Here is a 113,120-nt window from a genome sequence, read left to right as displayed (position 1 = left end):
ACTAAAAATAATACGTAACTTTCATCTTATTTTATTATTATGTCCCACTTATTTGCCTATTTTTTTCTTTAAGGCAGCCAGCTAGTGAAAGTGATAAAGGTTGATTTTTATAACTTATAATCAAACTTCTGGTACATAAGAAGTGCATCATTAAGATAATAAAAAAAATTGTTTAATAAATTTTAAAACATTGTAGGAAAACTAATACGTAGCTCTTTACTTATTTTTTTATTATACCAAACTTATTTGTTTATTTCTCTTCAAGGCAGCTACCTAGTGAAAGTAATAAGGGTTGATTTTTGTAACTTATAATTAAACTTGTGGTACATAAGAAGTATATCCCTTTGGATAATAATTAAAAATTGATCATTATATTTTAATAATTTAGCCGAAAAAAAAAGTAGCTCTTGACTTATTTAATTTATTTTGTGCCACTTATTTGCCTATTTTTTTCTTCAAGGCAGCCACTTGGTGCAAGTAATAAGGGTTGATTGTTGTATCTTATAATCAAATTTGTGGTACATAAGAAGTGTATCTTTGGATAATAAATAAAAATTGATCATTATATTTTAATAATTTAAAAAAAAAAATGTAGCGTGGTACATAATAAGTACATCCTTTGGATAATAAGGGTTTATTTTTGTAACTTATAATCAAACTTGTACATAAGAAGTGCATGCCTTTGGATAATAAAAAAAGTTGATTAGTAAATTTTAAAACTTTGTACAAAAACTAATACGTAGCTCTCCACTTATCTTTTTATTATGTCCCACTTATTTGCCTATTTTTTTCTTCAAAGCAGCCACCTAGTGAAAGTAATAAGAGTTTATTTTTTTAACTTATAATCAAACTTGTAGTACATAATAAGTATATCCCTATGGATAATAAATCAAAATTAATCATTATATTTTAACACTTTGTAAAAAAACTAATACGTAGCTCTCCACTTATTTTTTTTATTATGTCTCAATTATTTGCCTATTTTTTTCTTCAAGACAGCCACCTGGTGAAAGTAATCAGGGTTGATTTTTGTAACTTATAATCAAACTTGTGGTACATAATAAGTACATCTTTTGGATAATAAATAAAAATTGATCATTATATTTTAACACTTTGTACAAAAACTAATACGTAGCTCTCCACTCTTATTTTTTTTATTATGTCCCACTTATTTGTCTATTTTTTCCTCAAGGCAGCTACCTAATTAAAGTAAAAAGCATAGATTTTTGTAACTTATAATCAAACTTCTTGTTCATACGAAGTGTTTTTTAAGATAATAAAAAAAGTTGTTTAATAAATTTTAAAACATTGTAGGAAAACTAATACGTAGCTCTCCACTTATTTTTTTTATTATGCCCAGCTTATTTGCTTATTTTTTTCTTCAAGGCAGCCACCTATTTAAAGTAATAAGGGTTGATTTTTGTAACTTATAATTAAACTTGTGGTACATAAGAAGTATATCCCTTTGGATAATAAATAAAAATTGATCAGTATATTTTAATAATTTTGACGAAAAAAAACTTAGCTCTTCACTTATTTATTTCATTATGTGTCACTTATTTGCCTATATTTTTCTTTAAGGCAGCCACCTAGTGCAAGTAATAAGGGTTGATTGTTGTATCTTATAATAAAATTTGTGGTACATAAAAAGTGTATCTTTGGATAATAAATAAAAATTGATAATTATATTGTAATAATTTTTACGAAAAAAAAAACATAGCTCTTCACTTATTTATTTTATTATGTCCCACTTATTTGCCTATGTTTTTCTTCAAGCAGCCACCTAATGCAAGTAGTTAGTGTTGATTTTTGTCACTTATAATCAAACTTGTGGTACATAATAAGTAAATTCTTTAGATATCAAATAAAAATTGATCATTATATTTTAACACTTTGTACAAAAACTAATACGTTGCTCTTCACTTATTTTTTAATTATGTCCCACTTATTTGCCTATTTTTTTTTTCTTAAAGACAGCCACCTAGTGCAAGTAATAAGGGTTGATTGTTGTATCTTATAATCAAATTTATGGTACATAATAAGCGCATCCCTTTCGATAATAAAAAAAATTGATTAGTAAATTTTAAAACATTTTATGAGAAGTAATACGTAGCTCTCCACTTATTATTTTATTATGCTCCACTTATTTGCCTATTTTTTTCTTGAAGGCACCTAGTGAAAGTAATGAGGGTTGATTTTTGTAACTTATAATCAAACTTGTGATACATAATAAGTATATCGCTTTGGATAATAAATAAAAATTAATCATTATATTTTAACACTTTGTACAAAAACTAATAGATAGCTCTCCACTTATTTTTTATTATGTCTCACCTATTTGCCTATTTTTTTCTTCAAGGTAGCCACCTGGTGAAAGTAATAAGAGTTGATTTTTGTAACTTATAATCAAACTTGTGGTACATAATAAGTACATCCTTTAGATAATAAAAAAAAATTGATCATTATATTTTAACACTTTGTACAAAAACTAATACGTAGTTCTCCACTTATTGGCCTATTTTTTTCTTCAAGGCAGCCACCTAGTGAAAGTAATAAGCGTATGTTTTTGTAACTTATAATCAAAGTTCTGGTTTATAAGATGTGTATCCTTAAGATAATAAAAAAAGTTGTTTCATAAATTTTAAAACATTGTAGGAAAACTAATATGTAGCTCTTCACTTAATTTTTTTATTATGCCCAACTTATTTGCTTATTTTTTTCTTCAGGACAACCACCTATTTAAAGTAATAAGGGTTGATTTTTGTAACTTATAATTAAACTTCTGGTACATAAGAAGTATATCCCTTTGGATAATAAATAAAAATTCATAAGTATATATTAATAATTTTAAGCAAAAAAAAAGTAGCTCTTCACTTATTAATTTTATTATGTGCCACCTATTTGCCTATTTTTTTCTTTAAGGCAGCCAGCTAGTGCAAGTAATAAGGATTGATTTCTATCTTATAATCAAATTTGTGGTACATATGTAGTGTAACTTTGGATAATAAATAAAAATTGATCATTATATTTTAATAATTTTTACGAAAAAAAACGTAGCTCTTCACTTATTTATTTTATTATGTCACACTTATTTGCCTATGTTTTTCTTCAAGGCAGCCACCTGGTGCAAGTAATAGGGTTGATTTTTGTCACTTATAATCAAACTTGTGGTACATAATAAGTACATCCCTTTGGATAATAAATAAAAATTAATCATTATATTTTAACACTTTGTACAAAAACTAATACGTAGCTCTCCACTTATTTTTTTATTATGTCCCACTTATTTGCGTATTTTTTTTCTTCAGGGCAGCCACCTAGTGAAAGTAATAAAGGTTGCTTTTTGTAACTTACATAATAAGTACATCCTTTAGATAATAAATAAAAATTGATCATTATATTTTAACACTTTCTACAAAAACTAATACGTAGCTCTCCACTTATTTTTTTTATTATGTCCCACTTATTTGCCTATTTTTTTCTTCAAGGCAGCAACCTAGTGAAAGTAATAAGGGTTGATTGTTGTATTTTATAATCAAATTTGTGGTACATAATATGTGCATCCCTTTCGATAATAAAAAAAATTGATTAGTAAATTTTAAAACTTTGTATGAGAAGTAATACGTAGCTCTTCACTTATTATTTTATTATGCTCCACATATTTGCCTATTGTTTTCCTCAAGGCAGCCACCTAGTGAAAGTAATAAGGGTTGATGTTTGTAACTTATAATCAAACTTGTGGTACATAATAAGTATATCCCTTTGGATAATAAATAAAAATTAATCATTATATTTTAACACTTTGTACAAAAACTAATACGTAGCTCTCCACTTATTTTTTTATTATGTCCCACTTATTTGCCTATTTTTGTCTTCAAGGCAGCCACCTAGTGCAAGTAATAAGGGTTGATTGTTGTATCTTATAATCAAATTTGTGGTACATAATAAGTGCATCCCTTTCGATAATAAAAAAAATTGATTAGTAAATTTTAAAACCTTGTATGAGAAGTAATACGTAGCTCTTCACTTATTTTTTTATTATACCCAACTTATTTGCTTATTTTTTTCTTGAAGGGAGCCACCTAGTTAAAGTAATAAGGGTTGATTTTTGTAACTTATAATTAAACTTGTGGTACATAAGAAGTATATCCCTTTGGATAATAATTAAAAATTGATCATTATATTTTAATAATTTTAACGAAAAAAAAAATAGCTCTTAGACTTATTTATTTTATTATGTGCCACTTATTTGCCTATTTTTTTCTTCAAGGCAGCCACTTGGTGCAAGTAATAAGGGTTGATTGTTGTATCTTATAATCAAATTTGTGGTACATAAGAAGTGTATCTTTGGATAATAAATAAAAATTGATCATTATATTTTAATAATTTTTTCGAAAAAAAAAACGTAGCTCTTCACTTATTTATTTTATTATGTCCCACTTATTTGCCTATGTTTTTCTTCAAGGCAAGCCACCTAGTGCAAGTAATTATGGTTGATTTTTGTATCTTTTAATCAAATTTGGTGGTACATAATAAGTGCATCCCTTTCGATAATAAAAAAATTGATTAGTAAATTTTAAAACTTTGTACGATAAGTAATACGTAGTTCTCCACTTATTATTTTATTATGCTCCACTTATTTGCCTATTTTTTTCTTCAAGGCAGCCACATAGTGAAAGTAATAAGCGTTGATTTTTGTAACTTATAATGAAACTTGTGGTACATAATAAGTACATCCCTTTGGATAATAAATAAAAATTAATCATTATATTTTAACACTTTGTACAAAAACTAATACGTAGCTCTCCACTTATTTTTTTATTAGGTCCCACTTATTTGTCTATTTTTTTCTTCAAGGCAGCCACCTAGTGAAAGTAATAAGGGTTGATTTTTGTAACTTATAATCAAACTTATCGTACATAAGAAGTGCATGCTTAAGATAATAAAAAAAATATTTTAATAAATTTTAAAACATTGTAGGAAAACTAATACGTAGCTCTCTACTTATTTTTATATTATGCCTAACTTATTTGCTTATTTTTTTCTTCAAGGTAGCCACCTAGTACAAGTAATAAGGGTTGATTGTTGTATTTATAATCAAATTTGTAGTACATAAGAAGTGTATCTTTGGATAATAAATAAAAATTGATCATTATATTTTAATAATTTTTACGAAAAAACAACGTAGCTCTTCACTTATTTCTTTTATTATGTCCCACTTATTTTTCTCTGTTTTTCTTCAAGGCAGCCACTTAGGGCAAGTAATTAGGGCTGATTTTTGTATCTTTTAATCTAATTTGTGGTACATAATAAGTACATACCTTTCGATAATAAGAAAATTGATTAGTAAATTTTAAAACTTTGTACGAAAAGTAATACGTAACTCTCCACTTATTATTTTATTTTTCTCCACTTATTTGCCTATTTTTTTATTCAAGACAGCCACCTAGTGGCGGAACAACCTTATGATCGAGGGGAGCCATGGCTTCCCCAAAAATCTTCAATTTTATCTTTTACATGCATTTAATTATATTATATATTATATTTATATATATTTTAATTATATTATACAAAATTTTAAAAGTCTTTAATTATATATTATATTATATATATATATATATATATATATATTATGTTTTAAAAAATATTTATCATTTTTGTTTTAATATATTATTTATTATGTATTTTTATTGTTTAAAAAATAAAATAAAAATCCATTTGATGGATGCTTGTTAATAAAAAGGAATAGGATTTTGTCTTTGTACATAAGGTTCTTTCTAAGTAAGTTATCAATAAAGTATGAAAGTAAAAAAGAAAAAAGATAAAAAAATAATCGGGGGAAGAGATTGAAGAATAGATAGATTAATGAATGTATTATCGCAATATATCTCATAAATCAAGATTAATATTTGATTATGATTTTGTATCTTAAATTTATGATTCTCTTATTCTTATTACGATGTTTTCTCCAACTTAAGTTTTCTTCAAATTAGTATTAGTATGAACCGTAATCAAGATTTTAGGAATTCTTTCATGATATTGGCATGAACCCTAATTATAGTTTTCCTCATATTTGTATAATTATAAATTATGAATTTAGGAATTTTCTATTTTCAGTTTAAGTTTGTAAAATTTTATGAATGTATCTAAGTTGCATTACAAATTTTGTTACTCATAATAAATTAGTTGAATAGTCTTAAATTAGAATAGAAAGGAAAAATATTAAAAATTGAAGTCCGATTGATGTGAAAAAATAATTTAAGTAAAGAAATTGAGAAGTTTATTTATTTAATTAAAAAAATTATATATAAAAAATATTAATTTGGCACCCCTAAAATTTTTATCCAAGTTCCGCCACTGCAGTCACCTAGTGAAAGTAATAAGGGTTGATTTTTGTAACTTATAATCAAACTTGTGGTACATAAGAAGTGCATGCTTAAGATAGTACAATTGTTTAATAAATTTAAAAACATTGTAGGAAAACTAATACGTAGCTCTCCACTTATTTTTATATTATGCCTAAGTTATTTTCTTATTTTTTTTCTTCAAGACAGCCACGTAGTGAAAGTAATAAGCGTAGATTTTTGTAACTTATAATCAAACTTGTAATACATAGGAAGTGCATCCCTTTGGATGATAAAAAATAATTGTTTAATAATGTTTAAAACTTTGTACGAAACGTAGCTCTCCACTTATTTGTTTATTATGTCCCACTTATTTGCCTATTTATTTCTTCAAGACAGTCACCTAGTACAAGTAATAAGGGTTAATCATTGTATCTTATAATCAAATTTGTGGTACATAAGAAGTATATATTTGGATAATAAATAAAAATTGATCATTATATTTTAATAATTTTTACGAAAAAAAAACGTAGCTCTTCACTTATTTATTTTATTATGTCCCACTTATTTGCCTATGTTTTTCTTGAAGGCAGCGACCTAGGGCAAGTAATTAGGGTTGATTTTTGTATCTTATAATCAAATTTGTGGTACATAATAAGTGCATCCCTTTCGATAATAAAAAAAATTGATTAGTAAATTTTAAAACTTTGTACGAAAAGTAACATGTAGCTCTCCACTTATTATTTTATTTTTCTCCACTTATTTGTCTATTTTTTTCTTCAAGGCAGCCACCTAGTGAAAGTAATAAGGGTTGATTTTCGTAACTTATAATCAAACTTGTGGTACATAATAAGTACATCCCTTTAGATAATAAATAAAAATTGATCATTATATTTTAACACTTCGTACAAAAACTAATACGTAGCTCTTCACTTATTTTTTTATTATGTCCCACTTATTTGCATATTTTTTGTTTCAAGGCAGCCACCTAGTGAAAGTAATAAGGATTGATTTTTGTAACTTATAATCAAACTTGTGGTACATAATAAGTACATCCTCAGGATAATAAATAAAAATTGATCATTATATTTTAACACTTTGTACAAAAACTAATACGTAGCTGTCCACTTATTTTTTCATTATGTCCCACTTATTTGCCTATTTTTTTCTTCAAGGCAGCCACCTAGTGAAAGTAATAAGGGTTGATTTTGGTAACTTATAATCAAACTTGTGGTACATAATAAGTACATCCCTTTGGATAATAAATAAAAATTGATCATTATATTTTAACACTTTGTACAAAAACTAATGCGTAGCTCTCCACTTATTTGTCTATTTTTTTCTTCAAGTCAGCCATCTAGTGAAAGTAATAAGGGATGGTTTTTGTAACTTATAATCAAACTTGTAGTACATAAGAAGTGCCTGCTTAAGATAATAAAAAAAATTGTTTAATAAATTTTAAAACATTATAGGAAAACTAATAGGTAGCTCTCCACTTATTTTTATATTATGCCTAACTTATTTTCTTATTTTATTCTTCAAGATAGGCACCTAGTGAAAGTAATAAGGGTTGATTTTTGTAATTTATAATTAAACTTGTGGTACATAAAAAGTAGATCCCTTTGGATAATAAATAAAAATTGATAAGTATATTTTAATAATTTTTACCAAAAAAAAAACGTAGCTCTTCACTTATTTATTTTATTAGGTGCCACCTATTTGCCTATTTTTTTCTTCAAGGCAGCCACCTAGTGCAAGTAATTAGGGTTGATTTTTTGTATCTTATAATCAAATTTATGGTACATAATAAGTGCATCCCTTTCGATAATAAAAGAAATTGATTAGTAAATTTTAACACTTTGTACAAAAACTAATACGTAGCTCTCCACTTATTTTTTTATTATGTCCTACTTATTTGCCTATTTTTTTCTTCAAGGCAGCAACCTAGTGAAAGTAATAAGCGTAGATTTTTGTAACTTATAATCAAACTTCTGGTACATAAGAAGTGTATCCTTAAGATAATAAAAAAGTTCTTTAATAAATTTTAAAACATTCTAGGAAAACTAATACGTAGCTCTCCACTTATTTTTTTTATTATGCCCAACTTATTTGCTTATTTTTTTCTTGAAGGCAGCCAGCTAGTGAAAGTAATAAGGGTTCATTTTTGTAATTTATAATTAAACTTGTGGTAAATAAGAAGTATATCCCTTTGGATAATAAATAAAAAATAATTAGTATATTTTAATAATTTTAACGAATAAAAACGTAGCTCTTCACTTATTTTTTTATTATGTCCCACTTATTTGCCTATTTTTTTCTTCAAGGCAGCCAGCCACCTAGTGAAAGTATTAAGGGTTGATTTTTGAAACTTATAATCAAACTTGTGATACATAATAAGTACATCCTTTGGATAATAAATAAAAATGATTAGTAAATTTTAAAACTTTGTAAGAAAACTAATACGTAGCTCTCCATTTATTTTTTTATTATGTCCCACTTATTTGCCTATTTTTTTCTTCAAGGCAACCACCTAGTGAAAGTAATAAGAGTTGATTTTCGTAACTTATAATCAAACTTGTGGTACATAATAAGTACATCCTTTGGATAATAAATAAAAATTGATCATTATTTTTTAACACTTTGTACAAAAACTAATACGTAGCTCTTCACTTATTTTTTTATTATGTCCCACTTATTTGCATATTTTTTTTTCAAGGCAGCCACCTAGTGAAAGTAATAAGGGTTGATTTTTGTAACTTATAATCAAACTTGTGGTACATAATAAGTACATCCTGAGGATAATAAATAAAAATTGATCATTATATTTTAACACTTTGTACAAAAACAAATACGTAGCTCTCCACTTACTTTTTTATTATGTCCCACTTATTTGCCTATTTTTTTCTTCAAGGCAGCCGCCTAGTGAAAGTAATAAAGGTTGCTTTTTGTAACTTATAATCAAACTTGTGGTACATAATAAGTACATCCTTTAGATAATAAATAAATATTGATCATTATATTTTAACACTTTGTACTAAAACTAATACGTAGCTCTCTACTTATTTTTTATTATGTCCCACTTATTTGCCTATTTTTTTCTTCAAGGCAGCCACCTAGGGCAAGTAATAAGGGTTGATTGTTGTATCTTATAATCAAATTTGTGGTACATAATAAGTGCATCCGTTTCCATAATTAAAAAAATTAATTAGTAAATTTTAAAACTTTGTATGAGAAGTAGTACATAGCTCTTCACTTATTTTTTTTATTATGCCCAATTTATTTGCTTTTTTTTTTCTTCGAGGCAGCCAGCTAGTGAAAGTAATAAGGGTTAATTTTAGTAACTTATAATTAAACTTGTGGTACATAATAAGTACATCCTTTAGATAATAAATAAATATTGATCATTATATTTTAACACTTTGTATTAAAACTAATACGTAGCTCTCTACATATTTTTTTATTATGTCCAAATTATTTGCCTATTTTTTTTCTTCAAGGCAACCACCTAGTGCAAGTAATAAGGGTTGATTGTTGTATTTTATAATCAAATTTGTGGTACATAATAAGTCCATCCCTTTAGATAATGAAAAAAATTGATTAGTAAATTTTAAAACTTTGTATGAGAAGTAATACGTAGCTCTTCACTTATTATTTTATTACGCTCCACATATTTGCCTATTTTTTTCTTGAAGGGAGCCACATAGTGAAAGTAATAAGGGTTGATTTTCGTAACTTATAATCAAACTTGTGGTACATAATAAGTACATCCTTTTGGATAATAAATAAAAATTGATCATTATATTTTAACACTTTGTACAAAAACTAATTCGTAGCTCTCCACTTATTTTTTTATTATGTCCCACTTATTTGTCTATTTTTTTCTTCAAGTCAGCCACCTAGTGAAAGTAATAAGGGATGGCTTTTGTAACTTATAATCAAACTTGTAGTACATAAGAAGTGCCTGCTTAAGATAATAAAAAAAATTGTTTAATAAATTTTAAAACATTGTAGGAAAACTAATACGTAGCTCTCCACTTATTTTTTTTATTATGTCCCACTTATTTGCCTATTTTTTTCCTGAAGGCAACCATCTAGTGAAAGTAATAAGCGTAGATTTTTGTAACTTATAATCAAACTTGTTGTTCATAAGAAGTATATCTTTAAGATAATAAGAAAAGTTGTTTCATAAATTTTAAAACATTGTAGGAAAACTAATACCTAGTTCTCCACTTATCTTTTTTATTATGCCCAACTTATTTGTTTATTTTTTTCTTCAAGGCAGCCACCTATTTAAAGTAATAAGGGTTGATTTTTGTAACTTATAATTAAACTTGTGGTAAATAAGAAGTATATCCCATTGGATAATAAATAAAAATTGATCAATATATTTTAATAATTTTAACGAAAAAAAACGTAGCTCTTCATTTATTTATTTTATTATGTGCACCTTATTTGCCTATTTTTTTTCTTTAAGGCTACCTAGTGCAAGTAATTAGTGTTGATTTTTGTCACTTATAATCAAACTTGTGGTACATAATAAGTAAATCCTTTAGATATCAAATAAAACTATATTTTAACACTTTGTACAAAAACTAATACGTAGCTCTCCACTTATTTTTTTATTATGTTCCACTCATTTGCCTATTTTTTTCTTCAAGGGAGCCACCTAGTGCAAGTAATAAGGGTTGATTGTTGTATCTTATAATCAAATTTGTGCTACATAATAAGTGCATCCCTTTCCATAATAAAAAAAATTGATTAGTAAATTCTAAAACTTTTTATGAGAAGTAATACGTAGCTCTCCACTTATTATTTTATTATACTCCACTTATTTGCTTATTTTTTTCTTCAAGGCAAGCCACCTAGTGAAAGTAATAAGAGTTGATTTTTGTAACTTATAATCAAACTTGTGGTACATAATAAGTACATTCCTTTGGATAATAAATAAAAATTAGTCATTATATTTTAACACTTTGTACAAAAAGTAATACGTAGCTCTCCACTTATTTTTTTATTATGTCCCACTTATTTGCCTATTTTTTTCTTTGAGGCAGCCACCTAGTGAAAGTAATAAGGGTTGCTGCTTTTTGTAACTTATAATCAAACTTGTGGTACATAATAAGTAAATCCTTTAGATATCAAATAAAAATTGATCATTATATTTTAACACTTTGTACAAAAACTAATACGTAGTTCTCCACTTATTTTTTTATTATGTCCTACTTATTTGCCTATTTTTTTCTTCAAGGCAGCCACCTGGTGCAAGTAATAAGGGTTGATTGTTGTATCTTATAACCAAATTTGTGGTACATAATAAGTGCATCCCTTTCGATAATAAAATAAATTGATTAGTAAATTTTAAAACTTTTGATGAGAAGTAATACGTAGCTCTCCACTTATTATTTTATTATGCTCCACTTATTTGCCTATTTTTTTCCTCAAGGCAGCCACCTAGTGAAAGTAATAAGGGTTGTTGCTTTTGGTAACTTATAATCAAACTTGTGGTACATAATAAGTATATCCCTTTGGATAATAAATAAAAATAAATCGTTATATTTTAACACTTTGTACAAAAACTAATACGTAGCTCTCCACTTATTTTTTTTTATTATGTCCCACTTATTTGTCTATTTTTTTCTTCAAGGCAGCCACCTGGTGAAAGTAATAAGGGTTGATTTTTGTAACTTATAATCAAACTTGTGGTACATAATAAGTACATCCTTTGGATAATAAATAAAAATTGATCATTATATTTTAAGACTTTGGACAAAAACTAATACATAGATCTCCATTTATTTGCCTACTTTTTTCCTCAAGGCAGCCACATAGTGAAAGTAATAAGCGTAGATTTTTGTAACTTATAATCAAACTTCTGGTTCATAAGAAGTGTATCCTTAAGATAATAAAAAAATTTGTTTCATAAATTTTGAAACATTGTAGGAAAACTAATACGTAGCTCTCCACTTATTTTTTTATTATGCCCAACTTATTTGCTTATTTTTTTCTTCAAGGCAGCCACCTAGTGAAAGTAATAAGGGTTGCTGCTTTTTGTAACTTATAATCAAACTTATGGTACATAATAAGTAAATCCTTTAGATATCAAATAAAAATTGATCATTATATTTTAACACTTTGTACAAAAACTAATACGTAGCTCTCCACTTATTTTTTTATTATGTTCCACTTATTTGCCTATTTTTTTCTTCAAGGGAGCCACCTAGTGCAAGTAATAAGGGTTGATTGTTGTATCTTATAATCAAATTTGTGCTACATAATAAGTGTATCCCTTTCCATAATAAAAAAAATTGATTAGTAAATTTTAAAACTTTTTATGAGAAGTAATATGTAGCTCTCCACTTATTATTTTATTATGCTCCACTTATTTGCCTATTTTTTTCTTCAAGGCAAGCAACCTAGTGAAGGTAATAAGAGTTGATTTTTGTAACTTATAATCAAACTTGTGGTACATAATAAGTACATCCCTTTGGATAATAAATAAGAATTAACCATTATATTTTAACACTTTGTACAAAAACTAATACGTAGCTCTCCACTTATTTTTTTATTATGTCCCACTTATTTGCCTATTTTTTTCTTCAAGGCAGCCACCTAGTGAAAGTAATAAGGGTTGCTGCTCTTTGTAACTTATAATCAAACTTGTAGTACATAATAAGTAAATCCTTTAGATATCAAATAAAAAATGATCATTATATTTTAACACTTTGTACAAAAACTAATACGTAGTTCTCCACTTATTTTTTTATTATGTCCCACTTATTTGCCTATTTTTTTCTTCAAGACAGCCACCTAGTGCAAGTAATAAGGGTTGATTGTTGTATCTTATAACCAAATTTGTGGTACATAATAAGTGCATACCTTTCGATAATAAAATAAATTGATTAGTAAATTTTAAAACTTTTGATGAAAAGTAATACGTAGCTCTCCACTTATTATTTTATTTTGCTCCACTTATTTGCCTATTTTTTCTTCAAGGCAGCCACCTAGTGAAAGTAATAAGGGTTGTTGCTTTTTGTAACTTATAATCAAACTTGTGGTACATAATAAGTATATCGCTTTGGATAATAAATAAAAATAAATCGTTATATTTTAACACTTTGTACAAAAACTAATACGTAGCTCTCCACTTATTTTTTTTTATTATGTGCCACTTATTTGCCTATTTTTTTCTTCAAGGCAGCCACCTGGTGAAAGTAATAAGGGTTGATTTTTGTAACTTATAATCAAACTTGTGGTACATAATAAGTACATCCTTTGGATAATAAATAAAAATTGATCATTATATTTTAATACTTTGGACAAAAACTAATACATAGATCTCCATTTATTTGCCTATTTTTTTCCTCAAGGCAGCCACCTAGTGAAAGTAATAAGCGTAGATTTTTGTAACTTATAATCAAACTTCTGGTTCATAGGAAGTGTATCCTTAAGATAATAAAAAAAGTTGTTTCATAAATTTTAAAACATGGTAGGAAAACTAATACGTAGCTCTCCACTTATTTTTTTTTATTATGCCCAACTTATTTGCTTATTTTTTTCTTCAGGGCAGCCACCTATTTAAAGTAATAAGGGTTGATTTTTGTAACTTATAATCAAACTTGTGGTACATAATAAGTATATCCCTTTGGATAATAAATAAAAATTAATCATTATATTTTAACACTTTGTACAAAAACTAATACGTAGCTCTCCAGTTATTTTTTTATTATGTCCCACTTATTTGCCTATTTTTTTGTTCAAGGCAGCCACCTAGTGCAAGTAATAAGGGTTGATTGTTGTATCTTATAATCAAATTTGTGGTACATAATAAGTGCAACCTTTCGATAATAAAATAAATTGATTAGTAAATTTTAAAACTTTTGATGAGAAGTAATACGTAGCTCTCCACTTATTATTTTATTATGCTCCACTTATTTGCCTATTTTGTTCTTCAAGGCAGCCATCAAGTGAAAGTAATAAGGGTTGCTTTTTGTAACTTATAATGAAACTTGTGGTACATAATAAGTACATCCCTTTGGATAATAAATAAAAATTAATCATTATATTTTAACACTTTGTACAAAAACTAATAGGTAGCTCTCCACATATTTTTTTATTATGTCCCACTTATTTGCCTATTTTTTTCTTGAAGCCAGCCACCTAGTGAAAGTAACAAGGGTTGCTTTTTGTAACTTATAATCAAACTTGTGGTACATAATAAGTAAATCCTTTAGATATCAAATAAAAATTGATCATTATATTTCAACACTTTGTACAAAAACTAATACGTAGCTCTCCACTTATTTTTTTATTATGTCCCACTTATTTGCCTATTTTTTTCTTCAAGGCAGCCACCTAGTGCAAGTAATAAGGGTTGATTGTTGTATCTTATAATCAAATTTGTGGTACATAATAAGTGCTTCCCTTTCGATAATAAAAAAAATTGATTAGTAAATTTTAAAACTTTTTTATGAGAAGTAATACGTAGCTCTCCACTTATTATTTTATTATGCTCCCCTTATTTGCCTATTTTTTTCTTCAAGGCAGCCAGCTAGTGAAAGTAATAAGGGTTGTTGCTTTTTTTAACTTATAATTAAACTTGTGGTACATAATAAGTACATCCCTTTGGATAATAAATAAAAATTGATTAGTAAATTATAAAACTTTGTACGAGAAGTAATACGTAGCTCTCCACTTATTATTTTATTATGTCTCACTTATTTGCCTATTTTTGTCTTCAAGGCAGCCAACTAGTGCAAGTAATAAGGTTGATTGTTGTATCTTATAATCAAATTTGTGGTACATAATAAGTGCATCCCTTTCGATAATAAAAAAAATTGATTAGTAAATTTTAAAACTTTGTAGGAGAAGTAATACGTAGCTCTTCACTTATTTTTTTATTATGCCCAACTTATTTGCTTATTTTTTTCTTCAAGTCAGTCAGCTAGTGAAAGTAATAAGGGTTAATTTTAGTAACTTATAATTAAACTTGTGGTACATAAGAAGTATATCCCTTTGCATAAAAAATAAAAATTGATCATTATAATTTAATAATTTTAACGAAAAAAAAACGTAGCTCTTCACTCATTTATTTTATTGTGTGCCATTTATTTGCCTATTTTTTTCTTCAAGGCAGCCACCTAGTGCAAGTAATAAGGGTTGATTGTTGTATTTTATAATCAAATTTGTGGTACATAATAAGTCCATCCCTTTAGATAATGAAAAAAATTGATTAGTAAATTTTAAAACTTTGTATGAGAAGTAATACGTAGCTCTTCACTTATTATTTTATTACGCTCCACATATTTGCCTATTTTGTTCTTCAAGGCAGCCACATAGTGAAATTAATAAGGGTTGATTTTTGTTACTTATAATCAAACTTGTGGTACATAATAAGTATATCCCATTGGATAATAAATAAAAATTAATCACTATATTTTAACACTTTGTACAAAAACTAATACGTAGCTCTCCACTTATTTTTTTATTATGTCCCACTTATTTGCCTATTTTTGTCTTCAAGGCAGCTACCTAGTGCAAGTAATAAGGGTGGATTGTTGTATCTTATAATCAAATTTGTGGTACATAATAAGTGCATCCCTTTCGATAATAAAAAAATTAATTAGTAAATTTTAAAACGTTGTATAAGAAGTAGTACATAGCTCTTCACTTATTTTTTTTTATTATGCCCAACTTATTTGCTTTTTTTTTTCTTCAAGGCAGTCAGCTAGTGAAAGTAATAAGGGTTAATTTTAGTAACTTATAATTAAACTTGTGGTACATAAGAAGTATATCCCTTTGGATAATAAATAAAAATTGATCATTATAATTTAATAATTTTAACTAAAAAAAACGTAGCTCTTCACTCATTTATTTTATTATGTGCCATTTATTTGCCTATTTTTTTCTTCAAGGCAGCCACCTAGTGCAAGTAATAAGGGTTGAATTGTTGTATCTTATAATCAAATTTGTGGTACATAAGTAGTGTATCTTTGGATAATAAATAAAAATTGATCATTATATTTTAATAATTTTTACGAAAAAAAAAGTAGCTCTTCACCTATTTATTTTATTGTGTCACAATTATTTGCCTATGTTTTTCTTCAAGGCAGCCACCTAGTGCAAGTAATTAGGGTTGATTTTTGTCACTTATAATCAAACTTGTGGTACATAATAAGTACATCCCTTTGGATAATAAATAAAAATTAATTATTATATTTTAACACTTTGTACAAAAACTAATAGGTAGCTCTACTTTTTTTTTTATTATGTCCCACTTATTTGCCTATTTTTTTTCTTCAAGGCAGCCGCCTAGTGAAAGTAATAAAGGTTGATTTTTATAACTTATAATCAAACTTGTGGTACATAATAAGTACATCCTTTAGATAATAAATAAATATTGATCATTATATTTTAACACTTTGTACTAAAACTAATACGTAGCTCTCCACTTATTTTTTTATTATGTGCCACTTATTTGCCTATTTTTTTCTTCAAGGCAGCCACCTAGTGCAAGTAATAAGAGTTGATTGTTGTATCTTATAATCAAATTTGTGGTACATAATAAGTGCATCCCTTTCGATAATAAAAAAAATGATTAGTAAATTATAAAACTTTGTACGAGAAGTAATACGTACCTCTCCACTTATTATTTTATTATGCTCCACTTATTTGCCTATTTTTTTCTTAAGGCAGCCACATAGTGAAAGTAATAACAGTTGATTTTTGTAACTTATAATCAAACCTGTGGTACATAATAAGTACATCCTTTAGATAATAAATAAAATTTGATCATTATATTTTAACACTTTGTACAAAAACTAATACATAGCTCTTCACTTATTTTTTTTATTATGCCCAACTTATTTGCTTATTTTTTTCTTCAAGGCAGCCACCTAGTGCAAGTAATAAGGGTTGATTGTTGTATCTTATAATCAAATTTGTGGTACATAATAAATGCATCCCTTTCGATAATAAAAAAAATTGATTAGTAAATTTTAAAACTTTTTATGAGAAGTAATACTTAGCTCTCCACTTATTATTTTATTATGCTCCACTTATTTGCCTATTTTTTTCTTCAAGGCAGCCCCTAGTGAAAGTAATAAAGGTTGATTTTTGTAACTTATAATCAAACTACTGGTACATAATAAGTATATCCTTTTGGATAATAAATAAAAATTAATCATTATATTTTAACACTTTGTACAAATACTAATATGTAGCTCTCCACTTATTTTTTTATTATGTCCCACCTATTTGCCTATTTTTTTCTTCAAGGCAGCCACCTGGTGAAAGTAATAAGGGTTGATTTTTGTAACTTATAATCAAACTAGTGGTACATAATACATATATCCCTTTGGATAATAAATAAAAATTAATCATTATATTTTAACACTTTGTACAAAAACTAATACGTAGCTCTCCACTTATTTTTTATTATGTCCCACCTATTTGCCTATTTTTTTCTTCAAGGCAGCCACCTGGTCAAAGTAATAAGGGTTCATTTTTGTAACTTATAATCAAACTTGTGGTACATAATAAGTACATCCTTTGGATAATAAATTAAAATTGATCATTATATTTTAAGACTTTGTACAAAAACTAATACGTAGCTCTCCACTTATTTGCCTATTTTTGTTCCTCAAGGCAGCCACCTAGTGAAAGTAATAAGCGTAGATTTTTGTAACTTATAATCAAACTTCTGGTTCATTAGAAGTGGATCCTTAAGATAATAAAAAAAGTTGTTTCATAAATTTTAAAACCTTGTAGGAAAACTAATATGTAGCTCTCCACTTATTTTTTTTATTATGCCCAACTTATTTGCTTCTTTTTTTCTTCAGGCAGCCACCTATTTAAAGTAATAAGGGTTGATTTTTGTAACTTATAATCAAACTTGTGGTACATAATAAGTATATCCCTTTGGATAATAAATAAAAATTAATCATTATATTTTAACACTTTGTACAAAAACTAATATGTAGCTCTCCAGTAATTTTTTTATTATGTCCCACTTATTTGCCTATTTTTTTTCTTCAAGGCAGCCACCAAGTGAGAGTATTAAGGGTTGATTTTTGTAACTTATAATAGAACTTGTGGTACATAATAAGTACATCCCTTTGGATAATAAATAAAAATTAATCATTATATTATATTTTAACACTTTGTACAAAAACTAATACGTAGTTCTCCACTTATTTTTTTATTATGTCCCACTTATTTGCCTATTTTTTTCTTCAAGGCAGCCACCTAGTGAAAGTAATAAGGGTTGTTGTTCTTTGTAACTTATAATCAAACTTGTCGTACATAATAAGTAAATCCTTTAGATATCAAATAAAAATTGATCATTACATTTTAACACTTTGTAAAAAAAACTAATACGTAGCTCTCCACTTATTTTTTTTATTATGTCGCACTTATTTGCCTATTTTTTTCTTCAAGGCAGCCACCTAGTGCAAGTAATAAGGGTTGATTGTTGTATCTTATAATCAAATTTGTGGTACATAATAAGTGCATTCCTTTCGATAATAAAAAAAATTAATTAGTAAATTTTAAAACTTTTTATGAGGAGTAATACGTAGCTCTCCACTTATTATTTTATTATGCTCCACTTATTTGCCTATTTTTTTCTTCAAGACAGCCACCTAGTGAAAGTAATAAGGGTTGATTTTTGTAACTTATAATCAAACTTGTGGTACATAATAAGTACATTCCTTTGGATAATAAATAAAAATTAATCATTATATTTTAACACTTTGTACAAAAACTAATACGTAGCTCTCCACTTATTCTTTTATTATGTCCCACTTATTTGCCGATGTTTTTCTTCAAGGCAGCCAACTAGTGAAAGTAATAAGGGTTGCTTCTCTTTGTAACTTATAATCAAACTTGTCTACTAATAAGTAAATCCTTTAGATATCAAATAAAAATTGATCATTATATTTTAACACTTTGTACAAAAACTAATACGTAGCTCTCCACTTATTTTTTTATTATGTCGCACTTATTTGCCTATTTTTTTTCTTCAAGGCAACCACCTAGTGCAAGTAATAAGGGTTGATTGTTGTATCTTATAATCAAATTTGTGGTACATAATAAGTGCATCCCTTTCCATAATAAAAAAAATTGATTAGTAAATTTTAAAACTTTTGATGATAAGTAATACCTAGCTATCCACTTATTATTTTATTATCCTCCACTTATTTGTCTATTTTTTTCTTCAAGGCAGCCACCTAGTGCAAGTAATTAGGCTTGATTTTTGTCACTTATAATCAAACTTGTGGTACATAATAAGTAGATCCCTTTGAATAATAAATAAAAATTGATCATTATATTTTAAGACTTTGTACAAAAACTAATACGTAGCTCTCCACTTATTTTTTTTATTATGTCCCACTTATTTGGCTATTTTTTTATTCAAGGCAGCCACCTAGTGCAAGTAGTATGGGTTGATTGTTTTATCTTATAATCAAATTTGTGGTACATAATAAGTACATTCCTTTGGATAATAAATAAAAATTAATCATTATATTTTAACACTTTGTACAAAAACTAATACGTAGCTCTCCACTTATTTTTTTATTATGTCCCACTTATTGGCCTATTTTTTTCTTCAAGGCAGCCAACTAGTGAAAGTAATAAGGGTTGATTGTTGTATCTTATAATCAAATTTAGGGTACATAATAAGTGCATCCCTTTAGATATCAAATAAAAATTGATCATTATATTTTAACACTTTGTACAAAAACTAATACGTAGCTCTCCACTTATTTTTTTTATTATGTCTCACTTATTTGCCTATTTTTTTCTTCAAGGCAGCCACCTAGTGCAAGTAATAAGGGTTGATTGTTGTATCTTATAATCAAATTTGTGGTAGATAATAAGTGCATCCCTTTCGATAATAAAAAAAATTGATTAGTAAATTTTAAAACTTTTTATGAGAAGTAATACGTAGCTCTCCACTTATTTTTTTATTATGTCCCACCTATTTGCCTATTTTTTTCTTCAAGGCAGCCCCTAGTGAAAGTAATAAGGGTTGATTTTTGTAACTTATAATCAATCTAGTGGTACATAATACATATATCCCTTTGGATAATAAATAAAAATTAATCATTATATTTTAACACTTTGTACAAAAACTAATACGTAGCTCTCCACTTATTTTTTTATTATGTCCCACCTATTTGCCTATTTTTTTCTTCAAGGCAGCCACCTGGTGAAAGTAATAAGGATTGATTTTTGTAACTTATAATCAAACTTGTGGTACATAATAAGTACATCCTTTGGATAATAAATTAAAATTGATCATTATATTTTAAGACTTTGTACAAAAACTAATACGTAGCTCTCCACTTATTTGCCTATTTTTTTCCTCAAGGTAGCCACCTAGTGAAAGTAATAAGCGTAGATTTTTGTAACTTATAATCAAACTTCTGGTTCATTAGAAGTGTATGCTTAAGATAATAAAAAAAGTTGTTTCATAAATTTTAAAACCTTGTAGGAAAACTAATACGTAGCTCTCCACTTATTTTTTTTATTATGCCCAACTTATTTGCTTCTTTTTTTCTTCAGGGTAGCCACCTATTTAAAGTAATAAGGGTTGATTTTTGTAACTTATAATCAAACTTGTGGTACATAATAAGCCCTTTGGATAATAAATAAAAATTAATCATTATATTTTAACACTTTGTACAAAAACTAATACGTAGCTCTCCAATTATTTTTTTTATTATGTCCCACTTATTTGCCTATTTTTTTCTTCAAGGCAGCCACCAAGTGAGAGTATTAAGGGTTGATTTTTGTAACTTATAATAGAACTTGTGGTACATAATAAGTACATCCCTTTGGATAATAAATAAAAATTAATCATTATATTTTAACACTTTGTACAAAAACTAATACGTAGCTCTCCACTTATTTGCCTATTTTTTTCCTCAAAGTGAAAGTAATAAGCGTAGATTTGTGTAACTTATAATCAAACTTCTGGTTCATTAGAAGTGTATGCTTAAGATAATAAAAAAAGTTGTTTCATAAATTTTAAAACATTGTAGGAAAACTAATACGTAGCTTTCCACTTATTTTTTTTATTATGCCCAACTTATTTGCTTATTTTTTTCTTCAAGGCAGCTACCTATTTAAAGTAATAAGGTTGATTTTTGTAACTTATAATCAAACTTGTGGTACATAATAAGTATATCCCTTTGGATAATAAATAAAAATTAATCATTATATTTTAACACTTTGTACAAAAACTAATACGTAGCTCTACACTTATTTTTTATTATGCCCAACTTATTTGCCTATTTTTTTCTTCAAGGCAGTCCCCTAGTGAAAGTAATAAGTGTTGATGTTTGTAACTTATAATTAAACTTTCTTTTAATATAAAGGAAGAGCATCCTTTGGATAATAAAAAATAATTACTTAATAAAGTGTAAAAGCTTGTAGGAAAACTAATACGTAGCTCTACACTCATTTATTTATTATGGCAAACTTGTTTGCATATTTTTTTCTTAAAGGCAGCCCCTAGTGAAAGTAATAAAGGTTGAATTTTGTAACTTATAATCAAACTTGTGGTACATAAGAAGTGCATCTTTAAGATAATAAAAAAAATTGTTTAATAAATTTTAAAACTTTGTAGGAAAACTAATACGTTGCTCTACACTTACTTTTTTATTATGACCAATTTATTTGCCTATTTTTTGCTTCAAGGCAGCCACCGAGTGAAAATAATAAGGGTTTATTTTTGTAACTTAAGTCAAACTTGTAATACATAGGAAGAGCATGCTTTTGGCTAATAAAAAAATTGTTTAATAAAGTTTAAAACTTTGTATGAAAACTAATACATAGCTCTCCACTTATTTATTTGTTATGTCCCAGTTATTTGTCTATTTTTGTCTTCAATGCAGCCACCTAGTGATAGTAATAAGGCTTGATTTTTGTAACTTATAATCAAACTTGTTGTACATAAGAAGTACATCCTTTGAATAATAAATAAAAATTGATCATTATATTTAAATACTTTGTAGGAAAACTAATACGTAGCTCTCCACTTATTTTTTTTATTATGTCTCACTTATTTGTCTATTTTTTTCTTCAAGGAAGCCACCTAGTGAAAGTAATAAGGGTTGATTGTTGTAACTTATAATCAAACTTGTGTGTGTGGTACATAAGAAGTGAATCGCTAAGATAATAAAAAAAATTGATGAATAAATTTTAAAACTTTGTACGAAACAAATACGCAGCTCTACACTAATTTTTTTATTATGCCCAATTTATTTGCCTTTTTGTTTCTTCAAGGCAACAACCTAGTGAAAGTAATAAGGGTTGGTTTTTGTAACTTATAATCAAACTTGTAATACATAAGAACTACATCACTTTGGATAATAAAAAATAATTGTTTAATAAAGTTTAAAACTTTGTACGAAAACAAATACGTAGCTCTCCATTTATTTGTTTGTTAAGCTCCATTTATTTGCCTATTTTTTTCTTCAAGGCAGCCACCTAGTGAAAGTAATAAGGGTTATTTTTTTAACTTATAATCAAACTTGTGATACATAATAAGTACATCCCTTTGGATAATAAATAAAAATTGATCATTATATTTTAACACTTTGTACAAAAACTAATATGTAGCTCTACACTTATTTTTTTATTATATTCCACTTATTTGTCTATTTTTTTCTTCAAGCCAACCATCCTAGTTAAATTAACAAGGGTTGACTTTTATAAATTATAATCAAACTTGTGGTACATAAGAAGTGCATCCATTTGGATAATAAAAAATAATTGTTTAATAAAGTTTAAAATTTGTACGAAAACTAGCTCTCCACTTATTTGTTTATTATGCCCCATTTATTTGTCTATTTTTTTTTTTCAAGGCAGCCACTAGTGAAAGTAATAAGGGTTGATTGTTGTAATTTATATTCAAACTTGTGGTACATACATCATTTGGATAATAAATAAAAATTGATCAGTATATTTTTATAATTTTTACGAAAACAAATACGTAGTTCTTCACTTATTTATTTTATTATGTCCCACTTATTTGCCTATTTTTTTCTTCAAGGCAGCCACGTAATAAGGGTTGATTTTTGTATATTATAATCAAACTTGTGGTACATAAAAAGTGCATTCCTTTCGATAAAAAAATGATAAGTAGGTTTTCAAACATTTTAGGAAAAGTAAGACGTAGTTCTCCACTTATTTGTTTATTATGTCTCAATTATTTGCGTATTTTTTTCTTCAAGGCAGTCACCTAGTGAAAGTAATAAGGGTTAATTTTTGTAACTTATAATCAAACTTGTAGTACATAAGAAGTGCATCCATAGGACAATAAAAAAAATTATTTAATAAATTTTAAAACTTTGTACGAAAACTAATACGTAGCTCTACACTTATTTGTTTATTATGCCCGACTTATTTACCCACTTTTTTACTTCAAGGAGTTACCTAGTGAAAATAATAAGGATTGATTTTTATAACTTATAATCAAACTTGTGATAAATAAAAAGTGCATCCCTAGGACAATAAAAAAAATTAATAAATTTTAAAACTTTCTACGTAAACTAATACGTAACTCCATACTTATTTGTTTATTATGTCCCATTTATTTGCCTTTTTTTTTTCAAGGCAGCCACCTAGTGAAAGTAATAAAGGTTGATTTTTATAACTTATAATCAAACTTATGATACATATGAAGTGCATGCATTTGGATAATAAAAAACAATTGTTTAATATAGTTTAAAACTTTGTACGAAAACTAATACGTAACTCTTCATTTATTTGTATATTATGTGTCACTTATTTGCCTATTTTTTTCTTTTCAACACAGTCATCTAGTGTAAGTGATAATGGTTGATTTTTGTAACTTATAATCAAACTTGTGGTACATAAGAAATGCATCCTTTTGGATAATAAAAAATAATAAGTGGATTTTCAAACTTTGTACAAAAACTAATATATAGCCCTCCACTTATTTGTTTATTTTTTCCCACTTATTTACCTATATTTTTCTTCAAGACAAGACAGTCACTTAGTGAAAGTAATAAGAGTTAATTTTTGTATCATATAATCAAATTTAAGTATGTTACAACTGCAACAATAAAAAATGGGATTAATGTATAAGGACATAAAAAGAATCATTCTTCTATAATTTTGTTCCCAAGGTATACATGTATGTTTACTGTCTAAAAAGTAAAACCAGATTCTTTTCCTTTGTTTGTGGTTGAATGTTACAAACAAAAAATTATGCTTACAAACTCTAATATACCCTATCAAAGAATTGGTGTTAACTAAAGCTAAAAAAATGTTCTAATGATATCTATCTATAGAAGTATAAAAATAACTATAACAATTGAGTTTTCTTATTTCCTTGTTTTCCCTTTGTTTTTCCCCTCCCAACTTGACTCTTATTTTTTGTGAACTTTGTAGCCAACCTAGGAGGAAATTTATCCTTTGATCTCAACATTTCACCGTGTTTTTCGGCCAATTTTGAAAGCATGTTTCAAAGTTCAATTGGATTTTTATCAATTTCTCTTTCCTTCTGCATTTCATCTCTTTCAGTTATCACTGATTGAATCCTTTCTTGTTCCACAGAAGATCATATTCAACCTTAACTGACTACAAAACTACTATCTTGAGGAACACTATTATATCAAACCCTTTCTCCATCTTCAGACAGCATCTCTAGGACAAACCTGTGCAAGTCCACCACACAAACACAGTAAATACTAGACAAGTACAGTAAATCGAAACCTTAAAGATTCTATAAAAGTCATTTACGTGAATGTGTCTGTCATCACTGAAGCTATGATTTCTGCTGGTAGTTATCAGTTTCAACTCTCCCCTGTGGGTTGTCATCTCATCTAATATCTCTGCATCGCAGAAGTCCTCTTCGCTTCCTACAGTATCAGTATCTTGCTCCATATCCTGATAAAAAGATTTTTCAGGTCCTATAAGCTGAAAACCTTGGAATATACAAACAAATTACTAGAATTCAAAGATCACCCGTACCATTTTCAAAGCAGGTGGAGCTCCAACAATTTCCTCGTACCCAGAAGCATCTAGTTCTTCGAGATGGTTAGGCTTGAATATCTTTGGAAGCACGCGTTCTCTTATGAATATGAGAAGGAAGAATGGTACAGGGAACAGTACTCCAACATAAGGAATCCAAGTCACCCCGTAACATATTAAAAAATATCCTAACTGTAAGAGTGTAAATGTAGCTATGGTCTTGAATGGTACATCTTCCACAAAAGAGGCATGAGAACCTTCAAAAATTCTGCCCATGACAAAATACAACATTAGCTTCTTACAGTAATGAAAATGCTTGGTGAAAATGTAAATGTGAATGTAATTGTTGGAGATGTCACATCAACTAGAGATAAAGCAATTTATATTATAAGTCAGGGTTGAGTTAGGTCTAAAGTTCAATTCTTAACCGTAATGGTGCAACCTGGTGATATATTATTGGTGAAAATGTAAATGTGAATGTCACTTTTGGGAATGCTACATCAACTAAAGATAAAGCGACTTTATGTAGGAGTTGAGTTAGACTTAAAGTCCATTTCTTAATCATAATGGTGCAACCTGGTGTTATATTATTGGTTTTTCTTATTGGGAAACAAGTATTATCATCAGAAAGGAAAGAAAATTTTGATAGCCATGATCATTAATCTCCCAAATTCAAAACATTATGCAGAGAAAATAGTTTACAGAAGGTGATATACTTACTTGTAACGGCGGCTTGGGGTGATGAAGAGGAGCAATATCCTTTCCCAGAACTGATTTCCTGGGAGACTATCAATTGCCATGTAAGCAAAATATCCCCATAGAACAGAGGTTGGTATCTCTCTGATTACAGGCATGGCTAGGATTGAGAGACCGACCAGGAGAGACTGCAAAAGGTTGGTCACTCTTTGCTCATGAACCTCGACTGGTAGATATTCATCTTTGTGTTTCTCCTCCAAACTTGCTTCTGGATCATCATTGTTCCTAGATTTCGTTACAGCTTGCTTTGAAGTCTCCGACTCTTTAACCTGCACCAATTTCAAAACATTCTTATCACTCTTTCGACATGCCATTTCAAATAGATGTGATACTTTGATTTTTATACTAGTCCTGTATATGGAGAGTAGAATCTTGACTTATTTTTCGTTTCTTTTTAAATTTTTTTAAAAAGACAGAAAAAATTTAAAATAAAAATTATAATAGAGAAAGTAATTTAAAATAATTAATTAAAAATGTTGAGATTAATTTTAATTTGATTTGGTAGAAGCAACAAAATATAAAATAATTTGAGTGTAAATAAATTTTAAAAAAAGTTAAGTATAATTCCAATTTTGATTTTGTAATATAATTGAAAATAAATGTTTACATAAATTTTTTTTTTAAACATATCAAGATACATGTATTGTTTACATAAGTTTTTTTTTTCAAACATTATTACATAAATTTATTACTACATTTTAATAAATATTTAAAATAAATTGTATATTAAATAACTATTCCATGAGAGTTATGTATAATTTATTATTTCTACAATTTTAAATTTTAGATCATTAATGATTAAGAACCAGGAATTCTGAGGCAATAGATGATGCTTACCTTCTTCCTCAGAACTGCTAAACTCTTTGTATGCATGGGGGACTGTGGAAGGACTCCATTTGAAGGAGGAAGGCCAAGGAACCCACAAATCAGAGTCTGAGAAAATGAAGGTGTGAGCAACTTCATCAACATGGAATAGCACAAGGCCAAGTTCTAAGAAGGGTATCAGAGACAAATTAACAAACCATTATTCCAAGCAGGAAAACATCATAGTGGTAGGCTGTTGGTTTTTGAAGGTTAAATTTTTTCTGTTGTGCCATCTGCGAAGCTACACTGTGATCAAAAAAGTATAAGCCTGCTATCATCAGAGCTGGAACAGTTGACCCAAATACATAAGATGGGGGTACCTTCCACATATCCTGCATTTTGCAGTAACTGTTAGATGGATGTTTGGACACCTAAATTCAAATCATCACTGATTTCTGTTCACAATGATGAACACTAACGTCTAACCTAACAGCAGCACGCATATATGGCATGGACAGAATCAACAGAAACATAAAAACAATGTATTTTGCATAGCAACCTAAGCCAACAACGGATCTAATAATTCTGTTTCAAAAGAATGCACTTTGGTTGGGAAAAGTTGTACACAACGTATAAGGGTACCTACCTTCACAACTGTCCAGTGATAGAGTGATTTAGGTTCCCAGGGTAGAGGAGAAACAAGCCTTCTAGGAACGCCATCTGGAACTTTTTTTGGTACAGCATAAGATAGTGCAGTCCATAACACTACCATCAATGGAATCCCATAATCTGCTATAAGTCCTCGTAGCCACCCTGCGTTGGATGCCAGAATAAGAAACAAATAATGACACGGTAAATCAAGCTCTATCTTGCAAGATATCATGCATCATTTACCTGTTCCATATCTCCACGATCTTGCTCTTCTGCTTACTAGGGCAGTGAAAAGTAATCCAAAACCGAAAATGATTGCAAGTAATCCATTTGTATACAGCCACTGGAATTGAAATTCCTCTGCAGAAGGATCTTCGTCCTTGACTGTGTTGAACTCCTCTATCAATCCCTGTGGTTCAATTCAAGTTTAAATAACTGTCATGTTGAGTTCTGCGGTACCAAATTTACAATCTATTTTGCTAGGAGAGAAAGCAATACCTTTATAGCCTCTTGAAAGAAAAGAACAGTTATGAGCATGCCAAATAACTCCCCAGCAATTCTTGTAAACCTTGAGATGATTGAGCAAGCATTAAAAACTGCAAGCACCACCAGGAAGATTCCCGTCCAAACACAAACCCTGCAGCACAGGTCAGCATTGAAGTTAGACAAATCAGTAATGCAGATGATTCAGGAAATGTGAAAATGCAGAAACAGAATCATAATGTAAAATGCCGTACCAACTAAGCACAGCCATAAAGAGCTCTCTACCCAGTCCAGGGGTTTTTTGGCAAATACTGAACAAGTAAGTGTACATTATGACAGTGGGTTCAGCAACTCCTAAAATCAACAAAGGTTGGCCACCAAATATTGAGTGGATAATTCCACAAATAGCAGTAGATGCCATTGTTTCCACTATGCCCATAGTTCCATCTGTCAAAAAACACCATATGGAAGCTCACTAATAGAAACATCAACCATGATTTGGTATCCACCAAATGACAATAGCTATTTGCTCAAATATTTGAGTGTTGATAGAAAGAGATTGTTTTACCAGTATCCCTGTGAAGTTGCTGTCCAAAAACAATAACAGGGAGGGCAGAGGCAAAGAATATGTAGAAAGTTGGAGCCCATGTGCTGCCAAAGAAGCATGAATCAAAATTTTGTTGATAAATACATGACATTATAGAAAAGGAAAAGAAAATCCCAAGTCTGCAATGTGTTCCCCAAAGGAGAGAAGAGTTACCTTGGACCAGAACAGATATCACAAATCCAATCTTGTTTATAGCATTGATATCTTCCCTTGAAATCTTCAATTATTCCCTTAAATGGTGCTTCCATGTTTTTTCACTGCTGATGGAGAAAACTATGCACAGCACAGATTAGATATACCAATTGACAACTTTTAGAAAACTGATTGCACTTGAAGATACTACCAAGTGTGATGTAATGGGATGAACTTTTTGGCTGGTGAAGTCAATTAGCATGCACTTAAATAAGAAGAAAGGAGGGAATGAGACATAGATAATGGAATCAAAGACACAGCAAAACAATAAAGAAAGGACGAAATTGACACTTAAAGAAATCGCAGCCAATAGTTGGATACATGTGATGAAAATGCATCTTTTCAGTTGCCGCGTGTGTACACCACAAAAACCACATTTTAAAATATAGGAAATCTTTGGAACCCATTCCTTGTTTTTTATGGTAATCTAGGAAATCAAGGACCAGTCAAAGATTACACACAACATATGAACATCTCATGATCGATGATGATCAGCTAGTACTTGGCGGTGGGATAAGCAGAATGTCAATTATTTATTACAAACAACTTTACAGACATTTTGGGTCGGTGGTTGCAAAATTATTCAGAACTAAAATTGAATAAGAAGAATGTGTTTGGGAAACTATAAAATCTAGATTATTTCAATAATGGATAATAAATTATATGATTGATTATTGTTATAGCAGATTATAATCATAGTCAATTTTAAACTTATTTTTCAGAAAAGAACTTTTTTACTAAATTTCAGCAAATGTACAAACATTTCAGCTTATTTTATATACAAAACCAATTGAAACTAAAAAGGTAAACTTTCCAAAACACACTCACAGTGACATGACTTATGTGTAAAATATTTCTATTTTAAAAAAAGGCCCATCATAAAATTTTAATTGAAGGCAAAAGGTATCTAAAATTGTTTCAAGCGAAGATAAACAATACAGCATGAAATCAAACAGGATTCTTGATCATAAAATTAAACAGGTAAATATTTACATAAAATCAGGCTTAGGTAAAATGTAACGTGGATTTAAAGAAAAAGATGAAGATTATGAAAGAGGAGTAATGTAAAAGGGGTGCTCACAGTTCAGAAGACACAGAAATGCAGCAATGTAGGCAATGAAGAACTGAGAGAAGCTAGGCAGCGGCAATGGCATGTATATAAGGCGATTGAGGAGGCCACAACAAAACCATGACTTCAAGAGAAGAAAAGGAGATATTAATGCAGGTTAATTAACAATTAGAACAATCATTAATTGAGATAAGTGAGAAAGCGTGAAAAGTGAGACATTTGAAGAATGAAGAGGGTCCACACGGAACCTGAAGAAACAAGAGAGATATATGTATGGATGTATATTGGTTGGTGAAACGGTGCAGTGATGGGGGACCCTTTCTGTTTCTGGGAATCTTCTCTCTCTCACTGTGGAGCAAACAAAGAAGAGAAGAGGGACACCACTGTAGCGAGGGAAGAGGGTCTCAGTCAAAGGGCAATGCAAAAATTAGAAACTAAAAACCAGGATTTGTTGGTCCCATGTAAGGGAGATCCGATTGAACATCCTAGGATTTCGGAGGGGTCCATGCTGTGGTGTGGTGTGGTGTGGTTTCACACTCCCCCTTTCTATTTTAAAATATTACTCCTTCAACAGGTTAATTAAGACAAAATATGAGGTTTATTCAGTACACATCCTTGAAAAAGTTACCAAACAATGCAACTTTTTTAGGATAGTGTCGTTAACCTCAAATATTTTATGTCGCAATCATAAATAAGCTTCATTGGATTCAATAACATTATTTTGTTTAGTTTATAAGGAGAAACGTAAAATGGTTATCGTCACTTGCCTTTCTTCGTGCTTCGTTCAGGATAAGCCAATCTTCCAACTTTCGCGCAATTCTAACAAATAACATAGCCACCTGCTTACTAATCCGCAAGAGCAGTAAATCAGGTGAAAGAAACAGAGAAAAAAAAATTACTAAAACAAGAACATTGGAGAAAAATGGGTTGTGTAGAAACATAAGTTGGCATGTGATTGTGCAGGGTGTGAGCTGGGAGAAGGAAAGTGCGTGAAAGTGAGGGTGAGAGAAACGACAATGGGGGAAGCGCGTTTGGCACTGAGGAGCTGGATTTAGGTGGTTAATTTGGATTTTAGTGTTTTGGTTGTTGGAATTTGGAACATTCATTACATACATTCCACATTCGTTCGTCCTTGTTTTGGTTTTCATTCTTTGAATGCAGAGAGGGTACTTAGGTCTTCCACTTTCATCTTCTGATTATCTCAAGGATGTTGACAGTACGACAACCGTTACTTCTTCTACACCGACATTACAACTCTTATGTCTATTGTCTATTGTTTTAATATTTTTCTCATATTTAATTACAAACATATCCATCGTATTTTTTATTATTAAAATAATCACCTCAATAAAAAGAGTTGCTATAAAAAAATTATCTGACAAACTTGATAAAATTTGAATAATAAAATTAAAATAGATTAATTTTTTATTTTTTAATTAAAATATAATAAAAAGTAGTACTTTTTGTTTAACTAAATAATTTGTCAAATTTTATTAAAAAAATACTTTGTTAAAGTATTACTTTTCTTATAAAAATCAATTTAAGACATTAAGATTTGAAAAAAAAAGTTGAAAGTTAAACTAAGAAAAAAATTGTAAAATATTAAAAAAAAGTTAGATAAAAGTTTATGAAAAATTGTGAATGAGGTAATCAGTTTAATAGGTTATTAAAATATTTTAATTGTTAAAATTAGAACATTATTACGAATTTAATATTAAATATAATAAACATGAAAATGCAATTCTTGAATAAAAAAGTTATTTTAATGAGAAATGTCATAATGCGTTTTAAACATGAGTCAATCCAACTCATCACAAATTTGAATTGAATTAGATTGAAAAAAATTCAGCTTTTTCAAAAATAAATTGAATTCAATCCGGCTCACTTAAACTACAGGTTAAACAGGTTTGAACTGGATTAAAGTTGGGTTGATTCATTTAACCCACCAACATTTTTTTACATTTTTTTTTAATTTTTTTTTAATTATTTACTATTCTTAATTATATAGGTTCACAATTTCATATTTTTAAATGCTATAATGTTATTCAATAATATTTGAATAATTTAAATGTTTAATTAATTTTATTGTCAAGTTATATATGTTGATATTTTAATCTTTAATTATAATCTTAATAGTATATTACTTAAGCAATGGTCTTACAAATAAATTTTTCTAAATTAGCATAACAAAAATGTGTAGTTTTTTCATTTATATTTTGTTGAATAGCATAACAGAAAATGTGTAATATTAGTCATGTTTTCTTGGACACTTTCTTGGAAACAATTCATCATATATTGGTGTGAGCATGATGAAGACATTAGTTCTCGATTTTACTGTGATTGTCATCTCATGGGTTGTTTAAAATTTTATTTAAATATTTAAATAATTAAAAATAAATAAATATTTTTTTATGTGGATTGGTGAGCTAACCTACTTAACCCATCAATCCGTAGTAGATTGAGCCGAGTTGCAAAATTTATAGCTCATTACAAAATGAGCTGAGTTAAACTCGTTAATTTTTAACCTGACTCGTGATGAGTAAACCCGTTTGACATTTCTAATTTTAATAATTAAGCAACATTTTAACATGTTTTTTCACTCTAATATCATTGTTCACTCCGATACAATTGTTCATCGAGAGGATGAAAGAAAACTAAGTCACTAAACAAACATAACTTAAGAGTATAAAAATATCATTCACTTAATATTTAGTTGTATAATGCAATTTTGAGAATAGTACTAACCAATTATATATTTTATAAAAAATGAAAAGTAACCTCAAAATTTATTATTTCACTGTACAAAAGCTTATATTTTCTTAATTATTTTTTAATTTAATTTTCTTAATTAAGTTTTTTTAATTTAACTTTGTAGTTAATTGAGATAATATGATTGTTATTTTATATCATCATTACTAATTATGTGTGTCTAAAGAAAACAAATATTATAATTAGATTTTAAGTTTCTCATAACTTTTAATATTTTTAATTAAAGTAATATTTTAAACAAATGTTTTTATAGGCATTCAAAATCTTCAATTTTTTTCAACTGGATGACAAAATTATTTAAATCTCAAGCATATAATACCATAAATCGGAAATTATGGAATTGTAATTATTTTTATGACATCCTTTCATTTTCTTAAATTAAATAATCGAACAAAAATTAAACCTACCGACCATGTAGAAATATAGAACAATATAGATAACCAAGATTGGAAACAACTTTTTTTCTTGTGATCTAAATCTGTGATATTGTCCTTAAAAATTTAAAATCAAACAATCATATTATTTTACTTGACGACAAAATGAAACGATAAATATTTAATTAGAAATAAATAAAAAATTATACATTAACAAAACAAAATTTATATGAACTCAATTAAAAATGCTCAATTTTATAAAAACATGTAAACAATGATTGAACACTCAAAATAAATTCTATCAATAAAAAATACTTAAAATTATAACAATTAAAATTTAACTAACCCTTTATTAAATAATCACAATTATTAATACTTATCATTCTCTAGTCCAATTTTTTTCTCTTGAATCTTTTTATGTTGTTCTAATCCAATTTTTGTCTGTTGAGTTTTTTTATGTTGTTCTATGCGTATTAAAAATATATTATTTTGATATTTTAAAATAATTTTAATATATTTAAAAAATTTAAATTAATGACCATCACTATATCTAATTATATCTTAAAGACGAACAACATAAAAAAAAATTAATACAGAATCCAAACTTATTATTGCTAATATTTTTGCTAATACCACCTCTCATTAAATTGAATAGGGATATTTTAATCAAAAGATATGTAAGGGAAGAAATATTAGGCAGTGAGTTTTTTGTTAAAAGATAAGCATCACTACATTTTAGAGTTTTACAAATAAACACGGAGAGAATATTTTGTGGAACAAATCTAAAACTATTGCATCCAAAATGCCCATTCACAACACTCGAACACAATGACATTCTTATCTTACACTTCCAAACTAAAACTACCGCATCCAAAATTCACGTTCTCAACAATTTACACTGTTAGACGTCAAAAAACAAAAACTGCCATTAATTACCTTTTCACTATTTAACATCAGTTACACTCTATACAAAAAAAAAACGGCATTCTTGACATCTTTTCTGTCCTGTTTCCCTTCCAAAACGAAGTTATCCAACTTCAATTCATGGAATTTGAAAAAGGGCAGGGCTAGAATCAAATAACAAGTCAGGAGGAACACATAAACTGCAGAGCTTCCCGTGTACGGCCGAGCAAACTCAGTGCAGTGGCAGCAATATGGTGTCCACTCAACCCCGCTTGGTCAAGCTGTTCATTTGGTGATGCATGTTCAATATATCTGTCAGGTAAGACAATTGGTCGCCACTGGAAAGTTCATCCACAAAAAACATATCACAAACTTGTGGTCACATAAAACAAAAATCTACTCATAACATGCAGACAACCTATGTCAAAGCTGTGTGTGATTAGAAATGCATCAACACAATATAAAATCAGCAGATCATCTTCAAAACAGTATAAAACTAAAATAAACAATTTGCTACATGAAAGGGACGTCAAGAAATTCAAACAGGTACGTAAATTTGTTAATTTTATATCTTTACGCCAATTATGTATAGAAGGTGAATAGCACATTCATAATCCAAAATATTCTTAGAACCTAGCAGTATAACCTTCCCACATACGTAGCTTGATCCAATTACCTTAATTCTTCCATCCAGCAGTCCATTAACTGCAATAAACTCGGCAACATGGGAACCAAATCCTCCAATAGATCCTTCCTCGACAGTGATTAGAAAAGAGTGATGTTTACACAGCTGCCTCAGAAGTTTGATGTCAAGGGGCTTGCAGAACCTTGCATCAGCAACAGTCACCTCAATGCCAAGTTTTGCAAGGAGTGAATGAGCCTTTAGGCAGTTCTGAACCATCGATCCGTACCCTAGGAAAGCAACATCTTTACCCTCAACAAGAACTCTTCCTCTCCCAATCTGTAACAGATTACAACCACCACAAATTTAGAGAAGGAACATATATAAAAAATATTCTGACAAGTATTTGGGGAAGCTAAGAATGACGCTTCCTTAGGTTTATTAATCAGTTTACCCTATTCAAAGTTTAAGTATAACTTTCAATGTATGGAGAAAATAGAGTGCCGCCTAATTACCTTGATGGGGACTCCATCTCCTCCAGTGTAGCCTTTCCCAACCAGGGCACCCCTTGGATAGCGAAAGCAGACTGGTTGATCGTTGATACGAGTAGCAGTAGCTACCATGTGGGTGAGTTCAACCTCATCAGATGGTGCCATGACAATCATGTTTGGTAAGCATGACATAAAGGTTATATCAAATGCTCCACATTGGAGGGGACCATCAGAACCTACCAATCCTGCACTTGTAATGACAAAGCGCACTGGAATTCTCTGTTGATCAACATCGTGTATCACCTATATGTGATACGTAACATGTTAAAAATCAGAATTGCTTAAATCACATTATTATGCAATGCGAACTGACTATCCATTCTCATGCAAGTAAGTAGGCACTAAGCAGGTACACTTCCACCCACCGCATAGAGCCATATTAAAATTACTCAATGGTGGTATAATGAGACGATTTATAATTACTTTTCTTTGTTATATATTTTTGTAATACGGTCAGAGATCCTCAAGTACCAGACTTCCTGAAGGTTCATACTTTTTACAGTACAATCACTTTCAGTACAGTCCTGACAATTTGACACCCTAAGCACATTTGTTCACTACATGATTTATACCAACCACAAATAATCTATTCTGAGAGAAATCCAATGTTCTATGAACAATAAATCGCAGTTTTCGTGGTAGTTTAAGGCTTTAAACTGATATAAAGTTGAACCTGATCATAGGCTCTTTGCAGAAAGGAAGAAGGTATAATGCAAAATGGCTTCAATCCACCACATGCCAAACCAGAAGCAAAGGTGACTGCATGTTGCTCGGCCATTCCCACATCAAAAATCCTATCTGGAAATTTCCCCTGAAACAATTCAAGGGATGACTCCATCGCTATTCCAGCATGAACAACCACAATATCTTTGTCTTTCTCTGCTTCTGCAACCAAAGTCTCCACAAAGCAATCGCCATATGTTTGAGGCCGAACAACATTATCTGACGAATCATATTTAAAAGGATCTGAAAAGTAAACAGTTACCAATAATAATTATGTGGCCAAATCACATATCAGTCAAATTTTCAAAATGACGAGAAGGTCAATCTCGTGAAGAGTCTAAACTATAATCTCCTGACATTCATAAGATATGACTGTGCATCTAAACAATAATTATATACTAGAAGCCATAAGAAGCCACTGCTGGCTTCAACTTGTATCAAAATAAGGTCAAAATGCTTGGGAATACAATTGAAAGGGATAAAGGAAAACACATGAAAACACTCAGTGAAAATATCTGAAGAAAAATATAAAACTAAATGATTTTACTGAGATTTTAGTTTTGGTAGAGTTCAATGGTGTCTATTAATCCATATATCAGACTCCAGTTACTGATATGAGGTTCATTAGTTTGTTATTTTTTGTTTACATAGTATCGTATCCTTCATAAGCAAGTTATCTTCAAGCTACCGCATTGAATCTATCTATAAACTAATCAGTATACAAAGAGATTCATTTTATTTTCTAGAAAGGCTTGAGCTTTTGAAATAAGAATACAACCACGGGGAAAAAGTAGAAAAAGAAAGAACTATAGTGTAAACACATAATGGCTAGAAAAGCTATTTTGCAAGAAATAACATGCAATGGAACAATGAACACAATATAATTATCATAGGTTACCAAAAGAAATGCCACCATCTTGTTGCCTATCTGTTATGTGACTTTTCTGATTGTTTTCATCTCCCTGATTTTCATCAGTTATCACATGTACCAAGACGGGTCCCATTGAATCCAGGGAAGCAACTTCTTGCAGAACACATATTAGATCCTCAATATTGTGTCCATCCACTGGGCCTATGTAGTACAACCCAAGCTCCTCAAAAAGAGTAGAACCTTGAGGACCTATCATACCACGAGCATATTCATCAACTTTAGCTGCCAACTCATGCATACCAATTCGTTTAGTAACACCCTGTTATAAAGCAGACAAGTTTTCACTCGCTTGAATATGATTTGAATATGGAGTGCAAAGCAATGAGATGTGAAAATGGGATCTAAATGAAGGATCATAATTAAACCTTATTAGGTATCATTTGTTATTATACATACGAAAAAATATATATATAGAAAAGGATGCACATCAAACCACACATTTGTGGGAGTGGAAAGCATATTTGGACATTTATTTATCTTCCTTAGTTGTCACACTATTTTCCACAGTCCCCATATTGTACTAATATCATTGCTCTCTTAATGTACAAACTAAATCCATTTTATACCAAAGTTATGAGTTATTTACCGCTGAAAAACATGCTTCTTTTAGTAGGCTCGTTTCAAGTTGAATGACAAGGCACTATCACATGGACATTGCCTGCCAACAGCATATACTGAAGACTACTAATTTGAAGCTATCAAGTATTCTTTTCTTGCTGAGGATGAAGAAAAGAGGCATACCTTGGCAGCTTCTCTAAATCTTCGGAAAGATTTACTGGACTGGAGCTTGCTCAGGGTACTAGATAGGGCATTGACAGATGTCTTTGGGCCCTCCTCAATTTTTGGAAGTAAAGAGTGACGACTATCATTCAAAATCACAACCATATTTGAGTCTAAGTATCCTGCATTGCTCATTGCCTCATATGCCTGACCAGCCATAGTAGTCCAATTGCTGATAACTGCAACTACACGTTCTTGCCTGCCCTTAATATCCCGGGCAACTGCCATACCTGATAAAATAATACATAGGACTTTGAGGTCATTTAAAATGGAAAATGTAGAAAAAGTACAATTTATCAACCCAACAAATTTACTCAGACCAGTCAATGACAATAAAAACATATGAACAGAGTTTGAATAGTGTTTGAACAAACAAATATTATTAAAAAGGGAAAAGGATTTACAAACTACCAAGTCCAGCAGAAATACTGTTGCATCCATGACCTGCACCAAATGCATCATATTCACTCTCAAATCGGGAAGTAAAACCAGAAAGACCGTTCTTTCTTTTCACTGTTGTCATGAGAGATCGCCTTCCTGTAAGAATCTTATGTGCATATGTCTGCAAGCACACAAATAATGAAATGGCTACATTATCCAAACCAGATCATTCATTGAATTCTTATAAATTGGAATATTCATTGTTCTGTTTCAAAACGAGCTCCTAGGAAACAATGATTTTAACAATTTGCAATTCGCATTCAACTTTCATGCCCAAAATGAGCGAGGAAAATTTAAAACGAGAGGAACACTTTCTTTTTGCATGTAATTTAAAACTCTCACTTGATCCCCAACATCCCACAATATTCTGTCTACTGGAGCATTGAAAACATAATGTATTGCAACTGTCAGTTCCACCACTGCCATACTTGCTTTAGCTGATATTTGTGTACGTAACATAATAGAAGACAAATCTGAACGGATTTCAACTGCTAGTTGTTTCAGTTCCTGCAAAGACAAATATTTAGGGAATGAGATACTTCAACATTGTGAGAGCAAATAATGTAAAAGCAAAACGAAAATGATAACGAGCTTACAGTTAACCTTAATAGATAAGTTCTTCAAGCAAAGAGGGTTTTCAACATTATCAAGAATGGGTGTTGGAACTTTCTCCCAGTAGTAATCATCACTATCTAGCTGTGCACATACTCGATCAACTAATCCCTGCATCCACCGCCCCATTAGATTCTACCCAGTCTTTCAGTAACTAAATACATGTAAATTTTTGCTGTAATACTTTTCGACTGGGAAGGTAAATAATTTTGTACTAGTTAAGATTCCATGTCTCATTATTTCAAAATGGACTCAGTTCTAATATTACAGGATCATCAAAATCCAACATCAAGTGACATAAAAAGCATGTGGAAGACATAATTGTTCAATCAAAGGGTTATCAAATTGAAACTCACATCATAAATAGCCAGGTTAATTTTTGAATCATGAATCATAATTTGTATTGAATCGAAAGATTCATAAACATGAAAAAATAACTTTAAATATATCATATAGTGTTCAAAGAAATCATTTCAAACTAGAAACAGATGAAACAATTTTAACTGTAACTTTTATCAACCGGTTTATTAGATCTGATTTGTGGAGCCTCTAGTTTTGAAAAATGGAAACGATGCAATGAAATAGCCAAATAGAGTGCATGCATTGAATAAATGGTTGACAAGTGAAAAATAAAGTAGCAGAATAATCAAATAGGATGAGCTATGTCGTGTGTTCCTTCAATTCCTTCTAATTTAACAATTTAAGTTTATATGACTTTTTAATTTCTCAAGGGAACTGGTGAAAGAAAAAAAAAATCAAGGATCACTGAATCATGTGATTCATACCAATGATCTTTGCATCATCATTTATGTATTGTACAATACAAAGTCTTTTGAGATTCATTTCGTGATATGAATCATATAAAATCATTTGGTTCACCTCAATGTCCCTTATGTTAAACACCATATCAAGTCACCCAAACTATCCCATTTTGCAGAAACAATGCTTTTATAGAACTACAAAGCATACAAACTTTCAAGTTGCCAGAGTCAATCACTTTTGTATAAAAGACATCAATCAACAGTGCGAACTTTATTCTGCCTAGATCCTCTTTCTCTATGTTCCGTAGCATCTCAATTCCCTCTGGAAACCAGATTTGATTAATCAAAGGAACATTTCACCATGTTAAAAGAGTTAACAAACGTAACTAACTAGACAAATCCTAGTACTCTCACACAAGCAGGGATTGAAATTCAGGTGAATTGTTTCTTCTGCAATTCATGAAACGAGACAATTGCGAATGAGAGATACCTTCGAAGTAGAACGAGGGGACACAGAAATTGTAGAGAGTTCGACGTGGAGGGGGAACAGGGAGGTTGAGCAATCCACTCTTCTACCCAGGGAGTGGAAAGGAACTCCGAAAGGGTATGTAGAAGAAGGAGTAGCAGCCATGGAGAAAGTAGCAACCAGAATGTTGTTACTCTGAAATCTACAAAATTCACAGTTCAAGGAGAACCATGACTATTGAACCCAAAGCTCTTTGCTATTTCGCACGTACAATGATGAATCCAAAATATCAAAAAAAGACAAAAGAAAATCAAATTTGATATGATGGGATAATTGAAAATGGTAGAAAATGAAGGCAACACAAGATAGCGATTAGCCCCTGACGAAAAGGGCCCAGTTTTCCATGGGTCAGAAATCTTGGGAACCATCACAAATTATAATATAACTATGGGTTTAATTTCTCCAACCACGCTTTAATATCTACTTTACATTATAAAGCTAAATCAATGTTTAATTTTATGTTTTTATTTTTTATAAATTTAATGTAAGAATATAGATAAATGTTTCACTTTAATAACTTTTTTGTTACCTTATAAATAAATATACAAATTTTGGATACGAACTTTAATAAAAAAAATTCATTTTGATATTTCGTTAAAAAATTATCTTTATTTCAATATTTATCATTTATTTACGTATCTTAGATGATGATTTGTCTTCCAGATAGTAGTTAGCGGATGGATAACTAAGACTAACATTTATATTCTTTTTATCTCAATAAATGTTTATATTTATTTTCTATCTTCAATACTTTTTCCACTTTGGTGCCTGTGTAAAAATTTTGCTTCTATTTTATTCTTGATGACATTTTTTTATTTTTGTTTATATTATTTATAAATATTTTTAAGCGATTAAAATTTAATATATTTGTGGTGTTAGGACATTGGATCAATAAGTTTAAAGTGGATTGAATCAAGATTGTCATATATTTGAATAATCTTATATTTTGAAAAATTAAGGTTAAGAGAATTCTCTAATGATAGTACAATATTGATTGGGTCGGTAGATAGGTTTAAGATCGACCTCTTTGATTAAATTTAATATTAACTATTGAAAAATTGTGGTGATATGTCTAATATACAATTGTTTAAAACTTGAATTGACATTTTTTAGTTACTAGTAATGATGTTTTGGTTGGACAAAATTCAAAGAGGATGAAAATGAGCACTAGTCTTCCAAAAGATCAAGATGAAAAATGGCATTAATCTTCTAGAAGATGAGAGAGGAGCATTAGTCTCCTTAAAAAGAAGACGATAAAGGACATTAGTTTTCCAAAATATGAGAATGAGCATTAGTATCCTTAAAAAAAAGACGAAAATGAACATTAGTCTCCTAAATGTCGATCTACTTGTTGGTTGAGTAGCCTTACTTCCAACTAATTTGGTTGAGCAATAAGTCTTTCAAATGTCAATCTACTTGTTGGTCAAGCAGCTAGCCTCTCAACTAATCTGATGAGAGCAATTAGTCCCTTAAGGAAGGAAAAAAAAATCGATGGGATAAAGAAAAGCTTCTAAATTTTGACTAGAGTAATTAGTCTTTTAAAGAATAAAAAGGAGCAAAAAAACAATCTGACTTTTAAGGAATAGAAAGTCTCATAAAATCCAATAGCGAGTAGTCTCTTAAAAAGGAGTACAAATTTGATGAGAGCAACCATACCCTTAAGGAAAAAAGAAAAGTCTCCTAAAATTCGATGAGAGCAATCAAATTGTTAAGAAATAAAAAGGAGCAAAAGTCCGATGAGAGCAATCAAACTCTTAAGGAATATAAAGTCTCTTAAAACCCAATGAAAACAATTAATCTTTTAAGGAATAAAAAGGAGTAGAAATCCCATGAGAGCAATCAGATTCCTAAGAAATAAAAAGTTTCTTCACATTTGATGAGAGTAATTAGTTTCTTAAGAAATAAAGAAAATATCCTAAAAGAACAAAGACGATTTCCATAGCTTTTTAAGGAAAGTGATAGTTTCCCAAATTCCAATTTTAGTGGGTCGAGCAAGCAGGTCTCCCAACTCATTTAGTCGAGGAAACAAGTTTATGATGTTAGTTGGTTGAATAAACAAGTTTCCCAACCCATTTGGTTGAGCAAACAAGTCTCCCAAACTGCGATGTTAGTTGGTCGAGTAATTAAGTCTCCTATGAAATCATCTTCTAAAGGAACAACAAGTCTCTTATGAAAAAGTCTTCTAAAGGAGCAAGAAGTCTCCATGAAATCATCTTCTGAAAGAGCAACAAGTCTCCTATTAAATCATCTTTTAAAGAAGCAATAAGTCTTTTGCGACAAAGTTTTCTAAAAGAGCAACAAGCTACCTATATGAAATCATCTTCTATAAGAGCAATAAGCCTCTTAGGAGCAACCAGTCTCCTGAGGGGAAAAAAAAAGACATTCTAAAGTTTGATGGAGCAAATAAACTTCTAAGAAGTGTTTTATACTTTTTTAAGGGATCGAAAGCCAAAGAGCATATATCAGGAACCATTATTTTTACATAGTTACCTTACATTGATGGGTTATTGATAAATAGACGCAACAATCATATCATCTCATCTCATTGATAACACAATTAGATGATATTGAACATCAATAAATGAAAATCTTCACTAACTACTTAATTACAAATATGTAAATTTATAAGGTATTTTTCTTTAACTAAACTATTATCATTTTTAATTCTTAAAATTATGGCAATTATTTTTATTGTGTTTACAAAAAAATGATAGGATGGTAAATAAAACTTGGACTTCCAAACCGACTCCAAAATTTGCTACATTTGATCCGAATTTTTAACTCACCGATCCATTTGAATTCATCCACTACTAACTCTTCAAACTAACATATTGGCCAGAATCCATATTTTTATAGATGTTAATATTGTAACTTAAATTATTTATACTTATAAATAAAGTTTTAATATTTAAATATAGTAAAATAATTTAACATATAAGGATAATGATTACTTTAATTTATTTAATTAACAATATTAATTAATTAATTAAAATTTAGAAAGTATTTACGTACGATGTATTAAAATATAAAAACAATATTAAAAAAAAAAAACTGGCGAGCAACTCACTAACTTATCTTTTAACAAACAAATTAGAATTTTTAATCCATTCTCTCTTACAATAAACCACTTCGCTTCGCTACGAATCACGAATAAGATAAACTAACCCATTTTATTACACCGAAAAAGAGATAAAAACTAATAACTAATATAAGTATTTTTAGGATTGTGTTAAAATGTCTTTTTATTGTTATAAAAAATGTGAAATAGGTACTCTCATACGTAGTGATGAAAAATAAGGACACTCACACAACATAAAAAGAACTGTTAAATAGATTTTTCAAAGAAGAAAAGATCCTTACATACAAAAATGTCATACATCAGATAAATAGGTTAAATATATTTTTAGTTATTAAATTTTGACTTAAAATTGAAATTCATCTTTATTTGAAATTTTAAACATTTTTGTCACATAATTTTAAAAATTAATGTATATTGTCATTTTAACTTAATTACGTTAATTTTTTTAAGTGTCAACACGTTTTATATCATATTAATTTTAGAGTGTTATTTACACATTTGACACATTATCGATCGATCCAGATTAAAATTGCATTTTCTTTTTCATTTTGTAACGACTACAAAAGGAAGTAGTACCTTTTTCTTTATAATACTTAAATAAATTTTTGTATAACTTTAATTATCCTTTTCACATTAAATATTTATACATTAACAAAAAACGAGATACTGATCCATGAAAAAGAAAACAGACTATAAAGAACAAAATATATACAATTACTAGTCACTCCAGATTGGCATCCCTTTCTAGCATTATTTGCAATAAAGAATAACACTTGTATGTAAGTTTATTCATTAGGAAGATTAGTTTAAAATAATAAATACTAAGCATGTGGGAAAAAAATTGATATTAATATTTAATTAAATAGTTTTCTAACCGGTGTAAGTTAAAAATAATTAATAAATATTAAATTTTATAAAAGTTCATAGTTAAATATGACATTAAATTAGTTATGACATTAATAATCATTAATGCAATTTATTTTATTTAGAGAAAAAATATTATATAGTTACAATTTATAATTTATTTAACGCAAAAAAAAAAAGTTAAAAAAGTTAAATAATAAAATAATTTTAACTCTATTATCATTTTTCTTTCTATTTAATTATTTCTCTTTCATTTTAATATTGTTAAAAATATATTAATTAACGAAGTTAATTCTTCCAAATTTTAACATAATTGTAACGAAATCAAATACTATTAATTATACCTTAAATATTACTTTCCTTTAATTAAAATCATTTTTTCTTTAAAATTTAATACAAGTTGTATAGAAAATCACCACCTTTTAGTTAGCATTTAATACCATTAGTTAATGGTCATAAATAGGGTCCTTATTTTAACCATATCAAGTACTCATATTCCTCACCGATTACAATATTTATGATATCAGTATTGTTGTTCTTCCATTCTCATTTCCCTCAACCTGCTAGCTCTCGTAAGTGAACAAGCCATCAGGTATCTCGTTTCATGTCTCTACCTCCAATTTTGTTTTTCATATACTATCTGTTTAAAAAATTTATATTAAAGTAGTAGAAGAAAGTGAGATTTGATTCACTTGCATGTTGTAATTTGATTCTATATTTAATTGATGTCAGATTTTTAACGTATTTCTTCATACCAAAGATATTGAACATAAGAATAAGGAAAAGTCAATAATGGTAGCATAATAAACTCAATTATAAATTATGATAAATTCTTATACTTGATAATATTAAAAGATAATATATTTAAGTCTAACTTAACGTTGTTCGTTCAGATGAGATTTGTCGTTACTTATATAATATTTAGTCTATATAATATTTAATCTATATTGAATATATAACATACCTCTCACGTTTAGAACATTATGAGTTCATGTCGAAGATATTGAACATGAAAATCAAAAGAATCGACAATATTTTATGTTAAAATTAATATTATATTAAAATAACGAGTTTAAGTCTAATTCAATAAATTTAATATTATATTAAAATAATAAATTTAAGTCTAATTCAATAAAAGAAGATTGATCAGATTTAAATATTATAATTTATTTTTTTAATTTTGAATAATCTTTAATCAACATAAAATATAAATTTTAAAATATAAATTTTTTTGAGATAAGTGAGATATTAAATATATATATATATATATATATATATATATATATATATATATATATATATATATCGAATATATATCGTATATGTGAATGTAAAGACTGAAAAACGGCAAATGGTAGCTTAAGATGTAAGAAAAAAACATAATAAATGCTTGGTTAAGCGGTGATTCCTTCAGAACTTAGCATCACAAATGGTTGTGAATGAAATTAAAGAAGGCAGTTATTATATGAGAAGGACGTAGAGTCAAATAAAATAAATATAGCAGGAAAATTGTGTCCACCATCTATTTTTCTTCCCAAGACAATGGGGCTACTTACATCGTCGACATGTTTCTCATGATAATGCAGTTTTATTTGGCTAAAAAGTTAGTCTTTATTTTCTAGAAAAAGCATTTACAATTAATGTGGAATCCATTTTCTTCTCAAATTTACACTGAAAATTAAATTTTCAAATGTGTTTCAACGTAATCATATATATATATATATATATATATATATATATATATATATATATATATATATATATATATATATATATATATATAATATTTATAATTAATTATGATATTTAGATAAGGAGAATGCTGACCAGTATTCTAAGAGTACTGACTAAGGAATAATAAATGTGTTTTAATATCATCATTTCTATATTGAAAGTTGAAATAGTTAAATACAATAACTAAAATAGTATAAATGAAAATAATAAATTTTATAAAGAAAATAAATACTTTTTTAAATTTTTAGACAATAACTTATTGTTATAAAATAAAGACTTTGGAATTTTTAAAGTCTTTACTAAAAAGAAAAAAAAATTAATTGAATCTCAAATTGACACTTTAATTGTTCTTTTCTTTGTAACAATTTTAGATGTTTAACACTAATTTTTGTCGGTTTGTCTATTAATTTATTCTTTCTTTTTTTTTAAATGTTTAACATAATTTTTTTTGTTGGTTTTGCTGGTAATTTAAACTTTCTTATATTTAATTATATTTAATTTTTAATAATATTAAAATATAGTTATTTTATTATTTAATTAGTTTTAAACTTTTACTTGTAAACATTAAATAAAATATTAAATACACATAAACAATATTTATGGACATTTTTGTCTTTTAAAGAAATTAAAGTTGAATTAATGATTATTAGGTCAGATTTTATTTAATATTATTACACTTATCTATGTACTTTTATAGGATCCAATGTATATTAATTATCTTTAACTAGTGTCCTAAGGGCACTGGTTAGCAAGACCTTGTTAGTAATATTAAATTAAGTATGACTTTAATAATTATTAGTACACTTTAACTTTAGATAGAGGATAAAAATGTTCATAAATATTGTACATGTGTAATTGATAATTTATTTGATACACACAAAAAAATTAAAAATAATTAAATAAGTAAATAATAAAATAATTACATTTTAATGTTGCTAAAAATTAAAATATAATTAAACTTAAAAAAACTTAAATTAACAAAAAATAAATTATTATTTGTTTTTTTTAATAATGAAGATAAAAAATAATTAACATAATATTATCTATTGTCTGTATTAAAAAAGCAATATTTTATTTTCTGTTAATTAACTTTTTATGTTCAATTATATAATTTAATTTTTAGTAACATTAAAATATAATTATTTTTTAAATCCTTTTATGTGCATTTGTCAATTACAAATATAAAATATTTATGAACATTTTTTTCTTTAAATGAAATAAAAGTGTACTAATAATTATTAAAGTCATATTTCATTTAATATTATAAACATTTATAGAATCCAATGTTCATTATTACTTTAAATAATGTCTTTAGAACACTAATTACCATTCTTATTATTTTAAGGTCTTGCTAACCATTGTATTAAGGATAATTAATATACACTGCATCCTATAAAAGTACATAAATAAGTGTAATATTAAATAAAATCTGACCTAATAATCATTAATACAATTTTATTTTCTTTAAAAGACAAAAATATCTATAAATATTATATATGTGTATTTAATATTTTATTTAATGTTCACAAATAAAAGTTTAAAACTAATCAAACAATAAAATAACTATATTTTAATGTTGCTAAAAATTAAATATAAGAAGGTTTAAATTAACAGAAAAACCAACAAAAAAAATAGTGTTAAACATTTAAAAATTAGAAGGAAAAAAACAACATAAAAAAGTATAAATTAACAAAAAAACCAACAAAACAATTAATGTTAAACATCTAAAAATGTTACAAAAAATAAAGAACAATTAAAGTGTCAATTTGAGACTTAATTGATTTTTTTTCTTTTTAGTAAATACCTCAAAAATTCCAAAGTTCTTGTTTTATAAAAGTAAGTTATTGTCTAAAAATTTAAAAGGGTATTTGTGTCTTTATAAAATATATTATGTGCATTTATACTTTTTTAATTACTGCATTTAATTATTTTAGCTTTCAATGTAAAAATATTGATACCAAAACACATTTATTATTCCTTAATCAGTGCCCTTACCTGATTATCATTCTCCTTACTAGTATCTATGAACTTTTACCGAACTCAATGATTATTAATTGCACCTTAAGCAGTATTTTAGAAAACTGATTAACAAGACTCTTAAAATAATTTTGATAAAATATTATTAATATAATTTTTTTTATTTAAAGAATACAAATATTCATAAATATTGTGATACAAACACTTTTTCATTGTTTAAATTTATTAAAATTTGTCTATTTTAAAAAGTAACTTAGAGATGAACTTAACTAGATTTCTTAATCGGTATAAGGAATTATATCAATCTTAACATAATTTTGATAAACGAGTACTATTTTAATTTTTGTAAATATAAGCACTCATTTTAACTTTTTTTAAAAGATTTAAGTTACCTTCATTTTAACACACTAATGTTATACTACTTTGAATTAAGAGACTAATTAAGTTTCCTTGTTTCTCAATATCTAAGAAGAAAAAACTATTTTTATATCAAAAGCAAGTGATGACATATATCAAAACATCAAATAATAATTAAAGATAAAATAATTTTAAAAAATGCACTAAATAAAGTAAAAGTAATAAAAATGTGTTCAGGTTTGAAAATAGGAAAGATATTTTTTAATGTTAAGAAAATAAGATTTAAGTCTAACTATAATTTTATTTTATCTTGAATGAACATAGATTCTTTAGAACACTCTTTCATAACTAAGATAAAATTGATACTGAATAACACGAAATCACACTAAAAAGAGAGTGAAATTTAAACCTTACCAATCAATATAAATTCTTCTCCCGACAATGATAATATTTATTCAAAAATTAATTATATACAACTTCTGAAATTCTATGGAAACTCAAAAACAAAAAGAAAAAAACAAAAAAGAAAACAGCTATTTTAATGATCATAACGGATAATGAAAGTAGTGAATGCTAAGGTTGACGCGGTTATGCTGACCAACGACCACAGTTTTGTATGCTGACTTTGTAACCCTAATCATAATTTATTACTACAAATGTGTTCAACAACTTGGCCTAAATTTTGCACGCATTCCTTAATTTTCTGATGCAGCATCAATGTCTTCTACTCTCTCCCTTCGCTTCATCCTCTGCACTCTTCCTCTCCTCACTCTTCCTCCGCCACTCTCTCGCTGACGTCGGCACTGCTGCACACTATGGCCCTCCCTTTCTGCGTAAGTATATCAATGTTAATTACTTCAGATTAATCTTTCATAGGTTACAAAATAACACGTGTTAATATTTGAATCGTGTAACTGTTTATGGTGACACGTGCAGCCAGTGCATGTTACGGCAGAGACGCGTCGCAGTTTCCGTCGAATAACTTCTTTGGTGCCGTCGGCGAGGGTTTATGGGACAATGGCGCCGCATGTGGGAGGCAGTATCAGGTGCGGTGCATCAGCGCTGCGGTTCGCAGAACTTGCATTCCTGGCCAGATGATTCAGATCAAGATCGTTGATCGAGCGCAATCATCGGTTTCTAGGCCTTCTTTAGCTGGAACTACGTTGGTCCTCTCCTCCAGGGCCTTTCAGGTCATCGCCAACGCTTCTGCACCTTTCATTAACGTAGAATACCAACAGTGAGTTCTCTTTTACCTCTTCATCGCTGGTATTAGTTTATTCTCAATTGCGTTTCGTGTTGGTTTCGTCTCGTGACGACGTTTTTAACCTACGTATGAAGATTAGACGTTGAAAAATCAAACGTTGAGTGCTTCTGTTACGACTTTCCTTACCTGCACAAGATTAATAATTATGATTCTAGAATCTTTGGTGAATGGATGATGAGTGGTTTATTGGTTTTATCGATTTAGAGTGAAATAATCTCAACTGAGGATTCTTAATTTGTCGATTTGCAGGGTTTGAAGAGGGGAACAGATTCTTTGGATACATTATTTGTTGGTATTACTCTGAAAATTATTCTCTGTAATGATTGAGTAATATGATGAACCTGCATTTATATTTTAATAGTGGTCACTGTCTGTTGAGATCTACGTGGTTTTTGTTCCTATAACCTGATCATTCAGGTCGGTTGAGTTTAATACTTCCTCTCAATTTAATTATCGAAAACTCCGACGGATTGTTAACTTTTGTTCAAGGACTATTTTCAAAATTTAATAATGTAAAAAAATATATATAGAAAACTAGTTGATACATATATTTATTGTAATGTAAAAATAAATAAGTATAAAATAGAAAACTTTGTGAATACTTTATTTAAATTAGGTGAATTTATTCTTTTTTATAATATTTTAAAAAAATTAAATACAATTTAAAAGGTCGGAAAATACAAAATTAAATGTAATCCAGGTAAAAAGAATTTTTTTTCCTAAAAAAGCAATAAAACTACCTCCAATCATTAACGAAATTAAATGTTTTTAATTAAGTCTTTTTATTTATAGAATAATAAAAAAATTACATCTTTTAATTAAAATTTAAAATTTATATTAAAGGGACAATGTGACAGATACTTTATCTTTTTATTTGCTTTCACGTTTCAAAAAGTATAAAATTTAATTAAGTAAAAAAGTAATTATGTTATTTTTTTCTCTTATGCATTTAAAATCATTTTCTTTTATTTAAGCTAAATAGGTCTAAGTGTCACCTTTACTTTCTTTTAGCATATATATATATATATATATATATATATATATATATATATATATATATATATATATATATATATATGCATCTGCTTAACTAAAAGAAAAAGAATAGGGAAACCAGAAGACTACGTTAGAAGATGAAGAGGTCTAATTCATTTGTATAGTCTATATTATTAGATAAATAGGAAAATATTATTTCAATAGAAACGGTAGTTGCGTCGTGTATATTTTTTATGTTTTATATAAAGAAAAAGCAGGCTGAACCAAAAGTATTTTTCAAATTTATCCATTTTAATAATTTTGCAAAAGTTATTATAACGCAAATTTTCCTTATTATTTCATATGTCCATATCGTCTCAGTTATTGATAAGTATCAAAATTTTGTAGGGTTAAATACGTTGTTTATCCTTTAACTTTTAAAAAGTTTTGAAATTAGTCAATTTTGAAACTTTGGACCAATTTAGTTTTTCAACTTTGAAATACATGAATTTAGTCCTTTTAATCAAAATTTGTTAAATTTATTTTACAAGGACGCTTCATGATAATATTTGACTTAACATTAAAATGAAAATATGTCAAATAATATAAACAACTCAAATACAACCTCTAAAATATGTACGAAACATCAAATAAATCCAACAAAATTTGATTAGAAGGACTAAATCCACATATTTTGAAAAATGAGAGAGTAAATTTGTTCAAAATTTTGAAATTAAGTGATTCCAAAATTTTAGTGAAAATTAAAGGACTAACAACATATTTAATCCAATTTTTTATTGTTGTTTATTCACAAGTTACAAAGTAAAGATTATGATTGATCGGTTACTATTTGATTAACTCTATTCTTTATTCTATGTATTTTTAAATAGTTTTCAATGATGTGATATGATGATCTAATGATGATAAAAATGGTAAATTGAAAGTGAGTAAAAAAAAATTCAAAATATTATTATCTTCTTGAATAGATTTCGAAATATTTTAAATTTAAAGTGATTTTTTTTATTCAATTGAAAAATTTTTTAAGTTCACTTTTCAGCTTGTCCAGGCTAATGTTTACACGTTTTCATTTTTAGCTGATGCGTCAAATGAACTTCTTTTATAATTTCGTTAAAATAATCATGGATAATGATACTATAATTTTCATTTTTTGATTTTCACTTTTTATTTTTTGACTTGATTTATTGTGAGTCATTGATTAATATATTATTATATTTTTTTAAAATAATCAATGATCCATATTAAATTATGTTAAAAAGTAAAAAATGATAGTTGAAGTATCATTTTCCATAATTATAATACAATACATTATATATTATGTTATGTTTTAATATTATATTTATCATTCGTAAATATGTTATTAACATTTTAATAAATGGCTTGTTTCCATTTGAAAACTAGGAGTGAAATTTGAACTCAAGCATTTAGAACGTGTTACGTATCTAATAATGGCAGTTTTTAAGACCCTGTTAATTGTTGGAAATTTGTTAGATGGTTATTTTTAGTGGCATGATAATTGAGATGTCGTTGAAATGAATCGAGTCAAAATATTATTATTTATAAATATAATTGTTTTAAAAATGAATTATTTTTAGAAATTATTTTATAATGTAAAATGTCTAAGTTAATTCTTAAATAGATTCGATTTTCTAATATTTATTTTGGTTATAGTGTAAAATATTAGGTTGAACTATTTTATCTAGAGCTGTCAAAACGGGTCACCCGACCCAATTCGATTTGGTCCATGACCCAATTCGGTTTGGTCCATGACGGATTGATCCCTTAGTGGGTCAACCCAACCCGACTCACTAATTAGCGAGCCAATAAAATTAGAACTCGACCCGACCTACCACGGGTTGGCGGATTAAACGGGAACGGGTTGACTCATTGACTCACTTAATTAAAAGAAAAACACACAATTTTTCTTTTCAATCACAAGAAAACTAAATTATAATTCCGATTAAAATATAAATAAACTTAAATACAATCCAAATAAATTCCTAAATTATGTTAAACTCCAAATATAAACCAAAATCACAAAAATATAAATTACTACCTAACGTTAAATCATTCTTGTCACTTATCGAACTGTATTATTATTAGAATCTTGAATGGATAAATTCACAACATTTTCATTTCTTGAAGCATCTTCTTTATCTCCATCTACAATAAAACAAGACAAAAATAATATTAACTAATAATATTAAAAGATTAAGTATTAAATAATTAAATTAATTTTACAGTACTAACAATAATGTTACATGTTAGTTCAAAACCATACAACCAATTTTGTATTAAAATGAGTGCCTCAACATTCTCTAAAATAATGGAAAAACGATATTTAGTTAACACATGAGAACCAAAACTAAAAATATACTCACTAACAAAAAAAAAAATATATATATATATATAAATTTAATATTTAAAATTTATTAGCGGGTTGGTGAGCCAACTCGGCTCATCACGGGTTCAACCCGAATGAGTCGGGTTTTAGTGGATTAAGTTATTTTTAACCCATACTAAAATTTGTAATTTTTTTTTTCAACACAATCCAATCTAAACCTATGATGAGCCAAGTTGGTTCACGAGTTATAATTGACGGCTCTAATTTTATCATTACAATATACTTTTAAGTAATTTAAATCATAAATTATATTTTAAAAATAATCTTCAAGAGACCAAGAGAGACCATAGACGTCGTGCTCAGAAGCTGGAAGAGAAAAGCGTTCATCTCGATCTTCAAATTTCTTCTCTTCTTCTCCTTCTCCCCTTTCGTATCAGAGCCTTGAACGATGTCGTTTGGATCGTCTCTCTTGTCGCATCCGCATTCCGTTCGATTCTTGTTCAATAACACCGGAAACTCTCGCTTCAAAGCCGCTGCCGAAGTTCCCGATTTCCTCTCCGAGGATTGGTACCTATTTTTCCTTACATATATTCATCCAATTCCATTTTATTCTCCAATATTCCGATTCCAACACCGCCTGCAGGTTCAAATCTCGCAAGAAAAGACCCTTCGGTCCACGATTAGATGTAATAATCACTATCCACCACTTCTCCTCTTATCTTTCCTTTTTCTTTGTTCCTTTTCTGTTTAATCAATGTTTGGTATAGTTTAGTGCAGAAGATGCTGTGCATTACCAGCTCGAAGCCTTGAAGTATAACGACCAACCTCGTCAAGACTATGGAATCGAGGTTATGTACAGGTTCGCCGGATTTGATCCTTTTGAAAGGTCTACCTATTTTGGGCCTTTCTTTGATTTGGGCCAGGTATGTTAAAATTCTGTTCTTCTTTGAAAGTATTTACAGGAAAATTATCAACTTCTGCAGTAAAGTCATATTAATAGTAATTTTTTATTACTTCATCGTGTAAAACTTCTGCATACTGCACATAACACAATCATGGTTACTTTACTATTATTGAAATATTTGTATGTTGAAATTCATGCTAAAGATCAATACACCTCTGCATGTGCAGTTTGAAAGGTTTAGGCGTATTTTTCACCACTCTACTTATCGAGTATTGCTAGGTCACAAGGAGAGAAAGATCATGAGCACTTTGTTTGTCGAGGAGGTAGAATGTTTGTTCTTGTTCAATTTTTTTTTTCTGTATTATCTTAAAAAACTGATGTTATATGGAGTGATGAGCTTCAAATCAAACAGAACAAATACAAGCAGCGGGTTTGGATTCGTGGAAGTCGACCGGAGGAAGAGGAGATATTTCAATTTACAATGGTTCAGGTTTGGTCACGATTTCTTCCGCTACATCGTATCATCGTATTCATGTTCGTGATGATTCAATATCGTGTTTGGTTCATCTTGTTTGCAAAAATTATTGTTTATTTTTGCTGGAAATACGTAATTAGGCATTTTTGTTAACTCTGGATTACTGCAGCAGTATTTAGCTGGTATAATTCTTTTCTTAATTCAATGATAGATATTTCAATTATTGATTTCTTAAATTAATTATAGATTAACCATGTATGCATCTGATGTTTGTTTGTTTGTCACTGGCAGAGGGTTGGTGGATGCTGGGATGGTTACTGGTTGACAGAATCTCTGCTTCACGACACGGATACATTTTCTGGCGGATTAGCTTATTAAGAATCGTCTAATGCAGGAATCAGGTTCACGAGATTACTGTCAAAAGCATGAAATGATCTGCAATAACTATCCTAATCTGTAAAATTTGGCCATGGTTAATATGTAAAATTTGATTATGGTATGGCATCAATAGAAATAAAATAACATCCCACGGCACCACATGTACTTACAAAATATGTTCTTAGATATTAAAATTCTATATTTTACAATTGCTTGCCCAAAGACGCAAACAACTGCGTAATTATGGTAGTCTTTTTTTATGGTGCTACTAGCAATTCAGAAACTACATCTTCTACTGTTTGGTTGTGTGAAGACGGGTCAAAGATGGCCCGATTAACCAACAAGAAACCAAACAGATGCAACTAACTATAATGACACCATTCAACTTTATCACTTCTCTAAAATACATCCAAAATGATAGTTTTCAACGTATTTCACTTTCTTGAATCTGACATGTTGGTCTTAAATTTTAATCAAAATCCGAAAGCTAAGATATAATCAAGATTTTAAGATGACTTTAGCTAAGAATGAAGTGCATGGAAAATATCTGAACTCAAACAAAACAGTGATATTTCCATAACATACAGACTAAAGTTGCAGTGAAGGCCATTCATTTTTAAATTCTGCATTTTACATCAGCAGAACATGGGTAAACGGGGAAGACCTGAATTGTTGTTGCAAGTGAAAAGAAAAAAGAAACATAAGGGCCATTGTAGTTCCCTAAACCAAAGACATGAGTGACAAGAATCTTGGAAAATAGAAAGGAGTTTTGAGCATGTGACAGTGCACAACCACTTCCAATTATTTGTATGCTAACCACACACACATATTGTATATAAATCAAGTCTAACATATCCATATGGTGATGCAGGTAGTGGCCCAGATGAAGGTCACATTCGCTGGCACTTGGCAGCATCATAACAAAAAAATCTCAGTTGTGATTACTAAGTTATTGAATACTTGGTAGTAACAATGACCTCAAAAGACAATCTCTACCTAAAGTGTGTAATTATACAAATGAAAAGGCTAATAGCAAAAACCAGAACAAATGAAAGAGAGATTGAGGGAAAGTCTTGAGACTAATTATATTACCCAAATATTATAAACAGATTTTTGAACGACTTGGGAATGCAATTTTGAAACCTGCAGCCGGGCCCAGGCAAAAAAGCACCTCCCAGGAAAGAATGGGCTCGAATTTACAATCACATATCTATTTATTATTTTTGGTAATAATTTTAAGGTACTCTAAAGTAAGAAAAACCTTCAAATTTAAACAACATTCTTACAAAAGCACTATACTTCACATTAAAAAAACTTTCATCTGGAATTGGTAAGTGATTCAACCAATCATTAAAAATTTTATATCTAATTCAACCAATCATGAGTTGATAGGTTAGGTGAGTTAATTAACTTAAACATTTTTTTTTCTAAATTTATTTTATATAGTACAATCAAAATTGATTGATTTCATTAATCTATAGTAGTACAATAAAATTGTTCACCTATAACCATTATTATAAAGATATTAAGTTGAAATCAAAGTACATACTAGTTTAAAAAAAAAATCAAGTTGTCAATCTACAAAATTTGAAATAGTACATTATTATAATAAATATGTGATGAAAGGAATGATAAAAAAGGTAAGGACTTATTGTAAGTAGATTACAAGTCAATACATCTCTAATTAACTCAAACTCGTTAACATGTAAATGAAGTAAACCGTGTTCATTTTAACATAAATAAAAAACTAATTTTTTTCCAATTCAACTTGTCTCAAATCCAAGATGAATCTAGTTGGCTCGGTTAAAATCTATTTTCACATCTATAATATTTAGTTAATATGTAATGATAATAAATGAAAATTAAAATTAGATATAATTTAATATAAAGTAATTATTGAATAAAAGTATAACTGATAATTAAAAAATAATTTTATATTGATTAAATAAAATATTACTGTAAAAATATTATGGTAAATGTTATAAAAAAGAGAAAATATAATTATTTAAATATAATAATTTTTTTAATTAGTGTAAGAAATAAAACTGTTATTATTATAATATTGAATATATTAAAATAAATAAAGGTAATATAATAATTAAGAAGAGCAAAGGTAATACAATATTTTTTAATATATTAATTTTAATATTTCAATAAATTTTTAACAAATAAAATTTATTATTATTTCATGACAAATCACATAGTGATTAATTTTTGGATAACCATATTACAATATGGGTTTATTTTCTATCTTTAAAAGTTTTAAATCATATGTGAATAATATAGTATTTATTATTTGATTTTAAATAGGAAAAGGTTAAAAAGAAATACTGATCAATTCTTAAATTTTCATAAATCAGGATAAACAGTTTTTTAAGAAAAAAACGAAAATATCAATAAAAAAAAATTTGAAAAATTAGAATGAAATGATACTCGATACAAAAATCATTTTAGTATTAACAAATATTTTAAAAAACAATATAAAATTTACTTTCAAATTGGTAAAGAAAGGTAAAATTTAATACAATATTCATTATCTTAATTCTTATTTCATTCCCTTTTTAATACTATATATTATAATAATTTACTCATAAATACTCAATTACATTTAAATAGTAATAATGAAAACATAACATTGGTTTTATACTTTCTCTATTAAGAAAAAAACAAAAATCTCCTCAAATCACATCATCACATCACTTGACTTTTGATACGAGTTTTTTTATTTCAAAGGATAATGTTTTATACTGATTTTTTTTATCACATCTATATATTCTAACACGTACAAACAAAAAACAATAATTCTTACAAATCCACCACCTTTTGTATCACTGGTACTGCCATCAATGGAAGTACATTAATTATGTTATAGATTTTGGCCATTTTTATGAGATGTGAATGAGAATTAGTTGCAGTGATGAATAGATAGATAGATGTGAAGGTGAAGAAGAAGTTGCTATTCTAAAAGTGTTATTATAAACCCAGCTAGGTAGTGGTTGTCATCATAATAAACAGAGTCATAAATGATTGAAAGCATTGAGACAGAGCCATGCACTTCACCACCATTCTTCATATTTCCCATGTTCATTCTGTCTCCCATTCTATCTTTTAGGTTAACTTCATGTCCATGTACATACCATTCATAACATCTCTCTATTTTATAATCCACACACCTAAGTCAACTTGAGGAGTTAGTTGGAAGAGGTTATTAATGTTCTGTTCCTCCTCTCCAAAACACATAATTTTATCATGTTTTTACTCTCAAACATATTAAATTGATTCAAAAAATAAAAATAAAAAAATGAAGGGAAATGGTATAGTATTATATATCATAAATATTTCTGTTCATCACCCTACCTGTCTTGTATATAAAATATCTATAATAAAGTTTACAACTGTGATAATCGAATATTATAATGAGTCAACCAGGGAGTTAATCTACCCGCCACCAAAAAATGCCTTAACTAGAGAGAATAATTATAATAAAGGTAATTTTGAAAGAAAAAAAATCATATTATTAATGAATTATTAAAATTAAATAAATGAAAAAAAGAATGCATCAGCCGGGAGTCGAACCCGGATCTATTGCTTGAAAGGCAATTATCCTGACCGTTGGACTACTGATGCTGCTTTTTGTTATTTTTTAATTAAAATATATATTTATATTATATAAAATTAATATACCCAGAGGTACTGACAATGATTTATTATTTGTATGGAAGTTTTAAAACTCAGTTGTTGATTTTTTGTTTGTATCTACTGTGCCAGACTGCGACATGGCATTTCCACGCATGCATGGAATATGCTAACGTAAAATTCCCTATTTAACTAAAATACATTGTTTAATACATTACTAAATATTTAATACATAACTAAATATACTGTTATAAATGTCCTTTTTGTTTTCATTATGTGAGTAAAGAAAAACATGTTGAAAAAAAAAATGACAAACATCAACTTATGATGTCCGACATGAATTGTTTTAGTGATAATTCAGTTATCATAACTTAGTTCAAACAAAAAAAGGAAAGCACTAATGATTGCTTAGTTGAGAGTTTATCAAATGAGGCCAATAAAAGTCAAATTCAAAAGTCTCCACTTTTTTGTTTTAATATTATCACAAACAAAGTAGTTAGAGATGAAAAAAAAAATAGATAAAAGTTATAATTTTGAGTACAACACATGATCATATGAAGGAAGTCTAAACCTAAAGGTTTGGTTTGGGCTTGTATTTATGGTAGGCATGTCCATGGATATGTGATATTTAAAGATATGATTATGGTGGTGTGTTTGTTGGTGTTGGTTGAGAAATATTTGAGTTGATTAGAGGTGAAATGATGAAGGTGATGGATGATGATGATGAGAGACACTTCACATTATTTTAGGTGAAGCAAAGCCCAGGTAGCACATGCATGCATGTATGCAAATGTGAATGCATGATAAGAGTGGACATGCATTAGTGGGGAATACGTAGAATAATGAAGTTGTGGGAAATATAATAATGGTGAGAGAAGTAACATAGGCGTTGACCCATGGACCATCGGATCTTTTCCGGATCCATGGGGATTTTGGAACACATGGGATCTCTTTTGTCTTAGATCCACACCTTCTCTTCTCATATTCATCTTCTACATTCTACCTCTTCTCTTTTGCATATGCAAAAATAATGGTGATGAATTTTTGGTTCTTAAACTTTCAATGAATTTTAGAATTAGTCTATTTCGAAATTTTAGACCAACTTAGTCCTTCATCTTTCGAAATACGTGAATTTAGTCCTTTCGATCAAATTTTGTTAAGTTTATTTAGCATTTCAAATGTGTTTCATAATAGTATTTGACTTAACATTAAAGTAAAAGTATGTCAAACAATATAAACAACTTAAATACAATCCTGAAATGCGTACGAAACATCAAATAAACCTAACAAAATTTGATTAAAAGATCAAATAAACATAACAAAATTTGATTAAAAGACGAACATAATGTGATTAAATTCCATGTTAGACATCCAAGTTTTTGGTAAAAGTTATATTTTGATAATTTATCTGATTACCCATTTAAAAATTTATTAAACCTAAAAAATATTTAAAAGGAAATTATAAATTTGGTATAATGAAAGTGTGAGGAAGAAGTCGTTCTTGCGCAGAATCTGTATTTTTCTTAAGCAGCCATCATCTTAATATTGAAACGAGTATTAAAATAATTTGAGGTCGGCATGAATAACTTGGCAATTCCATTCACAGATCGTACTTTGCATTTCTTTTATTACCTTTCTAACTCATTACCAAACTTCAAACCCAATCTTCCCGAATCTAGTAAACCCTACTTTTAAAAACATACATTTTATTATTACTATTAACAGTAATATTTCTTTTTCTTCTGTTTTTAAGAGAGGATCCGTATTTATTAAATACCATCAAATTTCTTGGGTTCTGTATTTTAAGTAGATATCCCCTCGTCTATTAAATACCATCAACTTTTTATTTTATTGTTCAAGTTAGAACATCGAGATCTGTTATGTAGGCAAAAATCCTATATGTAAGTATTTTTGGATAAAATTTGTAACAGATGGATAAAATTTGTAAATAATAAGTATTTTAATAATCGTTTATAATATGGATATAATATTATCTATTGTCATCACTTCTATTCTTCACGATCTCTTTTTATCCTTTTAATTGAATTGTTAATTCATTTCATTTTGTTAATATTTCTCCAATTTTTAGAACTTTATTTGGTTAAATTGTAGAGAAAACATTTCATTTAAAAGAGAGTATAGATTGCATTTGATTGTGCTTTTAGTAAGAACTCTAGACCTTTCTTAATCTTTGACTTAGGTATTCTTACATCCAAAATGTTATTTGAAATATGCATAGAAATCATTTTTCCATTTCTTAATAACTAACGTATTTTTTCAATCCTTTTCACAATATCTGATAAAATAATTCAGGAAGATAATAAATTAATTAACTTAGTTAAAGACATTAACTTTTATTAGGTTTGAGGCGTTTTTTCCTATGAAAAGGTTTGTGGGTGACAGTGTATATATATAAGCCTCCATATTTTCATTTAATTGTTTTTTTTTTCAAAATTTAAGACAACACCAATTACTTATCAAGTACACTCTTACCATTCACCTAATACTTAATTAGTCTAGACATATATATTTATTAATGTAAAATGAAAAATCATAAACCAGAAAGTCCCGTAATTATTTTATAAAAATAAAAAAATCATAATATTTCTTGATTTTTAATAAAACAACCTTAAACAAACAAACGGAAAGAGTACAATGTTGCCAAAAAAAAAAAGATGTTGGAGTTCGCATTATGTCATAAGAGAAAAAGGGTACAATAAAGACGTGATTATTTTATACAAGGGTGAATAATTTAATTTTGATATCTTTCTGCTGTCATAACAAACTTAATCACTAACGTGAGAGGTTTGAAATGGGTGTGATTCTGAGGACCTGTCTTTTAATTAAGAAATGCACATTATTGAGCCAACGCAGAAGATTGCATGTAATGTAGGATTCACAGTGAGTGCTTCCAACCACTATATAAGTAGGTGCCTATATTCCTAAGCTTCCGTTCATCCTCTTCTGTTAGTAAGAGAGAATGCAAGAAAGAAACCATTTACTCACGCATAATGAGATGAACAAACACATTTCCATTTATGTGATTCATTCTTAAACCAGGAACAGGTTAATCAATTCATTGCATTGCACATGACAAGTTTATCATAAACTGTTCATATCAGAATTATCTGAATTAGCTTCATTGCATAAGTTGAAAGATGGAAAGTGATGAACTGAGAGCTGCAAGTGCACGCATAGGGAGCTCCAGCGTGTGGAGAAGCAGTGGTGTTGATGTGTTTTCAGGGTCTTCAAGAAGAGAAGAGGATGAACAAGAGCTTAAATGGGCTGCTATTGAGAAACTCCCCACGTATCTACGCATGACTAGGGGCATTCTCACCGAGGCTGAAGGCCAACCTCCTACAGAGATTCATATAAACAAACTTGGTCCACTTCAGAGGAAGAACTTGGTGGAGAGGCTTGTCAAGATTGCAGAACAAGATAATGAGAAGTTCTTGTTCAAGTTAAGGGACCGCATTGATCGGTAAGCTACTAACATATGTGTGTGTGTTTCAGATTTGATCGCTTAAACTCTGGTATGGAAAATTAATGGATGTTTTAGGCCTTATGTCATGTATAAAGAAATTTGTAATGTGTGTTGAAAGTGCAGTGTTGGACTTGAAATTCCCACCATTGAAGTTCGTTTTGAGCACTTGAATGTCGAGGCAGAAGCTCATGTGGGAAGCAGAGCACTACCTACAATCTTTAACTTCTGCATTAATTTGTTGGAGGTAATTGTAAATGGTCAATAGATTTGGATGTTGTCACGAGAGTTGTTTCTGAAGCAGAGAACACTGACAAGTTCAAATGTGTGTCTCTGTGTGTGCATTTTGTCTTTCTTTCTGAAGGGGTTCCTCAATTCTCTTCACCTTATTCCCAGTCGAAAGAAGCCATTCACAGTTCTTGATGATGTCAGTGGAATCATCAAGCCTAAAAGGTAAGAGGGTGGAGTTGACCTTTTGTGGAATTTGTATGTAGGATTGTTGAGGAACTAGACTAAACTAAACTAAACTATCTTATCTCAACGTATCTTTGTTTTGGCTTATGCAGAATGACACTTCTTTTAGGCCCTCCAAGCTCCGGAAAGACCACATTATTGTTGGCACTGGCTGGAAGACTTGGGAAAGATCTCAAAGTATGAGATTTGCTTTTGTTTCAGTAACTGCTCAGATGAATAAGAATCACTTAAAAGGTTTATGATTCATTCTACTTTTTTCCTGATGAATTGCAGTTTTCGGGGCGAGTTTCGTATAATGGTCGTGGGATGGAGGAATTTGTGCCTCAGAGAACATCAGCTTACATAAGTCAAACGGATCTACACATAGGAGAAATGACAGTGAGAGAAACATTGGCCTTTTCAGCAAGGTGTCAAGGGATTGGAACGCGTTATGGTGAGTAAGCCCTTTGAAAACATGAACCATTCTTGATGTCAGGTCTAGTTGTCTTTGAAGGATTATCTCACTTAACTTTGATTGAACTGTTTCCTACTTGCGTGACATGCAGAGATGCTGGCAGAACTGTCAAGAAGAGAGAAGGCTGAAAACATTAAGCCAGATCCTGATCTTGATATTTATATGAAGGTGACACGAGATCAAAACTAAATGTCAAATTTAACCACTCGAAGTTTTTTGAGTCCGTAGTGAATATGTTAGAAATTAATGTACGTGGCTAATCTAAACGTACTAAATTTACAGGCAGCAGCACTAGAAGGCCAAGAAACCAATGTGGTTACTGATTATATAATGAAGGCAAGACATGAAATTCAGCAACTTTGTAAGATGGTTTTAATTTCGAAGAAAAAGGAAGGAAGAAACTTAGTTGTTCCTGTTTCTAACATTTGGCAGATTTTGGGACTGGAAGTTTGTGCGGATACCATGGTAGGGGATGACATGATTCGGGGTATTTCTGGCGGACAGAAGAAAAGAGTCACAACTGGTAAACAAAAAATCTCGTTTTCTGCTTAATATGAAATATTTCAATATTTTTTTAAGACTTCTACGTGACTACCAATTACCAAGTCAATGTTATTTGTGTCTGCGAATTATAGGTGAGATGCTAGTTGGACCAGCAAGAGCACTTTTCATGGATGAAATTTCAACTGGTTTAGACAGTTCTACCACATTCCAAATGGTTAATTCTCTGAGACAATCTATCCACATTCTGAATGGAACAGCTGTGATCTCTCTTCTCCAGCCAGCACCAGAAACTTACGAGTTATTTGATGATATTATTCTCCTCTCAGATGGGCAAATTGTGTATCAGGGTCCAAGGGAAAATGTGCTTGAGTTCTTTGAATACATGGGGTTCAAATGTCCAGAGAGGAAAGGAGTAGCAGATTTTTTACAAGAAGTAACTCTAACTTTCCATATACTTGTTTTCCTCTCTTTATCTTTGAAACACACACATCTCAGTTCTTCATGTTTATATGTATGACAGGTAACATCAAGAAAAGACCAAGAACAATATTGGGCAAACAAAGATGAGCCATACATCTTCGTCACTGTTAGAGAGTTTGCCGAGGCATTTCAGTCATTTCACATTGGTCGAAAACTTGGTGATGAACTTGCCACCCCATTTGACATGTCCAAAGGCCACCCTGCTGTGTTAACAAAGAACAAGTACGGTGTCAGCAAGAAGGAGCTTTTGAAAGCTTGCGTGTCCAGAGAATTCTTACTTATGAAAAGGAATTCGTTTGTCTATATTTTCAAGATGTGGCAAGTAAGCACTGTTCTAGCTTCAATGTTTTTGTTTTCCTTTGTTAATAAACTGCAACTGCACTGGCAAGTTCATGTAGATTGATTCAAGCTTGGTTTCTTTCATTTTCAGTTGATTTTAACGGGGTTCATAACAATGACATTGTTCCTGAGAACTGAGATGCACCGGGATACTGAAACTGATGGTGGTATCTTTATGGGTGCATTGTTCTTCGTACTAATTGTGATCATGTTCAATGGATACTCCGAGCTATCCATGTCCATCATGAAACTCCCCGTTTTCTATAAGCAAAGGGACCTTCTCTTTTTTCCTCCTTGGGCATATTCTCTGCCTACATGGATCCTTAAGATTCCTATAACCCTAGTGGAAGTTGGAATTTGGGTTGTGATGACTTACTATGTTATAGGATTTGATCCTAGTATTGAAAGGTGAGAATTTTCTTTTAATCTTACATTGCATAGACTTTAGAGTTTGCTTGGCAGTGTGCTTACTGATAGTTCCTCATGCCAGGTTCATCAAGCAGTACTTTCTGCTTGTTTGTATCAACCAGATGGCATCTGGGCTTTTTCGATTTATGGGGGCAGTTGGGAGGAACATCATCGTTGCAAACACAGTTGGGTCATTTGCTTTACTTGCAGTCATGGTCATGGGTGGATTTATCCTATCTAGAGGTGAAGTACTAATAAAAGTATTTCAGTTTACTTTGCAAAAGTAAACTGAATGTGTTACTAGAAGTTATTGCAAAAGTATTGGATTGTCCCTGTAAAATTAGAGTGATAATGCATGTTTCTAAGCATGTTCAGAGGTATTTTGGTGTCAAAATCTGACATTGTAGTCTTCCTTTTGAACCAGTTGATGTGAAGAGGTGGTGGCTGTGGGGTTACTGGTTCTCGCCCATGATGTATGCACAGAATGCTCTAGCTGTTAATGAATTTCTCGGAAAGAGTTGGTTACATGTAAGCAATAAAAACATATTCTCTATACATATGTAACTGGGAAAAAAGTGTGAATCAGATTTAGATGACAATATGTGAATATTTCTGCATTGAAGGTTCCACCAAATTCAACAGAACCATTAGGAGTGAAGGTGTTGAAGTCAAGAGGGATATTCCCTGAAGCATACTGGTATTGGATTGGTGTTGGAGCTTCCATCGGATACATGTTACTGTTCAACTTCCTTTTCCCCTTGGCATTACAATATCTTGACCGTAAGTATCTTTACACGAACCTTTTAGTTTTGAACCGATATATTGTGATCTAACAACGGAAACATTTTGCTGCAGCATTTGGAAAACCCCAAGCTTTAATATCAGAAGAAGCCTTAGCTGAGAGAAATGCAGGCAGAAACGAACACATAATTGAATTATCGTCTAGATTCAAAGGCTCTTCTGGTGGGTTGCATGTTCACTCACGCAGTCACATTTTCTTCCTGTTTTAACTGCACGTGTTCATGTAGTGTATAATTTCAATGCAGATAAAGGGAATGAAAATCGCAGAAGTGTGTGCTCCAGAACTCTGTCGTCAAGAGTGGGTAGCATTGGTGCAAGCGAGCACAAGACGAAGCGAGGGATGGTTCTTCCTTTCACACCCCTTTCTATTACTTTTGATGAAATCAGATATGCGGTGGAGATGCCACAGGTACAAGAATTGAATTCGCATAGTGTATGGTGTGGTGTCCCTCCGCATGTTTTCCCGTAGTTTTCCGGAAATAGATTCGGATTTCTATCTATGTTTGCAGGAAATGAAGAACCAAGGCATTCTTGAAGATCGACTAGAACTGTTGAAGGGTGTTAATGGAGCTTTTAGACCAGGAGTTCTGACAGCTCTGATGGGTGTAAGTGGTGCTGGTAAAACAACTTTAATGGACGTGTTATCTGGAAGGAAATCGGCAGGTTATATTCAAGGGCAAATCACCATATCCGGTTACCCTAAAAAGCAAGAAACTTTTGCCCGCATAGCAGGATACTGTGAGCAAACCGATATCCACTCTCCCCATGTTACAGTATATGAGTCTTTGGTTTATTCTGCATGGCTTCGGTTACCACCTGAGGTTGATTATGCAACTAGACAGGTAAAACTTTTGTAAATCAGATATACGCTGTATATTAACATCAACAGAATTTAGAGCATCCTATTACTTGTTGGAATGAGGAAATCTTGGGTGTTTGATTGGGTGTGTTGTGTGTGCCTAATAAGATCCGTGTTCATGCTCATGTTAGAGCACACAACAAATGACATTGTAACATTGTAGTACTGTAGCTTCTTCCAAATGACCAATGAAGCCATTTCAGTTGCTTACAGACCCTATTGATTGATAGCAGATGTTCATTGAGGAAGTTATGCAGCTGGTAGAACTGACTTCACTAAGAGAAGCCTTGGTGGGATTGCCAGGAGTGAATGGCTTGTCCACGGAGCAGAGAAAGAGGTTAACAATTGCAGTAGAACTTGTTGCCAATCCATCTATTATATTCATGGATGAACCTACCTCTGGCCTTGATGCCAGAGCTGCTGCTATAGTTATGAGAACAGTGAGGAACACAGTGGATACCGGGCGAACCGTGGTCTGCACAATTCACCAGCCTAGCATTGATATATTTGATGCTTTTGATGAGGTCAGTGACAGTTTTCCTTCTCTTAACCAGCTTACAAAAATTCAGTGTTTCATTTTAAGGTTGAACATATATATAATCAGCTTACAAAAACCAGCATTGTTATATTGACAGCTACTTCTGTTGAAGCGTGGAGGTGAGGAAATATATGTGGGGCCTCTAGGCCAGCATTGTTCTCAACTGATAAGTTATTTTGAGGTCTGCACTGCATCATCTCTAACTAGTAATTAATTAGTGCTTTTCAACCAGTTTGTTCATCAAGTAACCTGTTCTTGGTGTAGGGAATTAATGGGGTGCCAAAGATTAAGAATGGTTATAATCCTGCCACTTGGATGTTGGAGGTTACTTCAGAAGCACAAGAAGCAGCTCTTGGAGTTAACTTCACTGAAATATACAAGAATTCTGACCTATATAGGTAGGAACAACTAGAAGTTCAAACCAAAATACACATGAAAAAAGCATTGCCCTTTGAACATTTGTCACTGTTATTATGTTTTTCTATGGTTAACCAATATTATATTACACATACATTCAGGAGAAACAAGGCCTTGATATGGGAACTTAGCACACCTCCATCAGGTTCCAAAGACTTGTACTTCCCCACAAAGTACTCACGGACTTTCTTCACTCAATGCATGGCTTGCCTTTGGAAACAACACCTATCATACTGGAGAAATCCCCCATACAGTGCAGTGAGACTTTTATTCACAACAATCATAGCCTTACTGTTTGGGACAATATTTTGGGATATTGGCTCTAAAAGGTACCGACATGCAACCACTTGCCATAGTTTCTAATTCCCTTTTAATTTTTCATGTTATAACCTTAATTTATTTATCCGATGCAGGCAAAGAAGACAAGATATATTTAATGCAATGGGGTCCATGTATGCTGCAGTCCTCTTCATCGGGATACAAAATTCTACATCTGTGCAACCTGTTGTAGCCATTGAGAGAACAGTGTTCTACAGAGAAAGAGCTGCTGGAATGTACTCAGCTTTACCATACGCATTTGGACAGGTATACACGAAATTGTTCATCCATGAGTAAAGAACACTAACAATCAATTACCAAGTGATTCTCTTAATTATAGAACACTAATCATGAAGTTATGGAATATTCAGGTTGCCATTGAGATCCCATACATACTCATACAGACCCTCGTGTATGGGGTGATAGTGTATGCTATGATTGGGTTTGATTGGACACTCGGCAAGTTCTTTTGGTATCTCTTCTTCATGTTCTTCACCTTTTTATACTTCACCTTCTATGGCATGATGGCTGTGGGTCTTACCCCAGATCACAACGTTGCTGCTATAGTTTCCTTTGGGTTCTACATGATATGGAACCTCTTCTCAGGATTTGTGATTCCAAGAACAGTAAGTTCATATCTCCCTTTAGCTTCATTTTAACACATATACGCATATGGTAAGTGATTGACTCAGAAATGATATTTTATACTGATACAGAGGATGCCAGTGTGGTGGAGATGGTACTTTTGGATCTGTCCTGTGTCCTGGACCTTGTATGGATTGGTAACTTCACAATTTGGTGACATAAAAGATCGTATAGAGAGTGGAGAGAGTGTGGAAGAGTTTGTTAGGAGTTACTTTGGGTATAGAGATGACTTTGTAGGTGTAGCTGCTGCTGTGCTTGTTGGGTTTTCACTACTTTTTGGATTTACCTTTGCCTTCTCAATCAAGGCATTCAATTTCCAAAAGAGATGAACACTTTATTCTGCACAACTTGTAAATGAAGGATCACATTTCATCCAACAACAAAGAAATATATAGAAACATAGATCACTATTCTCCTTCGAAATTTCTGCAACATTTGTTTATTATATGATATTATGTTAAAAAAGTAGATTTTATACCTAAGTAAACTATAAAAAACTGATTTTTGAGATGAAATTTGCATTCACATAATATGAATATATAAATGTGTATTATTTCTATACTTCCACCGGTGAAAGAACTAATTTTTCACTTTTTGTCGTAATGTTACAATCCATGTTCCTTGTTCTACAATACGGCTACATTGTACTTCTGTGTCGTAAATGTTAATGGTCAGTCCATTGCCTATGTGAATGTGCCTGTTTTGTTGTTCTCAGAATAGTCCAAGAAAACTGAGTCAACAAAGAGACATAGATAGCAGAGAAAATGATTTTATAACGAGAGAGAGAATAGAAAAGATAATATTGAATAGTGTAAGAATTATTTTATGTGCAGAAGATGTGGATCAATAATTTATGGATCTGTCTATCTGTCCATCTTTATCAAATTGTTTTCATTTTAATGGTTAAAAAAAAAGCGCACGGAAGCAACGTGCAATTTATTAGGAGTAATGAATAATTTAATGATGTTACGTCACACTCACTGTTTATTATGACTAAAATTGTGACGTCATTTGTTAATTCACTCATAACTAAATATAATATGGTCTATTATACTTTATGAGGAAAATTATTAGAAAAATATCAAATAAGAAAAGAAAAGCAAAAAGAGAAAGATAAAAATTATTACAAAAACTAATTCCACAAATATAATTACCAAAAACAAAATCAGTACGTTAACAAAACATAAAAACAATAATTCAAAATGACAACGGACACCAATCACATTCTCACAAGCATTATATTAAATGGGAACCTGGGCGTTTTAGCAAGAACTATACCTGACTTTTAAGAATTAAAAAAAAAAAAAAAAATCGTAGTCCTCGCGTTCTCTTCAACAAAATAAAGTTTTAGAAGTGACTTTAACTAATACCTAAAAAAATAAGAGCGTCTTGCGATTAAACAAATAAAAAATAAACAGTCTTTCAATCCTTACTTAACACAATTAAGGTTTAGTCGTAAATACACCTTTATTTGTTCAAGGGTTGGTTGATTGTTCTGTTGAAAAGTAGTCACTTCAACAATAATAAAAACATCTCATGTTTCATTCACACTCAAACAAACAAACTGTGGAAATTATGTATAAGATCACTGGTCAATAGGATCCTACCCTTAATCCACAAGAGAAAAATTGATCTGTTTTGCATAAAAGTTAATCTGAAGTATGTAATAGCCCAGTTAAAAGGAACCAGATAGTTGAAATGCATCACATAACCATATGTATTGATTATGCAGAAATGTAAGAAGAATGAGGCAATGATTCTAAATATGGAAGGACTAAATTAAATGTCGACTAGATGCCGCATATGTTACAGTCAAAGTTATCTCTCAGGCCTACTACACCTACAATTACAAATGAATCTTAATCCTCAAAAAGAAGAAAATTGAAGGAACTCAATTACCCAAGCTGTCAAGGAAACTCTGCAACTCCTTCAAACCTTCAGCAGAGAAGCTCCGGTGCACTCTGGAGCGAGGGGCCACCAAGTTGGGAGGAGGTTGCTGCTGGAAGCAAATCACAACCGCAGACAAATTGTCTCCACTCTTTCTCTTTAAAGCCTCATCAACCAGATCCTTACTGCACATGGTTGGGTCATTATGCTCCTGGAGCCTGCGCCGGGCGAAATCCACTGCATTTTGGCTCCGGAATACATCCCAAATACCATCACAACCTATGATCAGAAATTCGTCCTCGCTCGTCAGTTTTGTAGTCATGAGTTCGGGTTCTGAACTCAGTGGTCCACCATCTTTGCTCTTCATTCCTTCCATGTGCCAGTCACCAAGTGCTCGAGCAACATTCAGTTGCCCGTTAAGATATCCATCGTACACATACCCCCCAGAAGCCTCGATCCGCTTCCTCTCTTTGTTGCAACTCGGTTTATGATCTCTTGACATCTCAATCGCTTTTCCACGACGGCACAGCACAGCTCGACAATCTCCGGCATTCGCCACCACCAGCAACCTGCAATCACAAACTATCATCATCACACAACTCATCAAAGCTATCCACTTTCATGCCGGAAATGTTCCTGATTCTCATTTGCACTTCCTTAAAAAAACAGTGGAAACTTACCCAAAGAAAAATGAATAACATGATTTTGGCTAGTTGGAAAAAATAATATATATGTACACCTAGATTGTCGAAATCCTGACCTTCCTATAACAAGAGTAGCTAATGCAGTGGTGCCTGATGCAAGTGCAGCATCCAGTGAGCAAGCTTCTGCAAAGGCATTGTCTGTTTGCAGAAATGCCGAAGCAACTATCCTTTCAATGTCTCCAGGGAAATCTTCATCATTGAGAATAAACTTTGGCAGATGCTGGCAGGCAAAGTCCGCAGCATGCTTTCCGCCATGTCCATCAAACACCTGACCAAGCCATTGACCATAATCATTACCTGACTTTCACAACAGTTTTCAAACAAATGCAAGAAACAAGCAAAATTTTCTCCGGGATCAGCAATGTTGTGTCTAAGATGTGTTTATATGTCAATAGTCCGTATTGGTGAAGCAATGCATTATCACCGGAGAATATTAGCATGAGGACTATGATTTGCAAAGAAATTCCACACAAATGTCATCATCAGAAAAAGTAAAATTCACCGACCCAATAATCACTATTAATCAAGTTAAGCACCAAAAATAGATAAATACCCCATAGAAAGCACTGGGTCCATCTATACAACTCTTGAGTCCATAATCGTGCATAAAATTGTCAACACAAACATATACATCCTCCATACTTGACCGAAATCCAATATCAGCGCAAGCTCCAGAACGAAGCGTTGGAAAGAAATCAGTCTGGCAATCTTCAGTAACATCCCCTGGCTCAGATGCATCGCACAAATTTGTTTTTATCTGTTGATTTAGCCACAACAGTTAGAAAAACAACAGATGGAAAATAAAACTCAGAAAATAATTTTTTTTTTTTCAGAGCAGAAAGGAACTTGCAACTCCAGAAACAACATATCAATAGCACTCCCAATACTCTAATGACTGTAAATTATACCAACAAAAAACCAAATAGACAAATCCAGAGGAGCTCAGGAACGTTAGCACACCCGAGGTAACCATAAAATTGGCAAGACGGAACAAAGTTCAATGTTATTATTTACACGGTTTTATTTAATTCAACACCTCCACGATCTGACATTTTTTACCACACCAACCGAACATCAGTGTTTTACATTACTTCTCCCCACCAAACTTTCCTTTTACCCTAAATCCCAATTCTAGGTTTCATCTATAAAGAATGAAAAGAAATATAACCCATATAAGCTAAAACAACTTGCACATATATGACTCAACCACTTTCCTTTGCAACAACTTTCCAAAATCTCCCACTGCATCAAAATGGCAACGGAAAGGAAAAGAAACGGTGTTCAAAATTGTCAAATATAGAAATTATAGCCATTTCAAGGAACTCAATAATTCCATAACAGTTCAAACAACAAAATCACAAATCAGCATTTTCCTGTCTAAAAGGATATAAATAAGCACACACACTAACATGCTAGCACAAAATTACTTACTTAAAGAAAAGATCAATTTTGTGAAAGAATAACTCACGAGAGAAGCGTGGCGAACAAGTTTGCATTGGCGATGTGAAGGTGGGTTGGGATTGGGAGGTCGAGTCCCACTAGAGCTCCTGCTTTCACTTTTACTGCAACAATCCACCCCTTCAATTTCTTCCATGCTTCTCCACCATAAGATCCAAGTCAAGAAAAATCGAAACGGGTTCGACCCAGATTGCAAACAACAATTGGGCAGCTATAACGAGTACAAAAATTAGGTTTTTTTGGAGTTAGGTTTGGCGGGTGGGTCTCTGCGATTCAAAGGGAACATGGCGTCGCAAATGCAGGAATTTTGAGAAGCGATTTGCCTATATGACACAAGTGTTGTGAACATATAGAAAGAGACGAGGAGAAGGAGAAAGAGAGGGGAGAGAGATTCACCGTCGTATCTGAAGGCGGTGGTCGGTGGTTGGTGGGGTTTTAACTTTCAAAATGCGGTGGCAGGTTCGAAACGACGTCGAATCGCTATGTAAAGTTTTGAGCTTTGTTAACGGCAAGGGATTTCTTTTTTAGTCTGAGAGGGGCGTGTCTCTTTCATAACATATTAATAGAAAAATAGTAATAATATTAATAAATATCTTTCTTTTCCCTATATATCTAATTCAGGGACCTGAATGCAGGGATTAACCCTGATTTACATTTTTTAAATTTCAATAATATTATTAATATTAATATAACTGTATAAACTAAATGAAAGTATCTCAAAAAAACAAAAAATGATGATTAGATTTGTTCTCCAATCATCACACCCTTCTTCAGTCAACATCGTATGAGCATCAACTTACAATACAATTTATGGAGTGGCAGCTATATACAGCTGTAGATTCTTTTCAATTTACCATTATTACTTCATTCACTTGCATCAATTTCAAATAATGGTCCAAATTATAACTAATGAATTTTTCAGTATTTGTAAACATAATTACTATATATGTTATCGACAAACTTATTGCATGTTATAATTTTATGATCAAAAATAGTGATATGAAATTTATTATATCATTAATGTATCTTTTTAGTTGCAACCAATACTGAAAAAAGTACTCTAGTTACAAATTGTTGTGTATAATAAGCTGATATCGTTTTAAAAATTAGTTGAAATGAATTTTATTATGTAAATAGTGAGTGAAAACAAATTTTTACATAACCAAAATCTTAAGAAGGCATCTAGATCTGATGAGTTAGAAGAAGAATATTCAGAATACTTACAAAGTGTAAGAGTTTTATTCAATAAAAACGTTACTGCATTTCATCTTATTTCGTAAAAGCAAAGCTGATAAAATATATTTGATTTAATCTGTAAAATAGATTAGACAAAGTTAAACAAGCAAACACCCATCTGAACTAAAATGAACCTGTTTTTATTATATACATTTAATATAGGACCAAATAAGCTTGGATTAAACTAATTGATAAATTTATACAAGAACCAATTTTGAAATAATAATTATAATTTTTAAAATATTATGATTATAGTAGAATATATACTGTTTTAAAAATTATATAAAAAATAAATTATACTTTTTTTAAAATGGAAAAACTGATAATAACATCTTTAAAAAATCATATTAATATAATCCCTTTAAAATGTAAACATACTTTTTTTCATCTCATTTTTTAGTTTGTTAAAAAAAGAATACATAGCTAATGGCTTGACAGGTGAATGAGTGACGGATTAAACAATCAGGAGTTTTTGCTTTTCACAACAACCCCATCTCATGCTTCGTTACACCTACCACGTCCATTGTCCATCCCATAAAATAATAATTATATATTTTTTAAAATTTAAATTATGTTATTTTTAAAACATATATTTTATCATCATTTATATTTAATTATACATTAAATCATTAAGCTAAAGTTTTAATATAAATTTAATAATATTTAAACTTTAAAATTATATATTTAATTTTGATTTATTAGTATATTTAACTCTTTTAATTTTTCAAACAAATAAAAATTGTAGGTTATTTAAAAATACTATGAACATTTTAAGTTAGAGGGGATATGTCGACAACAATAACACTAACACACAAATTTATCTATGTCACTATTTTCACGTTTGAAGAATTTAATGTCAAACATAGTTTCAACAGATATTAATTTCAAAATTTATGTTGATTTAGAGTGTAACCATCCTAAATTTATGTCGACTCATAAGGGGTCTAACGTAAATTTCTTCTTCTATTTACATTACAAGTTCTCTCCTCATTATTACTGTTAACAACCATACTAAAACACGTTATCTTGAATTAGGAGGTGACAATTTATTGATAAACAAAATAATGACTTTGCATGAATATCTTTCTTTCTTTTTTATTTCATGTTTATCAAAATCCAACATTAATTCTCATATTGACTCATCTTTTTACCAATAAAAAAAACTATAATGAAATTATTTTTTTAATATGTTTCACTTTTTTGTGTTGCCTAACATGTGAATTTTTTTGTTATAAAGTTAAAAAGTAGTTAGTGATTAATGAAGTCAAATTTAGAATAAAAGTTGGACAACTTTAGAGAAGATTGAGTTGTACAAATTAAAAAATGTTTAAGTGAAAAATGAACTTTTACTTTTGTACCCTTAAATAATGTACAACTAAATCTTCTTTCAAATTAGTCCAATTTTTGTCCTAAGTTTAATTTTCCTATTCACTAACTCTCCTTCAACTTGATAAAAATCATTAATCTCATAAGAACACACAAAATTATAAAGTTCAAAAAATCTCATTTTATTGTAGAACTTTTTATTGAATGCAAAATTTTTTACGTTAATCCTCCTAAGAAACCGATGTAAACTTACGTTAAAATTATATACAATATTCTATTTACAGTATAATTTTATCAATTGTTTTGATAAATTATAGACAATCCTCTATTTACAATATAAAATTATCAATTCCTATATAATCAACAAGAGTCAAACTACAAACTTATTTCACAAGATTATTAAAAAGAATATATCATTATTAGCGGGCAAACTGTTGTTAAGATTTAACATCGGTTCAATTTTATCATTATTATTTCTGAAGTTTTTTTCTACAAAAACAGTCTAAAATTATGTTGTCAGTAAATAAAAAAAAGGTAGATAGTTATTCTATATCATTAATTCACATGTAATGTAAAAGTGATACACCGAAAAAAAAAAAACTATCTCATTATCTTGTAATCAGTTAAAAGTAATTTGACACTAAAATTATTTATTATAATACGCTACTATATCTCGCTTACTACTATTTCTTACAACTTCCGCTGACACTATTTTTTAAGACAAATAAATATTACAAACTCCAAAATCGCTCTTAAAATATGCAATAAAATGCGTCATGTTAAATGATGTATTCTCAACAACAAAAATAAAAATCAAATACTCTTAGACCAGGTAAAATCTATTTCAATATCACGTTATTTTTAAAAAATTTTATGCAAATATTCATAATACATTATTAAAAAAGTTCATATTTTCTCTTAATTTTTTTTCACGAAATACTTATAATTTTGTTATAAACAAAATTTACAAAAAAAGCTGGTATTTTTTTAGCAAAATATTTTGTATAAAATATTTTTTGCAACAAAATTTGTAGGAAATACTTGTAAATTTTATAATTTTGTAAAATATAATTATCCAAAAGTAATTACCTAACAATTAAAATTCTTCGAAGAAAATAACATGAATTAATTTTTTTTGCAAATTTTTTAACAAATTAATAAGAAAATTCTCATGAATTTTTAGTTGTGATAATAACGAAAATGATTTTTTTTGAAAAATATTTTTTTTAAAAAGTAGAAAAAATTATTAAATAAAATATTTTTTTATGAAAATTACAAAAATAAAATAATAAAATTTTAAGATTTCTTTTATAAAAAATATTATTTGTGAAACAAAACTTTGTCAAAAATATTATTTTCCTAATAATAATAATAATGACTTTGTTCAAATTGTTTTGTCTCACAATTTTTTTCTATTTATAAGTTGGCTATTCTCCATTCTCCTGGTATCACTAATTTTATCATTTTTCTCATTTGAGTACTTTTAACAGCTAAACATGCATTAAATCTTCCTCTCCCACTCCAAGTGTAATTTGGGATATATTTTCTTAGAATGCATAATTATATTATATAAAAAATTGCCACCTCCTAATTCCTTTCATGTTATATATTAGACTCTCATACGTAATTTTTTTAGTTAAAAAATGGGAAAAAAATGTAGAGCGGTGACGCAAATGCAGAATTGGAGAGGGCAATCAACACACACCACTTGTCCCATGTTATGTCTTATCACAAAAAATGACAACACTTTATTTTTAAAAATTAACTTATTTTCAGGTTCGTTTGGTGTCGGTTACATATTATTAATGATATAAAAATAAAAGTTAACTTTTATTTATATATCTATCGATGAAATATCATGTTAGACAAATAAATAGATAAATAATTTAAATATTATTCCGTTCTCAGCGATTATAGAATTACTGTCAATATATATATAAAAGATATTTTTCATTTTAAAATATGAGTTATGTCATGAATCTTTTTACAAAACGTTTTAATAAATGAAATGAGAAAATATTATTTAAACCATTTTAAATCTTAATTTCTAATCAAATCTCAATTTTTAAATAAGGTACAACTATTAACTATTGACAGTAATTACCTTTTACTTTCATGTTTTAAAATAGATAAAAACATGTTGATATGAATCAATGATTTTCATTAATTTGATAAATCAGTCTATGTTCATTAATTTGATAAATCAGTCCTATGTTATATGATGGATATTCATATAATTTATTATTTTTTATTATTTTTGTATGTAAATATTTATATTAATTAGTTAATTTGTTTTTTTATTGACTTGTATATATAAATATATATAACTCTTTTTATCGATATATTAATAATAATATACATAAAAGTTATTCCATATTATCTCATTTTTTATTGTTTATTCTATTCTCTATTACTTTAATATCTATTATTCTTTGTTATTCACTTTATTTCGTAACGATTGTGTTACATTTCAAATTTAACAATGATTAATAAGATATATTAATTTTATAACAATATATTTTCCATCTAAAATTAATAATTTTTATTATACACTTTTTCTTTTTAATAGAAACGATTAAATTAGTGAACACAGAAAAAGATATACTAGTTTGTAAATAGTTTTGGTTTCACTAAATCATATAAAACTATTATATACGTATATTTCTCTGAACCGAGTGAAGTTTATAAGTATCCTGTGACTACGTCACGTCTTTGATCATATCAACGTGATACTAATTGTGGATTTACTCTTATAATAAGGGCAAACTATATACTAAAACTAATGAAATGGCAATAAAATGTATGCAGAAGATGAATTATTTATGGCTATACATAAATTCACTTACGTTTAAAACTGAAAATCAAAAGTGCATAAATAATATATTATATATAAAAAGTGCTTCTATCTTATCTAGTTACGAACATTTTGTGAGTATTTTAAATTACTTGAGAAGATTTATGACATGCAATGATAAGTTTTTTTTTTTCATGGAATATTATTTTGATAACGAACGTAAATGAAACACTGAGACTCCAATTTCGCATCTCTTTTTTGAGCTTTGCTTCAGAAACACTCATTCACTTCTTAAAAAGCACTGTCATCGTGGCTTCTTCAAATGCTATTATTCTAAGGAGGTTCTCAACTTTTTCAAAAAGCACGGTAGAGATATCATATTAAATGTTTACGTTTTTCTTTCTTGTTTTTAAACTTTTTTTCATTATCTAATGATGATTATTTTCAGGACAACCTTAATAAAACTGTAATTATAGAGTTAATTCATACATGAGTAGGTAATTATGAAGGATAAATTAGTGAAATAATCCGTTGTTTATGCCGACAAAGCCATTAATTAGCTCTGTTGTTGGATAGAAGTGCGATTGAAGCATTCTTAATGCTGACGAAATTCCTTTTTTTTCTTTTTCCTGCAAATTTGTTAGGTTGCTTATAAAAGTAGATCACCTTGTTCGTATGTTAACCTAAAATTTTGGCTTGTTTTGTAAGCAAGTACACATACTTTCATGAATGGATGTAGCCGTATTAGTTTTCAAAAGTATTTGTATTTGTATTGATTTTGATGTGAATTAGCTTTTTTGTCTTGCAATCCACGTTTAGCTTCTTTTATGATAAAAAAAAAAGTTTAATTAGTCGGATGATACCCACTTTCGTTCAGATATGTCAATTTGGCACCCATTTTTTAAAATGTGTCAATCTAGTCTCAACTTTAAAAAAAATATCTTAATCAAGTTCATCTCAAACAAAAATTACTAAAGCCGTTAACTTAATTCATGACTTTTATCACTAAATTTTAATATAAATATCAATACTTAATTTTTCGTAAGTCATTTTAAATATCAATACCGTTAACGGTGTTAATAATTTTTTGCTGAAAATAACCTAATTAAGGTATCTTTTCAAAAGTTGAGACTCAATTGACACCTTTTTAAAAGGGGTTACAAACTGATACATCTAAATAAAAATGGGTATCATCCAACTAATTAAACCTAAAAAAAAGTCATTTATCAAACATTAAAGTGCTCCCCTTTGAAAACAAATGTTTTTTAAATATTAAATATGCCTTCATATAAGTTTAATATCATGTATGAAGGTAGATTTTGGTGTTGATATGTATATTGAGTGTATAATAAGGATGTCTGTATCTTCTCTAATTTACATTCACGGATTGAAATTTAACTTGAACTCAACATATTGGAGATGACTATTATTCCGTAATATATATTTATTGGAATAAAAAAAATACCTATGTAATAATAATAAAAGTTTATGTCTAGAATTTTGAATAAGTTGTTGAGATTAAAGCTTTAAATAAGTTTGACCTGATTATATTACTTTTTTTTAACCTATTTAGATATAATGATGGATGTTATAGATAGTTGATTTTACAATTAACTATGTATTTGAATTGTCATTTTATGTTTTAAATCTTACATTTATTTTGCTAGCATTTAAGTATGAGCTTAAAACTTTTACATCGACTAAGAATGAAAAAATTGTGTGACATATACAAGAAAAATACACTCAAAAATATTAAATTATAATATTTTGGATTTAGAGTATGTTATATTATCTTATATGAATAACTCATATTTTAAAAGTAATGAATCTTGTTTGTCTATTTTAATAGAGAAACCTGATATGTAGGTTAGTTTTAACAAAAATGACTTGTAGAGGTATTCCAAAGGTTCATTGAAACATGTAGTATTTTTTAACTTACTACAAGTATTTTAAATAATTAAAATATTATTTAATGTGTTATATTACAACTTAAAGTAGTTAAAATGATCAAAGTGTTGTGTGACATGGTCTTGGACTAAACAAGTCCATATTGGTATATGTATCCTGTAGCCCAATTTAACGCAGGCCCAACCCAATATGATTTAGTTTGACTTGAACTCGGTCTTGTCCAACATGATTTGTAAGTAGGTATACATGATTTTCTTATTTTTACTTATTCAATTTAGAATTTTCAACCTGATAAATTAAGTTTAAAATTCAAAAATATAAATTTGAATGATTATAGTGTAAAGTTATTAAAGATTTGAAATTTTGGCACACCTTTAAGAGAAAACCTAGGTAACAAAATTGTCCCGCGTGAGTTCTTTGGTAAAGCGGGGTGGTTATGAACCTGGTGACGTCGAAACAGCCAGGAAAGAACGATAAAAAGAGGAAAATCAAAAAACGAAATTGAACTCGTGACTCTCCATTTTCCTGACGGAGGAAATATATATGTACATGTATCTAATTGCGTATTATTATTAGTTGTTTAAGAAGTGATTTTGAAGGTTGAAGTGTGTGAAGAGAAAAGTTGGAAGAGTGCGACAAGTGTGTCTTCTACCGTCGAAGGCGAGATTGGTGCATAGACCGCACGCAATACCAACCCACAAAACGCTAAACACAACCAAATCAAACCGAACAAGGTTGCCTTTTCCATTTCAAACACCTCTTCCACCGTTTTCTCCTATTCACTTTACACACGCATACATATTCAACCTTTTCCAATGCCTCCACCACCTCCTATTCACTTATAACTTCAAACTTTATAACATTAGTGTACATAACAAAAACCTTGAAGAGGGTGATCGTGGAAAAAAACCAATTCATTATTCTCTCAACTCTCACCATGACAACCACTTGCTTCCTAAACCTTCCTCCTCTCACGTCAAACCAATCTTCCAAAGCTTCTCCAATCCCCGCAAAGCCACTTTCATCGTAAGTTTTAACGTTTATATACATTTGTTGTTTTTTTTACATGTCTTACAATTTAACGTTTATACATTTGTTGTAGGCTGAAAAACGAATCATGTTGTTGGAAGAGACAATGCGTTGTGATGGGAGTGGCATCGTACGTGATTGGAGTAGAAATGTGCAATTCAATGACACTGCCTCATGAAACGCTTCAAATCACCACCTTCCCAATTGCTCACCAAGTATCCAATGTTTCTGGCGGCGCCGCCGCCAAATGGAGCCAGAAAAGAACGTGCCCTCCGTGGCAAGGCAATTCACTGGAAACCATCGTGCCGGAGAATCTCCCACGGCCCTCCGCTCGCCGCCGATACGAGGCCGTCCGTTCCTCCTCCCAGACTGCGCCACCGCTCTCCGCCCCAACTCGACTTATTCCAAGCAACCACGGCAGTTGCTTCTCCATGTGAAATTCAACATGCAAACGCAACCATCATTTAGTTGTACATAATTAATGTTTGTTATTAATAATTGATTCCCGTTTTACACGGATTAATTTCCTAATCATATTCATGTGCACGTTTTTATCTTATTTCAATGAAAACTTGGAAAATATCTTATGATAATTGCGTGTAGTGATAGTAGTACTCCATTGGATTTATGCAGTTTAGTGATTGTAGTACATGTAGTACAGATTTTTCTAGTTCGTTACCCTCTTAAACCATGAACTAACGTTGTACTACATTGTGATACCTTTTTTTTTTTTTGTCTCTTTTCATAACCCACTAAACTAAATATACTAGGTCTATTGGGCCTTCTCAATCGGGCCATTTTTCACAACCAAAAACTACAGGTCCAACAAGAACATGTTTAAAATAATCAAAACATTGCAAACAGAAACTTTTTATGATTATGAAGTAGAAGAAAAAACATAACAACAAAGTAAAGGAGTGCTAAGATGTATAAAAAGAAAAAGAAAAAAGAAATAAATGTGAAAGGAACATCGTGTTTCTAAAATTTAATTGCATATTTAATTTCATATTCATGACTTTTTCATTCAATTTTTTCCTTTTTCATATATAAATTAAATATGTAGCGACTTTTTTTATCGTCAAAAAGTTAAGAAAATATTGAATTCACGTAATCCTTTTGTATTTTAACGAGTAGTTTATAATTTTTAAAATACATGGACGAAAATTAAGTTTAACGAAAAGTATTTGGAGCAATTTTTTTTTTTTTTCATTTTGAAGAATACTTCTCAGTGATAGAAAATTAATTTTTCTTCCAAGACCGTGATGATTTTTACCAAAATTAAATTAGAAAAAAAGGTAAAAAAATATGATGTTTAAAAAAAGTACAAAAATGGAGGCTTGTAAACATAAAGAACGGTTAAAAAAATACAAAAAAAAAAAGTATATTCAAGAAAAACAGGACAAATATGCGAACAAGAAAACTTCGAAAGTCGTAAAGAAGGAAAGACTGCGATTTTTAAAGGGAAACAAACAAGGAAAGACGGCGATGTTAGAGGAAGAGGTGATATTTAGAAGAGAGAACTCAAATTTCCTTGATTGAAAATGCCAAGTACAATGAGGTATTTATAGGAGCTAATGGAGAGATCTAGACTCATTTCTAGGAGCTTCTCTAATTAATGCTCCACTATGGAATTTTCTACATCCTTCATTAATTAGGACATTCTAGAATTTCTAGACCTTACTTAGGGAAACTAAGAGACTTCTAGATAATTCTTTATTTCAAATTACAATTAACATTTCTCCCCCTTAATTTGAAATCTTCTTTTGCACACCAATATTTGCTCTTAGCCTTTGAAAATCTTCAAACTTTAATGGCTTCGTAAAGATATCTGCAACTTGATCTTGAGTCTTGACATACTTGAGCTCCACCTCTTTTCTAGAAATACATTCTCTTATGAAATGATACCTTGTGTCTATATGCTTGCTTCGATCATGAAACACCGGATTCTTTGCTAGTGCTTGTGCAGACTTGTTATCTACGCATATCTCCGTAGCTTCCACTTGAGATAAATGAAGTTCTTTCAATAATCTCCTTAGCCAAATCGCATGACAAGTGCATGAAGTTGCTGCCACATATTCTGACTCACATGTTGAAAGTGTGACAATGGGTTGTTTCTTTGAACTCCATGAGAAAGCACATCCTCCCATGAAGAATATAAAGCCACTAGTGCTCTTTCTATCATCAATATCTCCGGCATAATCACTATCACAAAATCCATGGAGTTTGAAATCATTAGAAAATGAATAAAATAACCCATAGTCAAGAGTACCTTTTAGATAACGGAGTATCCTCTTAGCAACTTTCATATGAGTAGAAGTGGGAGTCTCCATGAATCGACTCACTACTCCAACCGCATACAAAATATCGGGCCTTGTACATGTTAAGTATCTCAAACTTCCCACGAGGCTTTTGAATAGAGTGGGATTCTCCTTTTCTCCATCTTCAAACTTGGATAGCTTCATCCCACTTTCCATGGGTGTATTCACTGGATTGCAATCAAACATTTTAAATTTCTTCAAGACCTCCTTTGCATAGCATTCTTGAGAAATGAAGATACCTTCCTCCAATTGCTTAACCTCTAGGCCCAAATAGTATGACATGAGCCCTAGGTCTGTCATCTCAAACTCATATGACATCACCTTCTTGAATTCTTCAAACAAGCTTGGATTGCTACCAGTGAATATGAGATCATCCACATAGAGACAAACAATCAAAATATCTTCATTATCAAAAGTTTTGATATAGAGAGCATACTCGTTAAGACATCGAACAAAGCCATTATCTTGGAAGTACTTGTCAATGCGACTGTTCCATGCCCTTGGTGCTTGCTTTAATCCATACAAAGATCTCTTCAATTTTAGAACCTTATCTTCATGTCCTTCAACCACAAAGCCTGAAGGTTGCTCAATATAGACTTCTTCTTCTAGATAACCATTCAGGAACGCAGACTTCACATCAAGTTGATAAATCTTCCACTTCATTTGGGCCGCCAAAGAAATCAACAAACGGATCGTATCCATGCGAGCGACGGGTGCATAAACTTCATCATAGTCTACTCCATGCTTTTGCTTGTAGCCTTTTACAACTAGTCGTGCTTTGTATCTTTCCACCTCTCCACTAGCATTCTTCTTAGTCTTGTACACCCATTTCACTCCAATTGCTTCATGACCTTTGGGAATAGTTGTTAATTCCCAAGTGTCATTTTTCTCGATTGACTTGATCTCCTCTTCCATGGCATGTCTCCACCTTTTATCTTTCACAGCTTCCTCAAAATTCAATGGCTCACAATCTATTTGAAGGCAATATAATTCTTCAAGATTACACGTGACTTCATCAGACCTCTCATAGATGTCACGTATGTCTCTTGTCTTCCTTGGCCTTTCGCTTGTACTTTCTTCTTCTACATGAGATGTAACAGATGGATGGGGCGAATGAGGAGGAATGACATCTTGAATTGCAGTTTCTTGATCTTCTTCCTCTTCTTCAAGATATGGAAGAAAATCGTACGTCTTCTCTTCTTGAGCCTCCCAATTCCACACAGCTTCTTCATCAAATTCAACATCACGACTTACTACCACTTTGCCATTGCTTGGATTGTATAATTTGTAGCCTTTAGATTGAGCATCATAGCCAACAAAGACATATTTGGCACTTCGATCATCGAGCTTCGATCTTTCTTGTTTCGGTACATGGGTGTAAGCTATACTCCCAAAGACACGCAAATGATTAACACTAGGCTTCCTTCCACTCCACGCTTCTTGAGGTGTTTGATCTTTTAGATTGGACGTTGGGGAGCGGTTAGATAAATAGACCGCACAAGAAACAGCTTCAGCCCAAAACTCCTTGGGCATATTTCTAGCTTTCAGCATGCTTCTAGCCATGTTGAGAATGGTTCTGTTCTTCCTCTCGACTACTCCATTTTGCTGTGGCAATCTAGGAACAGTCAATGGACGACGAATTCCATGAGTTGCACAAAATTCATTGAACTCCCTTGAAGTGAATTCTCCTCCACGATCAGATCTCAAAGCTTTGATTTCAAAGCCACTTTCTTTTTCAACAAGAGCTTTGAAATTCTTGAAAGAAGAAAATACTTCTGACTTTTGTCTGAGAAAATACACCCACGTTTTTCTACTGAAATCATCAATGAAGAGTAAGAAATATTTATTCTTACTGAATGATGGTGGATCGATTGGACCACACACATCAGCATGTACAAGTTGAAGAGGCTTGGTTGCTCTTGAAGCAGCTACTTTTGGAAAGCTTTTCCTCGCATGCTTTCCAAGAAGACACGCTTCACACAATTGGTTAGGACTGTTGATTGCAGGCATCCCTTTCACCATCTCCTTTTCTCCCAAACTTTTAAGAGCTGCAAAGTTTAGGTGTCCAAACCTCATGTGCCAACACCATGCTTTATCTTGCACGCTTACCTTCAAACACTTTGCTTCAATGGTTTTTAGATTCAAGATAAACATTCTATTTCTTGACATGAGCACCTTAGCAATCAAATTTTCATTTTGATCTTTAAGCCACAAACATTTATCTTTCATAAGGATCTCATATCCTTTTTCAAGAAGTTGGCCTAAACTCAAAATATTGCTTTTTAATTTAGGCACATAATAAACATCATTGATCATCTTATGACTGCCATCTTTGGAAGAGATTAGGATTGTACCTTTTTCTTCAATTCTAACTTTGGACGAGTCTCCAAAGGACACATTTCCACTCACATTCTCATTAAGCTCCACAAACTTCTCCTTGTACCCACACATGTGGTTGCTGGCACCATTGTCCAAGTACCACGAACAATTGACATCTTTATCTTCACCTTTTAGGGTTAGCAACAAGGTTGACTCTTCTTCTTCATTAATAAGATTAGCTTTTTCCTCCATTTCATTAAGACGACATTCCCAAGAGAAATGACCAAGCTTATGACAATTGTAACATTCAACTTTAGATTTGTCATACCTTCTTTCGTTTTGAGAATAGCCACGGCCTCTTCCTCTTGCTCTTCCACGGGCTCTTGATGATGAGAAACTCCTTTCTTCATTGTTTGAAGCATTGTTACCATTTCCTCTTCCTCCATATGCATGAACATGTTCTCTTTCTCCACGACCATGACCTCTTCCTCGTTCACGTCCTCGTTGACTCCTAAATCCTCCATTATTCTTCAAAGAAGCTTGAGCTTTAAGGGCTTGCTCCAATGGCTCTTCTTGTCTCCTCTTCATTCTTTCTTCATGGGCTTGTAGAGAACCTTCCAACTCTTCAAGACTCATGGAGTCAAGATCTTTAGATTCCTCAATCACACATACCACATAGTCGAACTTTGGAGTCAAGGAACGAAGGATCTTTTCCATCACACGAACATCTTCTATTTTATCTCCATATCTCTTCAATTGATTGACAATTGCCTTTACTCTTGAGCAATAATCCGATATTGATTTGGATTCCTTCATCTTCAAAGCTTCAAAGTCACTCCTTAGTGATTGAAGCCTTATCTTCTTCACTTTGTCGACGCCTTGGAGGGATTTTTCCAAGATCTCCCAAGCTTCCTTCGACGTAGTAGCATAGGCAATTTTCTCGAACATGTGGTCATCCAAACATTGATGGATGAGAGTAAGGGCTTGTTGATCCTTCTTCCTTGTCTTCAACAAATTCTCCATCTCTTCTTGAGATAAGCTTTCTTCATCTTGAGGCTCTTCATAGCCTTTTTGTACAATATCCCACGCACCTTGAAAGCCTAATAACGCTTTCATGCGAAGACACCATTTTTCATAATTCTCATTTGTAAGACGAGGAAATTGGAAGGTAGTATACCCATTGCTTGCCATCTCTCAACTCTCTCTCTCTTTTTCTTTTCTCTCAATACTCCTTTTTTCTCTCTCTCAACTCTCTAGATCAAACCTAGCTCTTGATACCACTTTGTTAGAGGAAGAGGTGATATTTAGAAGAGAGAACTCAAATTTCCTTGATTGAAAATGCCAAGTACAATGAGGTATTTATAGGAGCTAATGGAGAGATCTAGACTCATTTCTAGGAACTTCTCTAATTAATGCTCCACTATGGAATTTTCTACATCCTTCATTAATTAGGACATTCTAGAATTTCTAGACCTTACTTAGGGAAACTAAGAGACTTCTAGATAATTCTTTATTTCAAATTACAATTAACAGGCGATTTTTGTAATGAAACAAACACATTTTTAAAACATCTCTAAAAAACCCACGTGTAATTTGAAAGGAACAAAAAGTTTGTAAATTTTTTGTATGATACAATATATTTACGAAACAATGAAAAAATAAATAAAACCATTTTCGATGTCTGTATAAATTTAAATTGATCGATAATGATAGAAGTTTAAATATTTTCAAAAGAATGAAGAGAAATAAGATTCAAAACTGAAATAAAAGCTAAAAGTTTTATCAATAGAGAACGATGCTTAACAGAAAAAAAAAATTGAAATTTATAAAAGTAAGTCTAAAAAATGTATTACGGTTGGACAATCCTTCAAAAATTTGAAAAGATCTAAAACAATAAAGGAAGTAAATTGTAAAGAATTAAAAAATAAAAGTCATCAAAAAATAATTGAAAGTTAAAATTAGATGAATTTAGAAGAAACTGAAATCACGTTAAAAGATTGATTTGAGCAAATTACTTTTGCATTCCTCGGATTTCTTGTTTTCATTTTCCATTTATTCACTTTCACATTACTCCAAAAAGAATGGGAGACGATAAATCTTGGGATCTAAAAGGCCGAATTGCATATCTTGAAAATTAAATGGGCCTCAGCTTCTAAAAGTTTGAGCGCTCTCTTCATGCACCTCCACAATTTCTAGCTACAACCTCATTATTTCTAAATGACGGGCCGCTGTAGATTATTTCTTTCAAAAGCAAGTTTAACGAAAAGTTAGTTTTATGTCATTACAATTTAAAATAAAATATGAATTTTTATTTTTTACATTATAAGTTCACTCACAAAAAATAATTTCCACCAAATTTTCTTAAAGGTGAATGGTGGACTTATCAAAATAGGGGTGTCTTTAACAGTGTTTTAATCTTTTGTATCTGGACCCAAAAAGTCTGGGCCATAGAGAGAGGGGTTAATAGTTTGAAGAAAAGAATGAGATTAGTTACTTTGTGTATGTTACTTTTGTTTTGAAAGTTAGGAAATTTATTCACAAACATTTTAATGAAAGTATTCAGATAAATTATGATTTATTTATACTTAATATTTGTCAAATTCCATTTACGTGAGTTTAATTAAACTTTAAATTTTATTAAAGGTAATCATTTGTAATTAAATGGATACATGTGATAAAAAAAAATGTTCAGATCATTATTGATATTGTTGTTAATATTCAACACATAAGTAGAAGGGTTATATGATCTATTGGACTATATATTTAGGTCAAGCAACGAAATGTGATAATTTTTCACATTTGTTTTTTCATTTTCTGCTTTTAAATTAATTTAGCATGTCACCCAATAACCTGCCTATAAAATATAATGAGTTTCTATGGATTAAATAACAGTATAGTTTTTTTTTTTTTCACATACTTATGCTATGATATCTTTAGACAACTTTTTAGAAGTATTTTTAAAGAGAAAAAAATAAAAAAAATACAATTTTATACAAACTTATAATTATTTGGTATATAAATATATAAATATATAAATTAAGAAATGAGAAATCAGTTGAATTATATGTAATATTTTTATAAACAAATTTGTGTGTAACTAATTTTAATTTATAGAGAATATCATTTATTCTTTACGATGTTTTTTAAAAGTTTCTCAAAACATATCTTTAATTTATTCAAAATATTCTAAAATGTATTCTTAATGATTTTGAAAATCTACCTTTTATGTTTAATAACTCATTTTTATACTTTAACTTTTCTTTTTTACTTAAGTTTGTTCTTTCATAGCTAATGGTAGATGTTTTTCAAATTTAGATATTCAATTATAATTATTTTTTCTTCAATATTAAAGTTTATGAGAGTATGCCTACTTACAAAAAAAATAAGAAGAAGAAAATATGACAAAAACGGATTTGAAAGTGGGTTTCATAAGTATGTGAGTTTCAAACATTACTTAGGTTGTATAATGCTCTATGTATGTGAGTTTCATGATATTTATAAGTATTCGAAATACTCTACTTTTTATTTTTCATGTCTTAAATAAATTCAAAGTATTCGAAATTGTATTTCAAAATTGAAAGAAAATACTGAAATTTAGAAGATAAAATATCAAAGATCAAAATAGATTTTTGTGCAAAAGTAACAGTATGATGTATGAGACACACAATGTACTTTCAAGAGTATTTTTATTTTTAAGAAAATTATGGTTCATCCAAAAATACAAAAATTATAAAGGAAAAATGAAATACATATATAAGTTAAATTCTGATGGAATTGGTCACGAACAAATTTCTTTCGATATATAAATATAGTTAAATTATAATGGAATTGGTCCCAATCAAATTTATTTCGATATATATTTCAAACTCATTTTCGTATATATTTTTAATTGTTTTTTTATTATTGATATCACATTGTTCCTTCTAAACATATCTTTCTGTCTCCCTTATAGCCTGTTGTACCTAGGTCAGTAGGTACCTTGGGGGAGGATTCAAGGACAATATTTAATAAAATGCATTAACTATTTGTGCAAGTACAACTGTATTATTGTTGTGGGTGGATAAAAAACATTTTTAAATAACAAAATTACTTTATACACAAAATTTTCATTATTAGTTTTAAAATCGTATTATTTTAAATATAAGTTTAATCAAACTATTGAAAATTTGTTAAATGAGCAGTATTTCAACATCCAAATCCTTTCATTAACCAGATTTCTAAAAAGCTTCCATAAATAGACTACTACAAAAATTTATATTTTTTGTCAATTTTATTGTTTTAAAACTTTTTTTTAAGAAATATTTATAAATTTGTTATAGAAAAAATTTACAATAAATTGCTGTAAATTTTTTTATAAAATATTTTGTATAAAACACTTTTACGAATTTTATAATTTTATAAAAACTAAATATTTACGAAGAAATTACCTACTAATTAAAATTTTTATAAAAAATATAACTTTTTTAAAAGTCTTCTTGTGTACATTTTTTTAATAAATTTGAAAGAAAAGTATCATGTAATATAAATTTTTTTAGTGGTGATAATATCAAATTTTTCATTTTTTAGTGATTTCTTTTAAATGGTTTATACGTAAAAAAGCATTTATATTTTTAAAGTGAATAACAACAAGAGTATTATGCAGATGAAATTATGGGTTTTCATTTAAACTTTGGGTGGATCTGTTCCTTGAAATAATAACTAATATTTTCCTCCCTACACTATAGCTAGCGTATTAAATAGGAAAAAATAAAGTGGTTGATTGAGAAGAAGATAGAATCTGGCATAGTAGATTGTGTTGTGTCATGTTTGAAAGACTCCAAAATTAAAAGCATTATGCAGTTGAAGTGGCAGTGAATGGTTGTTCCTCTAGATTAGATGGAATGAAGGGTATGATTGTGTTTGAATTTTGAAGTAAGCTCAGCATGCAAGATCCATATATCTTAGCTTTTGTTTGTATACCCTTTTCTAGTCAATTCCATGATGGCTAACTTAATTCCAGCCTCCTCACTTTTACCTATTTTTGCACTCATACATTTTACAAATTCAGAATTACATAGTCTATGCACCATGTTTAAAGTGTTTCGATTTGTTCTTATAAGTTGATGCAAGTGCTCCTAATTTTAGAAGAAGTGAGATTAATATGGATAACTTTTCAGCTTTTATAAAGATATGAGTTTGTTACAGTCATTTATGTCTTGAAATATGTTTGGAGGAATGATTTTCCGAGATTTTGGTAAAAAATATTCTATTTTACTTTATCATAATTTTTTAACTAACGACAATCAGAATTTTTTTGACTAACGAGTAATTCATTTGAATCTTAAAGAAAAATGATGCGATGCTTGTAATTTTATATGTATATGTAGTTCAAAGTTTGTCATGTTTTATCAGATAAATTATTGTATACATAAGTAGACTAATTTATCTTTTATTCATAGATAATAATATAATTAGTTTAATATTTTTAGATTTATTTTCATAATAACAATAATTTATTTATATTTTGTCAAGTATAATTTTTATTATATGTTTGGTGTAATTAGGGATGTCATCGAAACAAGTATGGTATGAGTAGTAGTTTCATCGTACCCTACCTGTTGGATAAATATTCGTCCCGTACTCATATACATGCGGATATCTGTTATACAGGTACCTGTATATTTTGTTAATATACACAAAGTTCCACAGGTACCCACGAATATTTATAAAAGAAAAAATTTTATATTTAATAAAAATTTAACCATAAATCTAAATAAAAATACAATGTATAACTTTTATAAATTTCAAACAAAGTAAAAATAACTCATTTAAATAATGTTGAATGACTCTTTACAAATATATGAAGATTTTTTAAAATCAATTGATAAATAATAACTCATTCAAAATCAAATGTGTTAGTGTTATAATATATATTTTTAATTTAAATTAGAGTATAGTGGGTACAAAAATTCACAGGTACAAATACTATGATACCTGTACCCGCCCCATTAATATGTGGGTATAAAAAATATTTGTATTCGTTACTCGCAAGTATCCATTTTCAAAATTTATTTTTTACCCGTTACAAGTTTTATCTACGGATATTCTTGAGTACAGATTTTTTTGACATCCTAGATGTATTAACTCATGCTTTGTATTATTTTTTTAATAAATTTGTATGTGATGACCGCTAATTATGGATTTTGAAGCGTTATTCTAGCTAAGATTTCAAATGTTTAACATGAGTTTATTCGGGAGTGGTTTAGTTAAATTAACTAAGACCTAGCTACCATTTTAAATAATATTTTTCCATGATTTCGATGGTAGTTGATTGAATGTGTTACACATACATGATGGAAAAAAAATGGTGGAAAGTGTAATTTGCCCCTACATTTGCATGGGGCCAAACACGTTATGAAGCAAACAGATGTCACAAACCATGTGACCATACTCTTCCTTGTCTAAATGCTGAGACTACTCTTTAAAGAGGAAAGTGCTCTGTAAGGAATTATTTGGATCGATATTCTTTCTTATCATTATAGAAAGATATTTTCTGGTTAAATATATCCACAGCTGTGTAAACATAGGGCATAATAATATATATTCTGAGCTACATTTTGTTATTTTTTTTTAAACTTAATTTTCTCCTTCACAGAATTTTATAACACTTCTATTTTTGCCACTTTCGAAGCAAAAAGAGTGGAACGAAAAAGAGCAAAATTATCAATGATTGATATGAACACATGCATGATTGTATTGTATGTGTGTGTATAGCAGCAACTTGAAGAAGCACCAAAGCTATAAAAAGGAACCATTTTACAACAAAAATCAACAGGCATAGGTTAGTTTATAGCCCGTGACATAGTGCGCGAGATAGCTACCTACCAAGTGGGAAGCAAATTATTTTTTATAGTATGTTGTCGTGCCATAATTAACCATGACACAAGGAAGAAAATTATGCAGCATAAGTAGAAATTATTCTTACTGCTATATATATATATATAGCTTCCATCATTACTCACTTTTGAATTTGGTAGTACTATATTCTTATACCAAGAATATTCTTAATTAATTACATGCTTAAAATCTCCACCTAACTATCTTTCTAGAATTTGTTGGTTCTTCTCAGTGCTTGATATAGAACATGCCAGACAATATATGCATTAACGTACATGGTGAGTGGTTGAGGGAGGCTCAGGCGAAGTTCATAATTCTCGCAAACTTCCTTTCTTCTTTGGAAAGAGTGGGGACGAAGTGGGGTGGCGTGACAGAAGATTCAGATGTTTCATGATTCGAATATCGAGCAGAAGATCTTAGTTTGCATTGTGCGCAGAAAAAGTGACTAGGGTCTGTTTGATTGATCATATGTGTTTTTTATCGACAATGACAAAAATAAACCATAAGTACACACATAAAGTTATGATATTAGATGTTAAGTAAAGGAAGAATGGGGTGTTTTGATTAATTTTGGGTTTTGTTGTTATGAACCCCACTTTTTGGCATGCATGTGCTGGAGTAGAGATTCCAAGACAGCCATGCAGTGAGTGGCTAAGTGGTTTCTTATAACTCAGCAAAAAGCGAGTAGAAGCCACTTGCTTCTGCACCCACTCTCAATGCTATTAAGTACACTTCCAACCCATTCTGCAAATTACAAAATTTCAGATTACATCTTTGTTTTGTAGCTCCTACACCCAACATGGCAAGGATGACATCACACATGCTTCACACAATTTTGGTAGAGCCGCGTAAGATTATACAAAATAAAATGCAAAACCTAAAAGGATTCTAAGGACAGTGTTAAAACGATATACAATGAGGCTTCTTGAACTTTTGCTGATAAAAAAAATGATGGTTAAGTGTTCGACATAAGAATGCAGTCATATTGTTTGTGTATAGTAGCAATCTCAAACATTGACAATTACGACCACAAACCTTCTCGATTGGGACTTTAGTCACATCGGAAGCTAGAAATGTTAGGATTAAGATTCACCATTCATCACTAGACAAAAAACTATAGTTATTAGTCAGAGTGTAACTTTTTTTATTTAAAAGTATAACAATCCAAACGTTATTATTTGATTATGACTTGACCTACTTGACCTCTGCCACAGGACAATTGGTGTCAGATGCAACAATCTTTCTCTCAACAATTGTTCTATATGGAATTCCACTTAAATTTTGACTTGACTCACCTAATCTTCATCACCGGACAAGCAACTCACAATAAGAAACAATGTCTGTATTCCTTTGAAAAACTTCCAAAGAGTCATTAATTGAGAAAGAGTGTATAATATCGTCAACGTACAACTCAATTGGCTTGTGAGACAATGTTATGCCTGACCTGATAATACAAGTTTATCTTGATTCTGAATATAAAACGTTAACTCTTATAAGAGGTATGAAAAATCTTTCATGAATTCATCTTTAAACTTGTGTCATGAAATTCAAATTTTCTTGAATTCGTCATCCTCCCAACATGTCCTTCTAGTGAATTCAAAAAATAATAATCTATTTTTCGATTTATCTATCGAATAGCTTTTCCTCCCAACATATCCAAATCTATAGACAACAACAAACTTATTAACCACCATCAACAACAAACGTTTAATAATTTATTTTACAAGCACATAATTCGGTTATTACATATTCTCATCTAATTTAGAATTAAACTCTCATTCACATTTACTTTTATTTTCATATGCCATCAATAGCAACATATATGTATCTTTTTTTTAATTTTCACCAAAATAATAGTAAGTATTTTTGGGATATACAATGGACCTACATATTGTTGACATGCTAGACATGTTAACAACTATACACTAGGGAAAGTATAAAGTGAGTTTATAAAGAACTTTCAAACGAATGTTGATGAATTGTTGTTAGGATATACCTGATTTTTATAAAGTTAAGTCCAAGTAATGCAATTTGTTCTGACATGATGCCTAGTTAATATGTATACATGCTGGCAAATTATTGTGTTATCTTTTCTTCTTCTTTTTTTTGTTAAAGTTAGTATTTAGAAATAGTGCATTTCACTTGCGTAAAAAGAAGAGTAAATTAAGATGATTACATTTAGATTTGAAACTGAATTATAAGGAACAATTGATATATATATATATATATATATATATATATATATATATATATATATATATATATATATATATATATATATATATATATATATCGGAAAAGTAAATAATAAAATATGAATTTATTTATCCAGGTCTGATGACATTGGAGGATTGAAAAAGTTACTTAGAAATCATTCATTTTTATTGCATTATTTATTACCAACCTATATATCTGACGGAGGATTTGCACGCCCCACATGAAATCCTTAATAACGGAGTGAGCTTTTGACATTGAAAAATACTGAGTGCAGTTTATGAAGGAACAATTAATGATAACTAAAAAAAGAAAAAAAACTATGATGTATTACTTTCTGGTTTACATATATTTTAGGATTTGTATCGCATGAGTATCTCATAAGTACTTAGTTGGATTATTTTGATGAATTTTGTACGAGGAGATGATTAATGTTTAGAAAAGCAAGGAAAGTCCAATCAAATATAACTTTTTCATTCATGTCATTTTGTGTTCATACTACTGATTAACACATAAAGTCAACATTTCATATCAAAGATCCTCTTCCTCTCTTGATAAACCCAGGTTGTAATTTTAGGTTTATATGTATGTGAAATGGATGATTGAGAAGACTATGTGCACCCAAAGTGATGTTATGTTAATTTGATGTATGTTTAATCGTTGAAGATCTGATCACAGATACTGAGTTTAAAGCCAAATCCGAAGAAACAAGTTCCCCGGTGTGTGTGTGTGGTGCACACAGAAAGGAAAGAAAGAGATTCGCTTTCACGTTTTGGTGTGGTGTGGTGTGGTGTGGGGAACTTGTATTATTCTATGTTTGAGGGCTTCTTAAGGTCATTGTGTGTGTGGCAGACCAAACCGTGCTCCCAACTTCACTTTGTTCACCCTCGACCCACACATGTTACTGTTCTAAATTCCCTTTCATTACATTATTTTTCAGACCATGCATGCTGTTTCATATATACCTCACCATCCTCTCGCAATTTCTTATCATCTTCACATCATCGCTTACGTTACTATGTATACTTTCAGAGAATACAACAACGATTACTGCATATTTTAACATGTTAATTTCAGTTATGTGCTTAAGTAAATACTGTGCGAGAATCATATACGTTAAACCTTCAACTTGCATGCCCCCAATGAAGGAGGAGGGTGTTGGGGTTAGGGGGTGCTTCGATGCTTGCCGTAGTTGACTCTTTGGTTTCTGTAATTTTCTGCCAACACTTTACACTCTTCAATATCCACCTCCATATCTTCTACCCTGTTCATGCACTTCCTCCTCGACAGTCAACATGTTCTTGTGTCGTACCCTATGTAGCAAATTTGCAACATGTCCTCATGTCACTATAAATCCTGTACATGAAAACAAAAATCAATAAACATAAAATTGGTTTTAATATTTTTATGATTCAATGAGCATCAGTTAAAACATTATTACATGTTTATTATTCATATTATATTATGTAGTTTTGAGAGTATAAATTATTTCTATTCCATGAAACTCGTAAGGGTAGGTATGCATCTATACATATATTTTAATTTAAGTGTATTTTTAGTTGAAGTGAGACTTCTAACGCTACCTAAGATATCATCTTATATAAGCATTTGATATAATATATTTACCTCAAAATGATAGTCAATGTCTAGAGATTGTTGTTTTGTCATAACAATCCAAACTTCGATCCATCTATAGTATAACTCAACAATACGAAATTGATTTCAAAACTTGATCTATGAATTTTTTCTTATCAAATACAAATTTAAAAATGAGATATGAATTTAAATGAGTGTAAACTTAAATAAATATATATTGTACTAAATAAACATAATACTTTAATTGTTAAGGCAATTGACATACTATGCACATGTAAGCACTTTTCACTGCTAAACTAAAAATGTTCCATGAAAAACATATCTTAATATGTAACAAAAAAGATTTTTATCATTATTGGGACTAAGGAAGTGAGTATTTTACTGATAAAAAAAATTGAGTATTTGAATGGAATGAAATGTAATATCTTTGTTAAGAAAAACAAAATATTTGTAATATATATATATATATATATATATATATATATATTAAAAAGAAACAACATAATTGTTTACAATAATGAAAAAGAACTACACAAAAGAGAAGAAAAAAAAGAAAAGAAAATATTTGGCACCTTCCAAACACCACTACTTACGAGTCCCTGCTAACATATTTCTATATCTTCTGTTGTATGACCTTGGTATATCATTGTAAACCACAATAAAACATCTAACCATCACAAAACTATATAAGTGACATATATACATAAGTCGTTGACAATGTTTCTTGATACATCCTCTCACCCTTAGAATCCATACTATTACTTGGTCCACTAAAATGCCACATCTTTGTCATCTTAAAGCTCCATGTGACCTCTATTATATTAGAATTGACATAACATGCATATCGTTTAGTTCCATGTATTTTCTAAATCGATTCTTTAAAGAAACTGATTGAAAAATGTTCACTTATTTATAATTTATCATCGCATTTTTATAATGCCAATTGCTAATGGGTTTATTAAGTAAACTTGTTGATGGACTCTAACTAAAAAGTATATTTTTTTTACAAATACTCAAAGATGAAAACATTAAATACAATTTTTTTTCAGAAGTTGATGACGACACACAAGGTAATTTGTAGAAAGGTTCTTATACTATTCTTCTAAATTTTCATTTTTAGTTTATCCATATAAATTTTGGAATTAGTCCATTTCAAAACTTTGGATTAATTTAGTCATTTATTTTTTGAAATACGTAAAATTAGTCCTTTTAATCAAATACAATCTTGAAATGGATACGAAACATCAAATAAACTTAACAAAATTTGATTAAAATGACTAAATTCATATATTTTGAAAGATGAAATACTAAATTTGTTAAAAATTTTGAAATGGACTAATTCCAAAATTGACTGAAAGTTAAAAAACCAAAATCATATTTAACCCTTAAAATTACTTGGATGAGATAGTCGGTAAACTAAGAATATATCCGAGGAAAGATCCGTAGTGGCGAGAAAGAGTTTTGGATGTAAGATTTTGTGGCAGGTGAATCTAAAATGCATGTTTATGAAGATCCCGTATCAAAACACTATAATATATGCAGTGAAAGTCACGTATGTGGGTTTCATTTCGTCGTTGATTCAAGTTTGATTATGTTTCAGAGGTGTTTCTTCCTCTGCAGACATGTTATTGGTTGGATCAAAAGGTGTATTATAACGCAATCTTTATTCTCCCACAAACGTCAACTCCAACTTCACAACTTGCTACTTACATAATACACACACCTTTATTCTCCCAAATATCCCGCCTAAATCTTCCAAAAATTATCATAAAACCTATTTAAACTTTCTTTCTCCTTTTTTAACAACTTTACAATTATAACCTACTATTTTATTTTATTTTTATTTTAAAAATGGCACCAAAGTTTAGGGATTAATATCTCATTTTCACATCTTTTATCAAAAACTTTAAGCCTATTAACTTTACTAATTATTTTGTTTAGTCATAATAAGTAGTGAAGATTCAAATTTTCAATTCAATGTTCCCCATTTTGTCTTCCATTCATATTTGTCTACGGAAATATTTGAGTCTTATTCACAAGCGTTTTGAAGACACTAATAATTCATCAAGAATCTACATACAAATAAAAAAAAAAGTATTAAACCTATAATAAAGATCCTAAAATATTGTGTTTTTAAAAAAATAATTTTAATTCTTTCATAAATATCTCAAAACATTTACTATTTTTTTTTTATGATTATCATCGCGCACCTCATCTTTTTCCTCCTTTTTTTTCTTCTTTTCATTCCCATACCCTTTTCGTGGTTTTTTTGAAAATTCTTGCATATTAATTTTAATATTTGATATTTTGTATTTTTTTTTGTTAAATATTGTTTTTCTTTAAATAGCATAATCTGGGAAAATTCAATATTTCAAAACAATGTTTCCCATTTTGTGATTCTTTTTCTTTGTCTCCCACTCAAGTTTGTTGGACTGAAATAATTTTTTTGGAGTCTTATTAACAAGTACCTTATACACACTAATTAAGAAGTCATTATATATCATGTAAATTTATTCATGATATATACCATGAATCAATTTTTGTCAACAGTAATTGATTTTATTTGTTATTTTCAAAAATATTAAAAAGCTGTCTTATCAACAAAAAAAGTTATTATAAATTTAAAATATTTGGAATTTTTCGATCTAAAAATAGTAACAAAGAAGAAAATTTATTTATTTGAACATCAGTCTAGTAAATATGAACATGAATAATGCCACAATCAATAATATTAACTTTAGTTTAAGATAAACAAACTGGTAACTAACTAATAGATTCATTTCCACTAATGTATTCATGCCTTCGTGATAATTAAAATTATTTTCAATACGGTTTATATATAATTCTTATGTTTATAGCATTTCTAAAATAAAATTGTTGAACTGAGAGAAAGATGAAGAACAAAGAAAAAAGATAAATGTGAGATAAAATATTAAATAAATAGAGTAAAATATGTATCTTTAATTAAATGAGAAATTTAAATAGAGAGTAAAGTAAAATAAAAGGGCAGACTAATTTATATTAAAAATATACTAAAACATTTTGCATACCTTTTTGAAAATTTAAAAATCATGGATATGGTATTGAAAAAGAATGAATATTTTGTTGGAATTTGGAATACTTAGGCCTTTTGCATTGCAGATTTTGTTGGTAAAGTAATAAAAAAGCAGAGAATATGCATGAAAAATGAACACTTATGAGCACTGTAAATGGCACCAGAGTTGTTTGAAACCGGATAGTATTTCTTCTTCTGGTCACCTTGGATTTTAAACGAAGATAGAGAACTCGATGGACTCTTGGCTTTGCTTTTGAACATTTTGGCAAGTGTGTAAATTCCATGAGCTTGGAATCCTTAAAGACCTATATGACGATGCTTTTCATGAGAACCTTGAGATTTCCAGGCTCTGGTTCACTGAAATGTAATCGACAAAGACAACATGGCAATGTATAATTCATTGCAGAGGTCGGATATTATAAGGTTTGTGGCATCCAAGAAGGAAGGGATTGATGAAGTAGGGTCGGAGAATCGGAGGCAGCCATGCATGCATATGTTGAAAGCTTGGGATGATGGTAACTGCTAAGGTTGGCTTCACCCTCTCACACATTTGAAAAGTAAAAAAGGTTTTATTTTCCCTTTTGGGAGAACTCTCAGAATCTTTGTTTTCTTTCATTTTGAACATTCTACCAATGTGCTTCATCATGGTAAAGACTAAAGAGTTAACACCACTCACTTCCTTGGTTTCAGTAGTGGAATAAGATTGGGTCATAGATAACACATTTATAAGTAGAAAATATTTAGTACTCACTATTTTATACTAGGTAATCATATTTCCACACTTTATTTCTTCTTTTTCTGCATCTTCAAAGTATGCACACTCAAAAAGTATCCATTAATATTATAATAAATAATTCCTTTTTTCATTAAACATTTTTAACATTCCTCTTTTCTTTCTCGAATATGCATTTTTTTAATCATATTATTATTTAATACCTTTATTTTCATATTCCTTTTTTTTTTTTTTTGTATCTTCCTTTAACTCATAAAAAAAACAAAGAGTGTACGTTCATCCTTTATCAAAAGATTTTCGTATCATTTCCTAATCTTTCACGTCTCAATTGCAGTCCAACTCCAGTGACCACTGGGCCTCTTTTGCTCACAGGGAATGCTATTCTTTTTTATTTCAGAACTAAATAAAAATAAATTCCAATTTATATTTTTTTTTCTTTTTGTTTATTAAATAGATCCCTATATGCTACTAGAAAAAAAGTGAATAATAGAAAATTTTGAAGTTAATTATTGTTTTTATAAAAAAGTTGATTTAATGTAAAAGTTATATATATGTAAAACTTGTGTGGGCATCTGAAGAAATGCTACTTTCCATGCATATTTAAAAGGCACAGAGGCTCTTCTGCCACACTCTCTGACGCACTTCATTGACCATTCCCACTATACGCTACGCTACCCCTCTTTAAATTCTCACAATTTCCATCGTATTCTCCAAGCAGAGGAGAGTTGAAACATTCAACGTACACACACATATACCAAAAAGGAAAAAGCAAACCAGAGAGGGTTTTCCCTTCCAAGTTTCTTGCGATTTTCTTGGATGGAGTCTTGCAAGGGGCCAGAGGGAGAGGAAGTGAAGTGCGTGTGGGTTCATGGTCCTATAATCGTAGGGGCAGGACCCTCGGGGCTGGCCGTCGCAGCATGCCTCTCCCACCACGGACTACCCTACGTCATTCTCGAGAGGAGTCACTGCATAAACTCCCTTTGGCAACACAGAACCTACGACCGTCTCAAACTCCACCTCCCCAAACACTTCTGCCAACTCCCCTTCATGCCCTTCCCTCACCATTTCCCCAAATACCCCTCCAAGAACCACTTCATCTCCTACCTCCAATCCTACGCTCACCGCTTCAACATCCGCCCCAGGTTCAACCAGTCCGTTCACACCGCTCACTTCGACGCCGCTTCCCAGTTCTGGGTCGTCAGAACCAACGATTTTCAGTACATTTCCCCGTGGCTCGTCGTTGCTACCGGAGAGAATGCCGACCCTGTCATCCCCTCTATTCTTGGCATGGACTCCTTTCACGGACCCATTGTTCACACCAGCGCCTACAAATCTGGTTCTCATTACAAAAACAAAAGGGTTTTGGTAATCGGCTGCGGCAACTCAGGAATGGAAGTAAGCTTGGATCTTTGCAGGCACAACGCCACCCCTTACATGGTCGCCAGAAACACAGTCAGTAACTCACTATATTCACTTCCCATGCACTAGTTATAATACGAACACACTGTGTAATAGTCATTACCGTAAAACCTGCATATTTGGACATATTATCGAAACATATTTGTTGACATGATTTCATGGTACAGGTACATGTGCTGCCTAGGGAGATGTTTGGTTTTTCGACGTTTGGAATAGGAATGGCTCTATTGAAATGGCTTCCGATAAAGTTGGTGGACAAGTTGGTATTGGCGTTGGCTAGGTTAATGTTGGGTGACACCGCCCGCTACGGCGTTCGGAGGCCTAAAACTGGGCCAATAGAGCTGAAACTTGTCACCGGTAAAACCCCTGTGCTTGATGTTGGACAAGTAGCGCAAATAAGATCCGGTAACATTAAGGTATGTACGTGTGTATTTAGCTGAAACCAATTTATGTAGCCATGCCATGTTTTCTGATTCATGAGTATGCAACTATATATAGCATAACAATGTAATTGATGAAAGCTTTCATGTATGGAATCTTTTTCTAAGTTAGATTAGGGTTTGTTTCAGGTGATGGAAGGTGTGAAGGAGATAACAAGAAACGGTGCCAAGTTTATGGATGGACAAGAAAAGGAGTTCAGTGCTATAATATTAGCAACCGGTTACAAAAGCAACGTGCCCACTTGGCTTAAGGTAAGAACAAACCAAAAAGTTCATTTTTTTACCTCAATTTTGCTTATCAGTCAACCTTCTTGAGCCTGATTCTTACACTCGCTCTTCCCTCGTTTCTTTTTTCTATTGTCTGGTGATGTGAAAAACCCACAACACAACTTTTATTGAGTCAGTTATGCACAGCATAAACCAACAAAGGATTCTTTTTTGTTCATGCAACTATGAAAGAAGGAGCATAAAATGATTTTGGGGTTTGCGCCAACCAAATATGAAACTTTTCATTTCAGTGACGTTTCATGTGTACCGATAATCAAACATCGTGTTAGTTCTTCCATACTCACACCTAAAAAAAGTGTGCCTTTTGTTCCTTTCCGTCGTTCGAGATGGACAACACTTGCCAGCAGAAAAAAACAGTAGCAATCTGCTATGTTCCTTCTTCTCCTTTGCTATTCCAAAGAATCCAAAACTGTTTTTTCTTTTTCATTTTTTTCTGGGTGGGTAGTATTATTTTCATATTATTTGATTACATGTCAGATAATAAAAAATGGAGAATTTGTTTAATTAACAATACAATATATGATAAAATGCAGAGCCGTGAATCTTTCACGAAAGATGGAATGCCGAAAACACCGTTTCCAATGGGGTGGAAAGGAGAGAATGGATTGTATACGGTGGGGTTCACGAGAAGAGGTCTTCTAGGAAGTGCATCAGACGCCGTAAAGATTGCTGAAGACATCGCTGATCAATGGATGAGCGTTAAGGACAAATCGTACCGTAATTCCCACATGATCTTGCTCAAGAGTACATAGGATCACGTGGCTAATCTTGTAATTGTCCTGGATTTTTTTTTTCCTCTTTACGGAGGTTTTTATTTTTATTTTTATTTTTTCGTGTATGTACAATTTTGTATTTCCAGCATTCTTGTGTCTAAACTTTTCATCACTCTGCCTTCGTTTTAAACAGTTCCGTAAATGAAATGCCACCTTTGTTGAAAGAAAGGACAACAAAGCTTATGTCCATGTCTCCATTTTCTTTCACACTTTATTTTAAGTTGCATTTTTAACTAATAATAAACATAACTCGATAATGTAGAAAAAAAAAAAAACAGGGTCACTTAGTTCAACGCAAGCTTAATTGAACGTATGAAAAAAGAATGTGAAATTATTAAAGAGGTGTTGAAAAGCTTTTGTTTGGAAAATGTGGAAGATGAATTTTTGCAGAGTAAAGATAATTTTGATCCTTGGGAGCAGGGTGAGTTAATTATTGTGGCATGATACATTATTGTCTCTCCCCTATTTATTATGGTTGATGCAGCAGTAGCAGTAATAGTACCTATGTACCTCCTACTCTCACATCACACTACATACACAACTTGGGTGCCAGTAGCAGACTGCAATATTTTGCTTTTCATCCATTTACTAACAATAAATATAACTTAAGCATGAATACTTACTACCAAATAATTAATATGCTTAATTAAAATTAACTTAATTAAATCTTAAGTGTCTGATAAATTTAAAGCTTCTGATTAATTTTTTATTAAACTTTTTGTGATCTATTGAATTTTCAAAAATTTAAAACTATTTAATTGAATTTTTGTTATTAAATTTTTCTATTAATTAGATAACAATTGAATTATATATATGACTCTATTAACCGATAAAGAGGAAGTTTAAAAAAAAAGTAAGACCTTCAAGGACGTCGGTGAGTGTTAAAAAACATATATGTGGGATCAAACCGAAAATTTGATTTCTCAAAACTACTTAAAACTTCGACATGAATTTTAATGGTAAGGGGAAGAAGTTTGGGAAGAGTGTTATCCTTTGTGACAAGATAAAAAACAAAACAGTTTGCAATAGCAAAAATATAATTTTGTCATGGGATTGGAGTCTAATTAAAGATATGAAAAATCCTACAACTTTCGGCACATAAGTGTTCCTCCACTGAACCTTTTGTATTTTGTAAGAGAGTTTAATGAGCCGAATTTAAAATTTGGAATGAGAATTTAATATCATAAAGAATGCTTTTGGAAAGAGATCTAAAAAAAACTTAAAAGATGAATAAGTAGTTTGGATTATTTCGATGAAAAAATTACAAAATTTTAAAATTACATGTGACGAAAACTAAAACAAGTGACTACGTAAGATAACAAATACATAGTCTTGTTAATAGCCACTTCACTTAGAGAAAAATCTAAAAGCAGAAACACAATTAAAAAAAAATTAAATTTTGTTGGACTATAGACTAAAAAAGTTTAATAAAGACACAATTGAAATTTCTAAATTTATATGGATTGATTAAATCATTAAAATTTAAATGATTTATTAATCTATATACCTCTAATTAATTTTTTATATTTTTTAGTTGATTTATTTTTTTTAAATTGTTTTTATTACTAAGTGACGTGGTTATTTTTTATTAATTGAGTGATGTGGTTATTACCTTGATATATTATTTTATTTGACTGTTTTTATGTTTAAAAAATATAAAATTTTATAGTTAATAAAAAAATTGGGATTAATATAAAATGATAAATAACCTTTGTTATTTTTATTAAAAATATTTTGTAAAAAAAATAGTATTATTTACGTCAATAATAATAAAAGTGATAATTCTTGTAAGTGATGACAATAAAATTAAGAGACCATCACAATTTCGTTATCTAAAATATTTTCAACTAAAATAATAAACATTATATTTGTTATTTTGTATTAAATGTAATATCATTTTATATTGATAAAAAAATATATAAATTAACAGTCATATTAACTAATTAACAGGAAAAACAAATCACAAACATTCAATAAAAAAATATAAAAAATTTGAATATTTAATAAACTAAATACATTCAATAATTAAAAATACTAACACTTTGAAAGAAATTAATTATAATTATTTTATTATTAACTCAGTTATTGTTTGATTCTTTTCGCTATAGAAAAAAGTTATTCGACACCGATTACTTTGACAACTCTCTATATAAGTAAAATATCATAAACAAAATAATTTTTCATAGTTTTAAAGGAAAAGGAATAAAGAATGGTGTTAAATAAGAGTAAAAAAAAACATCGTGTCAAATTACCGTTCTATTCTCATTTTTTACCGAACTTGTTTACATTGTGTTTCTCGTTTCTTTATGATTTAACATTGTTTGCGCGTTGGCCTTTCTTTGTTCAAGAAAAAAGACTTGTACACGAACAAATTTGTGCGCATTGGAAGTATAATTTAAAGAAAGATAAATCATTTAATTAGTGTTATTTGTTTCAGAAAAATCTCAAATAGGTAATTATTATTTTTATCTATTTCAGGAAATTTATTATAATCAAATAACAAATGCACTAACAGCATTAATAAATGTCAGCATGTGGTATTTATAATTTCTTTAAAATATAAATTTTGTCACTTGTCAAACCAAGAGTGTATCACGTCAATGTGACATAATGATATAGTAGTAACAATGTCATATGTTGAAGTTGAATGTGAAAAATCTTAATTTAATTTTTATATTTATTATTTATATTGATTTATACTTTTTTTTCTGTTGTAATTGGAATAATTTAATCCCTTCCTGATTGATATAAACATTTATATAAATGATACAATATCTTTCATTTTTCTTATTTTTTTTAATAAAGTAAAGCATATCACTTTCCTTATTTTGTTTAAAAGTATCATATTGACTATAATTTAAACAAAAATAGTTTCGAAATACAAAAAGCAAAGAAAATTTCACAAAAAAATATTTTAAAACATTATGAAAGGTAAAAAATTAAAAAATTTGATATTTATAATTTGCATGTAACATTCATAAAAAGAACAATTAAAAAAATCTACGACTTCAATATCAAAAAATATAAATGACAAAATTGTACATATATAACTAAATTTAAATTTATACCAAACTATATAAAGTACATTGAAATTCAAATTAAGTACAAGATGAGTTAAGATAAATTAAGAGGAAGCAATACAAAAGGAATACTGTTTTGAAGTGGTCCAAATGAAAACTTAACATATGGTTCATAAAGTACAAAATGTGAAAAATCATTTTCATATTATACTATATTCTTCAACTATCACTTATACATCATATCATTCATTAAAAATATCATATTACAGTGTCATTTTATTAAAAAGTATAAGAAAGATGCGTATTTATCTTTAAATTAATCCAGATGTAAGTTTCATTTAATTTAATCTTAAAGAAGGTAAATGATCGAAGTTTCATGTAATATAATTTAAATGCAATTTTTTTTTATAGTGGTGATTTTAGTCACAATAAGAAGAATAGAATTATTGATAGAAAAAATTTATTGATAATCACAAAATTTCATTGGTTAAAAATTTGGTGGTATAATATTTGTCAATGAATTTTACTAATGGATAGAAAAATTTATTGCTCATTATCAACGACAAAAGATCCATTAGTAATTATTAGTTGGTAATTACTGAGGATTAAAATTCGTTTGTAAAAGTGTTAAAAATGTTTTTAGTATTTGAACTTAAACTTAAAAAATAAATGAATATATTTCTTTTAATCCAATTACGTTATTTTTTTTAACATGACCAAATAGTTCAAGGATTATAAATATACTTTATTTTATGATTTTCATTCATGAATATTATGATTTCATATTTTTCTTCCCTTTTTATTTATTTTTTCTTCTTTCTTCCTGTCCTTCTCTATCGTCATGATCGTGTCGTTGTGTTCATTGTTTCCAATATCTTCCTTTTCGTCTTACTCTTTCTGATCCTCTACTTCGCTTTTGCAAGTGTTGCCACCTTCGTCGTTGTCACATCCATGCTTGTTGCAAGTGCTATTATCTTTGTACCTTTCATGATTGTCGTCATCACCTCGTGTTCCTCATCTCCTCCTTAATTCTCTCTTATTCTTTTCATTTTGTGGATGGATTTTTCAAGAAAATGTTACCAACAAAATTTTTAATTTATCTACAGATAATATTAACAAATCCTACCGATAATTTCATTATCAACATATATATTTTTTAATTAAAATTGTAAAATTTGTTGATAAAATCGGTTAATAAATCAAAATTATCATTAGATTATTTTCTTTAATAAAATTCCGTTAATAATTTAATATTTCTTGAATCGATATCATTGATAAGAAAAACTATCATTATGAAGATCCTAAAGTATTTTCCTTTCCGATACAAATTATTTATATGCAAGTCACTTCTTTCTCGATAAGGCTTTGTTCTCTTGGGTAGATGAGTTTGAGGGAGAGGGAGATGACGAGTTTGAGTGAAATTGTGAGTGAAAGGTGTGTTGTTTATTTTAAGGGATTTAAAGGTGATTATGGGTGAACTTATAAGTAAAGTTTATGAAAATTAGTCAGTGATTTGATTGATATGATAGATAAAAAAAACATTTTAATATATTTGAAAGAGAGATTACTATTTTACCCTTTATGTAATAAATAGTATAAATTTGTATTTGTATGATTTTTAATCAATTTTTTAAATTTTTTATTTAATGCTACACTTTAAATAAATAATTTATAAAAACTAATAAAATTAATTATTTATTTTCATAGTATTGAAAAAAAATTTGTGAAGCAATTGTGAATATCATTTTATTTGAATAATAAAATATGACAAAGATAAATGGGTCATTTGGTGCGGCCATCCTTCAAATCCTACCTTCATACGCAAGATGAAAAAATTCATCTATCCTTTAAATCACTGCAAACACTTGTACACATATTATCAAAAACAAACAACTTGAATCCTTAATAATCCATCTATTCAATTACGCTAGAACAGACTTATGAGAATAGTTGGAAATCAACTAAAGTTAATCTTGGAAGTGAATGGTGAGATTCAGAAAACCATATATATCCCATTATGAATATAGCAGTATATATGTAGAGTGTGGACACAGAGGGTGTATACGTGTCCTGATAGGTTATAGGTAGAGAGGTTAGTGTAGTGTAGCAGTCCTTAGAGGTTGATGAAAGTAGGGGCAAAGTATAGATTGGCATGACATGGCATGCAGAGGTAAGTAAGGTACTACTCATCTCATCTCAGCTCTGAATCGGGACCAAGACTGATGCTGTGGACGCAAACCAATATTCATTCATCTATCTATTCCCATTCCCATGCAAATTCCCTCTTCCTCTGCATGCAACGGGGCCCACGTGTACATACACCTAACACACCCTTTTCAATATTCTGTCACTTTATACTGTTTTCTATAATTCTCTTCTTCACTCCCACTCTTCTTCTGCATACATGCCAAACCCCCAACTGTTGCATTTTGTTTTCGCCACTGATGACCTCATCATCATACACCATATCATCTCTATGATTCAGATTCTGTGGGGTCACTCCTCTCAGAACCATGTTGCTTTTGTTGCAGTGGCTTATTGGGTAAAGCAGGCTTACAGCAATGGAGAGAGACGTTTCACAATCTCCACCCTTCCTCACTCACACATCTCTGTCTCTGCACACACAATGCTTCATCAATGCAACTCTCGCGTTTACGACAAAGACTGTTTTTTTATTTTATTTTATTTTATTTTATTTTATTTTATTTTATAGCTGTGATGTATATATAACAAGCACCAACAACACCTTGCAAACCAAACAACTCATCAGATAATCTTCATACTATATCAATGTCGCAGATAATCTATACAGAAATGTAGATAGCAAGACCTTTTAGTTAATAAATGCCAAGTATGAAGTATGAAATGTAGTTTGGAATCCCACATCGATAAGACCACGTAAGAAAATTTGGGTTTACGTCTTTTATATAAATTTGTTCCCAACTTATTATTTTGGAACAAAATTAAATCTTGAATAAAACTTTTATATTTCCAGCAAGTGAGGTTCATTGAGCATAGATCTAGTTTTTGTTTATTCCACTGTGAAGTTAGGTGTAAATGTGGTGTTTAATGTAAAGGTACATTACTGTTTTTCAAAATTTTAACAATAATCCATAATTGAAAAGGTTGTGCTAATTAATCTACCTTATTTTATCTTTTTCTGATAAATTTATAATTATTTGAATAATAAGAAAAAAGAATGTATAATTTGAATAATGTATTTTGGACCATTGTTTCTTCTTATATAATAAATTATAATACATATTAGGAAAGGTTTAACAGTTTCATATTATTATTTTTTTTAATTTATATTTTACATATCACTCTCATGATAGTTAAATGTTTCTCTATTAATATTTTTTTTATCTCAAAATTAAATTTTAATGCTTTTAAAAATATTTATCTTGTAGACATGTTAAAATACTATTTCCTTTAAATCATTATAAAATTTCTCAGTTTTTTTAAAATATTAATATTTAATAAATTTCACTACTTAATTTTTTTTTCTCTTAAACAATTATTGTTTGTCTTTGGAGGAATAATAAAACGCACATTAGAACTGCAGCAATCAAAGCGAGATTGTGGAAGAAAAGTGGGCTTTGCTGAAGGGCCAGCCCAAAATTTAAAGTGTCCGATTACTTATTCGCTTTATTCGTCGACTTAACTCAATTGTTTTAATTTTGTAAAGCGTTCTATTAAGATCTATTTTTTTTTAAATAAATCAATTTTTATGTAAACTTAAAACATAAAAAAAAGTACAAGTAGTATAATTAAAAATTAAACCTTAAGTGTAAAGATAAGTATTTTTTTTCAAAACTATTACTTTTAGTCGCATATATTTTTAAGCTTTTGTTATTAATGGTATAAAAGAAATCGAAGGAGTAGAAAAAAAAATTAAATGAAAAATAAGGTGATTTTAAATAGATGAAAAGTAATGAAAAAAAAAATGATTTGAATGATTATAAATAGATTATTTTTATTTTTAATCATTTATCATTATTACAATGAAAATGAGAAAAATTAATAAATATAAATACTTAAAATGAATTATAAAGTCCTTAATCAATCAATCTCATATACAAATGAAACTTGAGACTTGTATAATTCATTATGCTGCATCATTATCTTGAAGTTACAAACCTAAGTGATTTTTTTTCATTTCTTTGCATAAAAAAAAAGAAAAATTGAATGGCGTTTGCAAAGCACTTTTGGGATCCAAATCTTCTGCTACCACAATCCAGAATAGGAGCCAAATTAAATAATAAAAAGTCATTATGCCAAATGAATCTTGTGGGTTTTTCCTTCATCCAATTTTGACATTATTCAACTTTTGTATCCTGAAAGGACATTTTTTATTGTGTGTGGTGGATATCATACCTCTAATACCATGTTGAAAACGTGGTATAGGAAAGAGATAAAAAAAATTAAATAAAATATAATGAATAAAATAACCTAAAACTATAATTCATTATCTCTCCTCAAGTCACCAAACTATTTAGAAAAGTAAAGAAAAATCTAATAGGTGATTTTTTTATTACAGAGTTGCTATTTAAGAGAGAAAAAAAATGTAATTTTATAATTTAGTTTATTATTTATTGATTGATCAATTTTGGTGTATGATTCACTGTGCATCTGATTTTGATAAGAATCCTATCTCATTTTTGAAAAAGCATCTTGGCCAAGTTGTCACCGATTCTGCTTTCCCTTTTGTTTAATTTTTAAGGTTTTATAATTGTGGATAAATATGATATTTTATCAGCACCGTCACAATCTGTAATAATTAACAATGATACAGTTGTCTCCCTTTTTTCTTTATGCGTGGAAAACGCATAAATTTAAAAAGAAATTATACATGACTTGTTCCGATAAAACAATAGCATGAAAATTCCAGAATAATTAATTTAAATAATATAATCACAGATAAACTGTGAAAATTATTTTACTTGAATTTAATATTAATTATTTTGTTTTGATAAATATATGTCACTTTTTAGTATATGATTTAATTTTATTCCATGAAGTAACTATATCAGGTATGCTGTATCATTATTATACACACAAACCTTTATTTTTTTATTTTTTAATTACTATGACAATTGTATTTTATATGCTAAAATATTTAAATACATTTAAATCTACCGACAATGATAAAATACAGTCCAATTCGTAACCGCTGTAATAATTTAAATAAATTTACATATTCAATGATTGCATTTTTCAAAATCATATTAACTAAAATGATTTGTATTAGATAAGCTGAAATAATATAAAAAAAAATAATTATACAATAACTTGAGGAACAATTATCATCGCTGACACTATATTAAATAGTATATAATGAGATTTTCTAACATAAAAGTTATATTTTTATTTATAATAAGTATATTGTGAATGTAAGGAGAGATGTTAGGTTTTAATATACTTATGATGTGATTACTTGTCTTTTCTTGTTTTAAAGTTTTGAATATAAATTGTTTTATTTAAAAATATAAAATTAATATTAATATAAATATTATATTTTAGCTTGTTAAAATAAAATAGAATAAAAAAGAAGAAGAAATACTTACAGACAGTGTCCGTTCTGCTGTATAATAATTTCAGTTAAGTGCATTCGATTCAAAATATAATTATTTATTAGGAAATTTGAGAAGAAGAAAATATAATAATAATAATAATAATAAATAATAATTACTTATTGCGCACTGTATCTAAAATAAAATATTCTGCATAACTTATTTAAGTTCTATATTTATTTCTAAATCTTTTAAGGGAATGTTCTTCCTTACATACTTGTTTATAAGACAAACTTTGTTCTGTGGATATTTTCTACTTCTCCCATAACTATTTCATCCAATCAAACCAGAATTATTCATTCCTAATTGAAGAAATAATTATTCATATTTAATTAAAAACTTAAATTTATTAAATCCTCAATAAATATAAAATTCCAAAAATCTAGAGGTATTCTGTTCTTTGTTTGGATTTTCTTCTTCTTTGCTACTCTTTTGCCTCCTCTTTCTCTACCTGTCTATCTATTGAACTCTTCAAATTCTTTTCCTATGCTTCTCACTTAGCTCTACCAAGAAAATTCAACTCTTTCTTCACTTCCTCCTGCTTCTCTCAGCTCCCAACTCACTCCTCTCCCACTCCTCAACATATTTTCATCTCTACTCTCTCACCTCTGCTTCTACAACCATGTCTCAGACTAACTGGGAAGCTGACAAGATGTAATTTTCTTTTTATGTTTCTCTCCTTTTATCATTTTGCACCATGGATTTTGTGCTTCCTGCTTAATTCTTCATTTTGGGTTCTGAGGTTCTCTCAAGAACTGAGCTTATGTGTTGTATTTTATGTGTTATAAAGTTCCAATTTTTCTTTCTGGGTGTCTTAGGGTTTGTAGTTGTCAGCAAGTCCTGTGGGGGAAGTTGCTGGTTTTGGGTGCTAAACTTGAATTTTTGTGCGGTGGGTCAGATGATTGTGTTGGGTGTTTTTTGATGTGATGAATGTGAAGTGGAGATAGTGAAATCTTTCATTCCAAGTTGTTCACTTGGCTAATGTTGCTGTTATTGCACTTTGAAATTTCAGGTTAGATGTTTATATCCATGATTATCTTGTCAAGAGGGATTTGAAGGCTTCTGCTCAGGCTTTTCAAGCTGAAGGAAAAGTATCCTCGGACCCTGTTGGTTAGATGTCTCAAAACTCTACTCTTCTGTCAAAGAAAGAAGTTTTAGTTAACTGCACTATTTTTCTTTTGTCTACTTCCATTTTTTTTTTTATTTCTCTTCTCCATTTTATTTATTGATTTGGTTGTTTCTGTGTGTGTGGGGTTGCAGCTATTGATGCCCCGGGAGGTTTTCTGTTCGAGTGGTGGTCGGTTTTCTGGGATATCTTTATTGCTAGGACCAACGAGAAACACTCAGAGGTTGCTGCATCTTATATTGAGGTTGGTTGGGAACAATTTTCATAGGTTTCATATTATGCAATCTTCTGCTGTGCTAAATTTAAGTAGGGTGTGGGTACTAAAAATTGAGAAAAAAAAACAGTATTGTAACATATTCATATTTTTGGTTGAATGTCATTGTCAGTTGAAGAAGTGGCACTAATATTTCATACAGGAAGTTTATGCATTCCCTTAGGTTCAACTTGCTAACTATTGTAATTACACCTCTTAATGAATGGCTGATTTGGTTTGTTGTTCCTTAGTCCCTGTATATAGTTTAAAGTATACTATATGAGGTTAGGAACCTTTCTTTAGAGTCAATATTTGTTGAATCTTATTGTTTGAATTTGCTTATTGTTTAGTTCTAGGTTAATATTTCTAGCAATATGATTTAGTACTTCGTTGTGTTGTTTGCATCTGATTATTTGTGTACTTGTGGTCTATGAGGTGTTTTGACCTGTGATGAATTCACTTACTTGGCCTGATTAATTATATTTTCTGATTTGTGTTGAGAGCTTACATTTTCTTTTCATTTCCAGACACCTTTCAATATTTCATGAATTGGTTCAATCAAATCAAATGCTTTGTTAGAAATTATTGACTATTGTTATAGCCGAGTTATAAGAACCCAAACATTTCAGTTTGGACAACAAATTTAGGTTTCCGTAGCTAATAATCTATTATCCACATTGTCCTCATGAAATGTTGTACTGAAATCTGCAATTCTATTTAAGAGTTTCCAAGTTAATAGAAAATACTAGTCCTGCTTTTTAAGTTAATGGTCTGTGAAACCTTCTTTGCAGACACAATTAATAAAGGCAAGGGAGCAACAACAGCAGCAACAGCAGCAACCACAATCCCAGCAGTCACAACATCAACAACAGCAACAGCAACAACAACACATGCAGATGCAACAGCTCCTCTTGCAGAGAGCACAGCAACAGCAGCAGCAGCAGCAACAACAGCAACAACAACAGCAGCAGCAACAACAGCAATCACAACAACAACAGCCTCAACCACAACAACAACAAAGCAGGGATAGGGCTCACCTTTTAAATGGTAGTGCAAATGGATTAGTTGGAAACCCTGGAACTGCAAATGCACTAGCAACAAAGATGTATGAGGAAAGATTAAAACTTCCCCTTCAAAGGGACTCTTTA

General features: G+C 29.8%; 10 protein-coding genes and 1 non-coding gene across 26 annotated transcripts in view; 6 read left to right on the top strand and 5 right to left on the bottom strand.

The window, feature by feature from the left end:
- Positions 1-24,458: 24,458 nt before the first annotated feature.
- LOC114162294 (boron transporter 4-like) lies at positions 24,459-31,040 on the bottom strand. Of its 8 annotated transcripts, none has more exons than XM_085667130.1 (13): positions 30,679-31,040; positions 29,924-30,035; positions 28,804-28,923; positions 28,612-28,694; positions 28,298-28,490; positions 28,059-28,197; positions 27,804-27,969; positions 27,556-27,722; positions 27,128-27,301; positions 26,943-27,038; positions 26,070-26,374; positions 25,350-25,617; positions 24,459-25,265 (listed from the first exon to the last, which is right to left on the bottom strand). In XM_085667130.1, the coding sequence occupies exons 3-13, from the start codon at positions 28,896-28,898 to the stop codon at positions 25,023-25,025; spliced, it is 1,929 nt and encodes a 642-aa protein (XP_085523256.1). In that variant the 5' UTR covers positions 28,899-28,923; positions 29,924-30,035; positions 30,679-31,040; the 3' UTR covers positions 24,459-25,022. The 8 variants fall into 8 exon arrangements, with proteins under 8 accessions (XP_085523256.1, XP_085523257.1, XP_085523255.1 ...); XM_085667131.1 differs by having other exon boundaries at positions 28,804-28,910; XM_085667129.1 differs by having other exon boundaries at positions 28,804-29,047; positions 30,679-31,039.
- A 2,797-nt stretch (positions 31,041-33,837) lies between these two features.
- On the bottom strand, positions 33,838-40,222 carry DXPS3 (1-deoxy-D-xylulose 5-phosphate synthase 3). 2 transcript variants are annotated; one of them, XM_028048386.2, is made up of 10 exons: positions 39,869-40,222; positions 38,609-38,728; positions 38,348-38,512; positions 37,976-38,126; positions 37,526-37,794; positions 36,752-37,043; positions 35,804-36,096; positions 35,095-35,373; positions 34,634-34,918; positions 33,838-34,295 (listed from the first exon to the last, which is right to left on the bottom strand). In XM_028048386.2, exons 1-10 carry the CDS (start codon positions 40,007-40,009, stop codon positions 34,140-34,142), a joined length of 2,151 nt encoding a protein of 716 aa, XP_027904187.1. In that variant the 5' UTR covers positions 40,010-40,222; the 3' UTR covers positions 33,838-34,139. The 2 variants fall into 2 exon arrangements, with proteins under 2 accessions (XP_027904187.1, XP_085522995.1); XM_085666869.1 differs by lacking the exon at positions 39,869-40,222 and having other exon boundaries at positions 38,602-38,727.
- An 8,343-nt stretch (positions 40,223-48,565) lies between these two features.
- LOC114164523 (EG45-like domain containing protein 2) lies at positions 48,566-49,537 on the top strand. Of its 2 annotated transcripts, XM_028049233.2 has the most exons (3): positions 48,569-48,748; positions 48,852-49,152; positions 49,429-49,537. In XM_028049233.2, the coding sequence occupies exons 1-3, from the start codon at positions 48,622-48,624 to the stop codon at positions 49,433-49,435; spliced, it is 435 nt and encodes a 144-aa protein (XP_027905034.1). In that variant the 5' UTR covers positions 48,569-48,621; the 3' UTR covers positions 49,436-49,537. The 2 variants fall into 2 exon arrangements, with proteins under 2 accessions (XP_085522182.1, XP_027905034.1); XM_085666056.1 differs by lacking the exon at positions 49,429-49,537 and having other exon boundaries at positions 48,566-48,748; positions 48,852-49,156.
- Positions 49,538-52,834: 3,297 nt separating this feature from the next.
- LOC114162531 (DNA-directed RNA polymerase subunit beta) lies at positions 52,835-54,482 on the top strand. Of its 6 annotated transcripts, none has more exons than XM_028046455.2 (6): positions 52,835-53,083; positions 53,160-53,202; positions 53,284-53,439; positions 53,648-53,743; positions 53,848-53,910; positions 54,187-54,482. In XM_028046455.2, exons 1-6 carry the CDS (start codon positions 52,965-52,967, stop codon positions 54,271-54,273), a joined length of 564 nt encoding a protein of 187 aa, XP_027902256.1. In that variant the 5' UTR covers positions 52,835-52,964; the 3' UTR covers positions 54,274-54,482. The 6 variants fall into 6 exon arrangements, with proteins under 6 accessions (XP_027902256.1, XP_027902255.1, XP_085522445.1 ...); XM_028046454.2 differs by having other exon boundaries at positions 53,833-53,910; XM_085666319.1 differs by having other exon boundaries at positions 52,836-53,083; positions 53,289-53,439; positions 53,833-53,910.
- A 3,346-nt stretch (positions 54,483-57,828) lies between these two features.
- TRNAE-UUC (transfer RNA glutamic acid (anticodon UUC)) lies at positions 57,829-57,900 on the bottom strand. Its single transcript has one exon. It is a non-coding gene; the product is annotated as a tRNA-Glu (tRNA).
- A 2,950-nt stretch (positions 57,901-60,850) lies between these two features.
- On the top strand, positions 60,851-68,050 carry LOC114162389 (pleiotropic drug resistance protein 1-like). Its single transcript, XM_028046257.2, has 24 exons — positions 60,851-61,390; positions 61,517-61,637; positions 61,755-61,843; positions 61,957-62,041; positions 62,138-62,297; positions 62,410-62,486; positions 62,601-62,654; positions 62,751-62,841; positions 62,954-63,255; positions 63,343-63,624; positions 63,733-64,049; positions 64,132-64,292; positions 64,474-64,577; positions 64,673-64,829; positions 64,905-65,012; positions 65,096-65,259; positions 65,360-65,692; positions 65,943-66,233; positions 66,345-66,428; positions 66,512-66,645; positions 66,766-66,993; positions 67,078-67,249; positions 67,354-67,608; positions 67,699-68,050. Exons 1-24 carry the CDS (start codon positions 61,068-61,070, stop codon positions 67,954-67,956), a joined length of 4,350 nt encoding a protein of 1,449 aa, XP_027902058.1. The 5' UTR covers positions 60,851-61,067; the 3' UTR covers positions 67,957-68,050.
- Positions 68,051-69,317: 1,267 nt separating this feature from the next.
- Positions 69,318-72,216, bottom strand: DBP1 (DNA-binding protein phosphatase 1). Its single transcript, XM_028086543.2, has 4 exons — positions 71,687-72,216; positions 70,772-70,975; positions 70,275-70,486; positions 69,318-70,083 (listed from the first exon to the last, which is right to left on the bottom strand). Exons 1-4 carry the CDS (start codon positions 71,810-71,812, stop codon positions 69,519-69,521), a joined length of 1,107 nt encoding a protein of 368 aa, XP_027942344.1. The 5' UTR covers positions 71,813-72,216; the 3' UTR covers positions 69,318-69,518.
- A 7,442-nt stretch (positions 72,217-79,658) lies between these two features.
- Positions 79,659-80,562, top strand: LOC114162557 (histone deacetylase-like protein). Its single transcript, XM_028046483.2, has 2 exons — positions 79,659-79,966; positions 80,043-80,562. Exons 1-2 carry the CDS (start codon positions 79,878-79,880, stop codon positions 80,404-80,406), a joined length of 453 nt encoding a protein of 150 aa, XP_027902284.1. The 5' UTR covers positions 79,659-79,877; the 3' UTR covers positions 80,407-80,562.
- A 3,600-nt stretch (positions 80,563-84,162) lies between these two features.
- On the bottom strand, positions 84,163-86,132 carry LOC146883976 (uncharacterized). Its single transcript, XM_085666807.1, has 2 exons — positions 85,166-86,132; positions 84,163-85,134 (listed from the first exon to the last, which is right to left on the bottom strand). The coding sequence occupies exons 1-2, from the start codon at positions 85,795-85,797 to the stop codon at positions 84,804-84,806; spliced, it is 963 nt and encodes a 320-aa protein (XP_085522933.1). The 5' UTR covers positions 85,798-86,132; the 3' UTR covers positions 84,163-84,803.
- A 13,571-nt stretch (positions 86,133-99,703) lies between these two features.
- Positions 99,704-102,163, top strand: LOC114164842 (putative indole-3-pyruvate monooxygenase YUCCA4). The gene is made up of 4 exons (XM_028049613.2): positions 99,704-100,532; positions 100,667-100,915; positions 101,069-101,191; positions 101,761-102,163. Exons 1-4 carry the CDS (start codon positions 99,897-99,899, stop codon positions 101,977-101,979), a joined length of 1,227 nt encoding a protein of 408 aa, XP_027905414.1. The 5' UTR covers positions 99,704-99,896; the 3' UTR covers positions 101,980-102,163.
- Positions 102,164-110,983: 8,820 nt separating this feature from the next.
- Positions 110,984-113,120, top strand: part of LUG (transcriptional corepressor LEUNIG) — an 8,442-nt gene continuing 6,305 nt past the window's right edge. For both annotated transcript variants that reach the window (XM_028048271.2, XM_028048269.2), the window contains exons 1-4: positions 110,984-111,247; positions 111,606-111,703; positions 111,854-111,963; positions 112,764-113,120. The exon at positions 112,764-113,120 is cut by the window's right edge and continues 18 nt beyond it. In XM_028048271.2, coding sequence (XP_027904072.1) covers positions 111,216-111,247; positions 111,606-111,703; positions 111,854-111,963; positions 112,764-113,120 — 597 coding nt within the window. In that variant the 5' untranslated portion in view covers positions 110,984-111,215. The remainder of the gene's footprint in view (positions 111,248-111,605; positions 111,704-111,853; positions 111,964-112,763) is intronic.

This window comes from Vigna unguiculata, chromosome 9, assembly GCF_037176805.1.
Source record: "Vigna unguiculata cultivar grain cowpea cultivar isolate G323 ecotype 2 chromosome 9, ASM3717680v1, whole genome shotgun sequence".
In the NCBI taxonomy this organism is placed as follows: Eukaryota; Viridiplantae; Streptophyta; class Magnoliopsida; order Fabales; family Fabaceae; genus Vigna; species Vigna unguiculata.
Note: the sequence above shows the minus strand (reverse complement) of the source record. Positions and strands in the feature narration are given on the sequence as shown.

Coding starts and splice junctions, on each gene's coding strand:
- LOC114162557 (XM_028046483.2), top strand. CDS start 79,878: ATGACAACCACTTGCTTCCTAAACCTTCCTCCTCTCACGTCAAACCAA. Junction 79,967..80,042: donor CCCGCAAAGCCACTTTCATC/GTAAGTTTTAAC, acceptor CATTTGTTGTAG/GCTGAAAAACGAATCATGTT.
- DXPS3 (XM_028048386.2), bottom strand. CDS start 40,009: ATGGCTGCTACTCCTTCTTCTACATACCCTTTCGGAGTTCCTTTCCAC. Junction 37,044..37,525: donor GATTTAGAGAAGCTGCCAAG/GTATGCCTCTTT, acceptor GCTTTATAACAG/GGTGTTACTAAACGAATTGG. Junction 34,296..34,633: donor TGCTGGATGGAAGAATTAAG/GTAATTGGATCA, acceptor TGAACTTTCCAG/TGGCGACCAATTGTCTTACC.
- LOC114164842 (XM_028049613.2), top strand. CDS start 99,897: ATGGAGTCTTGCAAGGGGCCAGAGGGAGAGGAAGTGAAGTGCGTGTGG. Junction 100,533..100,666: donor ACATGGTCGCCAGAAACACA/GTCAGTAACTCA, acceptor TTCATGGTACAG/GTACATGTGCTGCCTAGGGA. Junction 100,916..101,068: donor TAAGATCCGGTAACATTAAG/GTATGTACGTGT, acceptor GGTTTGTTTCAG/GTGATGGAAGGTGTGAAGGA.
- LOC114162389 (XM_028046257.2), top strand. CDS start 61,068: ATGGAAAGTGATGAACTGAGAGCTGCAAGTGCACGCATAGGGAGCTCC. Junction 61,391..61,516: donor TTAAGGGACCGCATTGATCG/GTAAGCTACTAA, acceptor TTGAAAGTGCAG/TGTTGGACTTGAAATTCCCA. Junction 67,250..67,353: donor TACCATACGCATTTGGACAG/GTATACACGAAA, acceptor TGGAATATTCAG/GTTGCCATTGAGATCCCATA.
- LOC114162531 (XM_028046454.2), top strand. CDS start 52,965: ATGTCGTTTGGATCGTCTCTCTTGTCGCATCCGCATTCCGTTCGATTC. Junction 53,203..53,283: donor CCTTCGGTCCACGATTAGAT/GTAATAATCACT, acceptor TGTTTGGTATAG/TTTAGTGCAGAAGATGCTGT. Junction 53,744..53,832: donor GCACTTTGTTTGTCGAGGAG/GTAGAATGTTTG, acceptor CAAATCAAACAG/AACAAATACAAGCAGCGGGT.
- LOC114162294 (XM_085667130.1), bottom strand. CDS start 28,898: ATGGAAGCACCATTTAAGGGAATAATTGAAGATTTCAAGGGAAGATAT. Junction 27,970..28,058: donor TCTTTCAAGAGGCTATAAAG/GTATTGCTTTCT, acceptor ATTGAACCACAG/GGATTGATAGAGGAGTTCAA. Junction 25,618..26,069: donor ACCCCAAGCCGCCGTTACAA/GTAAGTATATCA, acceptor TGTCATGGGCAG/AATTTTTGAAGGTTCTCATG.
- LOC114164523 (XM_028049233.2), top strand. CDS start 48,622: ATGCAGCATCAATGTCTTCTACTCTCTCCCTTCGCTTCATCCTCTGCA. Junction 48,749..48,851: donor CTATGGCCCTCCCTTTCTGC/GTAAGTATATCA, acceptor TGACACGTGCAG/CCAGTGCATGTTACGGCAGA.
- LOC146883976 (XM_085666807.1), bottom strand. CDS start 85,797: ATGGCAAGCAATGGGTATACTACCTTCCAATTTCCTCGTCTTACAAAT. Junction 85,135..85,165: donor AGACAAGAAGAGCCATTGGA/GCAAGCCCTTAA, acceptor GCTTCTTTGAAG/AATAATGGAGGATTTAGGAG.
- DBP1 (XM_028086543.2), bottom strand. CDS start 71,812: ATGGAAGAAATTGAAGGGGTGGATTGTTGCAGTAAAAGTGAAAGCAGG. Junction 70,976..71,686: donor TTGTTCGCCACGCTTCTCTC/GTGAGTTATTCT, acceptor CTAAATCAACAG/ATAAAAACAAATTTGTGCGA. Junction 70,084..70,274: donor GCTACTCTTGTTATAGGAAG/GTCAGGATTTCG, acceptor TTGTGATTGCAG/GTTGCTGGTGGTGGCGAATG.